Below are 144,179 nucleotides of genomic sequence, written 5' to 3' on the forward strand. Positions count from 1 at the left end.
GACCCAGTAACTTCTCTGGGTCTATTATTTCATTCCTTGGAGGACAAGTAACTATTTTCTCCCAAGACCATCCAGCTCTTCCTTCTTCAAAAAGAACCTCAAAATCTATTTTTTTTTAACAAAAACCAAATAAAATTAGCATTCCATAGGCAAAGTGGAACCTTAAAAAAAGGGTTATACAGAAAACTACAAATCTCTATAATATACAGTTTGTTTTTACTTTTAAATAAACATATTTATAATAAATTATTAAATATATAACACATTCAACATGTAGCTTTCAAAGCTGTCCTCCTTGTCTTCTTTCTGACTTTCCTTCATTCTACCTGTACATTAAAAAAAAAAAACTTTCAGTGATCCTCTTTTCTTTTTCTATTTTCTTTTTCACATTTCTATCCCTACTCTAACCACAAATTAGAAAGAAACAAAGAAAGAAAGGAAGGAAGGAAGGAAGAAAAGCAAAACAAAACCCCTCGTAATAAATATGTATAGGGGAGCAAAACAAATTCCCACATTGGTCTGACGTTCTCTAGGCTCTCCAACTACCTCTTCCACTTCTGATGCCTTTTTCCCCCAACTGAAACTCTGCTTCTGGTTTTATTTTGTTTTGTTTTTTCAGGAAAATTGCATTATCCCTAATAACTCAGAATGTGGGGTTGAGTCCCTTCACCTATAAAATATAACAAAATACATCAGGTGATTCTAATGCCCCTTTATAGTGCCAGAACACTATATTCAAATAATCAGTGTCTACTATGTGTCAGATTCTGTAGTAGGTGATGGAGATACAAAGACAAACACGGTGAACGGTCTCTGTCCTCAGGGAGCTTATACCCTTATCAGGGAAAAAAAAATGTACATTTGTAAGACTATGCAAAGTTAATACAAGTTAACTTCCCCCACTGAAAGTGAGGCACTAGTAGCTAATGGGGAGTAATTACATAGGGTGCTATGTATGAGGTAGCTCTTGAGCTGATTTTTTGGGGAAAGTTAGAGATTTGAGGCAGCTATGTGGTACAGTGGTTAGAGAGCTGTACTGAGCCAGGAAAAATCTGCATTTAAATCCACTCTCAGGTATTTATTAGATGTGTAATCCTGGGCAAGTCAACTAACCTTTGACTGCCTCAGTTTACTCATCTGTAAAGCAGACATAATAATAGTAACTACCTCCCAGGTTGTTATAGGGATACAATTATTAAATATTTATTTGTAAAGCACTTTGAAAACTTTAAAGTACTATGTAAATGCTTGTATTACCATTATTCAAAGATGTAGAAGTGAGAAGAAGTGGAGGGTGGAGTAAGTGAAGGTGTGATACATACTAAGGTTGAAAAACTAGGTAGGTTGGAGCCCCGTCATAAAAGCTTTAAATGTTAAACAGAGGAATTTGTGTTTGACTCTAAATGTAATAGAGTCATTGAAATTTATTGAATAGAGTGATGTAATCAGATCTATGTGTGTGTATATTTTGTCTGTGTGTGTTTCTGTCAGTCTATCAACAAGCATTTATTAAGCACCTATTATGTGCCAGACACTATGTGTGAGGCAGCTAGATGGATAGAGTACTGAGCCTAGAGTCAAGAGATCTAAGTTAATTAAAACTTCAACACAAGTTCTTTAAGTGCTACTATTAAAACTTGTGAAGTGTGTGTATGGTTATCTGGACTGATCCAAATCTAATGTCTCAATTTCATATTCTGAATCAGGGAAATGACACATTATAATTATCATCCTCAACAGATTATATGATTTCTCTGCCTTTTAAAAAATACATTTTAAGGTGGAGCCAAGATGGCAGGTAAAGGCAGGGACTTGCCTAAGCTCTCCCCTAAATCCCTCCAAATCCCTTTAAAAAATGACTCTAAACAAATTCTAGAACAGCAGAACTCACAAAAAGACGGAGTGAAACAAATTTCTAGCCGAAGACAATTTGGAAGGTCGGCATGCACCTTCCTTTCTGATGCACCAGGGTAAGAGTGAAGCACAGTCCAGCTCAGGCTGTGCCAGCACAGCCTTTGGCCCAGCAAACCAGGAGCAGTCCTTGGGAGTGACTAAATCAGCAGTAGCAGCTGCAAGGGCTGCTTCTGGAGCTCTCAGCCCCCAGATGGTAAAGGGGTCAGGAGATTACCACAGTCTTTTTGCTAGCACTGAGGCAAGACTCTGTTTCTTTGCCCATACTCAGATCCAGGTTGGAGTCCTGAGTGGCAGTCCCAGGGTGAGGAGGAGCATTAGCACACCAGAGCTTGCAGCTGCAGTGGAGGGGGGACCCTCCTCACAGTTCCTGGGCAGAAAAGAGTGCTTGTAGTCACTCACAGAACACAGCACAGGCCAGGAGAGTAGTACCTTCCAAACTACCTTGGAAGAACTAAAAACTTACAGGTCCCTAAAAGTGCCTCTGAAAATAGCTGAAGCTTGGGACAGTGTGCCCTCCACCCTGGAAGCAGAGCCTTACTTTAACAGTTTAAAGTCGAGTGATAGGCTGGGGAAATGAGCAAACAATGAAAAAAAAAAACCAAACAAACCTCTGACTATCAAAGTTATTTTGGTGACAAGGAAGATCAAAACACACACTCAGAAGAAGACAACAAAATCAAAGCTTCTATATCCAAAGCCTCCAAGAAAAGTATGAATATTCATCTCAGACCATGGAAGAGCTCAAAGACGATTCTGAAAATCAATTAAGAGAGGTACAGGAAAAATTGGGAAGAGAAATGAGAATGATGCAAGAAAATCATGACAAATGAGTCAACAGCTTGGTAAAGGAGACACAAAAAAATACTGAAGAAAATGACACCTTAAACAACAGATTAGACCTAATGGTAAAAGAGATTCAAAAAGTCAATGAGGAGAATGCCTTAAAAAGCAGAATTGATCAAATGGAAAAGGATGTCCAAAAGCTCACTGAAGAAAATAATTCCTTAAAAATTAGAATAGAGCAAATGGAAGCTAATGACCCCACAAGACAACAAGAAACAATAAAACAAAATAAAAAGAATGAAAAAAAATAGAAGACAATGTGAAATATCTCATTGGAAAAACAATTGACCTGGAAAATAGATCCAAGATCGATAATTTAAGAATTATTGGACTTCCTGAAAGCCATGATAAAAAAAAAGAACCTACACACCATCTTTCAAGAAATTATCAAGGAAAACTGCCCTGATATTCTAGAACCAGAGGGCAAAATAGAAATTGAAAGCATCCACCGATCTCCTCCTGAAAGAGATCCCAAAATGAAAACTTCCCAGAATATTATAGCCAAATTCCAGAGTTCCCAGGTCAAGGAGAAAATATTGCAAGCAACCAGAAAGAAATAATTCAAGTATCATGGAGCCACAGTCAGGATAAGACAAGATTTAGCAGCTTCTACATCAATTGGGGAATAGCTGAACAAGTTGTGGTATGTAATTATGATGGAATACTATTGTACCATAAGAAATGATGATCAGGAAAAAAGAGACACCAATGCATTGTTGGTGCAGTTGTAAACTGATTCAACCATTCTGTAGAGCAATTTAGAACTATGCCCAAAGGGCTATAAAACCATGCATACCCTTTGACCTAGCAATACCACTACTAGGTCTATATCCCCAAAGAGATTTTTAAAAAAAGGAAAAGGACCTATATGTACAAAAATATTTATAGAAGCTCTTTTCTGGGGACAAAGAATTAGAAATTGAGGGGATGTCCATCAATTGCGGAATAGCTGAACCTTGAAAGACTTGCATGGGCTGATGCAAAGTGAAATGTACTATGTACAAAGCAACAGTAACAGTGTAAGATGATCAGCCCTGAATGACTTAGCTATTCTCAGCAATACAATGATCTAAGACAACTTATGATGAAAAGTGCTATCCATCCCCAGAGAAAGAACTGATGATGTCTGAATACAGTTTGAAACATACTTTTTTTTTTACTTTTAAAATTTTTCTTGAGGTTTTGTTTTTGTTTTTGTCTATGTTTTCTTTTACAACATGACTATTATGGATATATTTTGTATAACTACTCATGTATAACCTATATCAAATTGCTTGCCTTTTTAATGAGGAGGGTGGGAAAAGAGGAAGAGAGAGAATTTGGAACTCAAAAGTTTTAAAAATGAATGTTAAAAATTGTTTTTACATGTAACTGGGGAAAAAATAAAATAATAAAGAAAAAATATGAAAAAATACATTTTATTGATGCCTTTTGTCTTTGTCACAATTATTTTCCACTCTGTATCCCATGCTGAACACTTTTGGAACAAATTAAAATAAACAAAAATAATACTCAATGTATACAATATTCTGACCCAGTAGCACCCTCACTCTAATCCCAATCCCCATTCCCAACTCCTACTCCTTGCCATGAGGGAAGAAATGTTTCACTTTTTTCTTCTCTGTGCCCTCCTTTATTTTTCCATTACTCAGAGTTCAACTTCCTTATAATAACCTTTTAATTTGCATTTAGAGTCAGCATGTACATTGTTATCTTGGTTTTGTGTGTTTCATGCTACAAAAGTTCATACCAATCTTCCACAATTCTTTGAATCTTCATATTTATCAAGTCACTACTCTTTGCACAGCAATATTCTGCTGCATTCATATTTTAGTTTTCCAGCCAAATTCAGTGAGCTTATTTTCCTCCTATCCACTGTGCTTCCCCTAAAAAAGTATTGCAATGAACATTTTGGCCCAAATTAATAGGTCTTTATTACTGATTCACTTTTTTTCACACTATAGTATATACATTTTTATTACCCCCATTAGGCAATAAGCACCTAGATGTCAGGGATTGTACCTTATTGTTCTTTGTATTCTCCATTGTAATAGTTCTTGCTTGTGGGCCAAGGACCCCTGTAGGGCCGAAGAATTATTCCAACAAGTCCAGGATTCCATTCCACAAATTTGCATTGTTATTTTGATTCTTATTCTGTAGCATGAATGCTTCACACACAAAGTTGTTACTTTTTCAAATGTATGTAGATGCTGTTGTAATTATTCAAATACCAATTCATTCAAAAGTCATAATGAATTCATAGTAGCCTTTTGTCATCATGTATTTTCTAGGAATTAGTGAATGAATCTGGAATCATTTATTACGTACTTATGACTGCCAGGTAGTGGAAAGATATTTCCAAGTAACTTTTAAGAACTTTTAAGAAGTTCTCTCATTTTGGAAATGAGGATAGGCATCTGAATGAAATTGTAGCAATCGAGTAAAGGATTAGAGAAAATTAAACATCTGTTCAGTTGTTTTTTCACTTGTAATCTGAGTCTTCCTTTTTTGGCAAAGATACTGGTTTGCCAATTCCTTCTCCAGCATATTTTACAGATGAGGAAACTGAGGCAAACAGGGTTAAGCGACTTGCCCAGGATCACACAGCTAATAAATGTCTGAGGCCAGATTTGAACTGAGAAAGATGAGTCTTCTTGACTCCAGGTCTGGCAATCTATCAACTATGCCACCTAACCCATTTGAATTAAGCAGCTTTGCAAAACCAAAGGTCTAGTCAATATTTAACAAATGGTAATCTTTTTCAATGTAAATTTAGTTCTTCCAGTCTTCTTACCTGTTATTTCCCTCCACATACTCTGATTCAGTGACACTGGCCTTGTTGCTTGAATAAGATATTCAATCTCCCAGCGCCATGTATTTTCACTGAATGTCCCCCATGCGTGGAATTCTCTTTCTCTTCTCTGCCTCCCGGCTTCCTTCAAGTCTTAGCTAAAATCCTTTCTTCTACAAGCTTTTTCTTCTTAATGTTAATTAGCATGTCCTCTGAGATATCTCCAATTTACCCTGTATAGATCATGTTTGTATACAGTTAGTCTCACTTAGTCTCCCAAATTAGATTATTAAGTTCCTTAAGACAGGGACTGTTTTTTTCCTTTTCTTTATATCCTCAGTGCTTAGCGTAGTGCCTGGCATATATCAGGTGCCTAATAAATGTGTTAAACTGATTTTTCTGCTAGTGTTTTTTATAAGTTCCTCAGCTATAACTAACACATTTGGGGAAGTAGGTCAGAGAACAATTTTGGGGGAAGACACATATCAGTTATATTAAAGGATCTAAGAATTGGAAGAGACTTCGGGGGCTAGTTAGTCCAAACTGCATCTGAACAGGAATCCTTCTACAACATGTCATAACAAATGCTAATGAAGCCTTCCACCTACCTCTATGCATCTCACATCCATTTACTCCCATTTCTTCCCTCTGGGGCCAAGGACAAGCCCAAATCTAATCCTTTTTCCACATGATGATCCTTAAAATAACTGAAGAAAGATGTAATGCAATTCTCCCCTCCTTCCTCAACCTTTTCTCTAGATTAAACATTCCAGAGTCTTTCAACTGATTCTCCTTTGGAGTCATTTCCAGGCCACTCACTGTCCTGGTTGCATTTTTCTGACCACTCTGCAGTTCAAGGTCCTTCCTAAAACAGCACAGCTAGGTGGTACAGCAGATAGAGCTTTGGTGTTAGAATCAGGAAGACCAGAATTCAAATCTAAACAAAGATGCTTCTGAGCTGTGACCCTTACTTCGCCTGTTTGCCTCAGTCATCAATTATAAAATGGGAATAATAATGGCACCTAGTGTTGTGAGGATCTAATATTTGTAAAGCACTTAGTGTGTGACACAAAGTAGGTGCTTAATAAAAGCTTATTCTCTTCTCTTCCCCTCCCCACCAAAATGTGACCCAAACATAATTCCTGTGCTCTGCACATTATATACTCTGAAATACTGGCTCTTGTTAAGATGGTCTATAGTTCAAAATAATTTTGTTTTTATATTAGAAGTTGGGGAGAAATAAATCCTATAGCTCAGTAACCCAATCCTGTAGTTCATAAAAGCAATGACCCCAGAATATAAACAAAGGATAGTGATCTCTATAAGAAGTTGAATTAGAACACAAGACAGGCTGGAGAGACATGTAAAAACAAGCATGCAAGAAGAATCAAGATTGTAATTGTGGGTAAAGAACTTGTATTTGCACCCTCTAGCACACAATTACATTAATTTTTTAATTCTTCAATTATTGCTATAAATACTACACTTTAAAACAGGGAAGTCGGATATGGTATTTGTCTTAACAAATAATAGCACATGTTGTTTATTTCAAGATTCTATTATGGCTCAAATTTTCTTCCATGTCATTTACTTACAATTGATAGCTTCTGTAAAAATATCCTTCCTATGGGTCCTAATCCTAGTATGGCAACTTGTTTCACTAATAATATAAAACATACGCTATACCTTTTTTTTCCACTTTGTAGAATTACTAACACAATTATGAATTATAATGGCCTATTAAAATCTTTTAGAGAAATTAAGGAAGATGTCTTTCATAAAGGAACATTTGGTTTTCCTAAGTTATTCTGTGGTTAGCAGTTTTCAGAAAACCTCTTCCCCCAAACACCTAACACCACACAAATATCCACTACCCCAGGGATATCACAGGCATGTCATACAAAATAATAAACACCTTTCAATCTTGGTCAAAGGAAATCAAAGGGTGTGTTATATGTGAAAATTCCAAGTTTTTTTAGGCAGAAAGGGGTATCTGGTTATATGCATACACATACTTTTTAAATGTCCTTAAAATAATAACCAATTACTTCTAATCCATAGGACTGAGAAACACCTATTAAAAGGTTTAGCATTCTTATAGGCAAGTGCAGGTGACATTTATGGAATAGAGACACTGAGATTTTCAAAAACTTAAATTCAGAGTGAAAGTGCTGGTCAGGAAAAAATGAGTAAAAATAATTTTGTACTGAGAAATACTTGCAATAAATTTCCACTCTTGAGAGATGATACAAATTGAGGGATATTTATGGGGATCTCTATCCTTTAATCCTAATAGCTGTTTCTTCCACCTTGGATTAGTTGCCAAAGGGAAAAAATGGCAGCTATGATATCTTGGGTCAAATTATGATCTGAAGTAGACCTATCTGAAATTGAGCATCCATCCCAAAATGTTCACATCAAGTCAAACTTCTCTTTTTTTTCCTTTTCTTTTTTTTTTTTTTAAGGTAATTGAGGTTAAGTGACTTGCCCAGGGTCACACAGCTCTAGTAAGTGTCAAGTGTTTGGTCTGACACTGCATTCGAACTCAGGTCCTCTTGACTTTAGGGCCAGTGTTCTATCCACTGCGCCAAGTAGCTGCCCCGAAGCCAAACTTTTCTTGCATTGCATGTTTGAAATGATATATAGGTGTACCCACCTAATATTCTTAATTGGTTTTAGAAAAAAAGATGATGTTCAAAAAAACAGTATTACAAGGGCCAGTTAATTTCTATAGGAACATTATACACTGGTGATTAATCATTAACATTGGAGTTTCGTAATATGGTGAAGGTTTGTTCTAATATATTAATGATCTGAAACAAATGTTGGGAAGCTTAATATTGTGCAGGATATGGTTGTCCTGTATTGGTTACAATAGAGGATAAATATGAAGGTGGAAATAATAAAGATAACAGCAAAACAAGACTGGTAAATTTCTGACACCTCCAATAAAGACAATTGTTCCATAAACAGTTGTGGAGTTACAACAATATTTTTGATTTGTATGATTATGATACTTCAAACATTTCATTCGTGTGCTTTCTACTCTATAAAAAAGGCATCAGTTTAGATGGCTATAAGAAAAAATAAAAGTAAGACATCATTAGAGTTACAATCAGACAAGGGGGAAACCCAAAGCAACAGACAAGAACACAGGAAATTTTAAGAGAGTACAGATGTCATGACATTTATTAAAAGGCATGCTATAACACTAGAGTTGTTAGGAAAAGAGTTAAGTATAGATAATCAAGTAATAATAATCAGCAAATACACAAACTTAGGAGAAATGGAATATACTGTAGTATACAGAAGCTTGAATTAACCATGCACTACGCAGTTAGAAAATATGTTTCTTTAATATTTTATCTTCTTTGCATTTATAACATAAGTCATTTCAACAGACATGGAATCCTTTTTTCCTCCAATGCCACAAACTGCTTTACAAATGAAAGCTGGTACTGTTGCTTATCAAAATATACAAGACAATTGATGTTTTTATATAAAACCACTTTATACTTTAACTTGTTCCCAAAAACCTTTTTTTTTTTTTGCCAGGTAAAAAAATGTTGTTACAAATATTTACAGCATTTTCTTGTGTTAGATGAACATTCTTACAAACTGAAAAAGGGAATTTTATGAACAGACCATTTAAAACACGATAGAATGTCAGAGGCTCCTAGCTGTGCTATTTTTTTTCTTGAATACAGTACTGAAAATAATCCATCATCCCTTGCCTTTAACCCAAATCACTCTGTTCACATTTAAACTCCCATTTTTCACTAAGTGGTCCATTCACCAAATAGAAAATACAAAGAAAAGGCCACTTTGCATTGGGTCTTCTTTCAGAAAGGAGCTTGGGGGAGAGTGGGGAAAGTTTAAGAGAATGTCTCAGTAAAACCAGAACAGTCAGTCTTTGGTCAGAGCAATGAGGTGACATTCCGATGCAAAAACTTGCTTGGTCAGCAATCTTTATGATTTGTGCTGCTATGGATCTAGGATGAACCTTTGAAGGATTTGGGTAACAATGTTAAAAAAAAAACAAACAGACTGGAATGTGATTAAAATGACAGTATGAAAGTAGCTATTTAAATATTCACTAACATCACAAACAACGCAGAAATCCAAGAACTTAAAAAAAAAGTTTACAGTGCTGATCTAAGCTTGACAAAAAGAAGCTTCTGATCATAACTCCTATCTCCAAGGGCACTGGACCAGGCTATTATCCCACTACGCCACATACCCCAAGTTAGAAAAGATACGATGACCCCTACAAGATCTGAAGCAGCCCTATATTGGATTCCTGCACAACGCTGTACAGTGAGTATCATAAGGTAAAGGCAAAGGAGTAACTGAGATCTCATTTAGAGAGTCACAATTTTTGCATGTATGGATAGTCAGTGGGCCAACATTAAAAAAAAAATTATATAGTACATAGTTTATGGAAACTGATTCTATGTAAGTGCGAAAAAGGGGTTGGGGGAAGGACAATTAAGACTACTGAAGGCACATAAACTTTGGTCCTGGTTTTTTTTTGTTTTTTTTTTCCTCTCTACAAAAACCCCCAAGTCAAATAGTACATTTAAAATTTTTTTTCTTCTAGCAATTCATAATTTGTAGTATGCTAGGAATTTCTGCTCTGAAAAAAAATTACAAATAGTCTTGTATATTACAAACATATTCTAAAAGACAGCAGAGTTAAATTTTGCTTAAAGGAAAACTCCTGTGCAATCTGAATTATATTTCTTTCAGCACAACAGTAAAACTTTTAAGTCTGGCAGTTTTTTTTCTAGGTAACAACAGATCAAGACAAAGGAAAAGGCAAACAAAAACGGCTTTAAGCACAGGTATACTCTCATATTGGTTTTAAAAATAGCAGTACACAGAAGGAATCCAGGAGATGGACTAAAAGTTTGGCAAACTTTTAAAGTGTGATTCATAGGGAGTAGTCTGTAGTTTCATCCCTGTTATCTTTTGCTCAAATTTAGAGAAAGGATGAGATGACAAACAACAAATGTATAAAGGCAAAACTGCTACTGTAAAGTAACTTACACACTCTTCCTAAAAGACAGATATTTTGAATTTGTTTGCAAAATTATGCGTAAAATACAGCACTAACAGTGATGGCTCTCTTCTGTCTTTAAAATACAGAGGCTCAAAGACTCCAATCACTTAAAATTATTGCACATAAAATGGGGCTAATACAGACACTCATGAGTAAATCAAATCATGAAAAATTATATTAAAATTGCAAAAGCTTTCTTTGACATTCAATTTCTAATTTCAACTTTTAAAACAATAAAAACATTAAGTCAAAGCAGAAACACCCAGACTAAAATAATTATTTCAATCATGATAGGTCTTTTAGATGGTTTACATAATTGTTCTTTATTTCATTTTATATGCAAAAGACATCTAAAATGCTGAAGGAAAATGGAATTGTAATATCAAGCTAAATTCCATTTTTATTTTTCAAGTCTCTACTGAAATGCTACTCCACTGACTTATCAAGACCATGGGGTGATCTTGGATTCTTGAAGGTTATATATGTATCAAAACACAAATTCTGCATCTAAACACTAGGCTGAAAAGGCTTCAAGGAAACACTTACGGTCATGCAGTACAGCTACCACTTGAAATCCAGTCAGATTGGTCCTATCACTAGAAGGTTGCCCACCAAGTGTGTGTTTCCTTTTTGGGGGGGGGGGGGTATGGGGGGGGGGGTAGGGGAGGGCAACAATGCCAACTCATCTTCTAAGGCATAGGTCTTAACACTTATTACCTGCATCATGGGAGGGAGTACACACACTTATGAAATCATGGATTTTTAAAAATACTTCATAAATGTTCTCCAAGTACCATTTATAAGAAAAATAAAGACCTATAAGACTATTTCCATTTATTTAAATGTAATGTGACCCTAAACTGCTATATCAAATAAAAACATTATTTGAGTCTATTTAATTTTTCCACTGGAATTTGTTAGTCATGTATTTGACACTTGTGCTAAATGGAGCCAAATTCTTTTAAAAAAAAAAAAAAAGGCAAAACTTTTTGCGTGTGTGTGTGTCACTGACATGCTTTTTGGACCTGACATTTCATTGCTATAGGGGATTCTGAATGAGGAAATTCCCTTTTAATGAAAATAGACTAAGGATACCTCTACAATTTATAGTCTTAGAGCGCTGCACTGACTGACAGAAAAAGCCCAAATTTCTTCAAACAACAAAATCTTCATCTCTTAGTAATCCATAAAATGGAAAAAGTTATCAACACCCAACACTTATACTGACTTTCACAATGGAGCTATCAGGTCATTCTACTCTTCTCCAACAAGTTGCTATTAGGGGAAAATAACCAGAGGGATTTTTTGATTTGTATTTTGTTCTGTTTTGTTTTTATTTTTTAAACCGGACTAGTGAATTATTTTAATATCCTAAGAAAACAAGAACTTGTATTTCAGCCTAACCTATAATAGTCAGAGTTGCATTTTAAATGTACTGCTATTTTTGAAATCTGCATCGACACTTTATCTAAAAGCCAAGAGACCTCCAAAAGTGATATAGTATTCTTTTAAAATAAAGTACATAAACTTGAAAAAATTAACACTATAGAACAGCAAAAATGAAGAAAAAAAAGGTTTAGAAGATAGAGAATAAATGCATGCCAAAATTAAAAAAGCACACAGATCTTGATTTTCCACCACCCAATTTTTTTTCTTTTACAAAACCTGTGTCAACACATAGACTGTAGACCTCTATAATTCAAACAACAAGCCCAAATGGATAATACTTGGGCTAATTTTAGACAAAAATTGAATTTTTCCAAACAACCTATTTTTATACAAGAATATGTCTTTTCCAAATCTTAATTTAGATTTTCTTTGTCAATAAATTAAAATGTTATGTGCATATGTATATACAATATCAGAATAGTGTATGTATGAATATATACGTATATACATACATACACATATATACACAAAGTCCCTGATAAGGATTCAAATGTTCTTTCAGATTTAAAGATCTGCTTCATAATTACATTCAACTCCATTATGATCTGCCTTCTATCAGTGTTCCTTTGCCGCACTTAGCTTGACTATCTTATGAGAATAAGTTTCTTAAGTCATATGATATTTTCTAACCAAAAGAGGAATACAAAATACTCCGAATATATGTCATAGAATAATGTAGCTCTTTTAGTATCCTAAGTACTGTGTGGATAAACACACACACACACACACACACACACACACACACAAATTCTAGTTTATTACCTAAAAAATTAATGTCTCTTCTACCATTTAATAGGTGACACACAAAATAATTCATAACTGCCTATTCAACCAATGCTAAAATGGTCCACCTCATGATAACTTCATGTTCCTTCCTATTCTAACATTATCATTATCAATGACTAAGTAAATTGTTTCTCCTTGACTATCATAATTCTTTCAATCTCTGAATTTTATTAGAAAGATTACTACAAGAAATTTGATCTAGTTTTTCTCACAAGATCATCACTGTATTAAATTAATGGCTGGTGGCAAGGAAACATGTTGAAATTGAATAACTGAGATGAATCACAAGTACTGAGTCTTAATATAATCTATTAAAATCTGAAATAAGTAAAAAGGGTTGACAAAAATGACTTCTTAAAAAATGAAAAATGCTTTTAAAAATCTGATCAAGCATCAAAGTAATAGTTAAGCAAAAGTTGCTTAATTTAAAAAAAAGTCACATTATACAATTACTGAAGCAACATTAAAATACACTCTTACATTCAACAAAATAAAGAGAAGATACTCTCCCCCCCTTCCAAATCCAATCTTCCCTTACTCTTCAAATACGTGGGCATTTAATAATGAAGCTATATTAGCAAAGAAAAGCAAGTTCTCTCTTTAGTACTGAGAAAAAAAATAAACAAGGAATCCTGAGACAAATTCTGATGGGTATACACAAAATCAACAAATTGGGACCATGCTTTACAGTAAAAAATTATCAGGTTAAGTGGCATTGATTGCTAACAGGTAAAATTTGAAGAGGCCTACAGGGTATGCACTGAGTTATTACCAATCCCACAAACCCCACCACCCCACCCCATTTCTGCACCAAAGCACCAAAAATTTGAATTCAGACTACTACTTATTGAAAACCATTTTTAAAATCACAATGAAAACATTTTAAATCCTAAAGATCAAAAAGAAAAAAAAAATCTCTCTTACCAAGCCCACAATACAGTTTTCAAGATACTTTAGATAAAACTCTAAGCTATTGTATCATTATAAGCACATAATAAGGCACGTAATAAGAAATTAAGTAAATACACAGTAATTTTGATTTAAGTATTAGATTATAGTGGTACAAAAAACCCTTGAGGTTTAAACTTTTTTTTTAAAAGAAGACCTTACCAAAAATAACTTTTAAAAAATCTGTCAAACCATATGATAGACCTGAATATTTTCCTTAAGACTGTAAACTTTTTTATTATCTGAAAACAAATGTAAAAAAGTAGTTTTTAATTAGGATTATTTTTCCTTTTAATTTTTCTAGAATCATACTACACATCATTTCATGGGAAAAATGTCATTGTGAATTCAGATAAAACATGATTTTTATGCAATAAAAGCATTAATTAATCCTATAAACAGGTCCTGGTTCTATTTCAATCCAACTTGATTTGGGGAGAGAGTCAGGCACTGCCTTTCTCCAAAAATCTTACTTCCATAATAAAATTAAGAACATAAGAATGATTCAGAAGAGTCCAATGAATGAGGGAAAAGATTAATTGTTTTTCATTAGGAATTTATACTTATAAATTTACGTTTGAGATATCAGAGTCCTTCAATTTGCCTTTGAATTCATTATCATGTGTCACAAAGTAGTGACCAAGAATTCATGAACTAATATTTCTCTGCACAGGAGTCATACTTTCTAGTCAGAGACAAATATATGAATTTTTGCTTACACAAAGTGATTTTAAAGTACTTATGTTTAAATAATTCAAACCATGAAGGAAATTTAGAAATGTTGTGTAAGCTTGATTTGGACCAAAAATAGGCTGTCCCCTGAAAGAGAATTTAACAGGGCATCTGATTGAAAAAAATACTCCTTTTTTTAAAAAATAGGATATTTCCACAGAAACTCTGATATGGAGAAATAATAATAAACTTTTTACCACATACTGACAGAAAATAATGGAAAAAAAGGTAATCCCTTGATTCTTTACTGTGTATGAACACACTCAAACATCAAACTCAGCGAGAGTTTAATTCAATATTTTGTAAAAGAGGCAGAATTCATCTTAAGCTGCTTCAGTCTCTGTCTGAAGGTTTTATTCAAATTGTGGTCCAGTCTTAAAAGGAAAGTTCACAGAAAAGTCAAATTGTTGACTTTGAGAAGGAGACTCTGAGGTGGTGGTTTTCTCCAAGATCATGATTATGCAGCTCAATAAGTGCCTGAATTGCTTCCTCCACAGATCCCAACTGGATGAGTGCCATTTTGCGATCTTTCCTGGGAAAGAGAACACATATGTTTAAGCAACTGTAAATCCCATCCACTATAAATATAATTTGAATATTCTATTCAAAACTATCTCATACACACACACACACCCACACACACCCCCACACACACACACACACAGAGGTTTGAGCCAAATTATGGCTCTCTCTCTCTCTCGCTCTCTCTCACACACACAATCTAAAAGGACATAAATTTATTGCTAATAAGTTTCTAACAGGGAAGAACTTACTGGAAGAATTTGAAGGCTTTAACTGTACATCCGGCATCTGTAAATAGATTCTTCAGGTCATCAACCATAACTGAAGGTCTAAGAAAACAGAAAAAAAATCATAATTGCTTCATTCTTGACTACCACAAATTAAGTTGTATTAACTTGTATTGTAGTTTAAACAACATAATTACTTTAATACGAATGTAAATGTCATGATTGCTGAATATTAAGATTTAAATCATATCAAAGAATCCTAAAACATATACACAATAACCTTACAAAGTATTTTCCATAGGTAATCTTATTTCATATTAACAATAACCAAGGATAGTTTGATCTTAGAGGAATCACTGCCTCCTATCTTATAGATGATTTAGGTTCAAGGTCTTCTTTCCAACTGCTGGTGTTTATTTGCCTCTGCTGATCTCACTACTAAACACTGTTAACTGCATCCTGACCTCAGGCTTCTGCCAACATAGTCTCTAGCTTTGTCACTGATCATTCAGCTTGACTCTCAGTTTCCTCCCCCCTGACAAACCCACTCCCTCTTCCTTCTTGAAATTCTCTCTTCTCTAAAATTTTACTGACTGCTCGTTTTCTGTCTTCTCCTCACCCCTTAAATGTGCAAATACCTGAAAGTTTAATTTTTCTCCCTCTAAGCTTCTTTTCCTAAGCTCAGCTATAGGGACCACATCTACTCATACAGAGCTTTAACTATCAACACTATTACTTCCAAAGCTATCTCTGGCTATCATTCTTTTTCTATGTTTCCTCTCCAGCTGCCTTCTATTTCAAATTTAATGTCTTACCACTAATTCCACACTCACAGCTTACTTTTAAAAAAATTAATCTGCTCCCCAAAATGTTTGTCCCTTTCTGACTTTCATATCTCTGCTACTAGTACTATTCACTGTCTTCCAAGCTCAAAACCTCAGAATTACAAATTACTTTTCTCCCTACTTCATTCTGTAAAAATAATCACTAAGTCCTAATGATCAAGTCTTCATCATCTCTTACAGATGTTTCCTCTTCATTCCTACTTCCCAATGCCCTATTGCAAGTGATGGCATCTTGGATATGAATGAATGAAGTAGCTTTCCTGAAGGACAATGGCCTTCCTGTCTGTCTCTAGTCTTCTACTCTAAACCTTCTTGCATAGCAGTGTCTGAACAATTTTGCTAAAACAAAGTTGTAAAAATAAATCATACCTTTCACTGATATTTTTATACCATCACTCTCCTAATCATTAACACAGAATGGCTCCCAATTGCCTACTGTATCAAATGCAGACTCATCTTGATGTTCAGGCCTTTCTACAACATGGTCTCTTCTTACTTGTCCAACCATATCTCCCAGTAACTGATCAACATAAATATGCCCTGCACTAATCATGACAATCTCTTGACCGTCCCCTTAAAAGATCATGTTCGTTCTTACCCTTATACATTTGCTCAACTTGGATTCTATTTTAGCCTATCCACATCTTGTCAAAATCCTATCCATCCTTCAAAATCCAGGTGAAAATTCTAGTCCTCCTCCTTCACAGATTTTTTTTTTAATCAACACTAGGCTACATTTTATACACATTAATTTTGCTTCCCTGATCAATTTTTTTGAAAGTAGCAACTAAGTCAAAAACTTACTGACTACTGACACAGGACAAGGCACTTGGCAGATGCTTAAGAGTCCTGAATCATAGCTTTAATTAATAACACTAAATTCAGCAAAATGCTTTATGTGGCATCTCATTTGATCCTTACAACAATCTATAAGCTAAGTATTATTACTGTCTTCATTTACAGATGAGGAAACAAGATGATGTGACTTGCCCAGGGTCACAACACTTCAGCAACTACTAAAATAAGATGTAATTCTATTAAAAGGCAAGCATACTTAAATTTTTTTTTAAAGATAAAAATAACTATCTTCTTTTGTGAGGAAAAAATACAATCACTATAAGTTATAAAGAAATGGAATATTTTATTCATTCATCAAAATTTTATTAAGTATCTACTATGTATATTGCACTCTGCTGAGTGCTAGGAGACAGAAGAAATTTCAGCTAAATGACTGGCTTTTCAAGTGCAGGGTAAGAGAAATTTCAAGGTCAATTTGGCTCAAACTTGAAAATTTTAAATTTCCTAAATTCACTAACCTATCTCCAGCTGAAAGGGTATGTATCACATTATTTTAAAATCAAATACACTTGAATAAGATGGAAGGAGAATGATTTTGGAATGTGTTTTGAAAAAAAGAGCCTAAAAAAGGTTTTGGGTTTCAAATTATTCAAGAACAAATGAGTGGAATATAAGAAAAGGACAATTGAAAGCAAACACTGGTCTACCTTACCTATACAGTGGTAACATATCAAAGTTTCTATGCTAATCAAGCTAGTTGATGACAAAGAGGTAACTAAATTCTGACAATATATTATAGATTTGGGGGGATGGGGAGAGATGGTTATTTGCTCAGAACGATAGATATGTACCACCAGAAAAATATGGCTAAAACAAAAAAATTTATGCTTTTTTTGAGCCAAGAGATTAACTATCTCAGGATCCTACAATGCCCCAATCATTTTGCAAATAAATTAAACAAAAGGATTTGAACACTTAAAAAAAAAAATCAAACCTCACAACCTATTTTGTTTATTATGAAACAATATTTTCAAGATACCATTTAATATGCTATAAGAAATTCAAGACTGAGATAAGTGATCTCCCAGAAGCAATTTCAGGGTTTATCAACTCTTCAACTACATTTAAAACTGGCACTTCATAAATAAACCAAGTAAACAAGCAATTAGCTACATACGGGATGTTAGAAAGATGCAGGGTGGCAGATGGTGGATAGATATTCTGGAAGTTCTTAGAACCAGGCTTCTTAAAACGATGTAGAGGACTATTGCTAAAATCTTTAGTCAAACCTTGGTCTTCTTGGCCCTCACGAGGAAGCTGGACTGATTGATGTTTTGACAGAGTAGCACGAAGCACCTTTCCATAAAGTCTTTGTCCACTCAGGTGGTTCATGGCTAGCATTAGGGGAGGAGAAAATCAAGTTCAGCTATGAGAACAGTTTGAAGCCATATCCTGTCAAAATCAATATAAATGGTCTATCTTTGCCCAATGAGGGACAAGGGTGTATACGGCAGAATGAAGATGTGGCAAAATGTATACATTGATCTTGAAAGCATAAAAAAAAAGCTACTTCAAAATTAAGTATAGCCTCAAAGAATCCCAGCATTAGAAGACCCAATAAAGGTCATATACTTCAATTTCTTGATGAATATATGAAATCCTCTCCTAAAATTATCTCATTAACACTCTGAAAACCTCCACAATGAGGAATTGCTTTTCAAAGCACTTCATTACATTTTAAGGCAGGTCACTAACTATTAGAAGACAGGCACATGGTGTTATAGAAAACAATGCTAGATTTTGAGTCAGAGAACAAGTGATCCTGCCTCTTTCATCTGTGGGAGCTACTGACAAATCATAAACTCTCTGGGTCTCATTTCCTTACTGGTAAAATAAAGGAACTGGATTAGGTGACCTCTATGGTTCCCTCGAGCTCTAAATCTACGATCTAATTTTCTTTCTTTTGTTAAACTGAAACACCACTCTCCTTTTAACTTCTACTTATATAGGTCCTTGGATCACACAGAAGAAATTTAATGATTCTTCCATATAACAACCAAAGCATTACTTCAAGATGATTGCCCTATTAAACCCCCACCCTCCCACCCCCTGCTTTGAGCCAAACTGCTAAGTCTTCTCTACTAGAAGTTAAATCTCTCCAGTCTACTTGACTCATCACATGGTTCCCACTCCCTTCCAAGAGAAAGGAATCACCAACTCTACTCTTTCCAGTGAGAAGGATTTATGATCTCCAGCCTTCTCATGTCACTGGCTCTGGAGCCAAAATGTCTCTTATGTGTTGTCTCCCTAATTAGATTGTGAGCTTCTTGAAGGTAATGGCCTGCCATGCTTTTTCTATTTGGATCCCCAATGCCTGGCACATATTAAGCACATAATGCTTTCTCGTTCACAATTCCATGCTAGCTCCAGATGTGGTCTGAACAGGATAGTACAGTGGGATTAACTTCTCTATTTAGAATTCTACCTTAATTTTTACCCAAAATAACATTGAGATTAAAACTACACTATTTTTGATTACCAATTTTGTCTTCTAATTTTGTCATCCACAAACTGATTAGCAAGATAACTACAGACATGGTCTCTTTAGCACTGCTGTACTTGTTACAAGCTGAATTAATCTGTCTCACATCATTTATATTTAAGGCTTTGACTGAGGAGTGATGATTTTTAAAGTTGAGGTAGGTGAAAACAATGTCCTTTTCCTTACTTTAAACTTATAGAACAGAATTTAACAATGGTAACTAAAGGCAGCTACTTCAACAATTTCTTGTTATTAATAACAATCCCACCTTTTAGTGATAACATAAGAAGTGGAAAAAATAGTGTGTTCCTTTCATGAAAGAAATTTCTTCCATGTTAACATTCAGATAAAAAGCTCTGCAATCATAGTTTGCTGCACTATTGAGCACATGCAAAAGGTTTTTAAGCAACATTTTATCAATAACAAGTATTCTCAGGTAGTATCACAGGTCTTTTTGCTCTCAAAAATCATGCTTTTATAAACAAAAATACATAAACAATTTAGGTAAAGAACTCTTTCTCTGAATACTAAAATTGAAGAAAATCTTTCCATAAAAAGAAACCAGTAGAAGACTGATTTTTTTCTTACCACTCTTTGTGTTACTACGAAAAAGAGGAATTATTATAAATTACATCATACTAATTAAATTCTACTGAAGAGTCAATAAAATACTTCTACAAATTTTTAAAAAGGGAAATCACTTTCATTGATCTTAACTTGCTTTAAAAAATCATCACCTTCAGTCAAAGCCTTAAATAATAGCAAAAAATTTACATGGAGATAAATTAGTTCAGATCTCAAGAAGTATAAGGGAAGAACAGTATCCAGAACACAGCAGAAGATAGTTCAGGTGGTCTACCACATCTATAATACTGTGCATAAAATGTTACCACATTTTAGAAAGGACACTGAGAAGCTAAAGAGCAATTAGAAGTGTCAAACAGCCTGCAAAACTTCTTAGTGATGCTGGAACCCTATTAAAATGTAACTGGAAAATGTTTAACAAAATAAATCAATATGCAGTCTGTATCTATTTCTCCTTGAGTTTGACACCACTGGTCATACAGACCACGAGGATCAGCTAAAGGAAATAGGATGTTTAGTTTGTAGAAGAGAAGACTTAACATGGGCTTGATAGCTTTTTTCAAGTATCTGATGGGTTGGCAGGTAGAATAGTGTTTAACATTTTCCCAAATGGCTTTAGAGGTTAAAGCTAGAAGAAAAAGGTAGAAACTAAAGACACATGGCCTTGAGCTGGATGCAAGAGAAAACCTAAAAATTCTAACACCCCCAAGTGCGATGGGCTAATTGACTTCACTAGCTTTCTTTAAACAGAGACTGATTACCACTTTTCCCAGTGCTGTGGAAGGAAAGCATTCCTGTAGAGTAGGAATTAAACAAGATTGCTCTTAAAGTCCCTGTATACAGGCCATGACAACAAATAAGATTTATGTAAGACAAAACCAAAAAGCAAAATATGATGCTATAATTTTGTACAATGGCACTATTAACGCTATTATATTTGAAACCAGCTCCACAATGAACACAAATAAATGAAAATAATCCATTTTATTACCTAGTTGAGCTTGATTTGCATCTGCCATCTGAACCAAAGCATTTTCTTTCTTATTGAACATAATCTTCACACGCTGTACATCACCATACACCCCTGTGGAAATTTTTTTTTAAAAATCATCTTTTTCAGTACATGTTGATATAAACTTTAATTTCTTTTGATAAACTTATTTAAATAATCTAAATTTATCTAACTGGTCATCTACAACATAATTTTAGAATGTCATCCACCTTAATTCTATTTCCAAGAAACTCAAAAATTTTAAATACAATGAAACACTACTATATCCTAAACAACAAAAATAACTATAAAAAGTTATACAAATAATAGATTCTATACATTGGCTAAATAAAATCAAAACAATCCTACTGTTTCATAAGCTATCCTTCAACTAACAATAGTCATCCTACCATTTCTACTATAATATTTCTCCTCCATGTCAGTAGATTCTCTCAACAGTTCTGTCATATGCCATTGAAATTAAAACAAATGACATGCTTATTTTTTTTTTTAAGAATGAAGTCTAAAATGTTAGTGCAAATCCAGTTTTTCAAACAAATGAGTAATGATGTTAGGTGGTCTACCACATCTATAATATTGTGCATAAAGTTTCTCAATTTTAAGCTTTATTATTAAAAGTAATAAAAATGAACTTACCAAACAGGATAAAAAGTCCATGTGGTGTAATAGCCTATTTTTAAAAAAAGCACAAGCTTTACTTATTTTTCCCTCAAATGTAAATGCTTAAAGAAGTTATTAAAAATCTGCCAAAGTTTATATGTGAATACATTCAATTAAAATGAAACCAGCAAAACACAGAGGTATTCTCCAAAATTCTTCATCCTTACCTAAGCCACTATTGTCATAGTAACAAACTTTCAAAAAGCTCATTATTACAACAAAATAATTTTTTCTTGAAACATGTTTCCAATTTTGAATCAATGCAACATGGCTCTATGTATAGCACAATAAAATCATTTCACAAAACCTCAACTTGATGCAAATTTTAAGTCTAACTGTAAACTACTTGCAAAAAGAAAATAAACTTTAACAGAAACAAAGTCCCTTCAGATCTCTTCGACAGGAGTAGATACCTATTAATAGCATTTGATAAGTGGGTATATTTTACATGAATTTATTTTCAAACATGAAGAATAATTTTGGAGCCAACTCCTAAGAGATCAAAACATAGTTTCCTTAGCTATGACCTACATACCTAACTGTCCAACTGAAGTCCTACCCTGGTGCTTTATTATAGCCTAGAGGTGGCCATTAGATCATCAGAACATAAACTCTGACATGTTCTACCAAAAAAAATTTGATTTATCACAGTTCTTGAATTTCTTACATATACACTGCTTTTCAACTCACATCAGAATTGAGGTTGCTGACAAGCAGAACAGAATTTCCGGGTACACCAGGAACCCCAGGAATTGCCATCCTTCCAGTGACAGCAGAGGTTGTGATGGTTAAAGGACCAAGAGCTCCAGGAACAGCTGGAACTGAAAGACCTTTACAAAAATGTCAGATATATTTCATTTTTCTAGTTATCAGGAACATTAATATAGTTTCAGAGAACACACAGACACATACCCCAAATAAAATAAGGACGTAAACACAGTAAGGTCTTAACAACATCATCATTTGTTGACTTCTTTCTCAATAGATGGACCTGAGGGTCAAGCCTTACAGGGTTACCTCATTGAACAAACATTTCTACATTTCAGTGCATAGGTCTCTTAACCTGCAAGAGCTAACAATCTCCTCAGGGGGACAGACATATACAAGAAAAAGTATAATACACAGTAGAATGTGATAGAGGCATAGGAGAAGAGATCCTTAACAGTACTCTAAGAAATTCAAAGGGTCTTTCAGATCCCTTTCAGATCTTGCCCAAGGTGGGCTTGTAAAGCAGAGAACTTTCCCTGAGGGTGGTGGCACCTTAAATGGCTCTTCAAGAAAAAAGGATTTCAACAGATGTAGATGGGAAGCAGACATGTTCCAAGCATAGGAGATATCAGAAGTACAGGCTCAAAAAGTAGCCTCCTATTGGGTCTATTCTCTTCCAAATGAGAGACACTTAATTGCCACACTTAATGCCTTCTTTGTCTGTTGCCCTATAAAACAAGTGGGCACTGGTCAGTAAGTGGGGAATAGGAATACACATAAGGGAAATACACAAATGTTTGCCTCAATTGGCCTCCATTGAGGCTTAGGGGATGAGGAGTTCTACTCCTATTCTCACCTGTAAAGAAAGAGCAAACTATTGTACTATCTAGGAAGAAGATATAAAATACCATTATTCCCAGCACTTTCTGAAATATTTACTTTAACAAATTTATCCAAAAAGTAAACTTCTGTAAAGTTATTTTCATCTTATTGTTAATTTCCATCAACTTTTTCTCAGAACAAAAATTATCCAGTCTGTTAAAAAAACTGGTAAAAAGAAGACTGTTTACCTGCATAAGAAGTTTGAATTTTTCCAATCCTATAATGTCAACACTGTAATTTTGTTCCTTTCCTTTTTTTGCCTTGGTATTCACAATGTGAAAAGACTATTTTTTAACACTAGACCCAAAATGCTTTCATCTCAAAACTTCATTTAATAAGCTAATTCCTCAATTCATTAATTCTAGGTTCTCAAGTATAATTTTCCTCAAACCAAACTTCCAATTGTAACTACTAAAAGATTTAGAAAGAAGCAAGATAACACATTACTTCTATATGATAAGTATACTTAAAAATATAACCAAAAAACAAAATTCCTTCTGCCTCTTTGCTAAAATGGTCTGAATCCCAATGGCCAGACCTCTCGTAAATGAAAGGAAAAGGCATGAAAGATTACTATACTATGCAACTTTAACACTGGGGAAGAAATGAAGGGCTGTAGAAGTTAGTGTGGCATTTCAGCAACTCCTGTTTAAAATGATTTAAAGATTGTACCTTTCAATAGCTACATGAAGCCCAGTGACAGGAAAAACCTTGGCCTTGGCCTTGGCCACACTGTGGAAAGGTTCTATTTAGCTATTTAAAGAAAGAGCAAACTGTATCACAATCAGTTCAGAATTGCTGCAATGTAAGAAAAGTGTTGAGCACCACACACATCATCTAGATTAAGATTTGAGAGAGCCAATCCTAGCCATACAAATATCCATGATTTCCCAACTATCAGGCAGGCAACCACTACTATTAATGTCACTTTTTAAGTACATGGAGGGGAAAGTAGATTAATTTCATTTCTCCTAAATTAAAATAGGGAATTTTAATATATAATATTTGGGAAAGATAAACAAGGTTCTATCTAATGACCAAAAAATCTCTCTCACCAAATGATAACCCCTAGATGGACAAAATATTCCCTCAGAAACATATGACAAGCATTCATGCATTTTTTTCCAAATCCACTGACAGAAATGGTTTTCTGGTGCTATAATTCAAACAATGAGAACTATTACACTAATGTTAATGGAGACTATAACTTTTAAGACTACTAGCTGTAATCAATCCTCAATTATCTGTGCTAATCTGATCTTTTCCTAAAGCTGACTTATCAGCTCCTACCACCCAGAATCTGAATGAAAGACCCTGGACGCTGCTGAAGACAACAATGCAGCAAGAAGAGACGCAAGGATTGCGGTTTGATCTTTGCTCTCCAAGAGGACCATGACATCAGGCAGGTGATTCCATGACATGCAAATGAATTGGATTTAAGTGAGGGAGGCCTGTACAAAGTCACCAGCCTCACTTTCTCCTCTGGAACCATCTAGGTCCAGGGGCCAGATATAGATCAGGACAACTGGAGATGGCCTACAGGGCAGTGGGCCTTTTTAAGTTAAGGTTTTTAACAGGTCTCAGTTTGACCGAGGCAATGCAAATTCAGTGATTAAGGCTTAATAAGAACTGAGGCAGAGAATGGTCTTTTTACCTGGTCAAAAATGCATTTAAAAAATTTTAAAAATCCACCTGGGAGGGGAAGATCCTCAGGGTTTCTGCCTAAAACTGAAACAATTGATATTTACATTCATTCTGAGCCAATCAGGGTTCAAACAAGGACCAAGTAGGGCTTGGCCTGGGACCTACTGTTGGCCATTCAATGAGTCCCAAGGGTAAGCTATGTGTAGATGGTCCAAGTTAAATACAATGATTATAAGTAGCAAATGTGAATATATATATACATATATATATAAGAAGATTAACTATAGTATACCTCCTATAATTTAATTTATATAACTCTCTTAATCTGGGTATCAATTCAAGAATAAACTTACCAGTAGCTTGAGGAAATCCAATGGCAGGGGCAAATCCAGCAGCTCCTGCATATGGTGAGGAAATTATACCAGGTGCACCTAATAGAAGAAAACAACAAAAGCAAACATAAGACTGTTAGCAGAAATATTATAAAGCAGTGACAATCTACTTTTTACTATCTACTTATTACAATCTACTTCTTACTAAAGGTACTGCTACACCTGAAGACTCTGGTGGAGGTAACCAACCTCAGCTGCCAGGTGTAGAAGATTATGTGATTCGTGACAGGCAGTCACTACTACTAATTTAATTCGGCTAAATTTTCTGTTAAAAAAGCACTGATGAGCTAGGTCAGAAATCTACCATTTATTGAACATTCTATGTATGGTAAGGGAAAACTTTAAGTGACTGGAGAGGGACTTAACTCTAAAAAGTTTATAATTTATTTGGAAAGACAGACTAGGTGCATAACAGGAAACCCAGTACAAGGCAATATATCAAAAGATAGGTAAGTGTGAAAAATGATTTCTCTTGGCAATCTTTGTCTTGGAGATTCAGAGCTCCCAGCTCCCCCAAGTCTTCTGTCCAAGGTTCTTCAGAAGGACATTATTGATAACGAGATTGCACTGAATCTTCATATCTTGGTCAAACTCCAACCCAGGCCTGAATTAATTTTATCCTACTCAGGTTTGGGTGGAGACAGATTTCTAAGACTGGAGATGGTAGTTCCTCTGGCTGGTGATACCAGCTCCTGTTGACCAAGATAGTGAACTAAGTCACATACTCAAGACTTATTTTAATATAACCCACCCAATCAGAGTTGATTGGCATCCCTTGGGAACACCTACTCTTCACAGGGCATATAACCCTGTACCCCTAAATCCCAAACGGAGCAGGGGGGCCCAGTTTTGGACTGAACTCCCATGCAATGCATGTTAAGCCAGCTTGACAGAAATTAAACGGTGGATATATGCACCTTAATTTTATCTGTTTCTTTCTTAAAACAGATTCTGTAATAAATTGGGGTTTGACAATGGATAGACAGAGGGTGAGTGCCAAAGGAGAGGTGTAGTCCAGATGTTAACGGGTTAAAAGAGAAAGACTACTGATGGCTAGAGAAAGCTTAATAAAGGATGTAAAGAGAAGGATGGGGGGAGGGGGGAGGGGGGAAGAGGGAATGCTGGAAAGGGGAAACCTCATAAATAAAGATATGAGGTTATAAATATAAAATTCCCTGTGGCAATTTTATTCTTGTGGACTATACAATTATTTGAAAGAAAAGTTTTTATCAGCTGGACAATATTTCACAAGAACTGCCTTTGTCAACAAAGATAAAAAAATAATTTCTCCAAAATTTTCATGTTTATGTAAAAATACGACATCATAAACTTAGAATACTCACTCTTTCTCTTAAATAGAAAAAAACAAAGATACACACGCCAAGGTATAAGTAAGGTGGATTTTAGTGTGCGTAAGGTGGATTTTTGTTATTCTTTCTTATAGTTTAGTTCCCAGGTTCCATGACCATAACAATCTCTAGTTTCCAGGTATTATATAATATTTCCCATGAATTATGGTTGAAAACAACTTCTACTGGGTAGTCGCAGTAGAGATATAGGGGTGACATAATGTACACCTGTGCTGTTCTAGGTCATGACGATATTGCTAAAGTTAACCTGTGAGCTTAAAGTTGGCATGATGCCTTTTTTGTCTGTGGCCCTATAAAAGCAAGTGGGCACTGGTCAGTAAGGGGGAATCTATTTTGGGATTTGGATAACTCACAGAGGAATCCATGTACCTGCCTTGATCGGCCCCCTTCAAGGATTGGGAGGAATCTGTGTGTTTGCCTCAACTGGCCCCATTGAGGCTTTAGGGGACATAAGGAGTTGAACTCCTATTCTCACCTGCCCCTGCAAGAAGTGTGATTAGAGCTCCCATTATCAGCAACTCTCTTGAGAAGACTAGACTAGAATAGAGTAAACTTATTTAACCCCTCTGAAGCTGTCTTCCTGTCTGACCAGATCAAGAGTGAGCCTGTTAGAAGCTGGAGCCTAAAGTCTCCAGCGCCTCCTATGCTGTTACCTGTCAACACAAGAGTTTGGGTATGTTACAGCTACTTGTCTGTGGGAAAGGCTGATAGGTGGCACAGTGAAGAGAATATTGGAATTGGCATTAGAAAGACCTGAGTCTGAATCCTCTCTAAGACACTAAAGTAGCTGTGTGACCCTGGACAAGTCATTTAACGTCTCCTGGATTCAGTTTTCTCACCTTTAGATAGGGGGTAATAATAATATTTAGCATCTATTTCACAGGATTGATGTGACCATCAAATGAGGTTATATTCTTAAAGCAAGATATACTAGTTATTATTATTATTATTATTATTATTATTTAAACTAAAACAATGAAAATCCTAAATTAAGGCAACTGTCTTGATTATTTTCCTTTTTTTAGGACATAAGATTTCTTTAAAAAGAATGTCCACCAGAATATAGATGAAACAAACTTTCAAATAAAAGCAAAACTAATAAAGCAGACAAAAATTTTAAAGTTTAAAAGATACTTGCTATCCTTCCTAGTGTATTAGTGAACAGATAAATTGGTTGACGGCTTTTCTCCCTTGATTATAACCACATTTTTCCCTTCATGGACCGAAACTGCTAGACACTCTACCTATCTATTGATTTCTTTAAAGAAAAGGAATCATTCTTCCCAAATATCACATTCTAGTTATGTATCAAATGGTTATATTTCTTGTTTCTTTCTAGACCCATGATTTCATGTTTATGGAACTTCCATGGGTGAAACTCCCTCTACTAATACAATATGCAACCTTTCTGTAACAACGTTTTGAAGTGTTGCCATGGGCACTAAGACTTGCCCAAGGTCATGTAATCTGCACGGATCAGAGTGAGGTGCTGAAAAGAAGTCCTCCCAGACTCTGAGAACGACTCTTTCTGCTTTACCATGCTACCTTCCCACAGGACCTTTCAAAGAGTCTTTAACAATTTTAGGAATGCTAGGCTGGATGAGCAAAATAAAAAACACAGGATGATGGCAGAGAGTAGTTGTAAGGAGAAGAGATGTGATGACATGGTGAAATATGGATCTTTAAGATATAACCATGATTTTCAATGACTAGATATAATGTAGGAATTACAAAAAAAAAATAAAATTTAACATACACAACACAAAAATCTGTATTACCAAAATTCTACCATAATGTTTTTAAAATCTTAGGACATCATGTGTTTGTGATACAAGCACTAGCTCATTAATTCAGACAATATGAATATTATTTACTGATTTGCAATCTTACTTTCTATCATCATTTGTTACAGAAGCAGCTATCATAAATGGATTTACTCTGGCAAATGAGATCCCAAAATACTGATGTTAAAAAATTTTTTCAAATAAAACAGGAATTTTAATAATTTGGTAAGCAAAATGCTCCACCTGTGCTAGATTTTAGTTTTAAACAAAGGCCTTTTACATCAAGAAGCCGCCTGAAAAAAAATCAAAGATTATTTAAATAGGGAAATTAAATTACTTCAACTGAAAAACCAACTATACTCAGAAATATCAAATCCAGAGTGGCCTATAAAAATACTTTAATATAGTTTCTTCCTTTGTTTGTAGACATCTTAATAAATCCAGTTTGATTAATATGAAAGAAAAGATTTCAGGTATACATTTTCACTAAGTGTCAACTCTCAAGCATATCACTTGATGTTTCTCATCTAATTTTTTTTTTTAATTTCAAAATGATATGAAAGCCAGTAGGTAAAGAAAACTATCAGTCAGTTATTAAGGCATGCACCTCACTTGTGACTTTGAAAAGAATTACGTACCAAAAGCAGCAGCCATAGTAGGATCAATGGATGGCTGGCCATCACCAGAAGGAAGGTCAAGGCGAGTGAAATCTCTGCTTTTGTCATTATTATACTTCACATTAAGGCTGGTTAACTTGGAGAAGTCAATACGCAGAGTGCAGCATGCATTATAGATATTCTGGCCATCCAGAGCCTAAAGGATTTGAAGAAAGGTACTGATTTTTTGGGTAGTATTACAAAATGAGCATGTCAAATTGTCTTTTTAAAAAATGTGAATTGCATTTACTTGCCGTATGTTACCATTCAATTATTGTGAGCCTCAGTTTCTTCTTCTATTAACCACTCCCCTCTCCATTAGTCCCCCCAAAATGTAACAAGTCTTCTCTTTTGTTGAAAGGAAGCATTGTGCAGTATACAGAGCTCCAACCTGGAGTGAGAAGTTCTGTTTTCAAACCCTATTCTAAGACAAAAATTGTGTGACCCTGGGCAAGTCACTTAACTGTTCTAGGACACAGTTTCCTCATCTTTAAAATGAGGGGGTTGGACTCAATGACCTTTAAGGTCCCTTTCAACTCCAAATATATGATACTATAAAATTCCACAGGCCATTTCACTCTTAATTTTAATGATGCTAATTAAATAATATTCAAATTAAATTATTCTGCCACAGAATTTTCTTGTTTTGAAGAGTCTTTAAAATACTTTGGATAATGGGGAAATCTCAAAATATGAGAAAAGGCTACTTTTCCATTCTTTGATTTTCTGTAGCTTACAGCACAATTACATACTACTTGATTTAGCTATTAACAGGAAAAGTAACTTCCTGAAGGAGTGTTAATAGGATTCACAGCTAGAAGAGGCCTTAGAAAATACAAGTAGGCAGCATAGGGGATAGAGCCTAACTAGGCCTGGAGTTTGGAAGACCAGAGTTCAAATCTGGCTTCAGATCTGCCCAAGTGTCAAGACATTTATTAGCACCGTGAGCCTGCACAAGTCATTTCTATCTAAGTTTCTTTAACTGAAAAATGAGGATAACAACAGCACCTACTTCCCAGGGTTGTTGTAAGGATCAAATGAGATAATATTTGTAAAGTGCTTAACACATAATAAGTGCTTAATAAATATTTTTTCCTTCCTTCCTTTCTTAGAGAAAATTTAATGTAAACCCTTCATTTTACAGAAGCAGAAATGGGTCCAACAACTTGCAAAAGGTCGTTAGATATTTCTGATTTCAAATCAAGCACTCTTTCAATTATGTAACATGCTGCTTCATAATCAATGTGATTATACACTAAGTCCTTTTTTGGAATGATGTTATGTTATAGCAAAGTGTAAGAAGTCACTAATTTTTAATCTGCGATATACCTGTAACTTAAGTAACCATATGAACATTTCTATAATATTTCTAAAATATAGTAGACAATATTCTGAAATAAAATTATTTTGAAAATATACTAATAAAGCAGGCATACTGTGCTTATCTCACAAAGTTAAATGAGTCCTTTAAAAATTGTACAGCACAAATTAGATGTAAAGCACTGCATACTTTAATATACATAGATGAATATCTACAACTACCTTACTCCAGATCCTCTTATTCCTCTTAGTTCTATATCTTATCTTACCAGGATAAGATCAAACATAAGCTGTCTTCTCAATGTACTTGAATAGTGCTGCAATTCAACCTTCATCAACTATGCCCAAGGGTAGGAAGATTTTTATCAGAGACTACCAAATTTGACAATTAATTGTAACTCCATCAAACTACATGAAATAACATTATATATACATATATAGCTATATGTGCATATGTATAATTGTGATATATTTCAAATTATGTTATCTTAATATATTTCCAAAAAATGCGTCAAAAAAAGAACAGAAAAAAACTCAAAACACTTCCAGCAAGAACTAAAATATCTGTTTAAATATAAAAATTTACCTAAATATTTACTTTGAAATGTTGGAAAACTGTCAGAGATAACATTCTAGTCAAACTGATTAAAGTTCTAAACCATGAAACGGCAAATGTCATATCATACAGACATTAAATAATTCTAATGTAATAAAATGGAAACAATAAAATGATCTTTTTTTCTTATTCATTCTAAACAACTCTGGTCACGATTACCATTTTGGCATAATGTGCATTCAGTGGCTCAGCATACTGAAGCAAGGCCTGAAACTGATTGTTCTTTGTGAAGGTGATAATCCTCAAAACTGTTCCAAACTTGGAAAAAATCTGAAAGAAAAATTACAAATTTGGATTAAGTACAGGAAAAAAATTGAAACACTGTGATTTGTGGGTATCTCTTTACTTAAGAAAGTGATGTTAGTAACAGCTACAAAGCACTATTTTAAAACTAGAAAGCTTCCTCCAGTAAGAACCTGGGCCGAAAATGTGTTAAAATCACACCCAGCGTAGCAAGAAATTTTTAAAGCTCTTACATAAAGGAAATTGGTGATTTCAGAGCAACACGAGTAAATTACAGGTTGAATATAATGGAAATGACTGACTGTATAACCTTATGGCAAAGGAGAATGCGGGAGGTGGGCATTTTATGATTTAGCTGCTATGACTTATGATTTTCTTTCTTTCTCAGGTTGTCCCTAAAAGATAAACAGGAAAGGAGCTGTCTTGATGTTCATTTCAACTAAGCAAAGATATACTGCGCACCTACAACATGAATAATATAGGACCAAAAAAATACAAAACGGGATATGAAAGCTATATGCCATGATCTCTGCCTCTGAGGAATTTATAATCACACGGACGAGAAAGAATACAGGAACAATTAAAGAACAAAAAACCCTACATGCTTACAGTGCCCAAATATGTACATAAGTTTATGAAGAGAAATAAGTAAGATTATGGCTAGAGAAGCTGGCAAAGGATCAATAGATAAATGAAAGTAGGATCTGACCTGAAGTAGTTTCAGTGGTAGAGGAGTGACATAAGAATGATTAACAAATAACTAGATGGGGGTGGAAGGATGTGCAGTGGAGGGACAGAAACAGGGGAAGAGGGATGAGTTAGTGTTGATTCCAAGTTTCCAAGCAGAGTCACTAGAAAAACAGAGATATCAGTAGAAACATAAGTTAACAATGAGACATGGGCATGTTTTGTTTTGGTTATTTTTTGGGTGGGATTGGGGGGGAATTATTTGATTGGGCCATGGCTGAGCTTAAGACCTGAAAGGCATATCTTGGTGAAGATATCCTACAAGCCACTGGCACTATGGAACTAAACCTCTGGGTCAGAGATACAGATGTCGGAATCATTTACTAGGAGATGATCGAAGCCATTGGAGTAAACGAGATGAACTATAAAAAGTGTATATAGGGAGAAAATCAAAGGGTCAAGAACAGAATATTAGTGGATATAGCTAAATTTAAGGAGGAGAAAGATGAGAAACCAGCAAATAAGGAAGGTACACCATAAAATATCAGGAATCAGGGGCATCAAAAAAATCAAATGCTATAGTGGTTAAGTACAGTAGGATGCAGACAGAAGAAGGCCATTCACTGCATTAGTAATAAGTGGATCAGTGGGAAAAAACTCTTAACTGTGGTGGTGGACAAGGCCAGAGTGAACAGGATTGAAGAATGAATGCTGGTGAAGAAATGAAAGTACTGAGTGTAGTCTCCCCTTACTAAAGGAGTTTAAAAGTAAATGCAAAGAAACAAGGTGATAGTTACGCAAAAACTGCTGGGTCAAAGGAAACTTTAAGTAGGGAACAACTGAAGATACTTGCTGGGTGAGTGAAAAGAGTATATCAAGAAAAAAATTATTGCAAAAATATCTAGCTTTTTTAGAATATAAGTTATGTTTTAAGTCTTAAATAGTCAAAGTTTTCTAAGTATTAAAGTAAAATGTATTATGGATAAAAAGATAAAAAATACATATATTCATAAATCTGTGTCAAATATCTAGCATGCAATGGGAAGGGAAAAAAGATAAAAAGAAAAAAGAATAAAAAAAGAAACACCACCAACAACAGATGAAAAAATAATAATTCTTGCTTTTGAGGAGCTTATAACCTATCATTTCAAATGTGTTTCTAGTGATGGCAAATATGAAAAAATTCCAGCTTAATTTTAACAAAATGGAAAGAAGTAGCTTCCCTCCTATATTTGGCATGAATTCATTTTAAAACTTGTATAATTACTGCAACTTTTCTTCTAAGGATGTCAGCTGAAAACATGCTATACAAAGGTATCGAATATTGAATACATGGAATTCTAATACTGGTAGAAAGATGAGCCTGATGGCTAAATCCTCATATGGAAGAGTTCTTTTTTATTCATTTCATTGCTTTGGTTTCTTAAAGAAAGTAACATCCCACAGGTATACAATCAGACCAAAAATTTGTTTTTGAAGATAATGCAAAGGTGACAATTCAGATCTAAAATTATCTAGAATTTTTAAAATTGACAAAAATCAACAACTAACAGATAATGAATTTGCTTCTTAAGTTTTAGTTAATATTCCTTCAAGTGCATGTATCCATGAAAAAATGTTTTATTACATTTCTGATTATCTTTGGTTAAGTACTGGCAAATGCAGAAAAACACTGCTTTGCATATTTAAAATAGAAGGGTTCTGGCTCTTCAGACATCAAAACACCTATCATTTCTTGGGAAAGAGTCTTTCCTGATATATGTACACAGACACAGACACAGACAGACACACACACACTACTATATCTTAACAGTTTTTGCCACATGCTTTTCACACCTAGGGAACCACCACCACTGCCATTTCTAGAACACTGGGAAAACCTTACCACCCTGGCCAAACGTTAGCATGGTCATTTTAGTTGCCAACAATCAACAGATTCACATTCCCTGAGCCTGCAATAACAGCCTGTAGAACCACATTTCCTGAACAGGAAACTTAATGGTAGGATTTGAGGAAATCTAACAGCTGGGGAAGGAATGGTTTCTCAATTCTAATTAATTATTATTAATTTGGTATTATACTAATAGAAGCTTCAGGCATTATTTTTATGGCACATTGTAGCTTATTCATTTATACAAAATAAATTTGGTCTCAAATCATCCAAATGTGTTAATTGTAAGAATTTTTCCTTTTAAATGCTGGAGATATTTTACTTTAATTGTACCAACAAATTTATTTCACTGCTTCTCAGTACATAAATCTATGTACTCACAAAACCTAAGTATATCTTATAATTGTTATTTTAGATAAAAAGTGGATTGATTACATATTAAAGATTAAACACTTGATGAAAGTAATCTATTTTATTTTAGGTAAAATTTGGCAAAAGTTGCTAAGAAAAAAGATTACTGGCATTTACTCATAAAGGGCTTAACAGATTAAAACATTTCTTACAATAATAAATACCATGGTAACAACTTGTTTACAAAAGCTTTATAAGAAACACAGAATTCTATATTACTAGTATTACTGATTTTTAAAAATTAAATGTCACCATAATTACTTTCAGATGCCATTTAATTTTATATGGAAGGATAAATGATTTGGTCTCTTTTAAGCATAATGCTACACCTAAGAAAGCCAAATGCACAATATTATTAGGATAGCATAGATATTGCTGACTCAGAGTTACAGCGAAGGGTAGGAGTGTTTGTGGATTATATTTTTGCAATCCTCCACAAATTAAAATAAAATTCTAGTTTGGACCTAACTTACAATCCAAATTTATTTATACATGCACACATACATATACATATATAAACTGTGTGCATGTATACGGGTGTGTATATACGTGCACACACATATATCTCAATTATAACTAAACAACTTCGTGAAAAATATGAAGTATAAAAATAAATTCACATTGACACACACAAAAAAACCATAGTGAAACCTGCTTTTGAAACCATGTTTCCCTGAAGGTAGTACTATGGACAAGCAATCTTTGAAAAAGGTTTATGATTATGTATTATTTACTAAGTTAACAGTGTTTTTATTATGAATTGGAAATAAATTTTTACAATGGAAGCAACATCTGATAAAATGTATAGTTACTGCAAATGAGACAGAGTCCCTAATACATTGTAATTCATCAGATGGGTTATTCAAAAAATGTTGATGATGCTACTTAACAAAACAGATCACCAGAATATGTATTTAATACAGCTAACCAATTTTAAAATTTCCTTCAAAATTGTCTGAACTTTGCAATTACTTGGAAAATAGGTAAATAACTAATAACTAGTATTACCACAATTCCAATATTTTGATATTCAAATTCCAATGGATCTATGACTCCCATCAATGTGGATACCAAACTCCAGGGATAAAAATTACAACCTATCCTCCCCTGTACATCCTGTGTGAGTCTTATCCCTGTCCTACTGGTAGTTTCCCTTGACATCATGAGTTTACAACTGGAACACATGGGCTCCATCAATTATCCCATACTCTCAACATGTGACCAGTCCATCTTCTTTTCAATCAGACATTTCCTTGATGATACCCTTCATACCATTTATCCAGCATAATTACTTGTCTGTAATGCATTAAAGCCTGCTCATACCTACTAAGTGTTCTTCCATTGCCCTCTGGGGGATCCTCATTTTCAGTTCTTCTGAGGCTATCTAGTTCCATGAATTTAAGCCACAGATTACCACTAGAGGAATATTAGTTTTGAAAACATAAGCCTTTTGTTTTTCCAAGAAGTTTGGGGTCATTATAAGAACTTTGCAATTTCCCAACTTCTCAACCTGCTCCTGTCATCCTTTAATATTCTTGGCCCCACTCACTATTCATTGGGACTATCTAAAATATATTATGATGATGGAGGAGCTCTACAGGTTATCCTTTTAACAGTTTATCATGGAAAAACAGACATTCTTTTTTCACTTGGTTTTCCCCTATGTTGATGATTAGGCCAATATACTTAGAAAGACAACGGATTTGATTGGTCCTGCAATATTCCAAGGCTTGACACAATCAGCACAATATCACCTCCAAACAAAAGTGTCTCGAGGACCTCACTCTTTATAGGGAGTCCTTCCTCAAGTTGGACTCTGTGATGTATCTCCACAATAGCAGTAGAAATTTCCTCTGGCAAGTATACATTTCCCTGTTTTGAGAACACTGAACAGTTATCAGGGTTGTTATAGCTTTCAAGGAATTTTATATAATTCTGACCATACGCATAGCAGATACCTTGTTGGATGTCAGTCTTGCCATTTTCCTCAAGTTCAATCAAATGCATTTTTACAGCCAACAATGAATACATTGAGAATTTATATCCTTCGATTTTTCTAGTGAATTTTGTGGTGCCAAAGACATCAATCACTGCAGAAAAACGCTTATGAAAATCTGATTGTTCTTTTTTAATACCCTTAATCAAGAATGCCATCAATGAATGTCAATTATTCTCCCAAAAAAAAATATATAAATGAGAAAGTAGAGAAAAGGATTAAAATACTGATATTTTCATTTGTTCTTTTTCATAGTAATAAAAAACATAAATACTGTATTTTTGGTATTGTGTCTTTTTTCAGATACCTGAAGAATAAATACTTCATTGACCTCAACTGTGTCCAATCTATGTGTCTGTTTTGTTTAGCTGAAGTTTTTGCTAAAGGGAGGGTTCTGCTGAGGTGTCACTGTGAAGAAATAATGAACTTCTTTAAAAAGAGAAAAAATAGCAATAAAATGTTTTTTTTTAAATATAGTGAAATAACTGCTACAAGTAGCAATTAGTCAGATTTGAGCATTATTTTCTTTCTTATTTCTCCTTACCTGATAGAGTACTTCAAGAGTGACAGGGTAAAAGAGGTTTTCCACAATTATTCGAAGAACAGGGCTTTGCCCAGGAAGAACTCCACCTTCATTGCCTGGGGCTGCAGTAAGGGCCAGACTTCCAGACTGGACAGCATTCACTGCTTGCAAGGCAGCTTGAGCTCGCTATCAAACAATCCAAAATGAGAATTCTTATAAAATCCAGCCATCAAATATGCAAACACAGAAGTAAAGCAGAAATTGTTATAAGGTAGTTTAATGTATACTTTTTTTTTTGCAAGTTAGGCCCATCTGAGTTCTGATTAATATATTGATTCATTTTTTCTAAAGGTAAAATGGGAATCTAGAAAAAGATAATACTTCCTCTTACTTAGTTCACATAAGTAATCTTAAATATTAGAGGACTAAAATAGTCTTAAAACTAAAGATTCCATTATAAATTAAAGGTAAAGTAAAACTTCAATTAACCAGACCCCAATTAAGCCATTTCATTATTTTTCATTACCATTTCAGTACACATCACTTTTAAAAGAAAGCTAGAAATGATGAAATTTCTTTAAAATAACTCCTTGGTAACTTTCTGAGTATATCCGGGGCCTACCCAATGACATGGAAAGTCACCACTAGTATCGCTGAACCAAAAAAAAAAAAAAAAAAAAAAAAGAGGGAAGCTGCAGAAAAGTTAGCATGAGGCCTAACCAAGCCAGATACCCCCCCCCCCCGTTTTGTAGGCAATGGGGTTCAGTGACTTGCCCAGGGTCACACAGTTAGCAAGTGTCAAATGTTTGGTCTGAGGCCACATCTGAATTCAGGTCCTCCTGACTTCAGGGCTGGTGCTCTATCTACTGCACCACCTAGCTGTCCCCAGATTATTCTTGAGAAGACAACAAATGGCTATGAGTTAGAAAAAACATTTAAAAAAAAATAATTCAGACAATCAATTAATCAATAAGCATTTATTATGCATCAACTAAATGCAAGGCAGAAGATAGTCCTTGCCCTTCAGTACCTCAAAATCTAATAATCTATTCTTTTCATTAGTGATAATTCAAGCAACACATTTAGCTTCAATTCCTCCTCAGCATTCTATGTACAATACATAAAAAGTAGAAAAGGCACTTAAGTTGCAGTCAGGAATCAATTAAACAAATAGCTGGACTTGAGCAACTACATACAGAAGAAATCTACACAATTTTTTAGGCACTCAATGCTCTTGGTAAGACCTCAAAGATAAAAATGGTACCTTCAAAATGGAAAGATTAGAGGTGGTACTAGGACAATAGCAATTCACCTCTCTGTGGCAGTTTAAGGTTTTCAAAATGCATTCCTCATGATGAAATAAGAGAGTATTATTACCCTAGTTTTACATAGGGGGAAAATAGAGGCCAAGGGACTTGCCCATGGTCACAATACTACTATCTCAGGTAGAAATCAAATCTTTATCTCTTCACTTTTAATGCATTCTAATCATCATACCACACTGCCTCTCAAAAACAAGTTAAAAATGGCTAGGACTTATGTTTAGCAAATGCTTATTGAAAAAATCAAATCATGAACACAGAATGTTTAAAATAATCTATAATACTGTCACATTAAAAAAATTCTGCCACATTACATGAAGCACTCTATTTTTCTCAAACTTTTGTAACCATATTCTTTCAAACTTCTTTGTGGCAAATGAACATTCTTCCCTTTATGACTAATTGTTGTAGCACTACAAAGAAATTTCCACCAATCCAAAAATACAAAGAATATTTTTCCTAAAAAGTAGATAACTAATGAAATCTTCTGAGAAAAAATTAGGTAATAGCAATTAGAAATTTACTGTCATTACTTAATGGAGTTTCTGGTTCATCACATAGGAGATTCAATTCCGGCTTCACTGGTATAATCTATTATATTTTATATGTATAATTACATTCTGTATTACATTACATCAGAAACACAAGAGGGATTAAATTCTTCTACAAATGTAAAAATGAATTGGGAAAAGGCTCTTCCTGAACACCTTGAAGAGTCCTTACCACTTCATTTAAGGATTTCTCCTGACGGGCTGATAAGCTACTAGGAAAGCCAAAGAAAACTGCCTATATTACAAAACTTAGCTGCTAATCTAAGAAACAGTTTCCAGTGACACAGTGTTCAATCACATAAAATATATACCATATAACGAGTCTCCAAACATTCTATGTTTACATTATGACAAAGTATCTGTCATGCTTCGAAGTTACAGCTGCTACCTTTGGCCTCACAGCATACCTAGGGTTTACAGCCTTCTTAAAAGAATAAATGATAATCATTCTAATCTCTGGGGGAGATGTCTTGTTTTATCTTCACAAGCCTGAGCAAGAGGCAAGTGAAGTTATCACTCGTGCTTCAAAGATAAGAAAGTTGTCTATTATTACATGAGGCATGATTCACAATGAGACTTTCCTAACTCTAGGTCCAACACACTGAAGTTTTTGAGTTTTAAAAAGAAGAATTGGAAACTATCAACAATTGTATAAAAGATTGCTCCAAATCACTAAATAAATGTAAGTTTAACAGTCTACATACCAAAAAGATCAACAACAATGACAAAACATTGAATATGTCAATGCTGGAGCGGCTATAGAAAGTCAGGAACACTAACTAATACACTGTTGATGGAGCAACGAATCTATCCAGCCAAACTAGACAACAATTTGCAATTACGAAGAAAAGTCATTAAGTATTTATGAGAGCTGGACATATACCTTATGAAGATCAAAGAATAGTCCCATATATATATATATATATATATCAAATATTCATAGCAGTTCTTATATATAGTATCAAAGAACTAGAAATAATGTGGGCATCCATCATTTGGGAAAGAACTGAATAAACTGTTATCTCTGAGCAAAAGAGAGTATTATGATGTTGTTGTATACTATAAAAATGAGAAATTAAAAAAATGTGCGGAGGTCAAATGAATTTACACAAAGTAAATAACCAATAAAATGATATAAAAAATTGCTACAACAACAATAGAAAAGAATGCCCAAATGAAGACAAATGCTATGTAAATGTAATGACCAATCCTGGCCCTGAGAAGAGATGAAATAATGCACTTCTTATTTGAAGAGGTGAGTAAGGCTATAGATATGCTATGCTATATATGTTGTCAAATATAGTCACTATATCCCCAGTTTTGTTTAACTTTTTTGTTTGTTTACAAGAGAAAGCTCACCTGGTAGTGGTGTATACAGGGTAGAGGACAGAATATATCCAGAAACTCCCATCACAGGATCATAGATTTAGAGCTGGAAAGGACCTTGGAGATCATCAAGTCCAATCCCTTTATTTAAAGATGAGGAAACTAATGTCCAAAGGGGAAATGATCTGTCTACGGTCACATAGCTAATAAGTGCCTGAGTCATTATTGGGACGCATTTTTCAGACTCCCAGGTCCAAAGTTCTTTTCCCTAAGCCACCTATGATATGAAAAACTATCTTAGATAGAGCATCTGGCATACAAGCTAACTAAAAGCCTCTTTCTCTCCTCAGATGGAGGTATCAGTGACTAAGAAGATTGCACAAATATTCTAAGATAAGTGCAATCAACTCAACTTTCTTTTAATTAAATAAATCCTTGGAAGAAAAATTTTAAGGCACTGTACCAAATATGATTTACAACAACAAAACAAAAATATAAAAAGGATGTGAGAGTCTATTTTGCGACCTCTAGCCTACACATACATTTTAAGGGTTGAATAATTTAATAATAACAAGGTACAAGATAGTTTTAAGTTCAATTAATAAGTAGTGAAAATATAAGCCAATCTCAATCTCTCTGAGTTTCTTATTTGAGGGGGGAAAAAAAGGCAGGGGGATATAAGGTAGACAGTGGGAGAGGAAGACAAAACGACTTAGCTTCCTTCCAGCTCTAAAATTCTACAGTCTTATGTCATATAATCATTCAACTATGTTTCTAAAAACATTATTTCCTCATATTTCCCTATACCTGAACATTGGATCTAGCAGAAGGTCACATTCAAGCTTCCTACTTTTCAAAGTCAATTAATATTCAAATATATTTTAATTAGATTAATGCCATATGCCCTAATTAATATTTTAAAAGTGAAAGGGTTTAATACTCACTGCTTGATTAGGTAGATTGTCAGTCTTAAGTTCTCTGTGATTAGAATACTGAATATAAACAGGTTGACTTCGGAGGTGAGGAGTAACTGGAGTGTAGTAGTTCACCATAGTAACAGCAGCTTCCTCAGAAGCCATTTCTAAAAATGCCTGCAATTAACACAAAACAAATTTTAAAATTCGCAACACATTATAAAATCATTGTTATTTCATTCTCCTTATTAAGGTTACCAGGACACAGGAGATCTTAAACAAATTTAGTTTATGGTTCAGGAACTATTCTTTAAAACCTAATGTTCACAATAATTTGATAAAGAACATAACAATTTTCATTTCCAAAACTTTTCCAGAATTCATTATTTTTAAATGTATAGTGAAAGTTACACTGCCGAGCAATTTACTAACTAGAAACCAATATTTGAGATATCTTTCACACCATATATTAAATTTAGGAACCAGTGAATGGAATCGCACATGACTGGAATCTGTTTGTTGCCCAATTGATAAGAATAATATTATTTCCTAGTCCTACTATTTATTTGGTTTCGGAGGGTGGGAGAAGTTAAATACCTTCATTGTAAAGCTCTTGCAAAAATGGTGATTTAAATACATAAATCACTGACCTTTCATTTAATAAAAGGCCTTTGGAAGACTAGCAAACCTGTCTTCAAGTTGGAGAGGGCTGCTAGTATGCCCCTCCTTGTGTCCTGGAATTCTTGCCAGGAAGGCAATAACGACCAGAAGTAATTGAGGTAGAAATGGTGGTGGGAACTGGCATATCCTGAATATCCATCACCTGTTCCCTGTAATCTGCCAGTAGAATTTCCCCATCAGCACCCCCTCACTATCTGGCACCTTTCAATCCCATACTTTCCCTCCTCCCCCAAATAACAATTGGAAACCCCTGAAATAACTAGCTATGCAAATGACAATAACAAATCATAGCAGAATACCTTCTCATATGGAGCCACTTCAGTCAAGTTAAAATTCTTAATCTTTTTAATGAATAAACACTAATGTCAAACAGTAAATGAATAATGCATTAGGGGCTGAAAAGGGACAACTATTGAGGAGGCTATTTAACCTATCATCTAACTCAGTATAACTCTAGGGATAAGATCAGAACATACAAAGTGCTTTAAGGATTTCTCCTTCTCTCCAGCTCCTCCCTCAACATTCTTCCCATTTAATAGCTGGCTACACACAGTATCATTAATATAAATTATTTATTTGTAGTCACATCAGTTCCTTCATTTACCAAATCAAATACCAATTAGTTAGCTTTATTTCTCCATATCGGAATTTAAAGAAATACTGGATATTTGTAACATATTTTTCAGGTACTATTGTGATTTTATATCTACATAGGAAAGCACACACATGAATGTCTTTAAATAGTAATGGCAAGAACCACTAAAATAAATAATTTCCTCTCCTATAAACATTGTGAAATTTTTTGAGCATTAAACTATTACATACCTGGCTTTTTCCTTTCAACATCAAGAGATTGGTTACTTTGCCAAATGGTAGACCTAATGATATGACCTCTGTTTCAGTAACATCATTTGGAATTTTACGAAGATGGAGAACACGAGAAGGAGAGCAGGGAGATCGATCTCCTTTAAATTTCTTGCTGTCATTCCCATTAGCTAAAAGAAATAATTTTTTAAAAAATATTCTTAACTCATATTTTCATTATCATACATTAGTCATATTGAGTACTGATAATTGTATGCAGTAAAACCATGCACCTGAAATTCAAGGAACTGTTAAAAACTAACTTTTAAGTAAAACACAGGTATGTTGTGTTTTTACTAGTACTAAATGTACAGCTACATGAAGTCTAAAATTAGAGGACTTGCAAAAATATGAATATTAATCCTACAACCTTTCATTATGAATATCCAATTTTGCCTTTTTCCTCTTTCCTAGCATAATAAAAAAGTACACAACTATTTCATCATCATAATCATGGGAAATATCAGCAACAATTTTTTTTCCACAGTTGTCTAAGATCAAAAGGATTTTTTTCAGTTTCTACCCATAGTAAACTTTGACTCATTTGTCAAATATTAAAGTATCCATAAATGAAACCATTTAAGAAATTTCATTTTGGGGATGTGGTTGTATTTGGATATATCATTTGTTTTCATTTAATGCTGAAATTATCAACTTAAAATTTATAGTAGTTCAGAATGGATAGGCCTAACAATAAATATTGAAATTTCAGTGTTCAGAAACACACACACACATACAATTTACATAGTATTTAAATTAAATTATTTAAAAATGTGATTTTGGCATAGACTAATTTTAGAAAGCAATTGTTTATGGCCTTTATGCCCTATGTTAGGATAATACTAGGTTTTATGGGAGAATGAACATATATATATATATGTGCATGCATATGTACATATAGCACAGAAGTCAACCTGCCTCTAAGTTGAATTGTCTTCTTTCCAAAAGCAGTTTCCTTTCCTAATTTCTTCCATTCAAGCAATAGTTGCACCACTTACCCTTTAATATAGGCTCCTAACAGCAAAAAGCATCCCCTCTCACTCAACCCTTTCTGTAAAATTCTTTCAACTCTTCATTCAAAATGCCTGCTACATTAATTAGTTCCCTTCCTATATCCCAAACGAATCAAAGACCTCAGTTCATGGATTTACTGAGAGCCTTTTAATGATTGTCCTTCAACTCCAATTTCTCCCTATTCTAATCTATCTCTTACATTGCCTCTGCATTAATCTTCCTAAAACCACTTTCTTATCATCCCATTGCTCAAAATCTAGTTTTCCAACACAAAGAGGAAAAAATTACAAACTTCTCAACCTGACATTTAAAATTTTCTAGACATGCTCAAACTTTTCAACATCTCTTCTATTTTACTACTTTAATTGAAGCCTTCTCACCAATGAATTTACCTCATCCCTTGCAACCCTCTCTTTGTGAGTACATCTGATGACAACACTGATTCATAGAGCCAAAAGGCAAATTCCTTGTTCCCACTGATATTTCTAAATCATTCCATCATCTCTGTCACTGATTTGTATGGAAAGGAACACCAGAAGTGGTATTAGAGGCCGAGAATTTGAATCCCTGGTAAGCTACTTATTATTAGCTGTGCAATTTTGGACAAATCATTTTACCCCCCTATAGTCATTTTGCTTCCTATACGTAAAATGGGAAGGGGGGGGCAGGGAAGGAGGTTGGTATAGATGCTAAGAAACTTTCCAGGCCTAATTCCAATGAAATTATATGTTTTCATTCTCTCACTGACAATAAAACCTATTTTTTTGAACTGAGCACAACCTTCAATCAGTTTCCTGACCCTTTCTCCTTCACATTAACCTCACCCTCATACTCAAATGACCTCTTGGTCTGCTATCATAATAATCTCTCCCTCCACTCTTTCAGTCAAGTTTTTTCAACTCTTCATTCAAAATGTCACCCTGGAATTTCTCATCCCCTGAACTCTTGCCATTCTTAAACTGTGAGTTTTCATTCCTGGGTTACCTGCACCATTCTCACTTCACCACTCACATTTACATTATATAGCACATTAGCTGAGTCTGACTCCTACTTGACAATACTAAATATAAATATTATGTTACATATTTATATATATATATATGATTTGTATATATTATATATAATAAATATTATTATATATTATAATAACAATGACTCACTATTCCATGCCCACAATATCTATTCCAAATCTGTTTTCAAATCAACCTTATACCAATTCACTACCTCCACTCATAAGCAGATGATCTCCCCTCCTATTTCACATTAAAAAGACCAAGGTCATTCCTATGAATGATTTCCTCAACTCCTCTTATACAATTTCTCAAAATTTCTGAGCAACATAATCCATTCTCTCCTCTTTTCCTCTGGTTATGGAAAAAGCAACACTTTTCATTAAGCTTATATAGATAGGTCCTTAATCCCACTACTTCCTCCAGCTTCCAGGACATTACTCCAGGCAGCCATTACCTCTCAATTCATCTTCAAACTATCCTTCTACTTTGGTTTAATAATAACAATAATAATGATAATGATAATTTATATATAAGCTTACTCAGGTCCCCAAGTTCTCTTAAAAAGCAAATAAAACTTTCCTTCATCCTTTTATTTCATTTAGCTACTCTTCTTCCCTTAATTAAGTTTCTTGAAAAGAACTGTATAAATGTATTGTATAAACATATATACATAACAATGCTTCTAACATTACTATTGGACTGAAAAGGTTCTTTTAAATGTTCCTTATTTCCTAATTGCCAAACCTAACAGTTTTTCAATCATCCTCCTTCTCTCTAGTTTTTGACACAATTCCTCCTACAGGACACTGGGCTTCACTTTGGAGACACATTGTCTTTACCTTTCCCAACAATCTGTTTTTCTCTGGCTCTTCTTTTATCCTCTTCGAGATCCTTTAATATGTATTCATGAAATACCCTCCATAAACTATAACTTATAAGTTATATCTTAGAACTTAGAACTTATAAGCACCTTGAAAACATGGATTCTTCATTTCTGTCAATGTATTCTCAGTGTCCAGTACACTGCACTGCACCTAGTATTATATATATTTCTTTATAAATATTTCTTGAGCTATCTTCACTCTTTTGCTTAATTTTACTTACCTCCACAGCTTCAACAACTACCAAGGTGATTTGTGAGGCTCTTTCAAGTCTTGACATCTTTTCAGTTTCAGATCTGCATTTCTAACACATTTATATCTGATCTCCCACGACAACCAAAAACTAGCATATTATCTTTAAAAGCCAGTCTTTATTTCATTTTTTTCCCCTATCAGTAGTACTATTGTTCATACAGTCTCCCACGCACATTGGCTTTATCTCTGACTCTTCCTTCACCATTACCTCTCGCATCCAATTTCCAATTCTAGTTAACTGTACCTCTGTGACTTCTCATAATCTGTCTTCTCTCTATGAATATTAATACTACCTTACTATAGCCACCTGTAGTATTACAATAGCATCCTTTGAGGTCTTCCAATTTCTTCTTCCTCCCAGCCAACCTATTCTTTATCTTAATGTCAACATAATTTCAAATCTGATCATTTTGCTCTAGAGCTTAAAACACCACCACCAGGAAAAAAAAAACCAAAAAACAAAAAACAAACCTCCAGCAGTTCCCTAATGTCAATCAAATAAAGTTCAAATTCAACTAGTTGGCACTCAAGAAACTACAATCTGAAGATTGCAGGACGTTTCCAGCCTTTTCTGATATTGCTCACTTCTTTTTAACAGATCATGTCCCAGTCAAAATAACCTACTCTTGGTCTTCCAAACACAGAGCATGCTTTATCGCCTTTGCTGATCATGCTTGGAATGCCTTCCTTATTCTTTTTTTATCCCTGAATTCCTACCCATCCCTTAAAACCCAACTCCAAATGCTACCTTCTTCATGAAACCTTTCCTGAGAAACCTAACTGGTAACAACCTTTTCTAGCCTGGACCTTACATAGCACTTACTTATCATGCAATGTTATACATTATAGCTATTGATGTTTGTCGTCTTATCTCATTACTAATCTGGAAACTCCACATGAACAGTATGTTAAGTAAACTTTGTATCTCCTCTTCTCTGGATATAATGGAAACTTAATGTTTGCTGAGTAGATGGACTAAATGAATTGAAGGTACCACATAATCTGGACCCATATAATTCTCCCACTACTTTCTCATACAAACTATCCACTCCAAGAAAATTTCCATACTAGTTGAATACACATTATCATCTTCACTCCCTACTTCAAATCTTGGCTGATGTTTCAAACTCAGTATACAAAGCTTGTCTCATCCTCCTCCAGAAGAAATTTCCTGACCACTAACAGCCCACACTGATATTCCCAACTTTTATTATATACGCTGGAGATCTTACGATACAGGAAAACAAAAACTGAGAAAATAAAGATAGGGTCTCAGAGCTCTTTGGGGCTTTCAAAAAAATCCTTAAAACATAAGATATTACATTATGAATTTTACAATCCTAACTAAAATGTTTGAAATATTTTTTATGTTCTGCAGTGATTCACTCAAACTGAGTAATAGGGAATTTACAAAGCAAATAACTATAACTATAGTTTACCACCACTTCGATATACTGAGGACAAGCAGCATAAGAGTCTCAAAGGCATAGAGTACATCTAAAGTAAGATAATTTCTTACTTTAAAGTAAGAAAACTATTTCACAGCTAATTTCAAAACTTTCATTGTTTTAATATGCTGATCTAGAGTAAACAGATGATCCTGTTCCTAAATGAGGTATCAAAAACTGGCAAGAATATTAAAAAAAAATCAAGTGATACTTCCATTTCTATTCCAAACACTATTTTAATCAGCAAACTGGAGAATGGAGTATAATAATTTTGCCTGCACTATTACCTTAGTCCCCTAAATGATCTCCTTGCCTCAGATTTCTCCTCTCTCCTATCAATCCTTCACACATCAACTAAATTGATTTTCCAAAAGCACAGGTTTGACCAATGCTTCTTGCTTATTGCCTATCTGACATTTACCATTCTAGGCTAGTACACATTACTTCCTTTCACAGAACCAATCAACAAGCATCGATTAAGCACCCTCTAAATGCCAGGCAAGATGCTGGGCACTGACAAAACAAAGACAAAACAATCCCTACCCTTAAAAAAATCACTGACACAAAACTGGGCAAAACGCAAAGTTCAACTAATAGCATACTACATGTATGGAACTTAGACTAGTAATGGAATAAGACATAAACATCAATAACTAAAATCTATATACATTAAATGACAAGCACATTAGAAAAATGGTCAATCAAGTGTTGGGTAAGGTCCAAGGAGGAAAAAGATGTTACTAACTGGAGGTTTTAGGAAAGGCTTCATGAAGGGGGCATTAGAATTAGGTTTTAAGGGACAAATAGGAAGTTAGTAGGCAAAATAAAGTTGGAAGCGCACTCCTGGAATGATGAGTAGAAGACAAAGAATGACAGAGAGTAAGTTACTTTGACTTGAGTATGATTTACTGAATGAGAGTAATATGAGATGACACCAGAAAGGCATCAGAGTTGGAATAATCCTTATTCCCCAATGCAACTTCAAGACTTTCTAATACCAACCTTTAGCAACCTTTCCTCCCTTGAGATTCATTTTAAAATCCAATGCAGATCCTGGAAGCTGTTATCTACTAGGCCACAGGATATCCCTCCTCATTTCTCAACAGTTCAGTGTCTGGCTTGTCCCAAATTCTTGCCCTCACACTTACGGAATTCAACATGCAATGAGAAATGTTTCCTCAAATATTCTAAATTCCCAGTTCCTCAATTTGCTCAAAACCTGTAACTGATTTCTCTACTCCACTTTAGCTAAACAAGGAGTGGTCATACCCATGATCTTACCTTCATCCTCAAGTGTTCTAATTTTCATGTTCAAGCACTCCAAGATTTCTTTATCTAAACATTATCTTCTATCATTCTATCTTTCCTTTCTCTGCTTTACTACTTCTAAATTTATTGTCTTCACTGTTATCTCTAATCTATTAAATCCTTAATTCCAGGCCCACATCCCCTCTCTGACTCTGCTTTCCATGCTTACCACTCTAGATCTCTTAAAGAATCAGTTTATGAAAGAACCACATGTTCTCCTCTCCTTCCGAAAATCTTACTCCCTTGTTCTATCACTAATTACATTCTTGCCAAATCTAAACCCTCAGTTATTCACATGATGTACCTTGGTTGACCCTACTAACTTGCAGCTGAATAAAGTTGGAAATGATAAAACCACAATGACTTTTTGTCACAACTAATTTATTTGATCTAAATTCAACTAGGCCCTCACTTCCCTTCTAAGGTAACATTGTATCTAACCCTCTGTGTATCTAGTACATATAAAATTATGTATATAGTGTTTTCTCAGAACGTAAACTCCTCAAGGGCAGAAACTATTTTCCTTCTGTCTTTTTTCTCCCGGGTGGTTAGCACAAAGCCTAGAGCCACCTAAATGCTTATTAGCTAAGTGGGTAATACCAGAGAATGAAAAGTCAGAATAACTCACTTTTCAAACTTGGGCAATCAGAAAAATGAGGAATGGGTGGTGTGTTCAGGCCAAGATAATGAGTTCTGCTTTGCATATATTGCATGTGAGATATCTATGAAACATCCAGTTGGAAATGTCCAATAAGCAGTTGGTCATATGGGACTGGAGCTCACTAGAGATTAGGGCTGTTCTACAGCAAAGTAATTGGCATAAAGATATTTGAGGGTGATCAGAGAAAAGAGGGCTCAGGACAGGGTTCTGTTGACTTCCAAAAAGAGAGTCTAAAGTCTTGATGACTACGGATCTCATTTGCTGTTGTTGCTGTTCAGTCATTTTCAGTCCAACTCTTCATAACCCTCATCTTGGGGTTTTCTTGGTAAAGATACTGGAGTAGTTTGCCATTTCTTTCTCTGGTTCATTTTACAGAAGAGGAAACTGAGGCAAATGGGGTGAAGTGACTTGGTGAGGGTCACACAGCTAGTAAATGTCTGAGGCCGGATTTGAACTCAGGGAGACTCATCTCCCTGCTCCAGTACCAGTACTCTATGCCACCATCTAGCTGCCCCATACAGATCTTATATAGAAGGATGCAAAATAACACAGGGCTTGGCACAATTGCCAAACTAGTATTACAAAATGCACACTTAAAAGATCATCCCATTATGTCCATGGAATCCCTCTTTCCTTTGGATTTTCACAATGAAGAACTGTGAAGGAAGAATAATGTAAAAGATATTATCAGAGAAAACCAAGACCACAAGAGAAAGTCCAGTTTTGTAAGAGAGGGCAAAAGTTAACTAAAGGATCGTCCACATGCACCCTGGAACCCAACACGCATATAAAAAAGATTTTACCCCCATGGACAATGGGACAAGAATCATATGGAATGAAAAGGTGCTGAGAATGCTATTCAATGATGAGATCAATCACAAATCCAAGGAAGGAAGATAATGATTTTAAGCAGAAAGTGCATTGCAGGAATGTTGGCTGGCTAAAGTGAATACAAAAAAGGCAGTTGCCAAGTCCTTTACTCTATCTCTGTAATCTCATCTATCACCTGCTTTCTCTCTTACTAGACCACTACTTTTAATACTTTTACTACTTTAATACTTTCATTATTACTTACCTAGAGTACAACATTCTAGAAAACAATATCTCTCCCTTCAATCTCTCTTTACTTCATGTCACTCTCCTACTCAGAAAATTTGTGGCTTGCTATTTTTTCTACTATAAATACCAAGTACTCAGTCCTGCATATTAAAGACAATACTTTTGCAGACTTATCTCATTCTAATTCTCATTTTTCATGCTCTATTTCAGTTCAATTGGTCTACTTTCTGTCCTCCATTCTTATCTTACCACCTATCTCTATGACTTTGTATGTACCATTTTCCATGTCTTGGATAGATTGCCATTCTCATAACCCTTCATTCACAGCCCAATGTACTACCTCCATGAAAACTACCTTGACCACTCCCAACCTCCTAACCCCAAAGCATTCTTTCCTTTCTCACATTTCTCATATCACTTTGCCCCACTTTGTTGAACTTATCATGTTCTCCCTTGTATCATATTTTGTGGATATAATTTCCTTCCTATTTGATTATAAACTTGTGGAGACTCAGGCTTCCTGACAATTCCAAATTGCTTTCCAGAACAGTTAAATTCAAACATAGTTCCAACCATGCATCAGTTTCCCTCTTCTCCAACATCTGACATTTTTCATCTGTTATCATCTTTCCTAATCTGACAGGTCTAAAGCAGAGGTTCCCAAAGTGGGAGACACCGCCCCCTTGGGGGCACTGGAATGATCCAGAGGGGCAGTAGTAGCCTCGGGTACAATTGGTGGACATTGAATAAAAAGGGGGCATAAGGAAAGAAGAAAATTTTAAAAACCATCTGGACATGTTTTATCTGTTGTATAACAGTTGAAGTAGGAGAGATTACATTACTTTCCAAATAAACACACAAAATGAAAGTTATAACTGATCAGTAGTCAAGTCTGCTGAAAGGTCTTAAGCAAGTGTTGCCAGGCGAGTGTGTGGCGCATTATCAGGAAGTCCAGCATGCATCGGCAGGAATACGTGCATGTAATGACTTGTTTACAATATACTTTATACCATACAGTATACAGTTACATGATGCCATATATGGTTTTATGATACAATACAACATCATCAAAATTTCATTGCAGGAAAAAAATCACAAATTTACAATAAATAATTAAATTTAAGATGTGTCTTTTTAATTTTTTTTTATATTTTTTGAAACAATGTAAATTTAAAAAAAAAATCAAAGGAAATAGATTTCCAGGAGGGCACTGAGTAATTTTTTTTTTTTAAACGGGGATGGTAGGCTAAATAAGTTTTGGAACCTCTGGTATAAAGTAAAACCTCACAGTAATTTTGTTTTTAATTTTTATTTATATCTTGTTTTTAATATCATCTTCATTTCTCAACGTTCTCCCTCCCCCTCTCAAAGACTAAAATAGAAGAAAAAAAGATTTCAGCAAAAGTAACCAACATATCAATCCAGTCCTACAAACAAAGGAGGAAGACAGGACCCATGCTTTTAACTAAAAACAATCTTAAATTTTCAATTCTCGTTTTATTTAGAGCAGAGGGGTTTGCAGTAAACCAGATTAAAATGTAATTAATAAATGTTTAACAAAATGAATAAAAATACAACACAACATAAATGTTAATTTGTGGTTTTCTAAGCCAATATGCAGAGATCTGTTTCTATTTGAGTCTGACATCACTGATTTGGAGTATCCTTTCACATCACTGTTGATGGCTTGCATTTTTTAAAAAAGTGTCTTTTAATCATTTGACCACTTAGCCAATTGGCTAGAGAACTTGTTCTTCATTATTTATGTCAATTTTCTATTCCACGTATTGTGCTGTCTACCTGCACATTCACTAATAGACCTGGCTGAACTGAACTGAGGCTAGGTTGAATGCTCATCAATAAGAGGCCACGTCACACATATGAGAACATCAGTATATGGCACAGAAGAGCAGATGGCAGGGCACAAAGATGGCCAGAAAGTAGCCAGCTGCCTAGACAGCCATAATTTTACCTCTTTGCCTATGCTTATTCCATCATCTTTTCCTACTGCTAGTTGTAGAGTTTCTGTAACTTTATCAAATAAAAGTGGTAAAAAAAAAAAAAAAAAAAAAGATGTTCTTGCTTTATCCCTGCTATTATTGGAAAGGCACTAAATGTTTCTCCATTGCAGGTAACAGCAGCACAAGGTTTGAGGCTGATAATGCCAATCATATTCTGCTTTTTAATGTCCAACATACATGGGTATTATATTGTTATCAATAGTTTTTCCTACATCTACCCATGTAACTCATTTTCACTGTTTTTGTTGTGTCTATTTTATTCAGTTTTTTAAACGTAAGCAGCTTAAGTAATATTAGAGTAAATTGTTCCTGAAATTATATAATTCATTTTTAAATCTACCCCAACCCCAATTAAAAAAAAAAACACCAAGATTTTCTTTGTAAATTTATGATTTAACTTTTGCTTCTAGGTTAAGATCCTTTAAATTTTCTACTTCTTGTTTTATTTATATAGACATTTTTGTGTTTTTCTAGGTTTTGTTGGCATTTTCCAGTATTTCTTTTATTTCTTTGTTATGAATGCTAATTTATCATTTTATAAATTTGGTTTTTTTCCCTTTTTTTAAAAATCTGATTATTAGGTAATGGTTTGTCTATTAGTTTGATTTAAAGTCAGCTCAATTTTTTGCATCAACAAAGGTTTTTTACATTTCAGTTTTGTTGTTCTTGCCTCCCCCACCTTATAGGCAAGGAAAACACCTGGGGCCAGGCAATGTGTCCTCACCACAGTCACTAACAGGGAAGTCAGCCTCATTCCTAATTGCACATCTAAGCCAATATAACATTGGCTGTAGCATGTCTTATGGAAAATCCTTCCCCTCCCCACTGGAAGTCCACAGGCATTGGGCAGTTTTGTCTCCTGAGACAGTCTGTTGATTCTTTGCTATATTTTGTATTCTTCATTATTCTGGAGTAGGTTCTGAAGGAGGTGAACGAGGTGGTCTTGGCTGGAACTTTTCACATCAACATCTTTGCCAGAGGTCCCAGTGATCTCTCCCCATCACCAAATCTAATGGCCTTTTCTCAATTCTCATCTGAAGCAAGATAGTGTTGTGCTGACCACCCCTCTTTTGGATATTCCTTTTCTTCTTTTTTTTTTGGTGCTATTGGTTTGTCCTGGTTCTCCCAACTTGCCTGTTCTTCAGAGTTTCTTCTGCTGGACCATCATCCATATGGCACACCCTACCTATGGGTGTACCCCAAGTTCTGGGCTAGATCTTCTCTCCACACTCTCCTGGTGAACACATTTAGTCCTATGGACTCAATTATGATCTCTGCACAGAATACTGCCTGATCTATATATCACCTCTGGTCTCTCTCCTGGGCTCCATGTCTGCATTTCAAACTCTCTATCAGTTTTCAGGCTGGATGTTCAATAGTCACATTACAAGACATATTTCACTATCTTTTCCCAACCCCACCCTAAACACTATTCTGTGTGGAGTAAGATAAACACATGATTTACATGAACTAATGCAGAGTATATATAGAGTGTTCCAAAAGTCTTACTCAGTTTTAAGTTTAATAGCTTACATTTTATATTTAGGATCACAGTAGCACTGATAGAGAACTGGAGCTCTCTAGCCCAGTAGTTTCTAAACATTTTGATCTCAGGATCCCCAAACACTCTTAAAAAGTGATAACCCCCAAAGAGTTTTTGTTTATGTGGGTTCTAACTAATATTTACCATATTAGAAATTAAAATAGATAATTTTAAAATATCTATCAATACATTTTTTAAAAATAATTTCATTACATGGTAACACATTGTTTCTTACTCAAAAATAACTTTTCCAAAATAAAAATTAGAGAACAGCATTATTTTACACAGTTTTGCAAATTCCTTTAATGTCTGATGCATTTTCATACCTGCCTCTGCATTCAACATTACAATGTTGTTTTCGTTGAAGCATGTTAAGAAATCTAGCCTCACATAGATATGTGGTCAAAAAAGAGGATAATTTTAATATGCAAATTAGCACCTTAATGTTATGATGAAAATATTTTTAACATTGCAGAACTCAAAATGGTCTGGGGGACTTCGAGGAGTTCAAGGACCACACTCTACTGCTGATCTAGTCCAACTCTAATTTTATAGATGAGAAAACTAAGGTTAAGGTAGGTAAAGTGACTTGCCTACAGTTATAAAGGTATTAAACAGCAGGGTCTGGATTTTAATCCAGGGACAGTTTTCTTTCCACTCCACATTTCATTATATACTTGTGTCCTTCAATAGAACTTAAACTACTTGAAGGCAAATAGTTACCTTTTGTTCTCTGGACCTCCAGTATCCAGCATGGTGCCTGGCATAGAACAAACATTTAATAAATACCTCAGTAAGCCAACAAGCATTTCTCAAGAGGCAACAAGCATTTCTTAAGCATCAACTACACACCAGGCATTGTGCTGACCACTGAGGATACAAAGTTAAAGAAATTTTAAAAAGAAAACACTAAAAGGCAAAAAACAGGCTCTGTTCTCAAGGAGTGCACAATATAATGGGCGACACAACATGCAAACAACTAGGTACCACATATACAAACACACACAGAGGTTAAACTGGAGATCGTCTCAAAGCAAAAGCACCAAGTTTAAGGAGAAATGGGAAAGGTTTCTTGCAGGAGATGGGACTTTAACAGAGACTTGAAGGAAACCAGAGGAGCTGGAAGGTAAAAATTAAAGAGGAAGAGAGTTCTAGATATGGGGGGAAAAATGAAGAAGGATATTAAGTGATTGATAATATTTCTATTTCTAGGCAAATGTAAAATGCCTTATATGTTAGTCTCAATAAAAGCTTGTTGAATTTCTCTAAATGAATATTCACATATAGAAATTATTTTCAATGGGATCATGTCTATATTATGAAACTATACTGAGGATTGACTAGACTTCTCTTCTCCTTTCCAGATTTAAATTCTTCTATAACAAATATCTAAAGGACTAAAATCTCCAAGAAGGCAGTTATTTTCAATTAGCTACAAAAAAAGACAGATCTAGAACAAATAGGTAAGATTACTCCAATGGGGTTTTCATTATAGGAAGAAATTTCTAATGAAAAGCTGTCTAACCAAATGGAATACTATTTGAGATAGCAAGTACCCTAGTCCTAGAAATATTCAAGTTTCAAATACTATAAAATAGGATTCCTGCATGGAGTGGGAAATCTGATTAGATTATTTTTAATGATTATGACAATTTTTAAAAATGGTATAGCTGCAAAAATGCCTACTAGAGTTGGTTTGGTTTTTGGTTTTTGTTTTTAATATAATTATTCACAGGGGCTTTATTGAGAAAACCAGGGATTTTAGGTGTTAGCATGAGGGTCCATCTTCTTGTCAAATGTAGGGCACTATATTGACAAACTGTCAGCTCGAAAGTCATTCTTCTTCTGCTTACCCACTTTGAATCTGACCTTACTTTTCTAACCCACGTCAGAGAACCAAGACTTACCTTCCAGAATTAGACCAACCATTTCCAGAGTTGCAAGGGGATCTGCCCCTCAAAACAACTTCATCCTCAAAAGAGGAGCCATTTTGAAGCAGAACCTGGTATTCAGAAGCAATGAGATGTACCTCGACTTGAGAGACAGGATTCTCTCCCCAAACCTTGAGTATGTGTAGGTCTTGAACAGAGACAAACAACTGCACAGCTACAATGCAGACATACCTGCTCTGCTCCAGCAAGGACTGTTACTAGCCTTCTCACTTGGCTTCCCCATAACCAAGCCCACTGCAGAAACATTCAAACTGTAACGCACTGCCACGCTCCACTCCTCCTCCCCATCTCAGCTTGCCCGTTACCGTCCACAGTACCAGATTATCCCAGACACCCAGGATGGAAACCAGAATCATCCGTTATTCTTCCTCCTACAAACTCTATAATCACCACAAATTCTTCCTTTGAAATATTTCTCAAAATCTATCCTTTCCCCTCTATGCCAGGAACTTTGCAGTCAATTCTAACAGTTCCATAGATGTCCAACAGCTCCAGGGAAATGCTTCTAATTTCTGCCTTTTTTAGTCCAACCTTTACACGACTGCTTTTACAATGTCACCAAAACCAACTAAGTCCAAAACTTTTAGCCTGATCAGGTCCACGACTCTCCATAATACAGTCTCACCTTATCTTAACCAACCATATTTTCCCAATATTTCCCTTATCTTAGCCAATTTTTATCTCCCTAGGGTTCTCCAAAGGCAATACTTCATTCTAGTCAAGCCAGTACCGTAACGATCATCCAAACACACCATTCACTTTTCCATCTGAGTCTTTTGATAGATAATGTGCCACCTGCTTGGCATTATGTTCCTCAGTTCCTGTCCAGATCTTCCCTATCATTCAAATCCCATCACCTGTTTGAAGCCAGAATTACTCAAGCCCACAATGATCTCTCCTTAACTCCCATCATCACTAACTGTATACATCACTCATCTTGATACATAATTACATAGTGCCTTAACTTCTATTTAACTGTTGAATCTGTCTGTCTTTTTCCCCTTGAGACTGCTTCAAGCTCTTTAGTGTACTACTAACACACAGTAATTGCTCAAAGCAAATTTACTAAACTGAATTAAGTTTGAAAAATTAAGGCTATAAAATTTTTCAGAAAAAAAATGTAATCTGGTACAGATCTGTTTTAAAGTTTAAAGAGGTGAACACATAATAACTTTACTATTGTGAAGGATTATCCTTCTGTTTGCCTTTTCTCCTTAAAAAAAAAAAGACACTACTTTGAAGGAATAGAAAAATCAAAGTCTTACTTCTTATGTCAAATCCCCCTTCTATAAAATACCATTACAAAGCAAAGTACACCATAATGAATGAATTTACAAGATTCAAGTGATGCTTCACAGTAAAAGTTCTTTACTGTTCTTTACAGTTAAAATGAACCACAGCAAATAACGAAGTGTAGAAATGTTTTCTCCTCTAAATAGCAACCTTATTTAAAGTATATTAGTTTGAAAAATTGCTGAAGCAAAAATAGTAAATATATTTAATGGAATACTACTACACGGTAAGGAGCAACAAATCTTAAGAAGTTGGAAGAGCACAGAAAGATTCAGATGAATTGATGCAAAGTCAAGAAAGAAGACCACAAGAATAATATATAAAATGACTATAACAATGTAAATGAAGACAATGTTAAAAAAAACAAATTTAGATTGAATATACAGGACAAGGCTGGTACTGAATTAGTGAAGTTCAAACATATGTATTTCTTTTAATAAATAGAAAGCTACAAAAAATGGAATGCTAACCAGTTGCCTCCTACTCCCACCCCTCAGCTGTTGATGTACTATAAGGCTTTGTCCTGGACCCTCTTTCCTTTTCTCCCCCTATACTCTCTCTTGGTCCTCATCAAAAAAGTCATCTGTTTGGCCATCAAGATAGGGGAACAGTTACTAGAAATTATATTATTACCTTTATTTGCTAGTTGTCAAAGACCAAATTATCATTTATCACAGACACTATAAAACACTGGATAGCTACAGTCCCTTCCATTTCCAAGATTCTGGTTCTATGGCATTTTCACAACATATCTGAATCACTTGATGCTATCACTGCCAACTGGTCTACTGCCCTTAAACACGTAAAGAACATTGTGTTTACACTCTTGATATCAATATACTCATTTATTTGAACGAAAGTCTCTTGAGTTCAGTAAGAAATCAAGACTTTTGACTCCTGAATCCTCTACTCTATCATCATGCTACTTTTACTTTGTACATCTTTGTTAGACACCCTAAAAAGAAAAAAGTAGTAGAATGTGAAATCTCCGGAGAAATCTGCCAAATTTTACTCATTCTTTGCTTAAGGTCTATCAATCCTCAAATATAATTACTTCAAATTTTTTCAGGGCAAGCTCTTCCCAACAGACTCCTACACTAACTTTAAAAAAAAAAAAAAAAAAAAGCTTAGATAAGGTGTTTTTAACTTTTTTTTTCTTCACATAGACCCCCTTGGCAGTCTAGTTAAGCCTATGGATCTATTCACAAAATCCTTTTAAATACATAAAATTACAGAGATAAACAATTATACCAAAATACAGTTAACAAAATATATTTTTTGAGGCAATCGGGGTTAAGTGATTTGCCCAAGGTCACATAGCTAGTAAGTGTTTAAGGACAGATATGACCTCAGGTCTTCCTGACTCCAGGTCCAATGTTCTATACACTGCAACACCTAGCAGTCCTTAACAAAATATTTTTAAAAATCCAGATTTACAGACCACTCTAAGTTAAGAAACCCTGACTTAGATCAAAATAATGATGGTTTGCATCAACAATTAATTGCAGTTTATTTAACTTTAAGTATGGTAGTTCACATTATAACAACAGTAGGAAAAGGGGGGAGGAAATCATTACAGTAGACTTTGAATGAAACAAAATGATGTTTCAACTCTGATATCCTCAAACCGACATGATTTTGCTGAATATCTGGTACCCAACAATCAAAAATCCTAAAACATTAGAGCAGGAAGGGGCCTTACAGATCATTTAGTCTAATCCCCTCATTTTATAAAATTAAAAAAATTTCTAAATCAAAATTTATTCATTTAATAGATACCAGGGGATTAAGCACTAGACCTGTGATTTCACTGGTACAGTGAACTCCATGAATGAGGAAACTCCCTCTACCAGTGCAGGTCGGCACCCTCTCTGCAACTTAACAGTCTTACAGAGTTGCCTAGGGCACTGAGAGGTTAAGTGACTTACCCAGGGTCACACAGAATATGTCAGAGGCAGGACTTGAACCCAGGTCTTCCTGGCTCCAAGGCCAGCTCTCTATCCACTACGCCATGCTGCCTCTCCAAAAACAAACAAAATAAAACAAAAAACAAAACAAAACAAAAAAAAACAAAAAAAAAAACAGAAAATATTTTATATATACACATATACATTTATATACACACAATATACAACTTTTAAAAGTTAATTGCATAGTAACAAAGTTTTCACCTATTTTCAAGCAGCATTAAACATTCCTCCAAAGTTTACAGTCTTCCTATATTTCAGTAGGAGAAGAAAGTGAAGGATGCAGAAGTCTGGGATATCTGGCCACCAGAAGTTCCAAGAATTATATGGCATGAATCAGAACAAATGAGGGCCCCTCTTGGATTCAATGGTTTATTCAGTCATGTGACTCTGGAATGATATTTGCAATCACTGTGAACCAAAAGAAACATAACCACTGTACCTCCTGTAAAGTCTAGTATAATAAAGTAATACAAAAATTAGAGACCTTAAAAAGAAAAAAGTTACATGTGAAAGATGCATACCACGTTATCATTGCCTTTTCTGTTTCCAATACCTATAAATGGTGTTCTTTGTTGCCTCATAGCCTTATAGTCCAAAAAGAGGAAAAGGCTGGTTACAGCTAGAAGGAGCTTGGGTAATTATGTCCCCAAGGGATGCAATGCCAAGCACTCCATTAAACATTGGGAATATAAACATAGAAAAGATACTCCCTGCCCCAAAGGGGGAGACAACATAGTTTTACATAATGGCCAAGGAAGGGTAAAGTCACAGGCGTGGAGAATGGAGTCATACAGCAGATGATGGTCATGCCCATTCCAGGAGCAAAGGTAGCATTTATTTGATTAGCATTCCCAGTGGATAAAGTGGAAATGAAATATGTACTTGATGACATGAAAAAACAAAAAAGCATTTATTAAGCATTTAATATGTACAAAATAGGAAGACGGTGTAGTGGGATGGCTAGGGAACGGTTGGTCAACTGCAGTCTCACCAGTCACCTTTTCTCTCTTTTCTTTCACATGTCATTCTTCCTCAGTGCATGTGAATCACTCCCACTGATTCAATTAGCACCTTTACTCAGATGCTCCTAAATCTATAGATCAAGCTCTGTCTCAACAGAGTACCAGTCCTGCACCTCCAACTGTCTCCATTTATTGAAGACCAGAATGTAACACTCACACCTCAAACTCCACATATCTAAAATGAAATTCTTAACCTAAGATCTTCTAACCCTGTCTCCTCTTTACAAACTTTACAATTTTTATTGAAAACACCACCATTTTTCCTACAGTGCAGATTTGATGTCTTTGAATTGTTCACCCTCCCTCAACCTCTCACTTCCATTAAATTTCCAAGTCCTGTCAACTCTTCTTCCAATCAAACCATCAACAAGCATTGGTTTATTTAGTGTCAGACCTTAAAAGCTAGGTACTAGAGACAGAGATTCAAAATGGAGACAACTCCCTGCCTCCAAGAAGCTTACCTTGTGCTAGGGAGGACACATTCACAGACAGATGCTATAGAATTTTTTTTTAAATAAGTAGTGATGGGGAAAAGACACTAACAACTAGAGAAAGTAGGGAAAGGCATTCTGAAGGCAATGGATATGAGCCTTGGAAAGAACTAGAGGTTTCAAGAGGCAAAGGGTAAAAGGGAAGAGGCAGAATGCAGTCGAAACATAAATATTCACAAATTCCTCTCTGATTTTCCATTGTCACATGTGGGGTTATGGACCAGATGAACCTTGAGGCTCCTAGCAGCCCTTACATTCTACAAACCTCCTCAGTCCAACTTCTCTTGTCTTTTCCATTTACACTTCTTGTATATGAGCATGTGAGACTAGACTACCTCTAACTCTGCTTACATCCTTGATAGTCAAAGATCCTCAGTACCTCAATCTCCCTGCTTCTCAGGATCACCATGTCTCCAAGGCTCCTTCCATTCCTGACATTCTTCAATACTCAGAACCTGCATCTCACTAAGGTTCAGTTTCCCATTGTATCAAATGAGGTCCTTAAACTGAATGATCTCTTAAAGCTTTGACATTCTCTGACTCTCATGATGTCCTCCTCCTTGAGGCTCATTATACCTATGTTCCTCAGTGCAAATAGTTTTAATTATTTCCCTCCTTTCCCTCCCTACCTTTCACCTTGGAATTGCACCCTGCCTATCCTCTATGGGAAATGGATGTACACAATCTAATCTGAGCCCTTGCTGGCGTACAACAATACCCTCATAAATTCCCTAATCTGATTCCCCATAGTACCCAATTCAAACTTCTTCTCCCTTCTCCAAACAACATTTCTCACATAATGTTGATATGCTAATTACAAGAGTTCTTAACTATAAAAATTTCCTAAGAACTTCTATTTATTAATATCCTACAAACTTAATTCCAGTGTGTGCATGTATTTGAAAGCATCAGAATACATCTTTTTATATTATTCTCTAGGTCAGACTTCTCTAATTTACATCACAATGTCTGTAAATTAGTACAAATTATTGAGTTTTTACTATAATTATAAAATTGAAGACAATTTACTGAAACTAATGACTCAAATAAAGCTGTTAATTAAACAATTAAAACTGACAATGGAACTATAAAGAGGAAACCAAATTAGTAAAACCTTGACTAACCAGAACTCTAAATAATTTTTTAACATGTCTTTTTAGGAAAAGAAAAAGATGACAAAAATCTGATTCAATAACTGTTCTATTTAAGTAACAAATGTCCTGTGTGTCCTTAACTCAGTACAAATTCAGCTCAATATACTTCTGGCAAATATTTTAGGAAAGGAAAAAACTCACCTCTACTAAAAAAATAAAAATTAGAAAATTTCCCCAGTTCAATAGCAAGAAACTGAACTAATATTTTAAAGTTTTAGATTGGTTAGAAAATAAACTAATTCACTGTTCTATTAACATATCCTTAAAACAATGCTTTAAACAGTGAAGCATATATAAAGATATTCAAGCTATCTATAGCCAATCAAAAAATGTTCCACTAATAGTTAGACAAATTCTTATTAAAGTCTCATATCTATTAGACTGGCAAATTACCCTCCCCTCAAAATAGGAAAATGACAAACACAAGAGGAAATACGGGAAAAAAGGCACACTTATGTACTGTTATGTACTGTTAATTGGTACAGCCATTCTGGAAACAAATTTGGAACTATGCCCCAAAAGTTACTAAATTGTGACCCTTTCACCCAGAGATACCACTACCAGGCTTATACTTGAAAAAGATCAAAGAAAGAGGAAAGGGTTCTATATGTTCAAAAAATATTTTTACCCACTTCTTTTTTTGTTGGTAAAATATGAGAAATTAAGAGGGTGATGTCCATCACTTGGGGAAAGGTTAAATAAACCTTAAATAAAGTATATTAACATAATACTACTGTGCTGTAAGAAATTATGAAAGACAGCTTCAGAGAAACCTGGGAAGACTTGTATGGATGGATGCAGTGTGAAGTGAGTAGAACCAGGAGAACAATTTATACTATAATAACAACATTGCAAAAGAAACAACTTTGAAAGATTTAAGAACTCTTAATCAATTCAATGATTAAACATGATTTCAGAAAAATGATGACAAAACAATCTCCTATAACCTAAGAAATGTAAGGGACTAAACAGAAGGAATGAGATAAACTTTGAGACATGGCCAACAGGAATTTTTTTGGGGGGGGAGAGCACTTCACTAAGCATATATGTTACAAAGCTTTTTTTGTTTTTTTCCTTTTTTATTCCCACCAGAGGAGGTGACAGAATAAATACTTGATAACTGAAAAACAAAAATTTAAGTGAAGTATAATTGGTACTATCTTTATGCATGGTTAATATTGAAGTGCAGGATAATATATGTATGTATGTACAAGTTGGAACAATATCCTAATCCCTTCCCCTATGTAAATAAGGACAGTCTTTCCATTAAAGTTTTTGAGACCTTCCTGGAAAGGCGGTTGGCTCATGGGACTAGAAGTTCCTATTGTTGATATCACTTCCTCAAAACCAGAGTACAAAGCATCTAAGAGGAATTCTAGGGGAACTCTGATGCTTAGCTAGTAGATCAGGATGGGCAACTTAGGCAAGGGAAGCGCTTCCCTGAGCTGAATTAACTTGAGCTATCTTCAATGCCTCTTCTTGTTGGAATATCCTGCTGCAACAAAGGAAATCTCTTTTTGTTAATTGTTGAACAACCTATAAGAATTGCATCTATCAAACCTAAACTATCAGGGGACTGGCTCCTAGGCCCAGCCCAAAACAGTGTTTAGTATTTTTATATAAGATTTTATTTCTTTCTATTCTTGAAGCTCAATAAACCACCTGAGTAAACCAAAGCACCTTAAGTACCTAATTCCATTTTCACATATCAAAATGGCAAAAAATGTATCTAAAATAAAAGTTGAGCACTATTGACACTGACAGGCAAATAGTAAACAGTAAGTAAAAGAGCAGTACAGTAATCCCTAAACACTAGAAGTAGGAGATATAGAAATCAGAAAACTAATCTCTCTACTTCTCAAAAGGCTTTTCTTTTATGAAAAATCTTTTTAGACCTGTTGTCATTTATTTATTAGAAAGATATCATGGTGAAGAACTCAAGAATAGATGACTGTCAGGGATTCAATATAGAAAAGATTCATGATTAGTTTGACTAGCTGACTTCCAATACAAAGAATTAAGAATTTATGACTGTGAGGAGACAGAGACAAATGGCAGTGATAGGAAGCAATGTAGTAAGCTACCTCCACAAACTCTTCTAGAATGATCTAGAAAATTCACCAAATGAAATATTGACAGGAAAATTTAAAAAAATAAATATATCACAGTTGAGTCGTTTGTTGAGCCCAACTCAGCATAGGGAGACAGATAGGGAGGTCTGTAGAAATCAGAGACAGGGTTGAGCCGATACACATGTACAGAGCATTCTAACACCCACGAAGAAGGTGGGCATTGAGGGAAAATAGGTCCCATATATAGGGTACCACCAGGCTCATGCTAACAAAGGCAAAATTACAGCTTTGTTACCGCCTACTCAGTTGTGTATCATAGGTACAACACAGAGTAAGAAGAAAACCTGTGCACAAGGGTGGCGTTCCCAGGTAGGGAGGCCCTGGAGAAAGGAGAAAGTTCAGAAGTGAGTAACAGCAGTGTGGCTCAGGCCCCAAGCTCAAAGCAGCGTCTCACTTTTAGCATCTAGTGCAGCCTGCAGTGGAATAACCAAGGCAGGAAATCCAGACCAAAGAGGAGCCTACAATTGTGCCACTCTGAATCAACACAGCTTTTCCAGCAGGGCAACAGTGGCTGAGTCTAAGACCAGTCTACTATTGCTCAGACCCAAACCCAAGTCAAGAACTTGTAGATCTCAGACCAGGAGAGCAGTTATCAGTCTCTGCCTGGATCAGACCCCTTTGGCAGCACTGAAAGCCTATAGGTTCCCAGTTCATTCATGAGATCCTAAAATAACACAACACTAAATATCCCAAGAATGCAACAACAGGAGCAGCACATATCTTTTCTCCTGGGACAGAGCCCAGCCCTAACATCAAGTCTGAAGTCAGGAAATAGGCTAGAAGAATTGGAAAACAAAAAAAGAACCCCATCATAATGAGCTACAATGATGGCAAGAATGTTCAAGACACAAACACAGAAAAGAAGGACTATAAAACATCTACAAGCACTGTCTCAGAGAAAAACACAGGATGGCTACAAATTCCAACTAGAATTCCTGGAAGAGATGAAGCAACAGTTTTTTAGGGGTTTTTTTGTTTGTTTTTGCTTTTTGGCGAGGCAATCAGAGTTAAGTGACTTGCCCAGGGTCACACAGCTAGTAAGTTATCAAGTGTCTGAGGACACATTTGAACTCAGATCCTCCCGACTCCAGGGCCAGTGCTCCATCCACTGCGCCACCTAGCTGCCCCGAGAGTTTAAAAAAAAAAAGTTTAAAATGATGTCATAAATGGAATGAGAGCACTGGAAGAAAAAATTGGAAAGGAAAATAAGAGTTATGAAAGAAAGAATTGGAAAGTGAATTAACAGCTTGGCACAATAAGTTTAAAACTTTGTCCAAGCAACAAACTCCCTGAAAATTAGAATGGGCACATGTCCACTGGATATTAGAATAGAAGACAATGCCTTCATGAGGCAACAAGAAATATTACAACAGTCAAATGGCTGAAAACATATAAAAAAATGTAACATATCTCATAGCAAAGACAATGGACTAGAAAACAGATCAAGGAGAAATAAATTAAAAATCATTGGACTATCTGAGCACCATGACCAAAAAAAAAAAAAAAAAGAACCTAGACATCCTAATTCAAGACATCTTAAAAGAAAACTGCCCAGCTGTCTTGGAATCAGAAGGTAAAATGGAAAACAGGAAACATTCACTAGTCACTTCCTAAGAGAAAATCCAAAATGATAACTCTAAGGAATATCACAGCCAAAACCCAGAGCTTCCAAGGACAAAGAAAAAATTCTGTAAACAGTCTGAGAGAAAGAATTCAAGTACTGAGGAGCCACAGTCAGGATCATACATGATTCAGCAGCCAGCACTATAAAGGAAAGTAAAACTTAGATACGAAATTCTAGAAGACAAAGGATATGGATATACAGCCAAGAATAAGTTGCCCAGCAAAACTGAGTATAATATGCTACGGGGGGGGGGGGAAATGGACCTTTAATGAAATAAAGGCCTTCCAAGCATTCCTGATGAAAAGACTAAAAACTTTGAAGATCAAACACAGGAAGAAAGAGAAACATAAAAAGATCAATATGAAAGGACAATGATAAAGAACTAAACAAAAATAAACTGCTTAAATTGAAATAATAGGGAGATGATGTATGTATCCCTTCAGAACTATGTCATCCTCGGGGTTCATAGAGTGAATCCAATTAGTCAAAGTCTGAGAGTGGTTTTGTTATATCTTAGTGAGCTTAAGAAAAGAATGGAAAGAGAGGGGAATAGGAGGGTGAACAAAAAAGACATCAATACAAACAAGGAGGAAGGGTGAAGGGAGAAAAGGAACAAATGATGCTCAAACTTCACTCTCATGTGAACTGGTCAAAAGAAAAAAAAGAACACACACAGAATCGGGTACAGAAATACATCTCATTCAACAAGCAAACAAGAGGGGAAGGGGGGAAGGGGGGAAGAGGAATTACAGAGAGGGCAGATTAAGGGAAGGATTAGCCCTAAGTAAAACAAACTCTAAAGATGTATAAAAATATTTATACCTTTTTTTTTTGAGGTGGCAAAGAATGGGAATCTAAGGATATGCTCATAAATTGGGAAATGGATAAACAAGTTATAGCGCATAAATGTGATAGAATACCACTGAACTCTTATCAGTATATAATGTCCAATCAGGATTCCAGGACTAATGATGAAACAATGTCCTGACAGAGGTGAAGGATGAAGAATGCCGAACAAGACAGGTGTGTTTTTTGGACAAGGCCAATTTAGAAATTTGTTTTGAAATGTTCGTAATGCATTTTGTTTTCCTGTGTTCTCAATTGGGGTTAATGGAGGAGTGGTGGTGAGAAGGCATATTTTGACTGACTAAAAAAAAATTTTCAAGGTTAAAAAGGTACTAGAGTACACTTTCTTTGCCAGAGGTTAAGGATAGGAGCAAGGGAATAATAATAATAACAACAAAAAAATTAATCTACTGACTAATTCTTAAATCATTACTTGCAACAAGCTAATGCTACATGGTAAAATTTAGACTCTTCTAAGCATACAAAGTGCTCTATGATTTGGCCCAAAATATCTTCTGAATGTTACCACCAAATAACCATCTTCCGGAACCCTCCAATCTAACCAAAAGGTTACTCAATTCCCTGCCTCCATGCTTTTGCTCTGCTCCATCCACCTAAAATATCTCTCCCCTTCCCTGACTAAATAAAGCTTGTTTATCCTGCAAAACCATAGTAACATTTTCCCCATAAAACCTTCCCTTACAGACCCAACCTATATTTAATATATTCACAATATTTACCAATTGAGCCACATCACACCCACTAAGTATTCCATGCCTTTTCCCTCCTCTCTATTCTCTCTCACCTCAGCTCCCCATAGGTTCAGTAATCCTCTATATACAGATTACTCCCAAATCTATACATCTAATCCTAAATCACTAATTGTCTATTGGAAATTTCACAAAATTCATTATCTTTACTAATCAAACTCATTGTTCTTACACGCTTCCCTATTACTGTCAAAGGTACTATCATCCTTCAAATCACCCAGCTTCACACAAACTCAAGTGTCATTCTTGACTCTTCAGTCTCACCCCACAGATCCAGTTGTTAATCTTGTCATTTTTACCTCTACATCTCTATACATCCCCATCTCTTCATTCACATAGCAACCAATGCATTTATAGTAGTAAGTCCTCATCACTTCTTGACTATACTACTGCATTTCTAATTGGTCTCTTTGCCCCAAGCCTCTCCACTCCAAGCCATCTCCCACACTGCTGTGAAAGGTGACTTTCCTTACATGTGAGTCAGATCAAGTCAACACTATCCTCCTCTTTCTCTTCATTAAACTCCAATGGCTGCCTATTCATTTTCAGATCAAATATAAACTCCAACTTAGCATTTAGAATTCTTCTATCATCATTTACCACCTGGCCATACTTCCAGATTTGATGGTCAGAAACTTATCATTCTGCAAGATGAAACAAACTCTGAAATTCACACCTCCTCACCACCCATGGGGCTCCTGCCTCCCTCTGATTGGAGAGAGTGAAGGGTGGACAGTGGAGAACTCCTCCCATATCCTTGACCGGTCAAGGAAGACACTCAGGGATTGACCTCATCATTTCCCACCCAGCTGCCCTCCTAGTCGGCATAATTATCAGAAATTTATTTTTCTCCAAGATCTATTCAACTCTATTACCTCCTTAGATGATTTCCCATCCTAGATGAAGAACTTCATTAGCCCCATGCTACCCAAATATCTCCCTCCTTCAAACTCCTCCCCACCCCAGCTTTTCAGGTTCTTTTTATGTGCTGTCCTTGCCCCTTTCCCCCACCATTACACTGTGACCTCCATGAGGATAGGGGCTGTTTTATGCCTTTCTTTGGATCCCTGATGTTCAGCACAGTACCTAGCACATAGCAGATGCTTAAATGTTTATTGACTCTTCACAACCTGGCCTTTTCTATTTTCCAGCTTTTTGACATATTATTCCCCTCCACAAACTATCTATCTTGGACTTTTTCCTTTTAACACTAAGCATACCATCTCCTCCCTCCTTGGCTTCTATATTGCCTATAATGCTCTCCAACCATACCTCCACCTCTTAGAAGTCCTGGCTTCCTTCAAACACCACTTTCTGCAGGAGACCTCTAATGGGATTGGATTCCATCCCCTAACACCTCAATCACTAGTGCCTTCCCCTCCCTACTACTCATGTTTCATGCAGATACAGGATAGGAATTATTTCACTTTTATCTCTGCATCCACAGCATTTAGCACCAACAGTGAATGCATTTAATAAATGCTTGAAAACTGATTTTGAATGCCTGTGATTAGCATAGTGTTGTTTTTTGTAACATGCTTATTTAATAAAGGGTTAATTTCAATAGATGGAAAAACTGACATTCATGTTACTGAAAAAATAAAACATGTAATAAGTTAAGACTTATTTTTCCCTGTTATTATTCCAACCCTATTAGTTCCCTTCAATATTAAAATGAATAGTTCAAAAAGCTCATCCTAACATATTATATTTTTAATTAAACTAAGAACAAAAGGCAAATTAGCTGTGTGGCCTTGAGTATACCAGTATTTCTGAGAATCAATTCCTCAGCTATAAAATGAAAGAGCTTGATTAGAAAAATCCAAAGGTGGCTTTCTGCCCTAAAATTCTAGGATATTTCATACAGAATGCTTTGTAAAGAGTTTAATTCCTCTAATCCTGGGGTCAGCAAATTACAGCTGGAAAGCCAAATCTGGCTTTATTTTAAAATGTAAAAGCCATCCTTAGTTCACAGGTCACAAAAAACAGACAGTGGGCTGGAATTGGCTCATGGGCAGTAGTTTGCCTAACCCTGCTCTAATCTAAACTACCATATTTTAAAGATGAAGTATTTCAAAAGAAAAAAGCAATCATATTATATGGCTGAGAATGAAACTTTAGAAATGGACACCCTTTTCAAAGAATTTTTGATAACAGCAATAAAGTGTGCTAACTTACTGAATACTTTAGCGTTAATGAAATCTGCCCTAAAGTTCAAGTCCTCAGGTTTCCAACAAACATTTACAGAGAAAAAAAGACTCAATATGTCAAGGCTGAGCCTTATTTTTAGGACTTAGATTTTAGACCAAACAGAATTCAGAATTTAAATTTGTATGTACAACAGACTATTCTGCAATATATTACTTTGACCCATTGTGCATATCATCTATGTTTACCACAGGAATAAAATGACAAAATGGACTATTTGCCACATATACTGTCACGTAAAGCCAAACCTTTATAAATAAAAAATCAAATTTTCACTATACCTGTAGCTGGAGTCGAATTGCTCATGGTAAAAGGCCCCTTAGTAATACCAGAAGAAAGAAGCTCATCAGATCCCCGCTAAAAATGGGAAGGAAAAAAAAAAAGTTAAAACAGGCTTTCTACAATGGGACTATATAACTAGGCAGCACATGCTGTCGGCATCAAGGGTTATTTTGATTACATAAAAAGTGACAAATTATAAGCCCTGCTCTACTCTGAACTGCCAAGAATTTTCTGTCCATAATATAAGACCCTATTCTAACAACAGAGTACAGAGAAAATTAAGCCTCTAACATATAAACAATTCTCATTTCTCAAAAGTAAGTTTTTTAAATTATAGTTTACAAAATTATCTTATTCCCCATTTAAGCATTACTCTAAGATCATAATACAATTCCTAAATGTTTTTTACAGAAGTCTAAATACAACACTGTTGAAGGCAAGTTGGCATATCAAAATACCTTGCTTTTGTAAAATTTGATCTACAAACTGAATTTGGAGTCAAAGGACCTCAAAATTAAAACCCCGGTTTTATTTATTATCTGTGTGACTTTGGACAAATGACTCAGACCCCCTGCCTGATAACTCCATAAAATGAGAGAACTAAACTAGGTGACTTCTAAGGACCTTCCAAAATCTAAATCCTTATAAACTACAAAACATGATGATGTTACAAAATATTTCAACACAGATTTGTTAAAACAGCAAGCTCCACTATGACATTTAAATCATGGCTTTATTCAAACTCATTTTAGGTACCATATTAGACATATGTTGGACAAAATACTGGATACTAGGTATCAAAAGGCAAGTAAAACTCCAAAAGATCAAAAAAAAAATTTGAGACTAATGATTTTCACAATTTCCTAATGTAAAAATTACATGAGAAACAAATGCCAACTGCTCCTCAGTAATATGTTATAAAGTAAATCATGGCAGAAATAATACATTAGGTCAAATAGTCTTACTTCCTTAGAAGATTAAAAATATAACTCAAATGAAGCTATGGCAAATGGTTCCTAGGATTTAGGGCTGGAAGGGACCTTGGAAGATCACCTACTCCAATTATATAATTTTAAAAACAATAAACCTGAAGCCTAACTAATAAAATGACTTACATAAGGTTCCAGAGGTATTAAGCCACAGCCAGGTGATTGTCCTCCTCCCTTTTAAAGCATGTGTTTCAACTGCCAAGCAAGAAAAGTTCGCTTTTACAGCTTTTTACATTTATACCATAATCACATCCAAGTACTTGCTGGATATCCTTTATATTCCCTTGATTAAAAAAAATTGGTTTCTTATTTTTATTATATATAATCAAGTAAATTTAATGTGATAAAACTTTTGTGATAAGGACTTTTGTGATAAGGAATGGGTAAGATAAAACCAACTTTAACAGTAGACTAGCACATTTCACTTGTGTGCCTCTTGTGTGACTCTGGGCAAAAGCCATTTAATCTTCTCAGGGTTTCAGTCTCATCTCTTAAATGAAATGTTTAGACTAGGTGGTCTTTAAGGTCCCTCCCTGCTCTAGAACTGTGATCCTATATGCTTCAGGAAAACCAGAAAGGTCAGAGAGAACTTGGGGAGGGATGGGGGAAGGAGGAGAAGCAGCCAAAAAAAAAAAAAATTAAATAAGAGGACTTCAAGTGCCCTGGAGTCCCAGAGACCCAGGGAAGAAAAATGAATAAGGTGTACACAGGCCTAAAGCCAAGGAAGGAAACTGGAGCAGAATGGCACAGAATGGAAAAATGAAATGTTCTTCCTCAACCTAGGGGCCAAGATAAGATTTAAAAGAGCCATGATAGCTACAGACCAGTTTAAGGACCAGAGGAAATGATATCTGGGCTGAACTGGATGGAACTTGATAAGCTTGATCTACAACATGCCCTACATCCCTATACAACATTAAAGTGAGAAAAAGGAACTGCAGCTAACTGTGTTCTAAACTATACCAGTAAACCCCAATATGTGACTTCATTTTAAATCAGAACAACTTCAACCTTTGTATAGAACTCATGGATTTTATGTTTAAAAACTTCTTCACAATTACTTTGGAAAAGCAGATATTGGAAGCATCATCCCAAATTTATGTAACTATGGGCAAATCACAGAATGAAAGAGGCTCAGAGAGGTTGACTTGCCCAATGTCACAATTTATAGTACAAGGAGTCAGGATTTAAATCCAGGTCTTTCCTGGTTCTACACATCTTTCCACTAAATCTCTTTTGCTGCTCAGTTTATTTATCCTTTCCTTTTAAAAATTTAAATCATGTCTAAATCAAAATAAGCAAAACCCCCAAAATTTTCTATTCCCCCATTAGCAAAAACTATGCATCTATAACAACAAGATTAAGTGATAGCAGTTGCCATACCCCAGAAGAAATCCCCCCACTACACTCTTAGTTAAGGTGAAAAAGAAAAATAATAAGAAATGGTTATGCCAGTTTGTTTCTTTACCAACTAATCCATGTCCTTATTTGTCCTCAGTGTAACTATTTGTACTAGAAACTTTTCAAAAATGCTGATTCTGGTCACCATATTACACAAATGGGGAGAATATGTTAGTGGAAAAAAACACTTGTGGGAAGTATTTTTTTACACTCCTCTGGGAAAAAAAAAAGTACTTTAATGAACTGTGATATGATGCAGTAGCCATTCTAGAATGTCAGTCAAACAACTACTTTTATGTACTCTTTTCCTGCCTTAGAGTTTTTAATTTAATTTCTTAAGAAAGAAGAAAATCAATTCATAGTTGACTTACAGTATAAGTCTTACAGTAAACTCTTACATGATATTCCACCAAACCAAATTCTTTAGTTTATATCCATTCTTAATTGCTTTCTCTGGCTAGCCCCAATTCTTGGAACAGTCTCCCTCCTCAACTTCACCTACTGACTTCTTTGGCTTCCTTTAAGTCCCAACTAAAATTCCAAATCTCACTAGAAGCCTTCCCCAAATCTCTCTTCTAACACGGCCTTCCCAGATAACCTCAATTCCAGTGTCTTCCTTCTACGGATTCATTCCTATTTATACTTTACTCAGTTTGTTTGTACATAACATTGGTATGCCCCATTAGAACATAAGTTCCTTGAGGGAGGGGACTGTCTTCTGACTCTTTTTTGTACCCCCAGTCCTTAGCACAGTACCTGGAACATGGTAGGTACTTAATAAAATTTTATTGATTGATTTTCTAGGACTCATTAACCAAGCTAAAACTACAGTATTTTAAAACAATATACAACATTAAAAACCAGTGCCTATAATTAAGCTGATAACTATAATGATAATGGTATACGATACTAACTTCCAGGTATATCCTAAAAACAAACCAAAAAACCCCTTAAATTTGTTTGTAAAATGTGGCATAATAAACTTTTAGTAAGTCTCTTTTTCAATTAATCAACAAATATCTATTAAACATTCTGTGCCACGCGATGTGCTAGGTGCTAGGAATGCAAAAACAAAAATGAAACAGTTCCTGCTACTTAAGGACCTCACATTCTGTGGGGGAAGACACGTACATATGTTAGTATACAAAAAAGTCAATAGGGACAGCTAGGTGGCACAGTGGATAGAGCACCGGCCCTGAAGTCAGGAGGACCTGAGTTCAAATCCGAGGCCTCAGACCAAACATTTGACACTTACTAGCTGTGTGACCCTGGGCAAGTCACTTAACCCAAATTGTCTGGGGGAAAAAAAAATCAATAAAAGGTAACTAAAGGAAGAGAGTAAGCAATTAGAATTTAGGAGAAAAAAGAGGTAAGAAAAGTTCTCAAGAAAAAAATGGCACTTGATGTGGAGCGATTCAGGTAGTGGAGGTGAGGAAGGAGTGCATTTCAATGGGGAAAAGTCTGCAAAGGCAGCAGAGAATGGGGATGAAGTTATCAGTAGAGGCTGAGTGTCCTATGTGTGGAACAGCAAGAAGGCCAGGATAGGTAGCCCATTGGTAGTAAAGTACAATGAAGCTGGAAAGGTAAGATGGAGCAGATCGTAAAGGACTTTAAATGCCTACTGTATCTGACGCTAAAGAACACGTTTCACTCCCCTGCCACAAACTCTAGATTCTATCTTTGGCATTTAACGCCCTTCACGATCTTGCTCCAACCTCCCTTTCTGGCCAAATTATATTATCCCCTTTGCACACTGTACATATTTCAGCCAATGAGCCTACTTGATGTTCCTCCTTGGTATCCTTTGCACAAGCTGTCCCATTTCTGAAATCCACTCCTTAAAATTACTAGCTCAGTTCAAATGTCCCCTCCAAAAAGTCTCTCCTTATTGCCTTGGCTACTAAGGTCTCCCGTTCAAAATAACTTTGTATTTATTTTGTATATACTTATATGGATACATGTTGTCTCTCTTCCACTCCCACCCCTACCCCCCAATAAAATGCACACACCTTGGCAGCAGGTTGTTTCATTTTCTTCCTATTCTCTGCAATTTAGCATATTGACAATTGGATACACTGCAAAATAGGTGCTTAAAATGAGAAAGTGGCTCTTTTCCTTGTCAAATAACAACCCTACAAGTACCCTGAATCCTATCACCTCCTATCTTCTCCAGATGATTCCCCCATTATCATTCCCACTAATCTTCAATCTCTCCTAAATGACATGTTCCTCAGTTACCACACACACACATACAAGTGTTGCTCATCCTTAAAGGATGAAAAACCTTCAATGAATCCTATTTCTTCTATCACCCTTCATCCTTCCTCCCTTCCTCAGCTAAACGTTTATGGGAGAAAAAAACCATCTAGCTATGTTTGCTATCTCTACTTCCTTATTCAACTGACCTTTTAATAGCCACATCAAATGGCCTTTACTCAATCCTCACCCTTCAAGCAGCATTTGACACTGTTGACTACCTCCTCCTCCTCCATCCATTATTGGTTTCTGTGACTGCTCTATCTTGGTTTTTTTTACCTATCAGACCTTACCTTAGTATCCACTGCCCAATTTGATCAAAGTAACATACACTAATTATACCTGTCACTCAAGACTGTTTTGGGCCTTCTATCTTCTCTAATTTCTGTCTCATCAGCTCCCATGGTTTCAACTGATCTATGCAGATTACTCCCAGGTCTATATATCCAGCCCCTCTCTCTCCTGAGCTCTCATCTCACGTCACTAAATGTCTACTGGACAATCAAACAGGATACTCTAAGAGCATCTTAAACTTAACATGTCCAAAACAAAACATTATCTTTACCTCCCCAAACTCACCCCTCTTCCAAACCTCCCTATTACTGTCAAAGGCATCACTTCCATGTCATCCTTGACTCAGTCACTCTCACTCACCCCACATATCCAATCAGTTGCCAAACCCTGTCATTTTTATTTCCACAGACTCTGTAATATAAAATCCCATCTCTCCACTCACATAGCCATCACTCTAATTCAGGCATTTATCTCTTGCCAAGACTACTGCAATAGCCTTCTAATTGGTCTCTCTGTCTCAAGTTTCTCATTCCAAACTTCCACACAAGCTAAAATGCTTGGCTTAAAGTTTGAGTGTAATCATGTCAACCCTACATTTCCTCCTCCTGTGTTTGGCATTTAAAACTCTTCATCACCTTAGTCCTTCCAACCTTTCCAGACTTTTTACACACTATTCCCCCCTCCATGAATTCTACAGTTGAGACATTTCGGTCTTGTTTCTGTTTCTTCACAGGATACGCTATCTCCCTTCTCTATGCCTCTGCACTACCTGGAATGTTCTCTCCTGCTCACTCTCACCTCTTGAAATTCCGGACATCTTTCAAGTATCAGTTCACTTTCTGTAGGAGGCCTTTCCTTGTCCTTGTTCATTTTGCCCATCTCCTTCCCTCCTCCGTCAAATGAGTGGGCCTTCCCCTCTACAGTTACCTTCCAACAACTCTCCAAGTGTCTTTCAAGTCCTTATTTATGTACACGTCTCCTCACCATGAGAGCAAAGACTCTTATTTTCATATACCTAGTGCTTAGCACAGTTCTTGTGTCAACATTAAGAGTTTAATAATGCTTCTTGATAGACTGATTTAAAAAAAGATGTCATCAATTTCCTGATAAGATGGTTACCTGAATTCAGATCAGACCCCCTGGGTTCCCACAAACCCACTCCAGTTTTAAAAAAAAAAGCCCAGAGATACACATCAGACCAAATGGTGATCAAGAAATCCAATGAGACTCCATAACAAGTAATTATTTATTAATCACCTATATTACGTGCCAGGCACCACGCTAAGCATTTGAGGATACAAAGAAAGGCAAAAGAAGGAGCTCACAATCTAATGGGGAAGACGATATCCAAATAACTATGGGCAACTAAGCTATATAAAGGACAAATGGGAAATAATCAACCGAAGAAAAGCACTAGAATTAAGAGGGATTGGGAAAGGCTTCCTGTAAGTAGGATTTTACCTGGGACTTGAAAGAAAACAGGAGGTAGAAGTGAGGAGGAAGAACATTCCTGGCATGAGAAACAGTCAAAAAAACACACACACAAAAAAACCAAAAACCCAAATATCCAGAAGAGATAGCGTCTTGTTTGAGGAAAGAGGCCAGTGTCACCAGATCACAGAGAAAGAGGAGTCACAAGATGTAGAAAGGATTAATGTAAGGGATTTCTTCTACCCCAGAATTGTATAATAATGCTAGCTGGAAATTCCTAAAGAATACAAAAGGGAGGTGTCATCAAAGCCAATAATGCAGGACAGTATAGGCACCCTGAAACAGTGTGACATATGGAGCATATAAGACTCAGGTGTCCAGATGTGGCAAAAACAAAGAGTTCCGGGGCAGCTGGGTGGTACAGTGGATAGAGCACCAGCCGTGAAGTCAGGAAGACCTGAGCTCAAATCCCCGGCCTCACACCAAATACTTGACACTTACTAGCTGTGTGACCCTGGGCAAGTCACGTAACCCCAATTGCCTAAAAAACAAAACAAAACAAAAACAAAACAGAGGGTTCCCTTGAGACAGTCTGCAAGTCTAAGGATATAGCAACTATAAAACAACCTTAAGGCAAGTAATAGACAATCTAGGACACTCCAGATCAGGGTCACCAGGGAGAACACTGAAGATCCAGCATCCTGAACTTCAAAATTCAGGGGGATCCAGAGAAAAAACTATGGAGTCTGAATGAATATTGAAGCATACTATTTTCTCTTTTTTTTTTCTTTCTTGTGGTTTTTCCCTTTTGATTCTTTTTTTCACAATATGACTGATGTAATGAAGCATGTCATCTGTCTCCTAACAGAGAAGTAATGGACACAAGATTGACAGATACACATTTTTGGATATGGCTACTATGTGGATTAATTTTGCTTGACTTTATTAATACTTTATTAAAATTTGAGAGGAAGGAGGTTGAGCAATAATAACGCAAAAGAAAAAGAAAAAGAGGGTCTGTAAAAAGCACAGAAGAGAACTCAAAAGCAAGTAAGTACAGGCAAGCAGGATAAAATAATATGTAATTCATTTTTTGTGTTATGCTATGTACACTGAATTTTTTTGTTTTGTTTTGGTGTTCTGGGCTGTGTACACTGCAATGCTTTTTTTTTGATGTTTTGAGTTTAGAATAAATTTTTTTTTCTAAAAAACAACACAGGTTAAAATCAATACTTTTAATCATAAAAGGTAGAAGGAAAGAAAGATGCACTTCTTGAGACCCAGCTTCCTCCCTAATAAAAAGAGGCCTAAAATAGACAATCTCAAAGCTTCCTTCTGGCTCTGAAGACCATGCCACCAGATAAACAGCTGTCTTAAACCAAGCTTTGATGTAGACAAATCATGCTCTCAGAATTCCATTTCCTTATATTGTATCTTCCTTTTGGTGCCCCCTCTACAAAAGTGCTCTGACTTCTTTCACCCACAGAGGTATACTCCGTGGGCTGACCCTCCCCTATCTGCATCTCCCCTATCTTATTAACATCTACATAGAGTCCCATTTCAATTCATTGGTAAAATAATCTATGATCAAAAAGTAACAGAAGCTATTGGGTTACTTCTTTCCCAAGTAACTAATTAACTTTTTTTACCTGGGGTCTTTAGGAAACAATGTTTTAACCCAAAGAATAATAAGGTGTAAATTTCAGGGATTGTAGTAATAGCAATAGCTCACATTTAAATAAAACTTTATAATCGACAAAGCTCTTTTTTCATGCCATCATACTTTCGTAAGATCATAGATCTCAAACCAGAAAGAACCTTAAGTTATTCAGTCCAATCCTGTAAGGAACCTAAGGTTCAAAGAGGATCAAAGAATGATTTGTAGAGGTCACCGAACCATTAATAGTAGAGCCAGAACTCAAATTCAGGTTTTATGACTTTAAAATCAACACTTTTTACTTTAAAATTTTCTCTTATAAACATTTTCTTTTTGTGGCCCAGCTCTGATACAAGCAACCTCTGCCACCGACATATACACAGATCAGATCAGCAACTTCTTTTAGTTCTTACTAAGTTGGCTGACGGACTGAGAGGTTAAATGTCTAGTTTCCCCACCACATACCCTTCCAAGGCCAGCTACTTCTAAGTTTACTCTAAGAAAAAGCGATCAAGAAATTTAATTTATTCTTTATGTCCTTAAATTATGTCTCTGTCCTTGCCAAAAGAAAAGCAAAACAGTGTAAGAAACATTCATAAACACTTGCACACCCACCGGACACCAATCAGCAACCATTTATTAAATGTCTACTAAGGCACTAGGCATACCAAAATACAAACAAAAACCCAAACCACATCCCTTCTTATTCTGGTTCCATGTGAATTCTTAATGAAGGTACTAAAAAAAAAAAAAAAAAAACCACCAACTTCTATAGCACAGATTTCACCCAAATGTATTAGTTAATTCTTCATATCCCCATTCCTACACAAAGCAGCAAAATCAACATTAAATAATCAAATCAAATGATTAAACCCAATTAAGTTCATACGAATAGACATCTTTACTAGAGAGAATATATTAGAAGGTTATTTTTAAATCTTCGTGATACCACTGGACAATAAACTCATGGTCTTACACAAATGAAATAAATTTTTATTCCCCTGACTCCCTCCTCTCCAAAAAATCCCTGACTACTCTTCTTAACCAAAAACTTTAGCAAGTGCAGGAAATTTTAAAATACTAAAACTTCTTTAAACATGTTATCTAGAATTACATCTTTTTAAACTCTCCTGTAACTTTTTTTTTTTTGGCGATGCAATTGGGGTTAAGTGACTCGCCCAAGGTCACACAGTTAGTAAGTGTCAAGTGTCTGAGGTCATATTTGAACTCAGGTCCTCCTGACTCCAAGGCCAGTGCTCTACCCACTACGCCACCTAGCTGCCCCTTTTTTGTAACATTTTTGAAAAATAATGCTGTTACCACTTAAAATAAGACACTGTAAAAACTTCCCAGAAATCATCAGTTTCTTCAACTACAGTAGTTTAATACAAAAATATGTAGTTATTAAACATACCTTTATAGAATCAAGTGTACAACTGGCTATTTTAAAATCTTACTTCTGAGTTTAAAAATTCAGAGCTAAATGGAAAACCTAGCTTTGAAGTATGATATCTAGACATTTAGTGTCATATGTTAGAAAGGGATATGGATCAATGTTTATTAAACAGGATAAAACGGGTCCTACCCAGTAATTAAAACTATACCAAAAAATGTAATTTGTTTTGCATCATATCTAGACACGAAATATTTTAAATGGGGGTAAAAAAAGGGCTAAATTCCTAACAATTATTTTGGTAACTAAGGTGTACTAGTAAACTTTTCTTTGGAAAATTTTAAAGATATGCACATATACTGACATACCACTTGCCTTCTTAATGAGTAGCAAAGGAGGGAATCTGGAACTCAAACTTTTTTTAAATATTAAAAATAAATGTAAAGTTTCAAATATAATTTGCAAAACCTATCTCCTTTGGCAGCCCATTTCACTTTTGGAGAGCTCTAATTGTTAAGAAGTTTTTCCTGACCTCAAGACTAAATTTGATTTTTCTAACTTCTAGCCATTGCTTCTTGCTTTGGCCACTAGGCTAAAACAGATCTAACCCTTCCTCCACAAGCAAGCCTTTCAATATTTGAAATGGGTATAAGATACATTGCCCATCAACATCCAAAGTCCTAAACCCCCTTCCAGAGTCTTCTTTCAACCTTTCTCATGTAATTTGAACTCAATACCATTTATCATCCTGGCTGCCCTTCTCTAGGTACTCTCCAGTTCATCAATGTCCTTGAAAAACTGGAGAATCAAGAATTAACACAATACTCTAGATATGTTCCCATCAACGTAGAGCACCCAAAATAAATAAATAAACTTTTTAAAACCACCTTAATTCCTGAAAACTATGCCTCTCTTAATGCAGATCAATATCATAAGTTGCCACATTATATTACTGGCCCATAAATAATAAATTTGCAGGTGACTAAAACTGTCAGTTCTTTAGCAGATGAACTGTTTTAAGTTATATGGCTCCCTAATCTACACTTGTGAAACTGATTTTTCTGAACCCAAGTCTAACATTTTATATTTATCTCTGTTGAATTTTATCTAAACAGTTACAGTCCACAGGTCCAGCCTAAGATCTTTTGGGGGTGAGTTCATTGTACCTTGTTATGTTTTAATTTAAAAATATACTAAATCTTAATTTTAGCAAGATGCTGAGTATAAAAATATTATCTATGAAATGGTTTCTATCCTCAAGCAGTTTAAAATAAGGGCAAACCCTTTAAAAAGTTTTTGTTATATTCTTCCAGTTTTATATGGCTGAAATACGCAGCACAAGAGGATAACCAACCATCATGGAGAGATACATATGGTAGATGTGAACAAGCTACAAAATAAGATAAGAAATTTCAAAGAACACTAATAAGGATATTATCAAGGAAATGACCAAGAGAAGATAGGCTGATACAGGGTAAAAGAGAGGTAACAGATGTACAGAAGTACCAGCTGCCTCCTGGTACTTTTATGATGATCCTGCTTTCTGCCTGTGATGAACTTGTTAAAAACCACGGAAGAGTCACAAAGAATGGGTAGGAACAGGTGGATCACTTGAAGGAACAGCAAAATCTCTAAGATCACAAATCTGTTTGACTTCTTTGAAGATGAAAAAATATTAAGCTGAAAAGTTTTGTTTAAAGAAAACAGTACAGTACTAAGAGTCAGGAGATTTGAATCTCATCCCTTAGGTTTAGAAGCTTTGTGACTATGAGATCAATTAACTTCTCCAAGTCTCAGTTCCTTCAGATGCATTATAAAGATTATGCATCTCATAGGATGCAACTCACAGGATTACTGCGTAGAACAAAATAACTTTCATGATTTATAAACTGTATGTTTATAATAGAAACATTCTCACCTACTTATATGCTCCTTCCATAGATCTCAAGTCAAAAGACTATTTCAAAGAAGAGACAGTTTAAGCTGGAAATACATTTACATATTCTACTACAGTTATTAGCTGTGAAAGTTTTTCAACTTTCAAATAAAGATTTTTTTAAAATTAAATGAAAGCTTCAGTGTCTGACAGAAGAGAAGAGAAAGAAATCATAATAATATAGTGGATACATGGAACCAAAGAATATTAGTTTAAGAAATGAATGATTCCTCCACCCTCATTTTATAGATAAGGAAAAGACCAGGAGAGGTGAAATGTCTTCCCCAAACTCACACAGTCACTAACTGGCAGAGCTAGGACTAAAATACTGATCTTCTGGACTCTTTCCAGTGCTCTTTATACTATACCATAGTGTGACTTAACCTTACATAACCAAATAAACCAAATACATTGAAGGCAGATATCAAAGAAAACAGAATACTGATTCAACAAATTGATCAGAAATCTCCTAAGCAACCTGGTCCAAAGTTTACACAGCCAGCAGCTGTTCCATGGACCTGTTAACTTAGTGGCTAGCTAGCTGACAGCTTCATTGTTTGATGCATCAATTATTAAAGCTCTCTCCCAATGAAATACAGAAGGAAAAAACAATATCGTAATTAAGGAGCCAATAAACGAATTTTAATGTTAAACTTGAGAATCTACTCTGCCTAGCATAAAAGGACTATTATGACAAAGATAATATATGAGCTTAAAAAACTTTAGTCATTTAAGAAATACGAAAGGAAGTTAAAAACAGCTCTCAATTCATGTTGCCACTAAAATAGAGATGGACTGTTATTTTAGTTAAAATACCTATCACATACATGAATAATATAACTTAGTATCTTTGGATATGCTAAGAGCTCCTGATACATATAAAACACAACAGACATTTTAAGTGATGATTACTGCAGCTAAAAACTGTATAATAAATCTAGCAAAATTACCTCTTCTTCAGAAGTTCTTCAAATAATCAACATATTTATAAATCTAAGAAAAAAATATGCACCATCTGGCTAAGGAGTTTAAGAAGTAATTTAATTGAAAAAGGAATATTATTTCAAACATTACTACGTGATTTAAATCATTAAATCAAAAGGGAAAGTTTGCTTTTAAATAAGGAAAACAAACCCCACAGTATGTTAAACTGTATTATGTGTGTGCTCACAAGCACATACGCATAAACGCATAAACACACACATACACACACACACACCCCTCCCCCACCTCATAGCTGCCCTACTGAATGAAAACAGAAACAATGTTCACAGAAACTAGGATAATTTCATGCAAATGAACTATCAAAGTACATTATAAACACAATTTTAAAGAGTTCTATTATATAAATAGAATATAATAGAATATAGAATATATAAATTCTATTTATCCATCTTTCATTTCTACACAAGCAACTAATCTATTTTCCTTTAATGATAAGCTAATAAGCATATCAAGAGAATAACATCAGTAATATCTTGATATCAACATAAGCTTTAAAAATTTTTCCAGGATATTCTTGTGGATAAGAGAAAAAATATGAAAATGATTGCTGTTTGATGAAGTGGCAGTTGGCTGAATAGCCATATACCAGTGTTAATTAAAAGATTTGTGTTAAATGGACTATGATGGGCAGCTAGGTGGCATAAATAAAAAAAAAGTCACTGGTTTTGGACTCAGGAAAACTTAAGTTCAAATCCAACTGCAGTCACTTTGTAACCCTGGGCAAGTCATTTAATTTCCACCTGCCTCAGTTTCCTCAAATGTAAAATAAGGATAATAATAGCACCTACTTCCCAAAGTTGTTGTGAGGATCAAGAGATAATAATTGTTAGCCCAGTGCCTGGCACATAGTAGTTGCTTAATAAATACTTCTACATGTATGTGATCCTATGATTGCTTCAAGGTTCTGTCTATAGGTTTGTCCTATTCAAAACTTTTATCAATGATATGGATGAACACATGGAAAGTAAACTTACTGAACATGTAATGACAGAGTTATGAGAAGCATTGTGTCACTATTTTAGTGACCTATCACAATGTACTCCAAACTTTTTAGACTGGTCATACCTATCAGTAAGATTTTTGAAAAGGTACTAGATCCCATTTATATTTTCTCATTTATAAACTACCTAATTATAATTATGTATATTGTAAAACTCAAAAAGCAATATTAAGAAAGAATGGGATAAAGAAGAAATATTTGATCCTGAGCCAACAGGGAGCCACCCCCTAGAGTTTATTGAGTAAAGGGAAAAGATGGTCAGACCTGCACTTTTGGAAAATCACTTTGGCAGCTATGAAGAGAATGGACTGAAGAAGAGAAAAACATGAGTCTTAGAGGCCAATTAGGAGGCTACTGCAACAGTTCAGGTGAGAGATAAGGGTCTAAGAGGTCCCCAAACTTATGTGGCCTACCATCCACTTTTCAAAAAGAAAAAATTAAAAATTAAAAAAAAAAAAATAATAATCACTCAGTACGCCCCTGGAAATCTACTTTCCTTAACCCTTTAATGGTTTTTAAATTTGCATTTCAAAAGAATATGAATTTTTAAATGACGCATCTTAAATTTAATAATTTATTGTAAATTTGTTGGTTTTTTTCCTGCACTGAAATTTTGATGATGCAATATTGCATCATGTAATCATATAGTATCATATTGTAAATAAATCATTACATGCACATATTCCTTGCTGATGCATGCTGGACTTCCTGACAACACAAGATATGCTCTCCTTTCAACACCTGCTTGTTAAGACCTGTCAGCAGACTTGACCACTGATCAGTCATAATTTGCATTTTGTGTTTTTATTTGGAAAATGTAATTGCTATGGCTTTAGCTCTGTTACATAACAGATGAAACATGTACAAACAGTTTTTCAAAATTTTCCTCTTTTTCCTTATGCTTCCACTGCCCCTTTATTTTTATTCAGTGCCCCTCTAATTGCACCCGAGGCTACTACCAACCCTCCAAGATTGGTCCAGGGGCCCCCCCGGGGAAATATCACCCACTTTGGCAACTTCTGGATGGTAGTAGCTATATAAACATAGAGATGGGGACAAAAGTAAGAGATACAGAGATAGAAAATACAAGATCTGGCTACTGACTGGATACATATGGGGTAAGAGGATATATCGGGTAAGGAACTGAAGTTGACACCAAGACAGTAAACCTAGGTTACTTCTTATAGCACAGTATTCCACTATATTCATAAACCATAATTTCTTCAGCCATTCTCCAACTTCCAAATGACTGACAGAACTTAAGGAAAAACTGAAAAAAAAAATTAACTATGTTCCCTGTACATAATTAAGCAAACATAGGAAAAATGTCAACTATTTCTCTAATTAATTTATACTCTTAACATAATACCAATGAGCTACTACATATAATTTAGATAAAACTGTAACAAAATTCATATGGAAAAACAGAAGAACAAGACTATCAAAAAGGATTAAGTACTGAAGTTGAATTTTTGAAGGGAGATTGTCTAATAGATGCTCAAATGTATTATAAAGTGGAAAATGTTTAAAACTACCTGTTACTAGATTTTAGAAACAGAAGGAAAGATCAATAATATATTAGCATTTAATAAAAAACTAAAAATAAAAAACCTACTGAATAAGGAAAAATCATTAGTTAAATTAGATAAAGGAAAAAAAATAGGTATGATGATCTACAACCGCACACCATATATTATGAATGGATTAAACATTTTTATTAAAAAAAATCTAACTACAAAAAGTAATGCTATATTTTTCTCCATGAAAAGCACCACCCCATCAGAAGAAAACAAAAACAACCCCCCACACACACCTCATCCAAAAAAGAGAAATAATGAAAACAAAAACAGGAGTTTGATTAATACTTCTTTATTATCTAGCTTCTTCCAAGCTTATTTCAAGTTCCCCTTATATAAAGCCTCCCTTGATCCCCTCAGTTGCTAATACTCTTTCCCAACTCAATGTACCAAGTATGAGACATAAATCTGTATACACACTGTATTCCCCCCAAGTAAAAATACCAGTACCTTGAGGTCAGGAAGTATTTTCGTTTTGTGACCACTACTTAGCAATGCTCTGTAGAGTGTTTAAAAAGAAGTGTTTGTTGAATTGAAAGGTTACATTCAAATATATTTCTCAACTATAAACTTTGTTCCACTGTACACTGACATCTCGCTCATCTTAAGCTCAATACAGCAAAAGTTCAATTATATCCTCATTCAGTAAACATTTCTCATTCAAAAGCATATACCTAACATCTCTGACAGTATTTTAGAACTGAAATTTTATGCTTTTGAATTTTTTTAACTTGCTTCCTCTCCATACTGGCCAAATACAGCAATTTTTTTCCTATACATTGTTATTCTCTAGCCAGTGCAAAATCATTCTCAGAAAATGAGCAATTAAGCCTTTATTGTGTGCGAGGCAGTGCGCTCATCTAAAACTTCTAAATTTACCTAAGATATTAAGTTGTTATAAAAGATGCTAAAGTTTTCCTAAAATATACAATAAATTCTCCTTGTTTATCTTGGGAAAGACCTATGAAAAAGGTATCCTTTCACAGTTTAATAGACCAACTCAAGAAATTCTAGTTTGACAGGGTCCTAAAGTCACAAGATTTGTTCTCCAGCTTAGGGATCACTACTTGAGAATAATTAAGATTAATTCACCAGAATCACTCCCTCTTCTTCAGAGAAGCTGTCATCCAAATAGGATGACAGCAACCAACATGGTGTCCATTTGACTCAGTTATTTGACAAGTCAAATTTATCAAGAGTGATATGGTCATAGTAAACTTACAGGTATAAAGTGAAAATCAAGTTTCTTAAGTGATCAAAATAGTCTAATCCTCTCATACTTCAAATGGAACTGTGATCATATCACTTTGCTATCTACAGTGATGCAGATCAAAACCCATCCAGCCTTTCCTAAACTACACAATATTTATACATGTAAGAAATAGGAGGTTTACCTAATGTGTTCTCCAACACATTCTTCCCCCTTTTCTTGACATCACAAGAATGCCAGCAGAACACCGTAACTGTCTACCTGTCTTCCCTCTTCCTTAACCATGTGACCAGTTCATCTTCTCTTCCTCCCATACATTTTCTTGATGACATCTTAATCACGTTCTTCAAAGTTCTCCACTGGTTAAATGTTGCAACATGCTCACATCCACCATGTACCTTTCCATTGTCCAGTGTGTGATATTTACTTATAATTCTTTGGACACTATAGTATTCTGTGTCTCACTCCTCTATAGGGGGCACTAGTTATTAAAAAAGATGGCTTTTTGTTCCAGCCCATGAAACAAAGAATTTGGTCTTATTCTTAAAAAATTAGTTTCCTAAAAATGATCTAAAGGTGACTCATGAGCTTATATTATTCTCAAGAAGTTTTTATTTTCCTATTTTATTATCAAGGCCCAGGAATACATTTTTTAAAAATTAACTCCAACTACACTAATTTGAAATTAGTAATTAGGAGTAATTCTATTCAAGTCTAAGTTTATCTTTGTACTGCCATCTATGAAAAGAATATTTGAGGCAAGTCAAATTATACAACAAAATTATTGAAGGAAATATTTATCCTACTTAAGGGGTCAAATATTGTTTTCAAAAAATTGAACTGTACCGTATTTAATAATTAAACTTGTCATTTGCAATTGCTTTAATTTATTGCATTTTTAATTTAAAATTTAATTAAATGCATTAATCTTTAGAGCTAATTATGAAAGAACTCTTATTTGTCAACATTTAGCAATTAGTTCAAGTATGAATTTGAGAGTAAAAAACTTGTATATTTCAGTCTTCCTCTCCCCCCATTAGTCCAAAGTAGTAGTGTTTTGCTATACTAAAGAGTTACTAGGATTAAATTACTAAGGAAGTATTAATATAGGAGAACAAAAATACTGGCATGGAATAAAATGAATGCAAAAAAATTTAAGCACCTGTACTACATACAAAGAATATACATACAAAGTGAGACAGTCAGAACTTACATTTTAATAGAGGAGGCAACACATCTGGGTAAGTGCTGTGGTAGGATAGCTTTTATGATGATATCATAGACAATTTGAGCAGTGGTATCAATAATCCAAAAATATTAAAAGAATAAGAGACAATTCTTCAGAACACTACGTAGATGGAGAATCTATTAGAGACTTCTCCTATGGAATATTTGTGGTTTTCCACAAATACTCCATAAATCCCTCAGATTTAAGCAAGATTGGAAGGTGCAGAGACACTGTTAATATTATCTACCGAGGAAGTATGTATAACGATCAAACCAGAGATCAAAGTACCAACTGCATAAAATAAGCTACATCAAATTATGACTTGAAATTATTTTAATTAAAAGTAATGAATGATTACTATAAGGATAGGAATAAAGGGGAAGGGAATCAGGTCTGAAGGAGAGAGAGATAAGCATTTTGGTTCAATACTTAAAAAAAAAATTAAAGTCCCTTTAATATAATCCTGAACAGGCCTACCTCATATTGTCCTTCCATTGAGTGACAAGGTTCCAGAGAACTCTGGTTTTCATTTTATTTTTTTTCCCTTTCCCTCTCCAAAAACACTTTACCGATTTTTCTTAAGTGGTCCAAGAATTATGTTGTTATCACTCATGGCATCACTAAATCCCAGATTCAATCTTTCTCCTTGTCAGGTTACAATAGCTCATTGGCAGGAGTCAGCTTGAGTGGAGCCTCATAAGACAATAGGGACAGTTGAAGTGTATGTGGTACTTAAGGTATTCATTTCTGAAGATCTTTTCCCAAAGATTTCATTTGCATTTTCAGATAGAGATAGAGATAGATAGATAGATAGATAGACAGACAGACAGACTGATAACCACCACTAGAAGTTAAGCTCACCCTTCAAATATCCCCATGCATAAAATAAAATATACAAACTCCTGGCTTTGGGGGCAGGGAGAGTACAGTGAGGAGAAAATGCAGAACATTCAGAAATATGAGCTGTCCATTTGTCATAAATGTATCCTTCAGATACTATAAACCAAATTAATACAAATTACTGTTTGCCCATTCATGCTCAAATAAAAATTTTCCCCAAATCCAGTACATATTAAGTACTTTCTATGTGCAGAATGTGCTTTCATAAGTCTCACTATATTTTGTTTCTAAGTATAACAAAATTACACCAAATACGTGAAATTCAGCGACAATTCAAGCATAAAAAAAAGGATACAAAGATCATTTCCTGGGATTTTTTTTTCCCCATTTAACCATTTTGCTTCATTATAGATTATATATCCATGAATTATCACTGTTTTCTTTTAACTTAAAGTAACAAATTTTCTTCTATTCACTAAATACATTTCCAAATTCTTTAGTTTTCATTATATCTGATTTACTACATGAAGAAGTATAAATTTCCTTTAGATTCTCCGCAAGAAAACGAGAAATCATTCATGTCCCAATAGCTCAAGGATTACCATATAAAGTAGGCCTTCCAGAATAATTAAGGTTCATAAGAGCAGTGCAAAAAGAAAAAAAAAATCCAACTTATTCAGTTTTGGAAAGTTTACTAAATAATATAAAATATGCTGAGTAAGGAGTTGAAGATGACACTGACATTGTTAAGCCTGGGTGACTAGGATGATGGTAGTACACAATTTATGGTGCAGCTTAATAGCTGATGAACATAATTACACTTCCAAAAAGGCGACCCTACAAAATACATGGTAGAAGACTTGAATAATTAAGATGCTGGTGAAAATCCTTTTATTCATACAAGTATGTCTTTAATACCCTTTTATGCATAACAATGCACCTAAGTTTAAAAAAATTGCTGCCCTCTAAGAGTTTATAATATAGTTATAGAAAAAAAGATATCCACACCTAAAACAGTGAACTAATGACAAAAGGAAATATAAGACCGAATTGTGAAATGGTTTAAAATACCAAATGAAGATCTGAGACGGGTTCATTTGTGTCAGAGGCTTCAGGTAAAGTCTCTTAGAAAGAAGTACAGTTAGCCCAGAAAGATGGACTCTAAGAACCTATTGGATGATCCAATATGTCTACTGGAATGTAAAAGTATTGTAATGTGTTTAAACATTACATTTAATTTAGGAAATGAACTTTCCAGTATTTAGTTGGGAAAACCAGTTTTAAGACAAGTGACCTGACCCATTAAGTCACAAGCAAAATTCAATCTAAAGAGTATGAAAATTAATCATCAAGAATCTTTTAATTATGATTTATCTAATTTAGGTGATGTCCAACAAATAAGACAGATACTCACAGACCTTCACTCCGCTTTACTTTGAACTTGAAAGGCCTATTTCCACCTAGCAAAGTAAACTTTTATTATAAGAACTATTCATCATGGGGAAGAAAAAAACAAACATTCAGGCCAGCCTGGAACAGTAAACTCTAAACAGAAACTTCAGTCCTCCTCCCGAAAAACATATCTTAGAAGGAAACTATTATAATTTCCAGGGTATCACTTTGCAACTCACCCAATCTGACATAACATGAATCTGCTATTAGCAGAAGTGCTAAGATCACACCCCAAGGATAATCATCTTTCCTGGGCAGTCAAGTCACTCAAGTGAAAACCATTATATATTAGCTCAAACTTGATGCCAAAAGAACTGCAAGGAAACATCAAACCATTCATGGAAAGCTGAGATAACAAACTTAGAAGAAACCTAAGTCATTTTAAAATCAAAATTTTCATTTATTCTTGTAAGATTTTTTTTTATTTTGGCATGCAGCTGCATACTTTGATGAGCAAGTCTTCATGAGTGCTTTATTCCTTTTTTTTTAATAAAATCTGTGTATCAGCCCATTAAGAGGGAAAGTTAAAAAGATAGGAAATCCAAAGAAAGACAGCCCCCAAAAGGTCTTAATTCTAAGCCATCAGATACAGTAACAGCTGGTGTTCCTAGTCACACACACATTAAGAAAGGAAATTACATTGTCTCTGCCTGTTATTTTGACCTATTAAAAACAAAACCATATGTATATGTATAGCCTATATCAGATTGTGTGCTGTCTTGGGGAGGGAGGAGGAAAGGGAGGGAAGGGGAGAAAAATTTAAAACTCAAAAGCTTACGGAACTGATTGTTGATAAATCAAAATAAATTAATAAAAAAAAAAACCACACTATGTTACTCAGTACCACACTATGTTACTCAGTAATTCCTTAGATTCAGTTTTAAGAGGATTACAAGCTCAAGAGTCAACTGTAAGATATGATGCTGCATAAAGAAAAGCATATTCTCCATGATTTCTGAAAGGCTATGCTAGTGTAACACAAATCTGGTATATTCTACCCTGCTGGAAATAATAGGTATGTTCCTGACAAGAAATTAGGCCTCTTTTCAAAAAGACCAGCCAAGCGAAGAAGAGACAAGTTCATGACCAGTAAGCAGGCTGAGCATTTGGTGACTGAATAACTTGGCCACAGCAAAGAACTACAAAATGGTCATCAGTCCTCAGCAGCCTCTCTTTTGTGTCTGCAGTGATGGTGCAGAAAAAGAGGCAGAGGATGCTAAACAACACAGACATAAAACTATAGATATTTAACTCTTAGTACTCTAATTTTCTAAGTCTTTCCAATGTCTAACAAGTAGACGTGCTATTGAAGGCTATCAATCTTAACATTCTTATTAAAGACAGCTAAATAGCAGGTTGATTCAAGTTCTCCTTGGAGAATACTTGTGAATCCAAAAGCAACGAGAAACATTTAGTGGGACTCTTCTCTTCTGGTATTACAATGCTTGCTTGGGGTTTAAGCATTTACAACAGGACCATCATGAAAATAACTATTACATATGCACCAACATTTGTGGAAAAGGATAAGGAGGTATAGAAATTTTATAAAGAATTGAGTAATAACCTCCAAATTAAATCAACATATATGATGATACACTCTGACTTCAACACAAAGATGGGCACATGGCAGGATGTTGGAAAACATGGTTCAATGTCAAGAAAAATGAGGTCAAAGGCTTATAGACTAAACAGAATCTTGATAAAATATTAAGAAGGGAAATAAAAATGAGTTTATGGAAAACCTGGCAAGAGGTCCAATTATGTCAGACCATGGCAAGGGTATTTAAGAATTAAACTAGAACAAAAGAGGGAGAAGGGGAAGGAAGTAAAGATTTCTAAAGCAAATTTTGACTGCATTAATAAAAATGGAGTTGCCACATTTAGATTCTAACATCACTGTTCTCAATCTGATGCAGGAAAAGGTAGAAATAGCACTAAAGAAAAAGTTGAAAAGACAAAACAAACCAATGAAGTATCCACAAAGGAAATCCATGATGGAAGCAAAATAATTTTTAGGATATTACGATATTCTGTCTCAACACAGCTGGAAGACGGAAACATATATCAAAAATTTGAGGGGGAAAAATCACAGATTTTACTACTGAAAAACTGCAAGACAATAACAACTTCTCTCATCTCTAAAAAGTCCTTATGAGCATGATCTACATATGCATCAAGGACATCATTAATAAAGGTATGAGAAGGGAGTTAAAAGGTTTTCACAAAAGATATTCTATACCAAATTACATTTTCAATTATACAACCAATTAAAAAAGTACAAAGAATACAACTGTTTTACAACTATAAAAAAGCAAAACACTTGGTAAAGCAAAAAGCCACCTTAGATGGCTCTCCTCCAACAAGTATCCCACATACATGTCAAAAACATACAAGATTATTAGAGGGTCAATGAACAAAGTACTAAGACTTATACTCAAAGATGTACACAGAGTTCAAATACCAAAAAGATTCCTCCAGATGTTCTCATTAAGAGTTGACATTAGGTAGACTGTATCAAGCTGATAATTTCTGGAAAATCATGGGAAACCAGTCTATTTCTTTAAGATTATCCAAAGCATCCCAAGATATTTCTCTAGAACTTCTTTGTCCTACATTTTTCCTTCAAAATTAAAATGGAAAAAGTAATTGCTCCACTATGCAACTTCCAACCTCCTTCAGTAAGAACTAGATTATTGGCTCCCCAAGGCAGTTAGAACACAACTGCTAACAAGAGTACCCACAACAACAATTTCAAAAAGGCATTTGGGACAATTCTGCCCTACTCCCCCCACCTTATGACTGGTTTGGACAACTTACATCCCTGCCTCCCTTTTGTTTTGAGGGAGCACAGATTGAGTCAATTGACAAATCACAATACATTTCCCAACAACAACAAAAAAAGCCACCCCTCTTCAAGCTTGATTCAAAAGTTTATTACAAATAAATTAGAAAGCAAAATTTTTAAAATTCATATTACTGAAAAATAATCCTACACTAATATGATGAACTGTCATTGCTGTCATTTAATTTCAGGCATTCTGACAGATCATTATATTTTAGAATTACTATGACCATGTTCATACCATTTAATTACTTTAGATTTCTTTTCTAATGTAATAGCAAGCCTCTTCTGTGCAGTGGCAGTATTTCCATATGAAGTATTTTTTCTTTTATTCATTTTATTAGGGGCTCATTTAAAAATGTCCCTATTACTGTGGAAAATACATCCTTCCAGTCAGCTAGGTTCATTATCTAGGAATTCACTCTTCCAGCCTCCACATATCTAACCAGTTGCTAAATCTTGCCCTTTCTACCTCCATATCTCTGGCTTCCTTCCTTTTTTCTCTATTCACACAACCACTACCTTAGTTCAAGGTTCTCATGACCCTAGACCTGTATTACAATAGCCTAACCCTAACTGGTCTCCCAGTCTCAAATTTCTCCTCTTTCTGAGCCCATCCTCTACACAACTGACAAAATTATTTTCCTAAGAAGTCTGACCATGTTGCTTCCCTATTCAATATACTTCGGATCAAATGTAAAGTGTTAAATTGGGAGTCAGAAAACCCTGAGTTCAAATTCTGGCCTGTCTGACCTTGAGCAAGTCACTTAACCTCTGGGTCTCAGTTTTCTTTGTAAAATGTAAAAGGCTTAAAAAAAAATCCACATTAAATGGTATTTAAATAACACATTAAATGCCTGCTTCTTATCCAGTCTTGACCTCAAGACTCACATCTCAACCTATCTTAAGACATCTCAAACTGGATGTCCCACAGACAACTAAAATTCTGCTCATCAGCTCTTGGTTTTCCTCTCCAAGGAACATCATGGCTCCCCCAGGATAAAACCTGATCACATGAAATTTCATCACCATGCAGACTGACTCCAGTTTATGATACTCAACACCTTTTCAACCCTCTTCACCTACCTCTCCCCATCTGATTGGAGGGCTAGAGGGTAAAGCAATAAACTCCTCCCAAAACTTTCCTTTAAAGAGGGCTCAGAACTTTGCAGGTAACTTTCTGTTTTCCATCTGCTTGGTTTCAACTCTATGGAACATCATATCCTTGGGTGTCCCCTCCCCACCCCACCCCCCATCCCACTCCCTCCTTTTGAGCTTCCATTTGTATATTAATAGTAAGCTCCTTGAGGGCAGAAAGTATCCTTTTTCTTAATTGTATCCCCAGTGCCTGACAGATAGTAGGAGTTAATTAAATATTTGTTGAATTGAACTCAGAACGGCCAAAACTGAACTCACTGTCTTTCCTCTGGAATCCCTTCCCCTTCCAAACTTTCCTACTATTTAAGGGTACCACCATCCTCTCAGTCCCCCAGGCTTAAACCAAAGTGTAAGTCTTCATTTCTCACTCTAACCCTGTCCATATCCAATTTGTTGCTAACTCTGGCAGATTTTACCTTCATATTATCTCCAGTATACATCCCCTTCTCAGACCTGCCACCACTCAGGCACAGGCTCTCATTACCTCATACATGGACTACTGGGACAGCCTGGAGGTTGGTCTTCCTAGCTCAAGTCTATCTCCATTCCAGTCTATCCTCTACCAGACTGTGAAATTATCCTCCACTCAGCTATCAAATCATTCTTTCAAAAGCACAGATCTGTACACGTCACCCCCTCCTATTCAATAAACTTATTACGTAGGAGCAAATATAAAATCCTGTTTGGCATTCAAGGACTTTCACAACTTGGCCACTTCAAACCTTTCCATGGAAATACAGTTAGCGATAGTAACTAAAAAAATTTTTGAAGCAAGTTTCTTTAATAAAGGCCTCACTTCTCAAACACATAGAGAACTGAGTCAATTTATAAAAATAAGAGCCATTCCCCAATTGATAAATGATCAAAAGATATGAATAGTTTTCAGATGAAGTAATCAAAAGTTATCTACAGTCATATGAAAAAATATTCTAATTCACTACTGACTAGAGAAATGCAAATTAAAACAATTCTGAGGTACTACCTCACACCTACTAGATTGGCTAATAGGATAGAAAAAAGGAAATGACCAATGTTGGAGGGGATGTGGGGAAAAAAGGTATTGAGGTCTGTATCCCAAAAGAAATAAAAAGGAAAAGAACTTATATGTACAAAAATATTCATAGCAGCTCTTTTCTGAGGGCAAAAAATTAGAAATTGAGGGCATGCCATCAAATAGGGAATGGCTGAACAAGTTGTGGTATGTGATTACGATGGAATACTATTGTACTATAAACGATGAGCAAGATACTCTCAGAAAAACCCGGAAAGACACACATGGGCTAATGCAAAGTGAAACGTACTGTGTACAAAGTTAACAGCAATACTGTAAAATGATCAGCTGTGAATGACTTAGCTATTCTCAGCAATATAATGATTCAAGACAACTCTGAAGGACTTAGGATGAAAAATGCTATCCATCCACAGAGAAAGAACTAACGGAATCTGAAAACAGATGGAAGCATACTTTTGTTTTTACTAGAGTTTTTTTTTAATCTATGTTTTCTTTTACAACATGACTATTATGGATCCATGCTCTGCACAGCTGCCTAAATGACTTTCCTAAAAGTAGGACCATTTCTTTCCAGTTTCTTATTACTTGTAGAATGAAATATAAACTCCTTTAGCATTTAAAATTGTTCACAACCTGGCCTTTTCCTATCTTTCCAATATTACTACCCTCCACAATTCTATCAATGTTGGCCTAATTACTGTAGGCCATGATCACACACCTCTCTGCCTTTGCACTGATTATTCCCTCTAGGGGAATCATCTCATCCTCACCTCTGCCTCTTAAAAGTCCTTATTTTCTTAAAGATGTAACTCTAACACCACCTTCTGAAGAATGCTTTTCCTAGTGCCTCCAACAACTAGTGTTTTCCCCTCTAAGGTTACTTTCCAGTAAGATTAATCGGCATGTATATTATGTTGTCTCTCCGTTAAAACATGAATTACATGACAGCAGCAACAGTACAGCAGGGATTGTATTTGCTTTTTCTTTCTATCCTAGAGCACTTAACTCTGTGCCTGATACATAGCAAGTGCCTAATAAATGCAGATTGATGTACTGTGCTTCTTTTCCTTAACTTTGCACGTTTCCCTCACCAGAAATAACTTCCCCTCTTCCTCTTTGCCTGAAGTCCTACCTATCTTTAAATCCAAATCGAAACCACCTCCTCCATAAAGACTTCCCTAATCAATAATCAATTAGTAATCCCTCTACCTGAGCCCCAAATGATTTTTTCCATTAAAAGTCCCATCACTTTTGTCCCCCATGCACTTCTGTAATATTGTATGTCAGAGCTACTGATATTGTCATATTCCTTCATTTCCTAGAAATTAGCAGGATGCTGTAGAAAGGGTTCTATATTTGGAGTCAGAAGGCCTGGGTTTGAATCCTGTCTCTCAGATTAGTCATTTATCTTCTCTGGGCCTCAGTTTCCTTCTCTCTAAAATTAAGGAGAGGATGGACTAGATAATCTCTAAGGTCCTTTTAACTCTAATTCTCTGAATAATCCTATGACCATGTCCACCAAGATTTTGTCTGAGGCCCTGTTCTTGCTTTACACTCTCAGTGTACCGATGGATGCCTTACTGGTATATATTCAAAGCCGTATACCTCTCCCAAGCATTAATACTTTAATTTGTATCATAGTTATTTATACATCTTTTACATTGTGCAGTAGTTTTTAAATGGCTTTAGGGCAGAATTCTTTTTCAATTCTAAAGTTCTGTGGTTCCAAGGATGAGCATTTATTCATCTTTGTGTCTGGTTATTAAGTATTTGTTGAACTGATCTCTTTCAGTTAAGGACATTGCCATCCTTCCAATCCCCTGGGGTTTGCAACTTCAGTTACACTCTCCTCTTCTCATACACACACACACACACACACACACACACACACACACACATCTAATTAATTGCCAAGTCTTGTCAATTCTACCCCTAGACCGTATCTTGCATCTATCCCCTTCCAGCTACTCACAAAGACCCTAGTTACTTCTCACCTGACCTACTGCAATAAGCTAATTGTTTTCTCTGCATCCAGTCTTTCCCCCTCTGTAATCTATTCTCCAGACAGCTGCCCAAGTGATAATCCTAAACTTCAGGTTTGGCTATGTTATTCCTCATGCTCAAGAAGATTCAGCGGTTTCCTGAGGATTAACCACAAAACTCCTCTGGCTCCAGACTACCTTTTTAATCTAATTAGATATTATTCTTTTCTATTCACTCTACATTCCAGCCAAAATGGCCTGCTTACTATTCCCCATACAGGATGTTCCCTTCTCCTGTCTGCCTTCAAATCTCAACTGAAGTAGTCCCCTCCTACAAGAAACTCAAAGCTGCTAGCTTTTTTCTGTGTACAGGTTATTCCTTTTCCCCTCCAAACAACATATAAATTACATGAGGACAACCTAAGAATAATCTCATCCCATCTAGCCCTAGTCTCTCTCCTGAGCTCCATTTCTACATTACCAACTGACTTCTGGACATCTTCACTTGGATATCTCAAAGGCATTTCAAATAATATGCCCAAAACAGAGTTCCTCATTCTGGCTGATACCCATGTTTCCTCTAAACTGCCCAATTTCTGTTGAGGGTACCAAGATTCTTCCAATAGTCCAGGATCACAACAGGAGTCATCCCTGACTCTCCCTCTGCCTCGCACCCTATATTCAATCAATAGAAAAGTCAAGCCCGTGGTAACTTCACAACTTTTCTTCCATTAGTTCCCTTCTTTCCACTGACTCAGCCATTAACCAATATGCCAAGCTCTTATCACCCCTCTCCTGAAATATTCTAATAGACTCCCAAGTGGTCTTCTTGTTTCCATTCTCTCCCCTGCCCACTGTAGCCAAAATAATCCTCCTAAAGCACAAGCAGGAGCAGGTTATTCCCTCTGTTCAAAAAATATACAGTGGTTACCCACTGTCTCTAAGATAACATATTAACAGCCTGGCAGTTAAAGCTTTTCAATAGCTAGGTGGCACAGTGGATACAGCACCGGCCCAGGAGTCAGGAAGACCTGAGTTCAAATCCAGCCTCAGACATATAACACTTACTAGCTACGTGACCCTGCACAAGTCACTTAACCCCACTGCCTAAAAAAAAATTTTAAAAAAAAAAAGGGACAAAATCTAGCTTCAGGTTGCATTTCCAGATTTATTTCACATTACTCCCCCCTCTGTTTTTAGACAAAGTGGCCTCCTTACTCCTAACCCACATTACATCTCCCCTCTCATTCATTCTCCTCTTTGCTTCCACCTCTTGGAATTCTTGGCTTCTCACTTCAGCTTACCAGACAGATCTCCTACTTGTTAGTACTCCTTCCTCAAAGTACCTCCTATTTGTTTACCTGTGATATTCCTTATTAGAAAGCAAGCTCTGAGAGGCCAAGGAGTGCTTAGACTTTGTCTTCTTTAACTAGCCTACCACTCTGCTCAGAGCAAGCACTTCAATGTTTGCTGTATTTCTCCTTTTTCTGTATTTTCAAGTCTGTTACATAATTAACATTCTAAGCACCAAAATATGGTTCTTGTGTCTAATATCTAAACCTTTCACTGCCTAATATCTAAACATTTTATTTATTTTTAGTTTTCTTAGGATGCAACAGACATGATAAATACCAGATGTCTAAGGATATTTATCTATGAAGGCTAACAAAGTCTAAGTAGCTTTCTTAACATAAATATATGACTTTCAAAGACATAGTTCTAGACTTGCAGAAATTTTCAAATAACAACAAAACAACATTGGATATAAAATTCCAATTATTTTGTTTACTTCCCTGAATTCCATAGTTCTGCCTATATCAATAAAATGTTCTGAATAATGATCCAGAGGATAGAATAAAACCTGCAGTTTATACCTACTGTTAACAGAATTTTTATTGAGCCAGTCTCTAACCTGAGAATGCTCGGAGCCACACAAAGCAGGCCTAGAGAACGAGAGTGCCAGTAACCAAGTAGTTTAATCAATCAATTTCAGAGTGAGGAATGTTCTCCTAGCTGAAGTAAAGCACAGGTTATATACTTAAATCTCAAGGTTTCAACAGCAAGGGGAACATGTCCCATTAAGGCGGAGTCAAGACCAGGGGTGGGGAACCTGCAGCCTCAAGGACACATGTGGCCCTCTAGGTCCTCAAGTGCAACCCTTTGAATCCAAACTTCCCAAAACAAATCCCCTAAATAAAAGGAATTGTTCCGTAAAACCTGGACTCAGTCAAAAGGCTGCACCCAAGTACCTAGAAGGCCACTTACATGCCCCACCCCTAGTCGAGACAAACATCCTCAGTGGCAGAGAATACAGCTGTGGCCACTACTGCCTAAAGACAGTCTGGGAGGCCTTTAATCATTAGTGTATTCATTATACATATCATACTGATTAATATGAAAATTGCAATTCTCTTCTCACCCACTGAATAGTTACCATTTTCAAATTTAAATGTTTATGTAAATATTTACCAAAGGAGAAAAAAGTAGAACCATAAAAAGCAATACTACCCTAATATTTGTCAGTCTATAATATTTTTAAAAGTAGTATATCAAAAATGAATTTTGTACATTTCCACTTTGGTAAACATGGATTTTTCTTTAAAATTCATATTAAAGTATTCTCCTGGAATATTAATGAAATTCCAAGACCTTCAAGAAACATAACAGAAAGAACAAATCCTTGTTTTAACATTTTCTGACTGTATGACCACAGTTAAAGTCTATGTTAAAGCCTCAGTTAACCCTGATTACACTTGCATTCCACATCACAGGAGTTGTTGGGAGGAAAAGGACTATAGCACTATATAAATGAGATCATTCTAAACCTAGAGACCATATTTTTAAAACCTGACATTAATAAGCACTGTTTTAGTCAATTACATGAAACTAACAGTTGGCTTTTATAAAAAGCTTATTCTTTTACATATTGTTTAAGCTGGTCAGAAAAAAACCTGTTAAGTATAAGAATTATTTTTGAAAACTATGAATTACCTATTGGACAAATTTCCTTTGTTTCTTGCCACTGGTTTTACCATCCATGAAATGGAAGATAGAGGAAAATCCATTTCTTTGCTACATTTCTTAGAATCTTCATTTGGCTCAAGTGAGACTATGTTATCTTTTATTTTCACTTTTATGTGTCTGTATGTATTAAAGATATGATGTAAACCTCACCTGTGATTAATATAATCAAAAATTGGCTATAAGTACATGCCAAAATAAATTGTTAATGGCTAAATCAAAAACAAAAGAACATTGCTGGTACAGAAATAGCACAATGATAAGTGAATAGTGATACAGTTTTGCTGAAGGGGAAAACGCCACAAATTAAGAGGATACAAAAGTGAATAATGAAAGATGAGAAAAAGATTCCTACCTTTAAACCGACTGTTATAAGATCTGTAACAACACTGTATGGAAAAAAAATGAAGAGAAAATGGAAAACAAAGTTAGAGAGCAAGTATTACAAAGGCAGAGGTAAATAAGGTTAAAGGAGGAAAGAAAAACATTGTTATAATAATGTAAATAAAAGTGAAAATGTGATGAGTTGTGGAATGTTTTTGCAAAGGAAATTTGACCGACAGACTAGTAACACACAGTATGAACAAAGCAAAGCTCTAAAGAGATAGATAAGAAACATAGAAATCAAACTTCTTGGAATTAATCATTTCAACAGAAAAACTACTGTGCCCATATAGAAACATTAGCCAGCATGTTTATCCATTTGCCTATATTCTTCAATTTGGTCTTCAAAATAAAAATTGCCCAAGTTTTTTATCTTCCAAGCCAAACAGGTATAAATTATTTTTCAAAGTTTAAAAAGAACTCAAGGACTTAAATTTCACAGAATTAAGATTTCTCTTAACCTCACCAAAACAGTAACAAGATACTGTGTCACTATTAAAACCAATAAAATATCAAATTACTCAAATGATTTCAAACAGTATTTTCAAACTAATAAAGTCCTTGATGCAAAACAGCTCCAAGAAGGGGAAAAAATTCAATCCTAAATTTCAGTTAATTCAGCAGGGATTTGGGACAATAAATGCTAATGTATAGTGACTTTTCTTAAAAAGGTAATTCAAAACTTGAACCTATGGTCCATTACTTTAAAGCAAATGGTTCACAGAGTTTTTGGGTTTTTTTTTCAGGCTGTGAGAAACCCTAAAAGTTTAATTAGGCCCCTGAGGACAAAATCTTGAAAGGTCTAGAACCACACCTTTTAAAGGTGGGGCAGAACCTTTATAATTAATGTTCTGTGACGTACCTAAAAAAATCTATCTATTGAAGCATAAGCCGACTACTACAATCAATTAAAACTTATCTCCAGATACTCAAGAGAAAATTTTAACTGTACAAACTGAAAATTCCACATACTGATCATCACTTGGGATTGCAAGGCCCTATAACATAAAAGCAATTGTTTTAAAAAATATACATGTTGGAGCTTAAAATTAATTCAGCCGACCAAAAAAAAATTTTTTTAATAAAGTACCTTTCCTGTGACTTAATATTAAGCATAAGATGACAAATTTTTGTGTAATTCCTGTCCAGAAAGTAAGACAGATTAAATTATATTATTTACCTTAATTTCACAATAAGGTCACTTTTTAGAATCTATGTACTTATCAACTGCCCCATGCTTAAATGAACTGTCTTAAAAAATTCATTTCAAGCTTTAAAAAAAAATACCAGTATTTAAGTTTCACCCCCTGCTGGACCAGTCCCAATACTATATAATTAAGAGGTCAGCAGTCTTATTAAAGATCAAAATGTATTTCATAATATTTCCACCCAAGTTGTCTGAATAATAATTTAACTAAAATCACAATTAAAAGATTGCATGACACAAGCTGCTTGTACCGATGCATTTTCTAACACAAAAAGCTATTACACTTCCATAACTATGATCAGATGACATTAGTTCATTATAACTTTAAAAAAAATTGGGGTGGTTGCCCTCCCCTTTTAGCATTGACTGCACAACAAATTACAGAAACCTGTTAATTTGCATCAACTACCTATTTATCTAATTAAACAGATTACTTTTTTTCCTAATGAAAATAACTTTCAAGTTAAAGCACTTCATGTAAGACACACAAGTCTACAAAAATGCTAAATCACTTCAGTATATGATTTGAAGACATTTGCTAAACTTAGAAATAAAAATGTTATTTGAAAGTCACAAAACTAGTAGTGATAGCATTCTAAAAATGTACTTTTTTTAGTTTTCAAATTGTCACTTGTGTTTTATCCTGTAGCCACCTTCACTGGCATTCAACTGAATTAATCAGAAACGGTAAAAGGAGGGTTTAGTATAGTAAACCTACAGGAAACATCAAATGAGTATGCATCATAGGAAGAACCAACGTTTTTTGTATCACCATCACCATCACAACTATACAGTAACATAACTGCAGACACAAGATTTGATTAACAGTGTTTTACTATTTTGTCTCTTTAAAGTAAAACCATCAGATAAGATTTCTTTTCTTTACAAGTCTTAAGGCTTTCCAGAAATCGACCACCTGTGGAATGCCGAACAAACCAACACCAGAGTGAAATGGATTTATAGGCCCTGTGAGAGTAGCATCAGTTATCACCCTTGCACTTCCCCTTACATTAAAAAAAAAAGTTATAACGTGCTGCAGCCTACGAACCGTTTCACCAATAGCCTAAGATCCCAATCCAGAAATAAAATCTTCACTTCCCTCTTAACTTCGCCTTTTCCCCCCAAGAACATTCTCCATAAATATTCAGAGTCCAATCTCTGACTTAAGCACATTTCAAGGCCAAAGTCGTCTCTGATTTAAGCATTTTTGAAGGCCAAAGGCGTTTCTCATTAGTTTCCCAGTTAAAAAAGGGTCTCTTTTTTAATCTATTCTAACTTTACTCTCAGTACTCAATCACACTCGCCACTTTCCCTCCATAAAGAATTTAAACACATCTGTTTTTCCTCCTTCCCCGAGATGTGCTTTAGTTTGGGGGAAGAGAGAGTGCCGAACCTGCAGAGCTTCCTTCCTCGAGCCAAGAAACAAACTCCCAGAGAAAAGTCAGAGTTGCGCCCACCCCCCACACACCACCCGCAGCAGGAGCAGGGGCAGGAGCAGGAGCAGCCGCGGCCCAGCTCCTCCTCCCGGCTCTCCAAACGTCGTCCTCTCACACACCATTTTCTAAGCGGAAGTGATCTGAGGGCTGCGGGGAAGAAAGACCAACTCCAACTCCGGATCTCTGGCTTTCCAGATGTCTCAACACACAGCAAGACGTGACTCCGGTTAGTCGGCGGAGGAGCGGGGGTTGGGGTGAGAAGGAGGATGTGGACTAGCCTTCACCCCCTCCAACCTACTCTAATCACAGAAGTTCCGTGCCTAACCTGGAGCGGGTGAGGAAGGGAGGATGAAGAGGGGAGGGGACTGGAGGGGGCGTGGAATGGGAGCAGGAGAGAAGGGAGGGGGAGAGGAGAGGAAAAAGGGAGAATGGGAAAGGGAAAAAGAAGAGAGGGAGGAAGGAGAAAAAAGAGGAAGGGGAGAAAAGGAGAGAGATGAAGAAAAAGGAAGAGAAAAAAAGGAGAAAAGAGAAGAGGGAGAAAAAAGGGGGAAAGGGGGAGAAGAGAAAAAGGGAGAGGGGGAAAAAGAGAAGAGGAAAAGGAATGATGAGGAAAGGGAAGAGAGAGACAAGGGAGACGAGAAAAGGTAGAGCTAGAAAAGGGGGAGAGGGAGGAAAAAGAGAGGAGAAAAAAGGGGAAGATGGAGCAAACAGAGAAAAGGGGAGCAAAGAAGGGGGAGAGAGAAAAGAGGAGAGGGAGAAAGGGAAGAAAGGGAGAGGGAGAAAAGGGAGAAATGAAAAGAGGGAGCGAGAAAAGGGAACAGAAAAAGGGAGATAAGGGACAGAAGGAAGAGCGAGTAAAGAGGGAGGAGGAAAAGGGGGGGAGGGAGAAAAGGAGAAGGAAAGAGGGAGCAAGAGAGGGAGAAAAGGAAGGGAAGAAATAAAAGATGGGAGGAGGGAGAGGAGAGACGAGAAAACGAGAGGAGGAGAAAGGGGACGAGAAGCGGGGGGGAAGTGCGTCTAACAAGTCCTATGCAGTTTAAAACCTCTTCAGTCCCAAACGCAAAGCTCCGCAGGGATGGGCTCTCTTCCCCACGAGAGCCCCTCAGCAATCACCCCACCCTCCCCGGCCTCCAGCGGCGGCAGATCCACCTCACCCGCGCACACACACCCCCTTCCCTTCTTCCTTAGCTCCCCCGCCCCCGCCCCAGCTCAGCGGCGCCCCCTCCCAGCCTCAGCGCCCCGCTCCGCCAGAAGGGGGGGAGGGAGGAGACAAGAAAGCGCGGAGAGGAAGCCGAACGAGACCTAAAGGGAAGCAGAGGCATTTCCACCCCCGCCCCGCACACCCCCTCCCCCCGCACACACTGCGCCGCGCCCAGTCGCGGGAAGGTGAGGGGGCCCCTTCGCCAGCTTCCATCCAGCCAAGCTCCGGGGCCGGCGCAGGGATGGCGGAGGGGGAGGGGGAGGCGGAGGGCTCGAGGCGGGCTCCGGGAAGCTCAGCCGCGCTCCCCCGGCCGGCGCCGCTCGGGGGCGAAGGGCCCGCCAGCACTTACCCATCCATGGCCCAGGAAGGACGGGAGAGCTCAGGGCGGGAAGGGAGAGAGGGCGCAGGGAAGTCCTCGGGCCGGCGGGCCTGGCGCAGCACAATGAGCGGCGGCCCCGGGACTCGAGGGCGTGGACGCCGTGGGCGGGGGAGAAGGCGGGGAGCCTCGAGAGGAAGAGGAGGCCGGACGCTCGATCGGGCCGCTCCGGGCTGGAGAGCGGCGTCTCTCTCTCTCTCCGGAGCACCCAGCCCCCCAAGCTGCCGGGGAAGGAGAGAGCGAGAGAAGGAGGAGCGGAGAAGGGAGCGCGCCCCCGCCGCCGCCTCGGGACCGGCAACTCCTCCGCCCGTCACGCGGCTGGCTAGCGCGCCCGCGCGCGTCCCAGCCCTCGAGAACAGACTCTCCACCCCCGAGGGCGAACGCGAGCCTTTCAGGTTCACTCCTCCTCCGCCCAGTTTCCAGACACCCCAGCGCGTGCGCGCGCCTCTCCTCCCAACCCCTCCCAGGCCCAGCCAGCGCGCGCGTGCGCGCATCCTTGTGCAACCTAGCTCGCCCCACCCCAATCCCCCCTCCTCAGCCGCGCCCCACCTCCTTTCCTGTTTCTTAGATTCCGAGAGGAACGAGAGAGCTAGTGCTCTGTTGCTTTTGCTTCTGCCTCTCTCCCTTCTTTCTTTGCTTCTTTCCCCCTCCTCCCAACTCCCACTTCAGCAAAAATATTAAACTCTTTATTTCTCTCAACTACCTAAACCTAAAGGGGAAAGGGTAGTAGGGCTGTTGTCAGTACCACCTGGAGGGAACAGCAAACCCCACCTCCCCTTCCCTCCTGATCCTGGAAGGAGGTGCCCCTGGCCAGACAGTTGCTGTACCTTGGAAAATTACCTCCCCGCACACATACACCCACACCACTCCTACGTGTAAGGTTTTCTCTTTGTATTTCTGGAGCTTAAGAATGAGCAGTGTCTGCTCGGAACAACCTGGAGCTCCTGACAGTCCTTCATTTCAGTTATCCGTTCTGAAATCCGTAGTCAGGCACCACCAGGATGGAAGGGGCCGTCAAACAGTACGGATAAACAGCTAGCTCACCTCGATAGGTTTGCTAATTACTTACCCCAGGCCTCTCAAACCCAAAGAAAATGCCGCATTTTTGAGGTTCCCAGGACTGAAGCGTCACCATATCCATGTAGCTCTCTCCAAAAGAAACGCAATTTCGGTTGAAAAATTCAACAGGCATCAATCAGGCACCTGAGAAGAGCAAGAAAGCAATTGAGGACAAGAAGCTTAAACAAAGCTGAGATCAGATGGTTAGCCATGTATTCTTGCAGTTCAAATCAATGTGCGAGGCTTAAAATAATAGAAAGGAGAAAGATTGTGTGCAGAATATGAGAACATTTGAGGCTATTTTTAGCCTCTGGCTTGCCCTCATCTTACTGTATATGCTTGAATTCAAATGTAAGATGGAGAATACATCAGAGTTAAAGATGCGTCTTCAAATGGGAGACAGGCTTTAGAAGCTTGAGTTGTACATAAGAAATGCTTCCATAAAGGGTCTCCCTAACCCACCCACCACCAATATCTTCCCAGTCTCTTCAGCCTAGAAAATATCTTGGAGGAACAGGAATCAGACTTGTTATGTTTGTTCTAGAGACCAAAACTAGGAAGTGGGAATTGCTCAGAGGCTGGGAAAGGCATATTTCTCTTGAAGCTTTTTTATTGGTATTATTACCATGCATATAGTATTATTATTATTATTACCCATGCATGGGATGCAGGACATGATTTAAGGGAAAAGTTCTTAATGATTAGGGCTGTTCAGAAGTGGAATGGGCTGCCTTGGGAGGTGAGTTCTCCCACTTCTAGGAGGGTTGGATGACCTCTTGTCTAGAATATTGTGGGATACTTGGTCAGCTAAGGATTGGACTAAATGTCATCTGAGGTTCCTTCTATCACTGAGACTGTTAATCTTAACATTGTAGAGGTCTGATCACATCACTCACTACCCTAAAATCTTCAGTGACTCCCACTTTTATTTGAACCACTAAATAAACTCAGAACTCCTTAATCTGGCATTCAAGGCCCTCCGAAGTGTGGTTTAACCTTATACAGTACTACTTTTCCTAGCTAAATTGGAACATTGTGATTTCCCAAAACAAATTCTTCCTGCCGTACACCTTTGCCTATACTGCTTTTTACACCAGGAATCCATGTCTCCTTTCTCTTCTTACTTACCCCTATATCTGCTTATTGAAATTATAATAATAATAGTAATAATAATAATAATAATACCTGCTTCACAGGGTTGTTGTAAGGTTCAGTTTAGATGATGTATATGAAGCACTTTGCAAACTTAAAAGATCTATATAAATGTGAGCTATTATCATTTTTCATTTACCTAGCCAGACACAGCATGGTGAAGTGGTTAAAGAACTGGCTTCAGAAGCAAGATCTCAGGTTAAATTCTAGCTTTATCACAAAGTGGCTGTGTGATCCTAAGCAAACAGATTAGCCTCTTAAGACTATAAATTGTAGAGAAGGTGCCAGCCTGCATTGGTAGAAAAAGTTCCTCACTAGGAGCTCCATACACCAAAGAAATCTCAGGTCCAGTCCCTATCTTCACCTAACCATCCCCTGATCAATCAGCTAGTAAAGATCAGAAGTAAGTTTAGAACCCAGAAGTAATGGCAAGAAAGCTGAATTTAATGTAATAGATAAAAAGCTAGACTTGGAATCAGGAGACCTGGGTTCAATTTTCAACTTAAATATTTACTAGCTATGTGATAATAGGTGAGGCTTAACTTCTCACAACCTCAGTTTCTTGGATAATAGATAATAATGTTTGGATAATTTGAATAATAATAATATGCATAATAATAATTGTACTAATTACCTCATAGGGTTGTTATGAGGATGACATGAGATGATGTAAAGTACCTTGCCAACCCTGAAGCTTTATGTCAGTTATAATTATGTTCTAATTTGTATTAGATGTACTTGTGTATGTGTCTGACCACCTGCTTAATTTTTGACTCCTTGAAGTCTATTTATCTTTGTATATTCCACACATCTAAGCATAAGGCAATACAGTAGTGAAACATTGTATTCACATAGTGGCCACACATTGGGATATTTATTTAAGTCTTTTCTAGATTTCTTTACACTCTTTCATGCTTGTCAGTCTTAATTCCAGTATAGTATGTATTACTTTATAGTATTCCATTATAGAATGTATTACACTATTTGGGGAAATTTAGCTTGCTTCCAGTTTTTTGCACTTATAAATAACACTGCCAAGAAAATATTTTTCTTTGTTTTTGATAACACTTTCAGGGTAGAGTCCCAATAATAGAATTATTAGGTCAAAAGGAACTTTTGTAACTTGTAAACTTTGTAAAAAAGGAATTTTTGTAACTTTTATTGCATACAACCAAAATAATGTCCAAAACATTTCTACAAGCTTAAAATTCCACCAACTATAAATGAATTTAGTTGTTTCTTCACAACTCTGCTAGAATTGAGTTTTATCACTTCTAATTATTTTTATTAATTGGATGGATAAGAGATGGCCCATCCTACTTTTAAGCAGAATGTATGACTATATACACTCTGCACTTTTATAAAATGATCTTCACCAGCCACATACCCTGGACATACCACAGTCACCTCTTATAATAAAGAATCAAGATCATTTTTTTCTAGTATGTCACTATTAATGCACTATTTTTTTTTTAAAGAAGAAGGAGAGTATTGGTTGGGAAAGGCATATTTCTCTTGAAGCTTTTTTATTGGTATTATTACCATGAATATAGTATTATTATTATTATTACCCATGCAAGGGATGCAGGAGCTCAAATGTTTCTGGACATAAGAAATGACAACAGAATTCTACTCAAACTCAATGGGCATTTAAGTCAGCCTTGCAGTTCCTTTGTCGGGGAGCTATACACCCTGCTCGGCATAGCCCAACCCATATGCAAGTTAAAGTACAGTGTATGAGAGAATGGAGAAGCACATAGCAGGTAAGGCTCCAAGAGGTATGCAGATATCATATCCATGGTGGTTTCCTGTCCTGTTCAGAAGCCAAGATACATAACATATAGCGAAGGGGAACCTGAATAGTACCAATATAACCTATAGATTCTAAGTCAGAGCCATGTATGTGATTCTTCACAATTGAGCTCCATACATTACTAGGAAAGATATACCCTACTATGGACATTTCTGTTGATCATGTCAGTTATACCAGCATGAAAGTAGTTATTTACCCAACTCCCATTTGCCCTGAAAGAGGTAATAAAGGTGGGGAAAAGTGATGAGCCCTTGCAAGAACCTCAGACAGGAATTGCCCATAAAGGGACATACAGTCCTTATAGGTAACTGTGACTACCTCTTCCATAGGAATAGTTCTCCTTCTGCCAAAGCCCACTACAGTGCTCTGGTCCATTTTCCAGACATATTGGCTTTCTTTGGCCATGGTCAGTTGTCCTTTAAGATGAATCTTTGCTACCAGTCAAATGCAAGTGGTATTTGTCATTGGCAGAAAGGGATCCCTGCTTGATTGGGCAATACAAGCAGTAGAGGAAAGTTCATTATTAATGAACTAGCCACGGTTCGTGAAATATTTTTTTAGAAATCTAGATATGCATACAGAAAGAGTAATGCTATGACCTTAATGTTGGAATTGAAATGGAATAGGCTATTAGTTGAACAAATAAATTATTCTGGAAACTTTGCTCTATCCTAGACCGGGAAGAGTTAGTACTATTTGGAATTGTTAGGAGAAGGCTGAATGATCATCTCATGGCAAATACAGTGAAAGCATAGGACTTAACAGAACTTATCCATCTCTCATACAGTGTGGTGATAGAGGAGAAGTATTAAAGAAGGGTTACGGGTTTGCCCAATAAACCAGCAAATGGGAAGAAAAACAGGTAAAAATTGAGCTAAATAGCCCCTGAGGAAACCCATTGGAGTGAATGATAGTAAGGAGCCCAGTTGTTCCAATGGCAGGAGTACTGAGAAAGTCATTGACTTTGTTTAGGTGTGAGAAGCCAAACCACCTGACTTAATACAATATGAAGAACCACATAACCCTCCACTCCCCATCCCTCACCCCCACCCCAGCCATAATAAGCTGTATTTCTTGAACATCCTAGAATAGATTGCCAGAATTTGGTGAGAAACTGGGGAGTGGCCCTCCTGAGGTGAGTCACCATGAGAATGTGTGGTGATTAAAATAGGAAGACCTTTGGAGTGAAGGCTAATGTGCTAGAAAACCATTCCTCTCATGTGGCAAGCAGATGGCAGTGGTGGACAAATCATTCTGGGAGTAATTGATACAACAGTGGCTGGGATAGTGTCTGAGTTGCCATGGTTACAATGGCACACTTCCCATAATGAATGGAACTTGTATCAGTGGTTTCCTGGAGTTAAGACCTGCTCAACTGATGTCAGGGTCACCTCAGGACCCTCCCCCAGAACTAGCAACAACTAAAGGGTAAGCCCTCCCACCTTTTGGTTAGTTGCTAGCCATCTTTAACAAAAAGAGAGAAATTCAGTTGCCACTTTTTAAGTTCTCCCACAGAATACCTTCCTATGACATTACCATACCATAGTGATTTATGTAATGAGCAAAAGAGGTGATATTTGCACTCATATATTCAGGAAAATATGAAGAGGGTTTATCTGACCTCTATATCAATAGTTCTCAAACTATTTGGTCTTAGAACCCCTTTATACTCTTAAAAATTATTGAGGATCTCAAAAAACTTTTGTGTGGGTTACATTTATCATATTAGAAATTAAAATTAATCAATTAAAATTGATAATGTATTGATAGATTCATTTTAAAATATCAATAATAAATCCATTACATAAATATAACCCAGAACAAAAAATTAGTCAAAAGGGTGGCAGTGTTTTACATATTTTTTGCAAATCTAATGTCTGCCTTAATAGAAGTCAGCTCGATTCTCCTTTCTGCTTCTGCATTCAGTCTGTTGGAATATATTGTTTTGATGTGTATGAAGAAAAGCCAGCCTCACACAGATATGTAGTTGGAAATGAAAGGAATATTTTAATAGGCAAATAGTGTTTTAATATTATTGTAAAAATAGTTTTGACCTTGAGGATCTCCTGAAAGGGTCTCAGGGACCCACAGGGTCCATGGACCACAACAGCTGCTCTAGACTATAATCAAGGTTGCCCTTCTAGGCAGAAATACCCTTGGCTTTTTTTTCCTCTAAGAAAGGAGAGGAGCTGTAACTATTGATTATAGGGATTATAGGGAACTCATATAAAAAACTGCATAGATTATAGGATACACACATTTATACTAATGTGGATTTATGGGGACCATATGTAATCTTATAAGTCAATTTCAAAAATGAATAGAAACCAACAGTTCTTAATTTATGTAGATATATTGATAATAATATTTGACATCTACGTTAAAGTTTGAAGAGCAAGTAAAGTTTTTCATACTATTCTTGGGGAGAGAATGAAGATATATATATGTTATATATATATATATATTAGATAATTATACAATCAGATGATTTCAGAACAGATTAGATGGCTGGACTCAAAAAGTAGTTATTGGGGCAGCTAGGTGGCGCAGTGGATAGAGCACCAACCCTGAAGTCAGGAGGCCCTGAGTTCAAATGTGGCCTCAGACCAAACACTTAACACTAGCTTTGTGACCCTGCGCAAGTCACTTAACCCCAATTGCTTAAAAAAAAAAAAGCTGAGCCTAGGGAAGTCCAGCAGAGGCCATGCTACAGACTACTCTGTTTAAAATCTCTTGCTTGATGTTAGTCGCTATTCTGGAATAGAATCTGCTGGGTTGCTCTCCAAGGACATTGGTATCAGGATCTCTTTAAAGTCAAACACCATAGTCTAGGAATGAGTGAGTGAGCTGCTAGCACTCCACTGCCATTTTTTTTTCTCTCTCAATCTCCTTGAAAAGCAAAAGTAACTGGTATGTTTCTTGTGTAAACATCACACCACATCTGGTATATACCTTTTTCTAAAAAAGATTCAGAAAACACCTGATATGAACAATGAATATTACTAAAAATAAAGGTCACTATATCCTAACGGTTAAAAAATACCAGGTTACCATTATGTCATTCATATCAGAATTAGCTATCTGTGTAAAGTCAGATCATTGACTTGTTAGAGCTCATAAAAATCAATGAAAAGAAAAGATAAAAATGAGAAGAAACTACATGAGTACTATAGCTCCAACCCAATATGTTTAAAGAAATACTTGGCTACAAAAAAAAAAAAAGGAAAGTGGGCAAAACTAAAAAACATTAACTCTAATTATCACCATTTCTTAGAAAAGTTTAATTCAATCAAAATGTTGACTATAAGGAAAAGGCTAAAAGAGTCAAAGGTGGTGCAGTGGATAGAGTGCCAGGCCTGAAGTCTGCAAGACTCATCATCGTGAGTTCAAATTGGCCTCAGACACTTACTAGTTGTGTGGCCTTAGGCAAGTCATTTAACCCTGTATACCTCAGTTTCCTCATCTGTAAAATGAGCTGGAGAAAAAAATGGCAAACCACTCCAGTATCTTTGCCAAGAAAACCCCAAACAGGTCTCAAGAGTCAGACGTGACTGAACAATAATAGCAATCATCTAGAAAATGTTCAGGAAAGGGAGAACTGAAGACTGGAGCAAAGCAGTCTCATAAAAGAGCAAAAAAGTAATTAAGGCAAGATTCATCCTGCAGAGAGCTTAGCTATCCAGCTAAGTCAGATAATCTTTAAAAACATTTGTAGATTACACTAGGAGGATAATAAATACATATGAATTAGAACAGATCTTCCAAACTTTCTATAGGGTTCTATTGTCATCAGCAAAGATAGTTTGGAACAACCATTTCTAGACAACCTCAATACTGAGAAAGTTGATTCATTGAGGGGACCCCTACTCTATTCCAATCAATATTAATCAATTTGATATGATTCTACAAGGTTAGTGATTATAAGTTCTGTATATCTGTATGTCCCAGAGCTGTGAGCTGCAGATTGAAAGATCACTTGTTTAATCATAGGAAGCTAACTAGAGGCTCTCCACGCTTGTTTTTCCTAGTCATGGTGACCCAGCCCAATGTGGTAGAGGTGATTCAACTACATGGAAAGTCCCCCAATTATGTTTTTGTGCCTCTGGACTGTTCTCTCTTGTCTAACTGTCTTATGACCACCTAAGTCAGTGGAGATATTCCTTGCTTTTCCCAATATGTGACCCTACTGATATATAGTTTGCTTATTTTAGCCTATGTATCATATGTCAACCAATGGAATTATTCTGTATTTGTATAGCTGTTCTTGAATGTTTAGATATCTACCCCTATAAAAATAGGGCCCTGGAAGGAGGGGGCATCTCAGATCATGAGGAAGATCTGAGGTCTACTTTATTAGAAGGGACCATTTAATAAAGGGACTTTTAATAAAGTGTCATTGGCTCAGAGCTCTGCCTCAGTCTCTCTTACTGTAGGTTGAATAATTTTTATCCCCACAATACCCATATGAGATGAGAGCCTCACATTGCTATGTAACATGAGGAAGTCAGGAAGAACAGTTAGACCTCACTAGAAAAATTCAAAAGAAACCTATGTTGGGAGTGGAATGACAATTTTAATGTCCCTCCAGGATTCATTTTCAAGATTTTAGAGAAGGTTTACAAAATAATGGAAAAGACCAGATCTCTGATCTGAAAGAGTTAAATGACATGACATCTATAATTACTACTTGTGCAAAATATGCCTATTTTGTCTTTTCTATAAAGTCTTTCCGAGAATTGACTTCCCTGTGACCTCGGGCACTTAACCAAGAAAGTTACACGAGTTGTTGATTTGCATCAGAGGTGGGAGTTTTCCCACTGGGAGTTCTCTGTACTGGTAGAATCACAGGTCTAGACCATTGAAACCAAGAGGTAACATTATATACAAAAAAATGTTAGAAGTGTTCTGTTTCAAGGTAGGTTGCAAAGCAAAGCTGTTATTGACATTTCTGTTTTTCATAATCCGAGAAATGGCAATAAGGTAATAGTAGCTAACATTTATATAGTAATTACTATATGCCAGACATTGTGCTAAGCACTTTATAATTATTATCTCATTTGATCTTCATAATAACTCTGTTGATGATATTGTTGTGCTTATTTTACAGAAGAAGAAACTGAGACAAATAGAGGTTAACTGACTTTCCCCAGGGTAACACAGCTAGTAAGTGTCTAAGGCCAGATTTGAACTGAGGTCTTACTGACTCCTGGCCCAGCATTATCCATGGTGCCACCAGGATGAGCAACGGCAACAAAAAGATTAAAACTTCACTGTATATCTCAAAAACCTGAAATTTAATGCAAAAATTGGGTCACAGAAACCAATTATTTTAGCAAGGGATAAGGATAGAAGATAAACTCACAAAAAAATCATCTATATTTTTATTTGCCACCAAACAAAATAAGCGCAAAACTAATAGGAAAAAAGAGCTAGTTACACTAATGATAAACTTTATAAATATATAGGCATTGACTTACTGAGTCCCACAATAAAACTATATGAAAACAAATTTTAAAAGATTTTTACAGAAGTTAAGAAAGAACTGAATAAATGGGGGCAGCTAGGTGGCCCAGAGATAAAGCTCTGGCCTTGGAGTCAGGAGAACCAGAGTTCAAATCCTATTTCAGACACTTGACACTTACTAGCTGTGTGACCTTGGGCAAGTCACTTAACCCTGATTGCCTCACCAAAAAGCGGGGGAAAAAAAGAGAGAGACTAAGAACTGAATAAATGAAGGGATATCCTTGTTAGTCAGAGAGCATTGGGGTAGAGAAAGTGAGCTGTGACTGTACCTTGAAGATAAGCATCAGGATGTGAGCAGCAAATGCAGGAGCAGTTTAGCTGAGGCAGGGCTCAGAGATGAGTATCAGAAACCAGGCCCAGGAGGTAGGTACTTAAGCCAGTTTGCTCTGCTTTCCAGGCTATTGTACTCAGGTTTGATTGGCATGATTCTCATGAATTTCAGGGTTGGCAAATAAGAAGATGGGCAAAACAGACAGTATATATGCACTAGAATTTGCACATTCTATCTTCCCTGGTAGTGCTGTTGGTGGCCCCACGGCTATACGTATGGGAGGGCAGTAAATCAGGAGCATAGGTCTATCCACTGCCCCACTACCATGATAATTCTTTGAATGTTATTCAGTTGAGATAATAGAGTAAAAATGTCAATATTTCCCAAATTAATTTGTAGGAATAATAATAACTAGAAATTATATACTTATATAGTGCTTTAAGGTTTGCAAAATGCTTTGTAAATATTATCTCATTTTATCCCCACAGCACCCCATGGATGACAGTGATTTTTAATTCCTATTTTATAGATGAGGGAAGTGAGGTAAACATAGGTTAATATAATAGTGGTCAGTAAACTAATGTAGCATTTTGCCCAATTAAAGCTATAACAAAATTCATATGTAAAAATGGAAAGGAAAGACTATAAAGAGAACCTATGGAAAACATGTTGAAATGGGATTTACCCTGGAAGATTTAAAAAATATACTGTAATAAAGTGATAATTTAAAAATTTATCTGGTCTTAGATAGGAATAGAATAGAGACTCCAGACTAAAACCTAGTGAAGATATGTGATTATTTGGTAAACTCAAGACCACAATATGCTAGGAAAAATAATTATTCAATAAAAATTAGTGGTGAAAAATGGAAGTGTTGAAAAATGAGTTAGAATCATAGCTCCATATACTAAAATGAACTCCAACTGCATTCATGATCTAAATATTTTTTAATGGAAAAAAGGGAGAATCATATACCTATTTCACTTGTGGATTCAAGAATATTATCTCTGAAATAAATAGAAGAAATTATTGGAGATAATTAGAAAATTTAATTACACAAAATAAAAGGATTTTGTGCAACAAAAAACACTCCTTCCAAAATAAAGCAAACAATTTGGGGAAAATTCCTGACATCCAGAATCTATAATCAACTGATATAAACCTGTAAGAATAGAATCAATTTCCAAATGGAGAAATGGTAAAGGGGATGAAAAGATAATTTTCAAAAGATCAAATATCAATTTCAAAGGAAGATGACATAATTTCTGTCTCTACTTCCACTGTCTTTCACCCAAATGATTTTCACCATGCTCCTTGAGGTCAAGGGCTATATCATTTTTTTCTGTAAAGTGTTTGATACATTGTTGTTGTTCAGTCATGTCTGACTCTCCATGTTCCCATGGATCATAACACGCCATTACTGTCCATGGGGTTTTCTTGGCAAAGACATTGGAGCGGTTTGCCATTTCTTTCTCCAATGGATTAAGGCAAACAGAGGTTAAATGGCATGCCCAGGGTCACACAGCTAGTGAATATCTGATGATGGATTTGAACTCAGATCTTCCTGACTTAGGCACACATCTACCCAGCTGCCTCCTACATAATAGGTCCTTAATAAATGCTTTTTGAATAAATGAATACAAAACAACAGTCAGATTTTTGCTTGCCAAGTGAAAATGCTATATGACTGCAGCCAGAGAACTATGCATAGCATTTAAAGAGGAGAGAGCAGACTTATGAATCCTTTTGTCTAATGCAAATGAAACCTACTGATGAATGTCAGTATACCAGGTCTTTGTTAATGAGATCAACATAAATTTTCTCCTATCTACCCCTCCAGTTGAATAATTTTTTTTTCCATTTTTAAACAAACATTCTGGTGATATATTTGTTCCTAAGCAGCAATGCTTTCCAGATTCTAAGGATTATGAAATCTCATATGAGAAACCGAAGACCTTAGGGACCCAGCTAGTACTTTCTTTCATTACTGTTGCTGATCAAAGGGCTGCAGAAGAGAAAGGTAAATTTGAGAGCTGTACAGTTAGCTAGTAAAGAAAGTGCTACCTGAGACTGGGATTTGGAATGCTGCTCTGTGGCTTAAATTTCTAGTCTTGATCCAGGGGACAGAATGTATGTACCTGCAGAAAGCTATAAAAATGTACTTGCCTGCAATATTGTAGATCTAATAAAAAAGGGCATATATAATTTCACCTCTTTATCTACCTATCCACTGGAGGGGGCCTGAGATTGCATAGCTTGAGATGCTCCAAGGGTTTAGAGGTATATTGTGGAGTCTCTGAGGTGGAAGCAAGAGGTGATACTGGTTTAATCCTAGAATTCTAGGAGTCCATCTAGAGAGACCCTCAAGTTTTACTGCCATTGGGATGGTGAGTAGGACTCAGTAGGGTCCCTTCCACTTGACGTCTAATTGTTCTCCCCTTTGGGTTTTCCATGCTTTAAATAAACACAATCTCCAGGTTGTACTGGAGCAGGATTCTCCTTTTCATTGCCAAGAGGTTTTGGATGATGCTTATTGGCATATTCAGTTAGGGCATTTCTGACTGCTCCTAGCTGAGTTGCAAACTGGGTGATCAAATGCTGTTCTGGATCTACAAGAATATCAGATGTTAGGAAGGGCCTCCCATACAGGAGTTCAAAGAGGCTAAGCTTGATATTTTCCCGAGGTGTAATGCAGACTCTGAGTAGTCCAATCAGGAGGTTTTTTATCCAGTCCTCTCGAATCTCTCTGCACAGCTTAGTAAGGACCCTCTTGAGGGTATGATTCATTTTCTCTACTTTTCCAAGGACTGAGGATTCCAGGCAAAGTGAAGGTGATAAGCCTTCTAACAGGCAGATCATCATATGGTTTCTCTTTTTCCTATCCTCATTCTTTTGAAAACCCCATCTGGGGATAGCAGTTGCTCCCAGAGAGTATCTGGTGGGGTCGGACATAGCCAAACCATCCCCAAACTTCTGGGCCTGTTCCCAGATTCTCCTCTCCTCCTCAGTGATACAATAGATGGAGAAGAGGATGTGGAGGTCTCCCCAGGAAAGCCCAAATTGAAAGGAGACATCCATGAAATCTTGGGTAAACTTGGTGTGATCTTCAGAGTACTGAACCAGTTTCTCTTTATCCTGAGAGAGGTCAGACATTGAGAATGGGACATGCACTCTAATCATCCCACTGGGCAAGGCAGTTACTTCCCTTGGAGGAAAAAACCCTCAAGGCATAATAGAGTGGGGGGGCTCAGGGGACTGGGGAGAAAGGGAGCTAGGAGGTCCCACTCTTTTTGAGGGAGGGACTAGGAGGTGGGCCATTGGAGAGCTGGATTTGGCTACAAGCCCAGGTGAGGATCTGGAGGACACAGTGGCTGGAAAAAGGATCAGGCAGGTAAGGGATCCTCATGTCAGGAGTTGTGAGGTTCCTGGTAAGAGTCAGCTGGCACCAGAGGAGGGGGAAGGGAAGGAGGAAGAAACAGCCAGAGTGGCAACAGGAGGGGGCAGAGAGGGGTGGTGGACACAGCAGGAGCCACAAGGGGGAGGTGGCAGAGAAGGAAGGAAGGGGAATGTGGTGGGGGTTGAGAGAGGAGGGGGGAGAGGGGAAGGAGCAGTGGAAACAGGGACTGGGGGAGGGGAAGTGGGTGGTCTAGGTGACCTAGGGGCTGGAGCCCAGGGGACCACAAGAAGGGAATCATCTAGGATATCAAGTAGGTTCCCATTTACCTTTTGTGGGGTGAATTTAGCTATGCACATCCTACAATTTTGCCAGAGTGGAATCTCATGAAAAGACCATAAAGGCCTGAATGTAAGGGACTTCAGTTCATTTCTCTTCTCAGCAGCAGTATAAATCTAGTTGTAAGAGAGTATTATATTGCAAAGACCCCAAAACAGGCCATGTTTCTTGGTCGTCCAAGTGATACTGAAGCCAAGCCGTGTTGCAAAAGAACATAAGCTGTTTCTTTTTGAGGTCTCAAGAGAAACTGAACTTTCTCTAATTCTTTAAAAGGCAATGCAGGGGTGAATCTTTGGAAACTGAAAGAGATTGGCCCATTTATTTGCCTGTAAGCCTCAGGAAACCAAAAAGTGCCTGCAGTTTCTCAATTCCCTAGCATCCTAGAGAATGTGAGAATTGGGCATATGCTTCCAGATAGGGCTCCACCTATTTGGTGGAAGGTCTGTGGAGGTCAGAGACAACCGTCTGACCTGAATGGAGCCTGAGACTGGTTCAAAAGTACCTCCAAGCCTTCCTAGGTGCTTGGAGAATGACCTTAACTGCAGAGAGAAAAAGGGATAGAGAGGAGGCTTTTAGTCTTGACTAGAGAAGGTCTTGAAGGGGTAAGGCAATTCTCCATACAAGGCCACCAAAATGATGTGGTTTGGAGTTGCTGGGAACCTCAAAATGTCAGGGTACAGGGTGAAATCTTCCTGGAAAGAATTCACACACTCAAACTGTCTTCCAGTCAAAGTAGCAAGATTTATTGTAAGGCCAAAGTACAGGCAAGATTCTTAGGGAATCTGGAACTTAATGGGGGTAAGATTGATACTTATATACAAAAAAGGACAGTGAAAGGATCTGGATGGGATTAAGGAGTGGTAAGTAGTCTAGGGCCAGGTTCAATAATGAAAGGAATAAAATAGTTTGAGGTAGGCCAGGTACAATAGTGAAAGGAGTCTTAAATAGTCTAAGTGATCTGGATGGGATTATGGAGTGGGTGGTATATGCAAGTAGTCTGGGGTGGCCCAAGAGCAACTGTGAAAGGACTATCAAGTAAGCTAATTGAGTGATCTCGGTGGGCTGGGGTAGGCCTTGGGGGAGATGCCAGTGATCTGGGCTACTGAAATGTATGGGAAAATTCAGGGACTGAGTTGCTTTCACAGACATGGTCTTTTCCTTTTAGAGGTTCAGGTCCCATCACCTCATCAACTATTATAAAAATAGTCTATGGTTTTTGTCAGCATACACACAATTCAAATGCTTGTGGTCAGATTTCACTATTTTGTCAAATTAAGGACTAGCTTTATGTGAATTTTTTAATTTTTATTTTTACCTGTTATTGAATTGGGGGAAAACACATCATTGCAATTATTTAGGTTGAATATAATGTACTTAAAAGTCTTAAAAACTGTCAGGGTCTTAAATTAGGAACAATGAAGTTAAAAACTCTTATTCTAATGTTAATGTTTTCAATTATTAGGACTAAAGAGAATGATAATAGCTAAGGCTTGTCTATTGTTTTAAAGTTTGCAAAGTATTTTACATACACAATTTAAGTATCCAGGTAGTCAATGGATAGGGAATGGGAGTTGTCAGTCAGGAAAATCTCAGTTCAAATCCTGCCTCAGATACTTATTAGTTATGTGACCCTGAGCAAGTCACTTAACTGCTATCCACCTCAGTTTCCTCACCACAAAAAAATATGAAAAATAATAGCACCTCATAAAGTTGTGAGGATCAAATGAGTTAACATAAACCCAAGATTTGCAAAGCTTAAAACACTATATAAATACTAGCTACAATAATTATTATTACTATATCATATATTGTTATATAATTAATATTTATTTAGTATTATTTATTATCACCTCAACCCCATGAGGTAAATGCTATAGCTATTATTATAATTTTTACAGATGAGGAAACGAGGCTGAGAGGCTGAGTGACTGACTGATCCATGGTCACCCAGCTAAGTATCAGAGGCTAGATCTCTCCTGATTCCAATGGTAACTTTCCACTACATCATTAAAGAATTTATGTTGCTCCTCATACCCAAAATGTATAAGAGTCACTGAATGAAACAAATCTTCACACTAATGATTAGTGATTCCAACAAACGTATTTTGGGACAAATGCTTTGGGAAGAAATCCTCTGTGACACTGGCAAACCTTAGGTAAACATATGTTTCATATTTTATATCTCACTTGAGGTTGATATTCAACGTCATTGAACAAAATTTTATCTACATTATATCTGTCATAAAATCTCCTGTGATTTTAATATCTGTGGGAGACTTTATTTGAGAACAGCCTAGTAGTAGCTACAAGCCCCTTTTTTGGGGAAAATGGTTATACCTCCCCCACTCTTTTCATAAAACAAGCTACCTAAATGATTTTGTTATATTTCTTATATTTGTAATTTCTTATATTCTCATATTTTATTCAGAGAGAATTAAGAATTTATTGTAATCACATAGCAACACAAAAATCTAAAACATAAAATAACAATAATGGAATATACATACATATTTGTTAGTAAATTTGTTTATAATGTACAAAATTCTCAAAACAAGTTGCTATTGATAATACTGCTACTCATAATTCTTTTTCAACTGATAATTGAGATAGATTTTTTCTTACACAGTAGAAAAACTCCATTTCACATAAATAAAAAATTTTAAATGGTTATTAAATTTGTGTCACTTTGATAAAACAGAGAGTGCTTAATTTACTCACAGACAAAACATAAGTTCAAATGTTTGTTTCAACAAGTCTATTAAACATTCTTCTTTGGATGGATTAACACCAAACATATCATATTCGTCGATGACAAATGGGTCTTTCGTCTATTTATAATTAGAAAACCCAATATCCATTGAACTCTGTGCAGAGTCCAATAAAATTATCCCACATTATATCATTTTCATTTTTTAAATGTCAGTTTAATAAAAATTTCTCTTAATGTGGCATTGCCATCAGTAAGTTTGCAAAGTAAAAAACTTTCCTTAACATCAATTTCAACAACATATACATATACACACATATCTACATATACCTATATTGTATGTATGATAGGACTAATATTGATCAACATTTCCCCACTATATGGGTGAGGTCCACACCTTCTCCTTGGCTCCTGCAACAGAGATTAATTTTACCTAAAAGGAGACTAAGCAGTCCCAGGACCTGATTGACCCCTGTTTCCTTGATTCAGATTGCTGATCACCACAGGGCATAAAAGTCCACCCACATGCAGTCAAGGCCCTTCTAACTTAGTGGATTTCTGAAGACCATGTGAATCATCATATTCTTTACTGCATCCTACTCTGATGACCAGATGACTAGAGAAGCTAAGTGTCCCTGTAATCTTGTTGCATGTGCTTGCAAACTTGGAGCAAAGTACATTGTTTAATGACTTTGGAGTGCCTCATTTCATACCAACATTGAACCTAAATGAAACAAATACTGATGTTAGAGCTACTTCTAATTGTATGTATATATGTACAATATGTATATATGTTATATTCTGGGCCTACTCTAACTCAGTCCAGTCCTGTGATTCTGGCTCAGAGCTAAAGAAAAATGAGGCATTCATGGAGTATTCAAAAGTAACTTAAACCATGATGACAATGTATAAAAAGGATAGTTCCTACAGTTTAAAAAGATGGTGATTCACATAAAATAGCAACAATGCTCTGCCTCTGCATTTACAACAGCAACTGACCCTACTAGGTTAGAAAGGTATCCTCAGAAAGATATCTCACAAAGAGAATTTCACTAAGACATCCAACATCAACTTCTCTGGTTCTTTTTAAGCTTCATGCAGCGGAAAAGCTAAATGGCAACTGCCCTGGAAGGACTAGCTCAGCGCACAGTAAGCATGCTGTTCCCACTGCAAAATGTAATAAAATGAACTTCTTTAACAATATCTATTGCTTCGTCTATTTGTGATGCAAAATAGGAAGATTTTAGTTTCTTGCTTAAATGATCTCAAAGGCCTTTCAACACATGGGCAATTCTGGTTTTTATCCAATTATCTGAAAGTAGAGCCATTTGAAGCTGCTTTGCATACAATTCACCAAATAACATTTTGACTGGGAAAAAATAGCTTACCTTACTGACCTCTTCTGCATTTACAATTTTAAGATTTCGTTTTAATTTACCAAGTTTCATGTTATCTGCAGCTAAAGCATTGTACAAACACAGTGGTCATTCCTCTGTATCAGTTTTCTCCATTGATGTACTTGTGGGCAGAATGAAATAAGCAAAACTAGGAGAAAAACTGATATAATGACTACAATATTATAAAGACAAACAACTTTGAAAAACTACAGAATTCTGATCATTGCAATGACTCACTGTAACTACAAACCTCCTGATGGAGATAAAGAACAAGAGATATAGAATGAGATATACATGTTCATACATGGCTAGTGAATAGATTTGTTTTGTGTTATGGAGATTATTTGACACAAGGGAGCTTTGTTTCATTTTTAATTCAGGGGAGGAATATGGGGGGAACATGGTGGTGAGTGATAGTAACAAAGCATTAAAAAAATGAGAGAAAAGAAGAAAGTTCAGAAGGCACACAAACAAGCAGGACAACTTTGAAACTAACACCCTGAATTTATTACACACATTTTAAAAAGAGACAAGCTGTTTATAGCAGAGTTTAGCTGTTTCATGTTCTTTACATATGGAAATGTTTATGTTAATTGATGCATGTTAAGTACAAAATAACAAAAATTTAAAATTATTTTAATAAATAACAGTACTTACATAGTACATACTTTGAGGCAACTACCCAAACACCCTCTTATCTTGATGAGTCAATATCCCTGAGTGTTTGGGAAATGTTTTTATGTGCAGTTTTCATGAGCCCCCACCAGTGTGTTTCCTGCTATGATTATCAGCTGAGAATCACTTAATCACCAGAGAAGTAGATTTCATAGAAGTAGAAAAGGCCCAAGAGTCTATGGTGCACTCTTCTACCAGTATGTAGAGTCCAAAAGAAAGTAGACTCAATCTTAAAGAGCACATGTGACAGATGGGTTACTCACAGCTCTCTGTTGCTGAAAAGTCCATTTCTTCCCTTCATGTAGTGCTCAAAAAGTTCCCTATAGGCATGATTTTAGACAGTCAATCAATAAGCATTTATTAAGTGCTGAGGTTACGAAGAAAGGCACAAATAATCCCTGTTCTCTACTCGTTGTTGTTGTTCAGTCATTTCAGTTATGTCCAACTCTTCGTGACCCCATTTGGGGTTTTCTTGGCAAAGATACTGGAGTGTTTTGCCATTCCCTTCTCCAACTCATTTTATATATGAGAAACTGAGGTAGGTGAGAATTCTACCAGGGAACCACCCAGGCAAGATGTTCTATTATAACTATATGCAAATTATATATTTATAATTTATATAGGCACTGACTTTAAGGAAGAATGGGAAAGACTTATTGCAGAAAATGGATTTGCTGAGACTTGAAGGAAGTTAGAGAAGCCAGGGGGTAGAGATAGAATGGAAGAGAATTCTAGGCATGGGGAGGCAGACAGCAAAAATGCAGAGCTGGGCAACAGACGGCCTTGTGAGAGGAACAGGTCACTGGATTGCTGAGTACAATGAAAAATGGAATGGAAAGGAAGGAAGGGCTAGATTATGAAGAGCTTTAAAAGCCAAACAGAGGATTTTATATTTGATCATGGAGGTAATAGGGAATTGCTGGAATTTGTTAAATGGGGAAATGACATGGTGAAATCTGAGCTTTAGGAAGATCACTTTGATAACTGATGGGAAGATGGACTGGAATGGGGAGAGATTTGAAGTAAGGGACCAATCAAAAGGCTATTGTAATACTCTAGGCATGAACTGATGAGGGACTTCACTAGGATGGTAGCAGCATCAGAAGAGAGAAGGGGAAGCATTTGAGAGACATTTCAAAGGTAGAATAGATTTAGCAACTATTGGATGTGGAGTGCAGGTATAGAATGAGGAGTCAAGGATGAAATAGAGGTTGTAAGCCTCAGTGGTTGTGACCATCACAGTAATAGGAAAATCAGGAAGCCAGAGGGATTTTAGGGAAAGGATAACGAGTTCAGTTTTTGACATGTTTGGTTTAAGATATATATGGAATATCCAGTTTGAGATGCTTAGTAGGCAGCTGGAGATGCAAGACTGGAGGTCAGAGCTGAATTAATAGATTTGAGAATCATTTGCAAGGAAATAATAATAGAATCCATGGGAGCTGATTATATCTGCAAGCAAAATAGTAAGAGAAAAGAGCCTAGGACAGAGACTTTGTGGACACCCACAGTTAGTGGATGATATAGTTTCTTTGTTGTTTTTGGTTTGGTTTGGTTTTTTTGTAGATTTATGAATCCATGTATAGTCAGTTGGTCCTTGACTCCTGATACAGACACTGTCTGTTTCTGTTTAGTCATTTCTGTTCAGGAGATAATGCTAGAATGCTGATGGGAAATCCTACAGAACTCCAAAGTTTTTAAGGTCCTCCTCTGGTCAAAGAAACCAAGGATATAGCCAAAGTACTCTCACCCCATCTCCAAGGGACTCATTTTGGTGGGAAGGTAGATAGAATGATATCTCTTGTAATCTCTATGAATAACTTCAATTCTCAACTAGCTTAATATTTTATAGAAAACTCCTACAGCTTGACCAAGTTCCTTCATGCTATCCCATACACTCTTCCTATTCCCATCACTCCAGTTCATCCATCCCAAGATGGCATGCATTCTGAATACCTCTTCCCTCAATATGCCCTCCCTTCTACCACCACCCCCCCTTTTGTCTTATTCCCTTCCCCTTCTATTTTCCTGTAGGGCAGGATAGATTTCTATACCCCATTGCTTGTATATCTTATTTCCTAGTTGCATGTAAAAACAATTTTAACATTCATTTTTAGAACTTTGGATTCCAAATTCTCTTCCTTTCTCCCTGCCCACCCACCCTCATTGAGAAAGCAAGCAAATTGATACAGGTTATACATGTGTAGTCATGCAAAACACTTCCATAATAGTCATGTTGTGAAAGACTAACTATATTTTCCTCTATCTTACCCAGTCCCTTTTTATTCTATTCTCTCCTTTGACCCTGTCCCTCCTCAAAAAGTGTTTGCTTCTAATTACTCCCTTCCCCACTCTGCCCTCCTTTCTATCATCCCCACCTCTCTTATCCTCTTCCCTCCTATTTTCCTGTAGAGTAAGATAGATTTCCATACCCAATTGAGTGTGCATGTTATTCCCTCCTTAAGCCAAATCTGATAAGAATAAGATTCACTCATTCCCTCTCACTTCCCTCCTCTTCCCTTCCACTGTAAAAGTTTTTCTTGATTCTTTTATGTGAGATAATTTACTCCATTCTACCTCTCCCTTTCTCCTTCTCCCAGTACAAACAATCCTTTCTCATCCTTTAATTTTATTTTTTAGATATCATCCCTTCATATTCAACTTACCCTCTGCCCTCTGTGTGTGTATATGTGTGTGTGTGTGTGTGTGTGTGTGTGTGTGTGTGTGTAACTCCTCAGACCTTTCTCAGGAAGGTCTCATGAGTTATAAATATCGTCTTTCCATGTAGGAATGTACCATGCTTCTCCTGAGTCTTATATTTGAAAGTCAAATTTTCTATTCAGCTCTGGTCTTTTCATCAACAATACTTGAAAATCCTCTATTTTACTGAATGACCATTTTCCCCCTGAAAGATTATACTCAGTTTTGCTGGGTAGGTGATTCTTGGCTGTAATTCTATCTCCTTTGACCTCTGGAATATCATATTCCAAGCCCCCCAATCCCTTAATGTAGAAGCTGCTAAATCTTGTGTTATCCTGATTGTGTTTCCACAATACTTGAATTGTTTCATTTGGGCTGATTGCAATGTTTTCTCTTGACCTGGGAACTCTGGAATTTGGCTACAATATTCCTAGGAGTTTTCCTTTGGGGATCTCTTTCAGTAGGTAGTTAGTGGATTCTTTCAATTTCTATTTTACCCTCTGGTTCTAGAATATCAGGGCAGTTTTCCTTGATAATTTCTTGAAAGATGATGTCTAATCTTGGCAAAGTAACACATGAAACTTTCTTTCCATATATGTGTGTATGTGTGTAGATACATATATGTATCTACACACATACACACATATGTATATATATTTATATTTTCAGATCAGGGACTATATTACTTCTTGCTGACATTTTGAAACTGACATATCAAAATGAGACAACAGTCATAGTTTCAAATTGTTACATTGAATCCAGCCTCAAGCACTTACTAGCTGTGTGACCTTGGCAAGTCATTTAACCCCTGTTTACCTCAGTTTCCAAATCTACAACATAAAGATAATAATATGGTGACACCTACCTCCCAGGGTGGTTGTGAGAATCAAATGATATAATAATTGTAAAGCACTTAGCACAGTGCCTGGCACAAAGTAATCACTATGTTAATGTTAGCTATTATTATTATTATCAATAATTTTATCCAAGCTGTGCTGCTAACTTAATACATTAATGTTAGTTATTATTATTATTATTCTACTTCACTTCTCTGGGCTTCATTTTCCTTATCTGCAAATTTAAAGGATTTAAGATAGACTTCTAAGGCCTTTTTTAGCTCAAGAGTCTATAACTTTTATCAAAGAATCTATGATTGTAAGAGTGTGCTCCGTTTTAGGAAAACCTAATAAAAAAACCAATAAACATGTGTATTTAGCACTTGATATAGGCTAGACATTATAAGAGGAGGCGATACAAAGATGTAGTATAATACATGCTCCCTCCCCTTTAATAGTTTACAATCTAGCAAGAGAAATAAACATTTAAGCAAATAAAAATACAGAGAAGTATGTGCCATATGAAGAGTGGAAATAATAGACTAGGAGTTCAGAATCATTAGAGATCACTTTGGGCTAAGGAAAGATGTCATGGAGAAAGTGGTGTATGATCTTTGCTTAACAGATGATAAGGACTTTTAAAAAGTTGAGATGGGAGTTAAGGCATTCTAGGTGGGAAAAAAAGGAACAAAGATAGTGTTGTGGTTTGGGGTGCTGGGAACCAAAATGCAAGGCTATAGGGTGGGTCTACCTGAAAAGAATTCAACCACTCAAGCCTTCTTTCAGACAGAGTAGTGAGGTTTTATTACAGCTAATAATAGATATTTGAGGCAGGATTTAAACCAGGGCTTCCTGACTGTTAGGTGGGCAAGATTTCAAGTAAATCTGCAGTATTTGATGCTAATAGAAGCAGGTGAGATTCTAAAAATCTGTGCAATTTAATGGGGGTAAGATTGGTACTTTTATACAGAAAAAGACTGTGGGAAGATCTGGATGGGATTGAGGAGTGGCATTTAGCCTGGGGTGGGCCAGGCGTTGACAATGAAAGGAGTTAAGTGGTAGGGCCACAATGAAAACAAAGTTAAAAGGATTACTGAGTATCTGAGTAGACTGGGATGGGCAAGATGCCTCAGATGAATGCCAGGGACTGGGTTGCTGAAATGTGTGAGAAAGTTTAGGGACTGAGGGTCTTTTCCTTTTAGGGGTTCAGGTCCCATAACCCTATCAATAGGGTATTAGAAAAATACAAAATATGTTTATGGTATAGTAAGCAGACAAGGTTGGCTGGAGTTCAGGAAATAAATGGGAAACAAGGCTAGAAAAAAAAAAGGTAAGGGATAGATTGTGGGACTGTAAGAGATTATAAGGGATTATAACAAAAGAAAGCCTAAACTATTTGTAATTTCTTGGATAGGAAAGTGGGAACCATTGAATGTATTTGAGCAATGGAATATAATAAAAGAAATGTTTTAGGATGACCAACATGGTGATTTCTGTGGAGTGGATTAGAAGAATGAAGACTCTAAGTAGACAAACCATTTAGGAGCCTACTGTAGTTGTTCAGGCATGAGGAAATGAGAGTTAGAAATGGGGTGGTGGTAGTGAGAGTGGGAGACAAAGGAAATTATGAATAAAAATAAGATAGCAGTACTTGATTAAATACAATAGATAAGGAAAAAAGAAGGGTCAAAAATAAGAGCTTGGTGTAGTGGATAGAATACTGGAGTCAGGAATACCTTGGTTTGAATTCCACACTTGACTACCTTGGTGACCCTTGGGCAAGTCACTGAATCTCCTTAGGCTTCACTTGCCTAAATCTAAGGTTCTACATCTAAATCTATGATTCTATATTTTCTTCTTATAGATTTCTATATTAAGAGAGTAAGTGTTATATGGTGGATAAAGCCCTAGGCATGGAGTCAGGAAGCCCTGGTTTAAATCCTGCCTCAAATATCTATTAGCTGTGTGATCTTAGGCAAGTCACTTTTAAGCTCCCTGGGCTTCACTTACCTTATCTGTAAAATGAAGGGGTTGGATTCAATGACCTCCAAGGTCCTATTTAACCATAAATCTATGATCATATACTTTGGGGTTTGAATATTACTAGCTAAGAAAATGATACTGCCACTAAGAAAAATGGAAGAAATGGGAGGGACAACTGGTTTTGGGGGAAAGATGCTAAATTTAATTTTAATTTTGAACACATTAAGTATGAAGTAATAATAGAGTATTCAAATGGAAATATGAGTCAGGAATAACAGAATAATTCTATGCAATGCAGAAAATTAGATAGGTGTCCTGATTCCCATTAAAAAAAAAAAAACCAAAGTTCTGCCATACCTAGTTTTTCTAACTATATAATATATATTATGTATAACATAAATTATATATAATAGAACTTATTTCCTAAATTTCTTTCCCATTTATCTTTCTGTTAGATTTCACTCTCTGAAAGAGGCATTTTGAAGTAACCTACAAAGTGTTGTTTTCCTATATACATCTTTTTTTAATATAGTTAATTTTTCCTTTAAGTACTTAGATGCTTGGTGTTTACATACCTAATATTAATATTGTTTAATCATCTGTGGTGCCTTTTAAACATAATGTATTTTTTTTAAGTGCCTACTATTTGCCAAGCCCTGTATTAGGTTAGGAACTGGCATCTTTATTTTTTTATTTTTTTAATGATAATTTTTATTTATTTTTTTGTTTTCAACATTTACTTCCACAAGATTTTGAGTTCCAAATTTTCACCCCATCTCGCCCCTCCCCCCACCCCAAGATGGCATGCCTTCTAAATACCCCTTCCCCTAGTCTGCCTTCCCTTCTATCTCTCCCCCCCTTCTCTTATCTCCTTCCCCTTCAATTTTCTTGTAGGGCAGGGTGGATTTCTGTACCCCATTTCCTGTGTTTCCCAGTTGCATGTGAAAACATTTTTTTTAAACATGTGTTTTTAAAACTTTGGGTTCCAAATTTCTCCCTTCCTCCATCCCCACCCACCTTCATTGATAAGGCAAGCAACTAAATATAGGTTATATATGTGCAGTTTTGCAAAACACTTCCATAGTAGACATGCTGTGAAAAACTAACTCTATTTCCCTTAATTCTATCCCATCCACCCATTTATTCTATTCTTTCTTTTGACCCTATCCCTCCTCAGAAGTATTTGCTTCTGATTATTCCCTTTCCCAATCTGCCGTCCTCTCTATCATTCCCCTACTCTCTTGTCCCCTTCTCCCCCTATTTTCCTGTAGGGTAAGACAGATTTCCACACCCAATTGAGTGTGTATGTTATTCCCTCCTTAAGTCAAATCCTATGAGAATAAGATTCACTCATTCCCTCTCACCTTCCCCCCGTTTCCACTCCACTGTAAGAGCCTTTTCTTTTCTGGTTTTTTTTTTTTTTGTGGGATAATTTACCCTGTTCTACCTCTCCCTTTCTCCTTCTCCTAGTATATTCCTCTCTCACCCCTTAATTTTATTCTCCACATACGACCCCTTCATTTTCAACTCACCCTGTGCCCTCTATCTATCTATCTATATCTATATATACATACATATAATTTTTTCCCCTCCAACTACCTAATACTGACAAAGGTCTCATGAGTTACAAATATCAACTTTTCATGTAGGAATGTAAATGGTTCAACCTTAATAAGTTTCTTATGATTTTCTCTTTCCTGTTTACCTCTTCATGTTCCACTTGAGTCTTGTATTTGAAAATCAGATTTTCTATTCAACTCTGGTCTTTTCATCAAGAATGCTTGAAAGTCCTCTATTTCACTGAATGACCATTTTTTTCCCTGAAGGATTATACTCAGTTTTGCTGGGTAGGTGATTCTTGGTTGTAATCCTATCTCCTTTGCCCTCCGGAATATTATATTCCCTGTCCTGTGGTCCCTTAATGTGGAAGCAGCTAAATCTTGTGTTATCCTGATTGTGTTTCCACAATGCTTGAATTGTTTCTTTCTGGCTGCTTGTAATATTTTCTCCTTGACCTAGGAACTCTGGAATTTGGCTACAATATTCCTAGGAGTTTCCCTTTGGGGATCTCTTTCAAGAGGAGATCAGTGGATTCTTTCAATTTCTATTTTGCCCTCTGGTTCTAAAACATCAGGACAGTTTTCCTTGATAATTTCTTGAAAGATGATGTCTAGGCTCTTTTTTTGATCATGGCTTTCAGATAGTCCAATAATTTTTAAATTCTCTCTCCTGGATCTATTTTCCAGGTCAGTTGTTTTTCCAATGAGATATTTCACATTGTTTTCTAATTTTTCATTCTTTTGTATTTGTTTTACAGTGTCTTGATTCCTCATAAAGTCACTAGCTTCCAATTGCTCTATTCTAATTTTTAAGGAAATATTTTCTTCAGTAATCTTTTGTACTTCCTTTTCCATTTGGCCAGTTTTGCTCTTTCAGGCATTCTTTTCTTCATTAGCTTTTTGGACCTCTTTTGCCATTTGGGTTAGGCTATTTTTAAAGGTGTTATTTTCTTCAGGATTTTTTTGGGTCTCCTTTAGCAAGCTCTTGACTTGTTTTTCATGATTCTCTTGCATCACTCTCAGTTTTTCCTCTACTTCTCTTACTTGCTTCTCAAAATCCCTTTTGAGCTCTTCCAAGACCTGGGACTGATTCATATTTTTCTTGGAGGCTTTGGATGTAGGAGCTTTGGCTTTGTTGTCTTCTTCTGGTTCTATGTTTTGATCTTCTTTGTCACTAAAGTCAGATAATATAGTCTGACTCTTTTTGTGATGCTTACTCATGATCCCAGCCAATTACTTGAGTTTTAAACTCTTTGTTAAGGTAAAAGTCTGCTTCCAATGTGAAGAGTGTACTGTCCCAAGCTTCGGGGATTTGTACAGTTGTTTTCAGAGGTACTTCTAGGGACCTGTAAATTTTCAGTTCTTCCAAGGTGCTATGATAAGGGGTGAGGTGTTTCCTCTCCACTGCCACAACAAGCTCCACCACACCAGCATTCCTCCTCGCCCCAGGACCACCCCTCAGAACTGTAACTCAAATCCAAGCACGGGCAAAGCAAGAGATTCCTGCCTCAGTCCTGGCAAAGAGATCCCTGCAATCCCCCGCTTATCAGCCACTCGAATCCCCCTCAGTCTGTGGGCCAGAAGCTCAGGAAAAAGCCTCGGCCCCGGGCCACGCTCGAGACTTGAGGCTGAGACCTAGCTCCTTCTGTCACCGCAGTCACAGACTTTTCCCACTGACCTTCTAAGTTGTCTTTAGCGTTCAGGGGTTGAGAAGTCTAGAAACCGCCACAGCTACCCGTGATTCAGTCCTCTGAGGCCTGCTCCAGGGTTGCTGCGGCCTGCGTACCCATGCCCAACTGCGCTCCTCTCCCCACCCCACGTGATATACCTTTCCAATCAACCATCCAGGTTATCTTGGGCTGGGTATTTGTTTCACTCTGTCTTTTTGTGGGTTCTGCTGCTTTAGAATTTGTTTAGAGCCATTTTTTTAGATATTTGGAGGGCTTTGGGAGAGAGCTCAAGACAGTCACTGCTTTCCCTCTGCCATCTTGGCTCCGCCCCTAAACATAATGTATTTTTAATGTTGCCTTATCTGAGGTCATGATTGCAACTGCTGCTTTCTTTATATTCAACTGAGACATAATAGATTTTATTCCAACCCCTCATTTTAACTTTCTGCGACTCTTTCTCTTTTAAGTGCATTTCGTGTATATAACAAATTGTTAGGTTTTGCTTTCTGATCCATTTGGCCAACTTTGTCTGTGTTATGGATCTGTTCATCTCATTAACATTTACAGGTTATTGTAATGTTTTATTAATGCATTTTGTATTTGACAACATAATCACTTCTCAGTAATCCTCCTTACATTGTACCCTCTCTTATGGGAAAAACAAACAAACAAACAAACAAAAAACCCCAAACCAAACACAAGCAAAACTGTTAAAATACAATGATTTTAATTGACAGAGTTTATAATATTTCATACCCACAGTCCACCACTTCTTTTCTACTAAAAGAGATCATGTTCTAACATTAGTCATCTGGAAATGATCATTGCATTTGATTGTCTTTGTATATATTGTTTTCTCCCAGTGAAACATAAGCTCCTTAAGGACAAAGGCTGTTTTTCATTTTGTTTTTGTATCCCGAGCTACTATCAAGATGCTCATCCAAGCATTTAATAAATTCTTTATGAATTGAATTGAGTTCTGTTGTCTTAATGTACACTATTATAGTCAATACATGTATTTTCATAGACTTGTGTTCTCTTTTTGCATTAGTTCACACGTCTTCTCAAGTTTCTCTGAATTATTTGGTTTTCTGCATCATAGTAGTATTCTATTACATTTATAAACCCCCTTTTCCCCTAGCCATTTCCCAGGGTTATTATTGTTAAGGTTATATTTCCTTCCAAAAAATCTTGTTATGCTATTTCTTTTTGAAAAGGACATCAGAACTATCTGCAGTTTGCTTTGCTTGTAACAATCCAATCCCTTTGCTTTCCTGTTACGATGCTTCTGGGCAATTTTCTTTTGGATTTACTGAAACATGGTATTTTAGCTTTTTGTTTTAGTGTGTTTTTTTCTGGGAGACTGATAACTATCAGATCATTCCTTCAGGCTAAATTCCAGGTCACTTATTTTTGTTTGTAAACATCTAGTAGAACAATGACTAGATTGTTAGTTGTGGGTTCAAATTCTACCTCTCAGATGGCTGTGATCCTTAAACTCTGGGTACTTTAGACAACTTTCTAAGACTGTAAGTTGCAAAGAAGGGGCTGACCTCCATTGATAGAGTGAGTTACCTCATCTGGACATTTCCTATACTAATGAAATCATAGGTTTCATGACTAAACCTTAGTCCCTGGCCTTGTCCTTAAGCATCAGCAGGTAAGGAGAATTGGGTGATATGTCATTGCTATTGTAAAAAGAGCTTTGTGAGGAGAATATGAGGAGCAGAAGGTAAAGGACTCTGTGGACCCATCCAGGAAGACATTTGGTGTTTGGGATTCTTCTGATCTTTGGTGAGATGTGAGACAACTAGGTGGTACAGTAGCTACAGTTTTGGACTTGGAGTCAGAAAGACATATTTGAATCATAAACCAGACACTTACTGACTGTGTGACCCTGATCAAGTCATTTAACCTCTCTCAACTTCAGTTTCCTCACTCTTAAAAAGAGGATATTAATAGTACCTACCTCACAATAACGTGGATCAATGAGATCATCTATGTAAAAAGTATATTAACTAACCTGAAAGCACCATAAAAATATTTAGTTATTTTCAGCCATGTCCATTTCTTGGCAAAGGTAATGGAGTTGTTTGCCATTTCCTTCACCAGCTCATTTTACAGATAAAGAAACTGAGACAAACAGGGTGAAATGACTTGCCCAGCTGGTAGATATCTAAGACCAGATTTGAACTCAGGTCTTCTGGTGCTCTATTGTTATTTATAGATATTGCATGTAGTCTTGAATTTTGCCGTATTTTGACTTTATTTGATAATGATTTGTTGTAGTTTTTTAGTTCTGTCTCCTCCATTTTCTTTTTCAGAGTGCACTATTATGTTGTTTTCTCAGCTTCTCTTCACTGAGAGATATCTCTTCTTTCAATTCTTTTATTAGTCTTTCCAACAACTTTGAGGGTTCCTGTTGCTATTATGGTCTCTTTTAGGGTTTCTAATCATAGTTATTGCAATTACTTTTCTTCTGGAAAGTTTGACTGGCACTCTCTTAGCGTTTTAAAGCACTTCTTGTGTATTGAAAAATAATTTTACTGATTTTTTCCCCCAATGTAATCATTTCCCAGTACCACCCTCCCCAAAAGAACCTTTTCTTGTTAAAAAAAAAAAATACAGTTAATCAAAACAAACTAGCACATTGACATATCTCAAAGCCCAGGCCTCATTCCACATCACCATCAAAGTGAAAACCTAGTTCCCCTCTACAAAATAAAAAAAGAATGTTTTATCGTAGATCTTCTAGATTCAAGACTGGTCATTGCATTTATAGAGCAGTCAGAAAGAGATCACGTGGTGAGAATAAGATAAATTTAAGGCTGAAATACACCATAGACATCATCTAGTCTGTTGTTGTTGTTGTTGAGTTGTTTCAGTTTTGTCCAACTCTCTGTGACCCCATTTGGGTTTGTTTGTTTGTTTTTTGTTTTTGTTTTTGTTTTTTTGCAAAGATACTGGAGTGGTTTGCCATTTCCTTCTCCAGTTCATTTTACAGATGAAGAACCGAGGCAAATAAGATTAAGTGACCTGCCCAGGGTCACATAGTTAGTAAGTGTCTGAAGCTGGATTTGAACTCATGAAGTCTTCCTGATTGCAAGCCATTGCACCATCTAGCCTGACCCCCTTCATTTTACAGATGAAGAAACTGAGGCTTGTGGTGGGAGTCATGGGGAAGCAACGAGAGCAACGCCTAAGAGAGAGCACGTCTAGCAGACAGCAGCATTTTCATTATCAGGAAAAGATTCTAGAAGTTTTGAAGTGTTGAAAGACTAATTTGCCTTTCTATGCACGTGCCCTTATCACACATGTTCCTTGTGTGTTGCTGGTAGATAGCCATATGTTTCTCACATGTGGATGCTCCCTCCAAACATTTCCTACTAGGATTCATTCTGCCCAATGAATGTGTACATATCTATGCAGGAGAAAACTCAAGATTAATGGAAGAAATGTTACATTATTACTTTATTTACATGAATGAATGAAAAAGCATGTATTGAGTGTTACTATGTGCTAAACATGAACATAAATAGAAAATTTAAAAAGCTCTTTCTCCTAATGAGGACACATTCTAATAATGGAGACAACACATATAGCAGGTTTTGGCTTCAATGCTGATGGCAAAGCCTGGTAGATTCAGAGGGCATAGCAGTAAAATGGATGGCATCATAGCCATCCTTTTGATCGCTAGGAAGTTTATGTTGCTTGTCACATGTAGACAGGTTTACAATTCATCACCAGCCCCACTGCCCACTGATGCCCCATAGACTCCCCCGATTCCCATGATTCCTACAAATCCCTACCCCACCACCTGTGATCTGAGAAGAGCGGCAATAGCAGCTGAGGAGAAAGAGGAGTGATTGCTGCATCTTAAGTCTTGACTAATATAGCAACTATCTTGCTCTTTAATTAAAATGCCTCACTATGAGCTATGTGTGTCATAAAACTGACTGGCAAAAAAAGTAAAACATATTGGTTGCAATTTCTGAGACATATTGGCATGAATTCTGACCCACAAAATACCTAGAACCTGTGATAATTAACTTGGGAGCCCAGAGTAGGGAAGTCTCATGGGGTTATATATTGGGTTCTAATGTCTTTTAGTGTTTTTTCTTTACATTATTGTAGTCTTTGTGTAAGTTCTCTTCATTCTGCTTACTTTCATCTATATCAATTTATATCAGTCTTCCCAAATTTCTCTGAATTTTTCATATTTGTTCTTTCTTACTGCACAATAATGTTCCATTACATTCATATACAACTCATTCATTCAATCCTTAATCAATAGGTACCTGCTTTTCCCTTCTAGTTTTTTGATACAAAAAAGTACTAGCCTAAATATTTTGGTATATATGGGAACTTTCTTTCTGCCTTTGACCTTCTTGAGATGAGCTATGAGCTCTCTGGATCAATGGAAATGGATGATTTAATCACCTTTCTCACATTATTCCAAATTATTTTCTAGCTAGATTAGATCAATCCAGAGCTTCAGTAATTAGTGTGCCTCTCTTCCCACAATCCTTTTGACAATAACTATTTCCCATTTTTATCATCTTTGTCAGATTGATGGATGTAAGTGAAACCTCAGAATTGTCTTAATTTGCACTTCTCTTATTATTAGTGACTTAGAACATTTTTCATATATTGGTGGTCATTTGTAGGAAGGCCTGAGTTTGTAATCCTGCTGCAGACACTGACTAGTTGTGTAAATTTGGACAAGTAACCCAACATCTTTCAGCTTTGGCTTTCATATCTGTAAAAGGCACACAATCAAATGAAATAACATATGTAAAGTGTTATTAGGGCTACTAATCCTGATTTTGTCATTCAGTCCTTGATGATTCAAATCATCATCAGAACAACTGAATGAGTCCATTGGTGTGGCTCTGCTTGGTTTCCTAAAGAAAATAGCTATTTGTTTATATAACACAAAGAAATTATGACACAGAAAGAATATTCTATATAGTACATATACCTAGCAGGAGCCTATGTTAACAAGATTTAAGAATAGAGACTTAGTTTTGCCTTTGATGATATCTACCCTTTGTTGTTGTTCTGTTGTGCCCGACTCTTTTTGACCCCATGACCTCATGCATGCCAGGCCCTTTTATCCTCTACTATCTCTCGAAGTCTATCCAAGCTCATGTTTATCTTATCCTCTGCTGACCCCTTTTCCTTTTGCCTTCAATCTTTCCCAACATCAGGGTCTTTCCAGTGAGCCGTCTTCTCATTACGTGATCAAAGTAGATAAGTTTCAGCTTCAGCATTTGACCTTCTAGTGGATAGCCTGAATTAATTTAAGTATTGACTGATTTGATCTCCCTGCTGTCCAAGGGAGTCTCAAAAGCCTTCCTCAGTAGTATAATTCAAAAGAGTTGATTCTGCTGTGCTCAGCTTTCCTTATAGTCAAACTCTTACAGTCATACATTGTTACTGGAAAAACCATAGCTTTGACTACACAGACCTTTGTTGTTGGCAAGGTGATATCTCTGCTTTTTAGTATACTGTCCAGATTTACCACAGCTTTTCTTCCAAGGAGCAAGTATCTTTTAATTTCATTGCTGCAATTGCTGTCTGCACTGATCTTTGTGCCCAAGAATATAATCTGACACTGCTTCCATTTCTTCTCCTTCTATTTGCCAGAAAGTGATGGGACTAGTTGCCAAGATCTTAGTTTTTTTTTTTTTTAATGTTAAGCTTCAAGCCAGATTTTACACTCTTTTCTTTCACCCTTATCAAGAGGCTTCTTAATTCCTCTTCAATTTTTGCCATCAGAGTGGTATCAACTACATATCTGAGATTGTTGATATCTCTCCCAGCAACCTAAATTCCAGCTTTTAATTCATCTAGCCCAGCATTTTGCATGATGTACTCTGTATATAAGTTAAATAAATAAGGTGACAGTGTACAGCCTTGTCATGCTCCTTTTCTGATCTTAAACAAATCAGTTGTTCCATGTCCAGTTCTTGTTTTGTTTTGTTTTGTTTTTGCTAGGCAATGGGGGTTAATTGACTTGCCCAGGGTCACACAGCTAGTAAATGTCAAGCGTCTGAGGCTACATTTGAACTCAGGTCCTCCTGACTCCAGGGCCAGTACTCTATCCACTGCACCACCTAGCTGCACCCTCATGCCCAATTCTAACAGTTTGGCCTCTATACAAGTTCCTCACGAGACAAGTAAGATGATCTGGTATTCCCATATCTTTGAGGACTTGCCACATTAAAACTTTAGTGTAGTCAATGAAGCAGAAGTAGATGGATTTTTTTTTAACTCCCTTGCTTTATCCATAATCCAGCAAATGTTGGCAATTTGGTCTCTAGTTCCTCTGTCTCTTTGAAAACCAACCTACTTTTCTAGTAATTCTTAGTTCACCTATTGCTGAAGCCTAGCTTGCAGAATCTTAAGCATAACCTTGCTGGTATGTGAAATGAGCACCTTCCTTGGCACTGTCCTTCTTTAGGACTGGGACATAAACTGATGTTTTCTAATCCAGGGGCCACTGTTGAGTTTTCCAAATTTGTTGGCATATTGAGTGGAGCACTTTAATAGCATCATCTTTTAGGATTTTAAATAACTCAGCTGGAATTCCATCACCTCCACTAGCCTTATTGTTAGCAAGGCTTCTTAAGGTACACTTGACTTCATTCTTCAGGATGTCTGGTTCTAGAGCAGTAACTACATCATTGGGGTTATTAGTGATGTTAAGATCATTCTTTGTAGTTCTTTTGTGTATTCTTGCCACCTCTTCTTACTCTCTTCTGCTTAAGTCCTTAAACATTTTTCTCTTTTATCATGCCCATTTTTGCATGAAACATTCCATTGATATCTCTAATTTCCTTGAAAAGATCTCGTTTTTCCCATTTTATTGTTTTCTTCTATTCCTTTGCATTGCTCATTTAAGAAAACCTTTTTATCTTTCCTTGCTCTTCTCCGGAATTCTGCATTCAGTTGGGTATATCTTTCCCTTTCTCCTTTCCCTTTTGCTTTCCTCCTTTCCTCAGCTATTTGTAAAGCCTCATCAGACAGCCATTTTGCTTTCTTGCTCTTCTTTTTCTTTGGAATGTTTTTTGTTGCTACCTCCTATATAATATGGCAAACCTCTGTCCATTGTTCTTCAGTATTAGATCTACCAGATCTAACCCTTAAATCTATTCATTACTTCTATTTCATATTCATAAATGATGTTATTTAAGTCATACCTTTATGGTGTGATGGTTTTCCCTACTTTCTTCAATGTAAGTCTGAATTTTGCAATAAGAAGCTCATGGTCTGAGCCACAATCAACTCCAGGTCTTGTTTTAATTGACTGTATAGAGCTTCTCCACCATTGGCTGCAAAGTATAAATGGTATTATTGATAATGTTAGATAAAGTCTTTGCTCTGACATTGACTATAGGCTCTGGTAATAGTCATTTTTGTTTGACCTTTTCTACACAGTAAGATAAAGCCTGCCCTATATTAAATATCTTATGAGCCTAAATGCTTTTAGGGTACCTAAGAGGTAAGATCAATAACTGATACTAGAAACCCTCCTTATAGTTATATCTTTCTCCTGCTTGTCTACCATATCTGGGATGATTTGAAAGCTTCTCAAAGGAGAGATAATGAGGAAGGTATGGTATAGATTTCAGTCATGCCTTTATCTCCAGAGCTGTATGTAACTTTTTCACTATCCAGGGATGAGATAGTTTTGAGTTTATATTGATACTTGGGGCCTATTACAAACTGAAGAATTTGGGCTGGGAATGAATAAACCCCATTTATTGACTTTTGAGCAGAAAGAGCCACCGATTCAGCAAATCTTCAAAAGAGACTCTCTTTTCTTCTGATCTGCCTTTCATGTCAGGTCTATTCTAGAGAAGTTAAGGGAGATGACTGGTGCCTTTCCCTCATCTAGGGAGAAATAGTGAATTGTAACCATGCATACCTAGAGAAGGCATTTGACTAGAAGAGCCAAGCACAGGCCCTTCTGCTTTTCCCTCCTTTCTTGTGTACATGTGACCAAATAGCAATCCTGAGATGTATATCATAGAGGAAATAATAAATGCTTGTTTACTGAAATCATGAGTCCCATGGTCAGAGTGAATTGGCTCCAGTGGGAGTTCCTGATTTAAAGAAAATATGACCAAGAGAGGAAGGAGTTCAACCCCCTAGCTGGCTTACCAGAAAAATTGAACTGAGAGGAAGCTGTTTGGAAGTAAAGGAGAAATTTAGCAATGCTGATTCAGCAGTCCCACTAACTGTTGCATGTTTCAGTGTTCATATCCTCCCAGTAGAGCATAACAGTAGTTATTATTGATGGTTGTTTAAGTTTCTGTCAATATACACAGAGTGATTATAAGTTACAGAATCTTATTTTAACTCTTTGTGTCAATGTGTGTTGGTGAAAACCTTTTGTCTTTATCATTTCTTTTATGTGAAGGAAATAAATGCCTGTCCTATATCTGATTTACATTGTACATTGAGTAGCTTTCTATTCCCTACTCTAAGGAGATACTAGACATGAACCAAAACTCAGCTATAAGTAATTTTCCCCTCATTACCACAGTAAGGGTGTAATGAGCCAACAAGGAAGAGAAGTCAGACCCAACAAGGAAGAGGTCAGCCTCCCCCCAGTGCTAAATCCAGTCTGGAACATGTTAAGGGGTTCAAAGAGAAGGGCCCCTTGGAGACGAGAGGGCAAAGTCTCCCCCAAGAAGTGGTTTTTATTTGTTACAAGTTGATGATCCCATTTCCATTTTATTTGTTGTGTTTTGATCATTTTTAAATTGCATCTTAGAGTTGGATTTATGAGAGTCAATCCTTTGTGTTCAATTCATAAGAATAGTCCGCTACTGATGGAAAGAATGAAAGCAAACAGAAAGAGGCTTTGATGAGGGTGGTATACATTAAACATTAGCACTGATCCTCCAATTACTCTCACTGGCTAGGACTATGAAGGCTGTCCCTGAGGCACTAAGAACAGGGAGAATTAAATTTATGGAAGCAGGTGTAAGAAAAATATTGCCAGGTACCCAAGGCTACCCTTAGATGATAATTACTCTGTTCTACCCATTTTGCATGAATTCTAATCAAACAAATAAGAAAGTATTATGCAAACTTCAGAGCAAAAGTTAATGGAATTAGAACCCTAAATATAAGGAAATGCATGAGGTTTACTTTTATGAGGCTTATTATGTGTACAGTGTATAGCCAATTTTAGATTTGTTTGCACCGCACAATATTTCCTGAACATTACAGAAAACCAAACCTCGGAGTCAGTCACTGACCTATTTGTACCATGTCTGTGGAACTTTTCAAACTCTATAAGCTAACTCACTATTCTGTTGGTCATTCACTACCTTGCCACTTAGAATCACAGAAAGTTAGAACTGGAAGGAACATTATAACTCATCTTGTCCAATCCCCTCATTTTACAGAGAAGGAAAGAGAAGTTCAGGGTAGTGAAGCCAATTTGGAGATTAGTAGCAAACAAGACTAGAACCTAAATCTTCTGAATCCCAGTCCAGTGATCTCTCAGCTACAACATATTTCTTGCTTATCCTGACAGGTGGGGGGAGGAGGGAAGCATCTGGATCCGTGGTGTCATTAGTTTGAGGAACTCAGAATAGAAGTGTTGTTATTTTATCATTTCAATCATGTCTGATTCTTCATGACGCTATCTGGAGTTTTTCTTGGCAAAGATACTGGAGTGGTGTGCCATTTCCTTCTCCAGCTCATTTTACAGATGAGGAAACTGAGACAAACAGGGTTAAGTGACTTGCTCAGGTCACACAGCTAGTAAGCATCTGAGGTCAGATTTGAACTCATGAAGATGAGTCTTCCTGACTCAATGCTTGGCATTATATCCACTATACTATTCCATTAATGTCAATTAGCATGATTGCTAATCTTAGAGAATTTATATTCTTAGAAAATTGCATGGGGCATTGAGCAAATGATTTGTCCATGGTCACTCAGCTGTGATGTGTCAGAGTTAGATCTTCCTGACTGCAAAATCAGCCCCCTGTATCATATTGTGCTTTTTCTTTTAAATTCATTCATTATTTATTTATTTTTAATATTCATTTACAATTTTTTTGAGTTCCCAATTCTCTACCTTGCTTTGTCCCCCTTGCCTACCCACTGAGAAGGCAAGAAATGTGATAATAATTTTACATGTGAAATCATGCAAAACATATTTCCACGTTAGCTTTGTTTTAAAAAAACAAAGAAAAACAAAGAAAGTGAAAAAAATATGCTTCACTCTACACTCAAAGTTCATCAGTTCTCTCTTTGGAAGTGTTTAGAATTTTCATGCTGACTTCTTCAGAATTGTTTTGGATCATTGTATCGATTAGAGTAGCTAAGTCATTTGCAGTTGATCATCGTTACAATATGGCTGTTACTGTCTCCTGGTTCTGCCCATTTCATTTTGCATAAGTTCGTATAAGTCTCCCCAAGTTTTTCTAAAACCATCCTCCTTGTCATTTCTTACAGCATAATTTTATAATTATATATATAGTATGTGGGTGTAAATATATATATATATATTTTACCATCATATACCACAGCTTGTTTATCCATTCCCCAACTGATGATTATCCCCTTAATTTCAAATTATTTGCCACTACACAAAAAAAAGCTGCTATAAACATTTTTGTACATATGTGTCCTTTTCATTTTTCTTTGATCTCTTTAGGATACAGACCTAGTAGTGGTATTACTCGGTCAAAGGTTATGCACAATATTATAGCCCTTTCAGCATAGTTCCAAATTGTTGTCCAGAATGCATACTATATTGCAGGCTATAAAACAAACCCACATAAATCATCAGCATTTCTGTATATTACCAACAAAGCCCAACAGCAAGAGATAGGAAAAGAAATTCCATTTAAACTTACTGTAGACATTATAAAATATTTAGGAGTCTACCTCCCAAAACAAACCCAGGAACTCTATGAACACAATTACAAAACACTTTTCACACAAATAAAGTCAGATCTAAATAATTGGAAAAACATCAGTTGCTCATGGGTAGGCTAAGCTAATATAATAAAAATGACAATTCTACCAAAACTAATTTACTTATTCAGTGCCATACCAATCAAACTATCAAAAAATTATTTTATAGTTAGAAAAAATAATAACAAGATTCATTTGGAAGAACAAAAGGTCCAGAATATCAGGGGAACTAATGAAAAGAAATGCAGAGGAAGGTGGCCTAGCAATTCCAGATCTTAAATTGTATTATAAAGCAGCAATCATCAAAACTGCTTGGTACTGGCTAAGAAATAAAGTGGTGGATCAGTGGAATAGGTTAAATATGCAAGACACAGTAGCCAATGACTATAGTAATCTATTATTTGATAAACCCAAAGACCCCAGCTTCTGGGAAGCTCTTTGAAAAAAACTGCTGGGAAAACTGGAAAAGAGTATGGCAGAAATGAAGTATTGACCAAAATCTCACACCATATACCAAAAAAAGTCAAAATGGGTTCATAATTTAGATATAAAGGCTGATACTATAAGCAAACTGGGAGAGCAAGGAATAGTTCAGCTATCAGATCTATGGAGAATAGAAGAATTCATGACCAAACAGGAGATAGAGAACATTACGAAAAGCAAAATGGATAATTTTGATTACATTAAATTGAAAAGGTTTTGCACAAACAAAGCCAATGCAACTAAGATTAGAAGGAAGGTAGAAAATTGGGAAAGAATTTTACAACCAGTCTCTGATAAGGGCCTCATTTCTAAAATATATAGAGAATTAAGTCAAATTTATAAGAATACAAGCCATTCCCCAATTGACAAATGGTCAAAGGATATGAACAGACACTTCTAAGATGAAGAAATTAAAGCCATTTATAGTCATATGAAAAAATGCTCTAAATCACTATTGATTACAGAAATGCAAATCAAAACAACTCTGAGGTATCACATCACACCTATCAGATTGGCCAACATGACAAAACAGGAAAATGGTAAATGTTGGAGAAAATGTGGGAAAATTGGAACACTAATGCATTGTTGGTGGAGTTGTGAAATGATCCAACCATTTTGGAGAGCAATTTGGAACTATAGCCAAAGAGCTATAAAAATGTGCATACCCTTTGGCCCAGCAATAGCACTTCTAGGGCTATATCCCAAAGAGAACATACAAATGGGAAAAGGACCCACATGCACGAAAATATTCATAGCAGCTCTTTTTGTGGTGGCAAAGAATTGGAAATTGAGAGGATGCCCATCAATTGGAGAATGGCTGACAAGTTGTGGTATATGAATGTAATGGAATACTATTGTGCCATAAGAAACGATGAACAGGCTGACTTCACAAAAACCTGCAAAAACTTGTATGGTCTGACACTGAGTGAAGTGAGCAGAACCAAGAGAACGTTATACACAATAACAGCCACGTTGTGCGATGACTAATAGTGATAAACTTAACTCTTCCCAACAATACAAGGATCTAAGACATCTCCAGAGGCCTCATGATGGAAAATGCTATCCACATCCAAAGAAAGAACAATGGAAGTTGAATTGCTATTTTTTTTTCTCTTCTGTTGAGTTTTGTTTCCTCTTTCTGATGGTTCCTCCTATTGGTTTTAATTTTTACTTACAACATCACTAATGTGAAAATATGTTTAATAGGAATGTAAATGTATAGCCTATATCAGATTGTGTACTGTCTTGGGGAGGGTGGTGGGGTGGAAGGGGGAGAAAAATTTTAAACTCAAAAATACGGAAGTGATTATTGATAAATCAAAATAAATTTTAAAAAAGAATGCATACTATATTGTTTTAAAGTTTACAAAACACTTTATAAATATTACATATAAATTATTTTATCCTCACAAAAACTCTGGGAGGTAGGTGCTATCATTATATCCATTTTATAGGTGAGAAAAGTGATTAAGTGACTTGCTCAGAGTCACATAGCTAGTAAGTGCTTGAGGTTGGATTTGAACTTGGGTATTCCTGATTCCAGGACAAGCTCTCTATCCACTGCACCGCTTAGTTATATATATTTATGCATGTAATGATGTGTGAATGCATGTGTGTATTATATACATGTGTGTACACATGTATATATGCATGCAAAAAATGTGTGTGTGTGTGTCTGTGTGTGTGACCTATGGAGTAAAACAGAAATCCTAGGGGTAATTTTGAGTTACCTGTGAGTAACTTTGGAAGCTTCTTATTTTCTTTGGTTTGTTCTCCATCAAGTGAGAACATTAGAATATAATTAATGTCTAGGTCTTTACAGAAAAAGGTAAAAGGGTCCATGTTTCCATGAAAGTACTCAAGCTAACAAGACAATGAATATAGGACAGACTTTATTTTATCTAAGAGAGCATACATAAACACATAAAAATTGAAT

The 144,179-nt window shown here is 36.2% G+C and overlaps 1 protein-coding gene across 1 annotated transcript; it reads right to left on the bottom strand.

Moving 5' to 3' along the window:
- Nucleotides 1–15,294: 15,294 nt before the first annotated feature.
- PTBP3 (polypyrimidine tract binding protein 3) lies at nucleotides 15,295–104,226 on the bottom strand. The gene is given in 15 exon segments (XM_027839071.1): nucleotides 15,295–15,376; nucleotides 18,095–18,311; nucleotides 21,036–21,128; nucleotides 21,693–21,726; nucleotides 22,407–22,546; nucleotides 25,304–25,381; nucleotides 29,135–29,309; nucleotides 31,248–31,358; nucleotides 36,861–37,025; nucleotides 40,983–41,129; nucleotides 42,459–42,628; nucleotides 69,444–69,519; nucleotides 103,706–103,735; nucleotides 103,737–103,932; nucleotides 103,934–104,226. Coding segments are annotated over 15 exon segments (2,007 nt in total).
- Between the last annotated feature and the right edge of the window lie 39,953 nt (nucleotides 104,227–144,179).

The sequence above is a fragment of the Vombatus ursinus genome, unplaced genomic scaffold, assembly GCF_900497805.2.
Source record: "Vombatus ursinus unplaced genomic scaffold, bare-nosed wombat genome assembly UNPS02014832.1, whole genome shotgun sequence".
Lineage (NCBI taxonomy): Eukaryota > Metazoa > Chordata > Mammalia > Diprotodontia > Vombatidae > Vombatus > Vombatus ursinus.